At 46.1% G+C, this 144,179-nt stretch overlaps 1 protein-coding gene, 1 long non-coding RNA gene and 2 other non-coding genes across 6 annotated transcripts; 2 read left to right on the forward strand and 2 right to left on the reverse strand.

The window, feature by feature from the left end:
- Nucleotides 1–12,347: 12,347 nt before the first annotated feature.
- Nucleotides 12,348–72,441, forward strand: dhx37 (DEAH (Asp-Glu-Ala-His) box polypeptide 37). 3 transcript variants are annotated; one of them, XM_072495856.1, is made up of 28 exons: nt 12,348–12,407; nt 12,761–12,887; nt 17,549–17,718; nt 27,856–27,968; nt 28,992–29,364; nt 30,505–30,653; nt 32,212–32,304; nt 33,945–34,041; nt 36,608–36,721; nt 38,379–38,480; nt 38,626–38,740; nt 39,503–39,601; nt 42,866–42,933; nt 44,855–44,996; nt 45,287–45,363; nt 49,922–50,154; nt 51,097–51,208; nt 51,388–51,494; nt 51,629–51,817; nt 53,099–53,223; nt 54,450–54,566; nt 55,472–55,644; nt 56,462–56,576; nt 66,928–67,065; nt 67,312–67,406; nt 68,892–68,965; nt 69,620–69,717; nt 71,660–72,441. In XM_072495856.1, the coding sequence occupies exons 2-28, from the start codon at nt 12,776–12,778 to the stop codon at nt 71,740–71,742; spliced, it is 3,483 nt and encodes a 1,160-aa protein (XP_072351957.1). In that variant the 5' UTR covers nt 12,348–12,407; nt 12,761–12,775; the 3' UTR covers nt 71,743–72,441. The 3 variants fall into 3 exon arrangements, with proteins under 3 accessions (XP_072351957.1, XP_072351946.1, XP_072351935.1); XM_072495845.1 differs by having other exon boundaries at nt 12,351–12,433; XM_072495834.1 differs by lacking the exon at nt 12,348–12,407 and adding an exon at nt 12,500–12,574.
- A 14,393-nt stretch (nt 72,442–86,834) lies between these two features.
- trnaa-ugc (transfer RNA alanine (anticodon UGC)) lies at nt 86,835–86,906 on the reverse strand. Its single transcript has one exon. It is a non-coding gene; the product is annotated as a tRNA-Ala (tRNA).
- Nucleotides 86,907–87,302: 396 nt separating this feature from the next.
- Nucleotides 87,303–87,374, reverse strand: trnad-guc (transfer RNA aspartic acid (anticodon GUC)). Its single transcript has one exon. It is a non-coding gene; the product is annotated as a tRNA-Asp (tRNA).
- A 15,718-nt stretch (nt 87,375–103,092) lies between these two features.
- On the forward strand, nt 103,093–105,792 carry LOC140408522 (uncharacterized). The gene is made up of 2 exons (XR_011940121.1): nt 103,093–103,462; nt 103,902–105,792. It is a non-coding gene; the product is annotated as an uncharacterized lncRNA (long non-coding RNA).
- Nucleotides 105,793–144,179: the final 38,387 nt, after the last annotated feature.

Genomic DNA, 144,179 nt, shown 5'->3' on the forward strand with positions numbered 1-144,179 from the left:
CCAACGCGCCACAGCGAAGAACCGCACCGACCTCCTCAGAAGACAAACATGGGACACAACCAACAGAATACCTTTCGTCATCCAGTACTTCCCCGGAGCGGAGAAACTACGTCATCTTCTTCACAGCCTTCAACACGTCATTGATGACGATGAACATCTTGCCAAGGTCATCCCCACACCCCCACTACTTGCTTTCAAACAACCGTGCAACCTCAAACAAACCATTGTTTGCAGCAAACTACCCAGTCTTCAGAACAGTGACCACGACACCACACAACCCGGTCATGGCAATCTCTGCAAGACGTGCCAGATCATCGACATGGATACCACTATTACACGTGAGAACACCACCCACCAGGTACGCGGTACATACTCGGGCGACTCGGCCAACGTTGTCTACCTCATACGCTGCAGGAAAGGATGTCCCGAAGCGTGGTACATTGGCGAGACCATGCAGACGCTGCGACAACGAATGAACGGACATCGCGCAACAATCACCAGGCAGGAATGTTCCCTTCCAGTCGGGGAACACTTCAGCAGTCAAGGGCATTCAGCCTCTGATCTCCGGGTAAGCGTTCTCCAAGGCGGCCTTCAGGACGCGCGACAACGCAGAATCGCCGAGGAGAAACTTATAGCCAAGTTTCGCACACATGAGTGCGGCCTCAACCGGGACCTGGGATTCATGTTGCATTACATTCATCCCCCACCATCTGGCCTGCGAAATCCTACCAACTGTCCTGGCTTGATACAATTCACACCTCTTTAACCTGGGGTTACCCCATCTCTGGATCTGTAAAGATCTAATCACCTGCTAATGGTCGCATTCCAAGCATTGTTTGGCATCTTTGAATTTGTCTATATATATGTTTCTGGAACATACCTCTTCATTCACCTGAGGAAGGAGCAGCGCTCCGAAAGCTAGTGACATCGAAACAAACCTGTTGGACTTTAACCTGGTGTTGTAAGACTTCGTACTGTGCTCACCCCAGTCCAACGCCGGCATCTCCACATCATCTATATTATCAGGCTGTAAAATGTGTGCTGAGATGCTTTTAAACATTTGTTTGATGTTGCAATGAAGTATCTTCGTGGTTTTGGCATTTTCAGTGCAAAGGTAAAGAGTGATATCAGAAAGTAAATTAAATCGCACTTGCTGAAGGTTGAATGACGTGGTGCAGGGGTAAACGGAAACCTGAAGTATTACGTGTTCTCTGAACTGTAATCCTACTTTGTACGATGTTAAATTCCTCAAGAGAAAAACCATTTCAGATTCTGTTGTATACCTTTCGCCTGCACATGTGAATGAAATGAAATGAAATGAAAATCGCTTATTGTCACAAGTAGGCTTCAAATGAAGTTACTGTGAAAAGCCCCTAGTCGCCACATTCCGGCACCTGTTCGGGGAGGCTGGTACGGGAATTGAACCGTGCTGCTGGCCTGCCTTGGTCTGCTTTAAAAGCCAGCTATTTAGCCCAGTGTGCTAAACCAGCCCCAGAGATATGTAATGCTTATCTTCTCCTTTGTTTTAATATAATTAGTACCACAATCAATCTGATTTCAAATCCTGTCAGCTATATTTATTAAAGCATTGCTTCTGTATGTAAATGATGATTTGGTCACTTGCACTTTGAAGAACTATGAATTCTAGTCTCACTGCCAAAATGATTGGAAGCTGATTGCTGTGTACTCTGAGGGATAAGATACACCTCCATTGATCCAATAATAGTAAGTGCATCAACAGTAAACATTAGGTCGGATTGAGTACACACTAAATAAGAGAATGTATTACTGGTAATTATACAATCAGAGCTGCTGTAACGGTGGTAACTGCCATTTTTTAAAATGCCATATTAATTGGGTGCAACAAGCTCAGAGGATCATAACGTGCTTAATGAAGGCCAGTTCTTTCTTTTTCAGACCAAGTATTAAACTTAAATAGGCAGGCTAAGAGATGCTCTAGAAGAAATTCTCAAGAAGAATGTCCTCTTGTTTAATTTTATATTTCTAATTTCTGCCTGTATTATTTTTTTTACAAATTTAGAGTACCCAATTCATTTTTTCCAATTAAGGGGCAATTTAACATGGCCAATCCACCTCGTATGCAATCTTTTGGGTTTTGGGGGCGAGACCCACGCAAACATGGGGAGAATGTGCAAACTCCACATGGACAGTGACCCAGAGTCGGGATGGAACCTGGGACCTCGGCGCCGTAAGGCAGCAGGGCTAACCCACTGCACCACCGTGCTGCCCTTTTCTGCCTGTATTATAAGTGGAGGCGCTAACTTGAATCTGTGGCTGGAGATGTAACGTAGAGGTTAGTTCTCCCCCACAAAGGGGAAAGCAGCCGATGTTATGTGGTACTATGGCGACTTTACTATTGCTTAGTTCATCAACTGTGGGTGCAGGGGCTAGGTATTTTCAACCAGAAGCTGGACCTATTCAGTGGGAACATGGAAAGAAAATGTGGGTTCAATCAATTGCCCTGGATTTTAGAGAAGCCAGCAACCTCATAAAAGTGAATGGCGGCAGCACGGTGACGCAGTGGTTAGCTCTGCTCCCAAGTTCGATCCCGGCTCTGGGTCACTGTCCGTGTGGAGTTTGCACATTCTTCCCGTGTTTGCGTGGGTTTCGACCCCCAATACAAAAAGATGTGCAGGGTAGGTGAATCGTCATGCTAAATTGCCGCTTAATTGGGAAAAAAGGAATTGGGTACTCTAAAGTTTAAAAAAAGAGGTTATACCAACTACTAACATTTAATGTTGGCATAATAGCCCCTCTCTACTCCACTTGTATTTAATACCAGTCTCACAAAGTGAAGCTGCTAGTTTTCCTTTTCTGCTGAAAGAAGGCAGGTCCAATTTGCGTAAAAAGAGTGTAACTATCCCCCCACCACCAACAACCCCACTCCTCTCAACCTCATGCAGCGGTGAAGAATCAACCAACTTATATCTGTAGATCTTTGAAATTGGGGCTCTGTCATTTACTGCAGGACCAGCTGAATGGTAGCCATTCTTATTTGTTCACACTGGCTATTCCACCTCATTGGTGATCAAATGTTTTGCCAGAGGGTCATGTTTCGTTCGGGCCGGGGCAATCTGTGTAATATTAGCCAGGCAGGGGCAAGGGTGTTTATTTATTGCCCGGTCACCCATGTGCTTTACAGGAGAGCGGACAGGTTAATTATATTTGGTGTCACAGCAAAGCAACAGCAAGAGCCATTCACTTTAATTTTATTTTTAAATTTTTTTTTTTTAAGGGGCAATTTAGCGTGGCCAATCCTTCTGCCCTGCACATCTTTTGGATTGTGGGGGCTAAATCCACGCGAACACGGGGATAGGGTGGAAGTGAGGGCTTAAGTGGGTCGGTGCAGACTCGATGGGCCGAATGGCCTCCTTCTGCACTGTATGTTCTATGTTCTAATGTGCAAACTCCACATGGACAGTGACCCAGAGCCGGGATCGAACCTGGGACCTCTGCGCCGTGAGGCAGAAGAGCTAACCAATGTGCCGCTGTGCTGCCGCCATTCACTTTTATGAGGTTGCTGGCTTCTCTAAGGTCCAGGGCAATTGGTTGAACCCACATTTTCTTTCCATGTTCCCACTGAATAGACCCAGCTTCTGGTTGAAAATAGCTAACCCCTGTACCCACAGTTGATGAACCAACAAATAGTAAAGTCGCCATAGTCCCACATGACATTAACTGCTTTCCCCTTTGAGGGGGAGAACTAACTGGTGGGAATTTAACCTGGGGATCACCACACCTCAAGTAAGGGGCAACGTTGAGAAGGTGGGCCTTCATGAATAACATCAGCCAGTACCGGAATTGAACCCATGCTGTTGGCCTCGCTCTGAATCCTAAGCCAGGTGTCCAGCCAACTGAGCTAAACTGGCTCCAGAGACCCATCAAGAAAACAAGATTGAGAGTCAAGAGTGTTGAAGGTTACCATCACCCCTGTCGAGAGACTGACTGAAGCAGTGATAATGATGTTCCATGGACAACTCTGATGAGTGAAGAGGGTATTGAACAATGAAATCTTCTTCAGCGATCACTTGCTAACGAGTATGATTTTCCACCTAAGAAACTCCAGTCACTGGTCATGGGTTGTGTGGTACCTTGCGTGGCTGATGTGTCCGATCCTCCATCTCCAACCACACAATTGGCAGGTGTTTTCGGAAGGTGGGATTGGTCCTTGGTCTCGAGACCACTGGTATTCCTTTCTCAGGCTCCTCTGCCAGATCTCTGCTTGCCGTTGTGTGTTCTCGAAGAATTGTCTCACTTCAATCAGAAGGTTTCTCCAACATTGGGCTCTTCTGAGCAAGGGTCTCTCAGGCATTGATGTCTATATTGCATTTCTTGAGGTAAGCCTTCAGGGTGTCTTTAAAGTGTTTCCTTTGACCTCCTCTTTTTCAAGAGCCTTCCTTGAGCTGGGTGAAGATTTGCTTTGGCAGTTAAGACGCTGGTATCCTAAGCATGGGGCTGGCCCAGCGGAGTTGGTTTCAGATTATCATGGCCTCGATGCTGGTGCTCTTGGCTCCTTCAAGGACACTGATGTTAGTACACCTGTCCTGCTAGCTAATGCGGAGAATCCGTTTCAGATAGCGTTGGTGGTACCTCTCCAGGGCCTTGACATGGCGTCTGTACATCGTCCAGGTTTCTGAGCCATGCAGAAGAATTGGGAGAATGACTGCCTTGTACACGAAGATCTTGCTTTCAGCACAGATGTCACAGTCATCGAAGATTCATGTCCTCAGGTGTCCAAAGACAGCGTTTGTGGATTGGATATGATGTTGGATCTTTTCATCGATGTCAGCCTTAGAGGAGGTGGCTCACCAGGTAGGGGGAAATGTTCCGCGTTTGGAATGGTTTCTCTGTTGATCAAATTTTAAAAAAATTTTGAGTACCCAATTAATTTTTTCCAATCAAGGGGCAATTTAGCATGACCAATCCACCTACCCTGCACATCTTTGGGTTGTGGGGGCGAAACCCACATAAACACGGGGAAAATGTGCAAACTCCACATGGACAGTGATCCAGAGCCAGGATCGAACCTGGGACCTCAGCGCCGTGAGGCAGCAGTGCTAACCACTACGCCACCGTGCTGCCTTTTCTCTGTTGATCTTGATGGAGGGAGACCGGATCTTGTCCTGCGGCAGGTTGGTAAAGGACCTGAGTCTTCTTGTGGCTGAGGCTGAGACCAATTCGTCAGTATGCTTCCGTGAAGGTGTCAAGCATGGTTTGGAGATTCTCCAATGGAAATACAGCCAGGGTAAATTTTGTTCAGGTATCTTAATTCTCATTTGCAAATAGCCTTTGAGGGTTACAATGAAAGCATGTGATGGCTGCCGTCACATTTTCTAAATGCCTATATTTCTCCTCCCGAGCAGAAATATTCTGCTTAGATGAAGGAGACCCGAGATTGTTGGCTCACCACCATCATGAGAGAGTGGATGGTGGTAAGGCAAAATGTGCACGTGACTCAGCTCCGGAAATCGACTTCCCACCCCCATGAAGAAACCCAAAGTCCTTTCTGAGTCACAGGAGGTGCCCAAGTCACCTCCCACCCAAACACAGCTTTGTAAGAGAGATAAGATTAGGAGGCTAAGAAAAGAGAGCTCATTCCCAGGGCCAGAATGCTAAGGGCCTGGACACAGGAAGGGCAGGCAAGTGCCAGTGGGCAGAGCAGCTGGAGGCTCAGAATGTAAAAAGCTACAAAATGTAATTGTGGCACTCTCAGAATTGGGTAACTGATTTATTTGCTTGTGACTTGCACCTTCTTCTGTGGATAAAGCAACATCGAATGGGAAACAGGTGCGGAAATGTTCATTTTTCCAACGGCCTCTGAGGAAGTCGCTTTTTTTGTTACTGCAGCAAGTATGTCAGTGGCAGCAACAACTTGGGCACCAACAACATCGAAGTAAAATGTTTTCAAGCCTTGGAGATAGAGTCGCTGACCTGCACACTCCACTTGATGGCAAGGTAATTAATCTTAAATGATTTTCAGAGCATCGCCTGAATTGTGGCTCCAACTGTTTGTACAAGTAGATCAATATGACAGGCTTGCATTGTGCCAATTTAGCACTGAATCTCAATAACTTAATCAATTTAAATGTGATATTTTCCCTTTTTTCAGATACGGGATACTGATCTGTCCGATTTTACCTACACGTTGGGTGAGATCAAGATTTCAAAGCGATTCTGGAATTCTGCCCACAGCCAAAGGATAAATACTTGTATTTGTCAAATGCCTGCCTGTTAGCATCTGGGGCTCCAAGGTGCTCTTGGAGATTTTGGTCCGCAGAAGGGCATGCCAACAGTCTGTGAATAATGAGGTGCTGAAAAGCCAGAGCTTTCACCAATAAATGTTGTCAACTGTTGTCACCTTCTTTGTTCAGTGTCTCTGATCTTGCCTGTCAGTCCATTTTGTGCTGTGACTAAAGGCATAAAGAAATCCTTGTTTACTTCTCTCTCCCCACATACTTCCCCATCACCTCTACATCGCTGTAACAAGAGGTCGATATGAACAATAAAATGCAAGGTTTTAACAAGAAGCAACATTTCCTGGAGATGAATTAGGTGCATGTGGATATTGTAAATAAAATTTTCTGTGATGTTTAGTTTGTGTCTTACCAATAAATGGTTGAAACTTATAGCTGCGTTCAGTATCTTTCAACGTCATTACTTTTCCATAATTACACACATCATTATGCAGATGTGCAAATTATAGGGGTGAGTTATCCCACAGCAAGGATAAACAAGAAAAAAACATCAGGTGTCAACGAAAAAGCTGACCAGTGTTGACTGTTCCCAAGCCACCGGCAGCACCAGCTGATTTCAACCCGGGAAAGCCAACTGCCCGGCAACCAGGCCTGGTTTCCATTGGTCCCAATTGGTGGTTGGCACCTGTTTCAGCCTGGGCTGGTTAGATTGCTTTTCTCTGGGATATTTTCTTCTTCTCAATCATTTCAGAGCATTTTGTCAGTCTGCCCTATTCAAGTTGAATATGTATACACGTATGGCAAGGTCTTTGTTGTTGAAGTGATCAGAGAACATACGGCTCTGTATATGAACAAAACTATTTATTAATTACCAAAAACACGAAAGGGTTTCTATGACGTCTACTAAGATTACAGTTGGATATTACGGCTAAATACAAACAACTATGATTGACTATTGTTAATCACCGTTGACTCAGGAGCTGCTCGATATGCGACTGTACTCTGTGCTTGCTGTCCAGATTCTCCCCGTGTCTCTGTGCTATCCAGGATACATCCTGTCTCCCACGTGGATGTCTTCCAGTGACCTACTCCAGTCGCCACGCCACCTGTGGTCGGATGCTACAATGCGTCCTGTCTCTTTTTAAAAAGAATTTAGAGTACCCAATTAATTTTTTTCAATTAAGGGACAATTTAGCGTGGCCAATCCACCTAGCCTGCACATCTTTGGGTGGTGGGGGCGAAACCCACGCAAACACAGGGAAAATGTGCAAACTCCACACGGACAGTGACCTAGAGCCGGGATCGAACCTGGGACCTCGGCGCCGTGAGGCAGCAAGGCTAACCCACTGCGCCACCATGCTGCCCAATGCGTCCTGTCTCACCATGTGGTGTCTTCAGGTGACACCCTCCTTTCGCCACGCCACCTGTGGTTGGATGCTAGAATACTAATCCATATATACAGGCACAATGAGTGCAGTCTCACAGATTACCATGGTGCATGAATTAAGACGCTTGGAAAATGCACTCTGCGGTTTGGTAATTATGTTATATACATAGATGATAGCCATGTTGTGGAGATGCCGCCGTTGGACTGGGGTGGGCACAGTAAGAAGTCTTACAACACCAGGTTAAAGTCCAACAGGTTTGTTTCGAATCACTATCTTTCAGAGCGCAGCTCCTTCACCAGGTGAAAGGAGCTGCTTCACCTGATGAAGGAGCTGCACTCCAAAAGCTAGTGATTCGAATCAAACCTGTTGGACTTTAACTTGGTGTTGTAAGACTTCTTACATAGATGATTGTTCACATATCATCACATCCTCCTCTTTTTCACAATTATTGTTAAATCATTTACATCACATATAAGCTAGTTACAGATATATGAATTTTAAATGGGTCAAATTGAATGTATACAAATTTTAAATGTCCATCATTTTAAAAAGTCTGTATCAATCTCTTGGCTGATTCTGCTGTTTCACCACCTTCGATGTGTAGGGTGTTCTTTGTCATGAGCTTGTGGTGTTTAAATATCTTACCGTCTTTTGCTGCCAGCTCAACTTCCCAATTAAGTTTTGAAGGAAGTGGCTCTGTTTTATTTGGCTTCAGGGATTTCCTTGCTATACCTGGGCTCACCGTTGTGCTGTTCAATATCGGCTGGTTTCCATGTGCTGCAAGGGCAATTGAATTTCGAAGAGGGTACAAAAGAGCTGTGCATTCTGCAACCCGGCAAAATTTGTATCATCATAAAGATGCGAACCACAGGGCTCAACCACAACCTCAGAGGGCATTGTGCCTGCATGTGGCTCCTCTTTCTCTGTGTATCCTTGATGCTGTGTTGCAGGGCACTCATCTCAACGTTTTGCTGCTTTGTGATTAGCCGATTGTTTTTTATGATTCTTTCATTTTGGTTTAGTTGTTCATTCAGCTGCTGAGATACACGTTGCATTGTGCTTATTTCATTTGATTCACAGTTTTGGTCGCTGTGTTGGTGCACGCTCTCGGAGGCAACCCTGTCTTCTAGGCCCACCATGCGTTTGGTAGCAGCTTGGCTTCTTTCTGAGCAGAGATGCGGCCTGAGCTTTGAATTTGTTCTCCGGCGTCAGTTGTCTTTTCATCTATGTCTGCCATGGGCGTCATCTGTATGCAGTTGGTGTCTGTATCTTGAATTTCTGTGTTGGCGATTGTATTGTCGCTGAGCAATTCGTCGAGTTCAAAGAAATCGGTGTATTGATCGTATAGTGGCTGGACTAGTTGTAGGGCCTCGCATGCTATCGTGCCTAGCAGTGATCTCTTATCCGCCTCAACAACCACAAATTCCACCAAATGTGACTTTGTTAACCTCTACTTGCAGAGTGCTTTTTCCAAGCATCTTAATTTGTGCGCTGTGGTAGTCTGTGAGGCTGCACTCATTGGCTGGCTGAATGCACATCTTCTTGAGGTCTGCCTCATTTATTAAATTTGCTCTGGCACCAGTGTCCATTTTCATGAATATGCTGGTTTGATTTATCATTAGCTGAGTTGTCCAATTTTCTACATGGCCTGTTTCCGTTTCTTCCATCTCATAGAATCATTCTGTGTCTTCCTCGATGGTATCGATGAAGAATGAATCTTCGTCGCCATCTGTTGCATTGGTGTCCTCATCTTGCCTACTCCGGCCAGCATTTTCCTATGTAGAAGCATTGTTTCTTGTTTAATTTACATGGTGGATGCTCCTCGGCACCTATGTTCACTCCATGGACTGGCATTGCTGGGCAAAATGGTTGTGCTTTGAGCATCTGACACATGTTTTGGCCATATGCAGGGCACTTATGCAGGCTGTGCGTTCTGCCGCACCTCGGACACAAATCGGCGTGTTGTTGCAAAACTTCAATGACTTTGCATATCTGTATTACATCGAGTAAAGTCAAATCTCGTTCGCGCAGCAATCGGTTGCGTAAGGTGTCGCTTTTAAGTCCATAAACAATTTGGCTCCTGATTAGAGAATCTTGCAGGTCTGCAAAATTGCAGGATTGCGATATAAGACGCAAGTCTCTTACAAAAGAGTCGAATGCTACCCCGATTTTTGTAAGCGCCTATCAAAGACATATCGTTCAAATATTTCATTTTTCTGCAGATGGCAGTAGTCATCGAAGCGTTCAATTATTTTATCGTAGCTTTTCCTGTCGTCCTCCAAGGCAAACTGGAACGTATTATATAAGTTAATTGCTTGGGGACCTGCTACAGTCAGCAGTAGGGCTATTTTCCTCTGATCTGAGGCCTCCTGGAGACCCCGGGCCTCCAAGTAAAAAGTAAGTTGTTGTTTAAAAACACGCCAGTTGGCGACTATGATACCAGTCATGAGGAGTGGGCCGGGAGTACTGAGTGCTTCCATCTCGCTTCACCAGGCCGTCTTGAGTTTCACAGCCGATCTCTTTCTTGTCGAGCATCCGATTGTCCTTCTCAATTTTTCTTGCTGTATCTAGGTTTTCCTAACTGCATTCATTGGACATTCACTCCGTCGTACCATGTAATGTTCTCTGTATGCACAGATGGCGAGGTCTTTGAAGTTGAAGTGATCAGAAAACATGCGGCTCAGTATGTGAACAAAACTATTTATCAATTAACTAAAACACAAAATGGTTTATAGATCATAGAATTTACAGTGCAGAAGGAGGCCATTCGGCCCATCGAGTCTGCACCGGCTCTTGGAAAGAGCACCCTACCCAAGGTCAACACCTCCACCCTATCACCATAACCCAGTAACCCCACCCAACACTAAGGGCAATTTTGGACACTAAGGGCAATTTATCATGGCCAATCCACCAAACCTGCACATCTTTGGACTGTGGACCCGGAGGAAACCCACGCATACACGGGAAGGATGTGCAGACTCCGCACAGACAGTGACCCAAGCCGGAATCGAACCTGGGACCCTGGAGCTGTGAAGCAATTGTGCTATCCACAATGCTCCAATTTCAAATTCTCATCTTCCTCTTTAAATCCACCATGACCTCCTTCCTCCCTATCTCTAACATCGAGTCTCCACCACCTTTGCAGTACTTCATGTTGCTCTGACTCTGGCCAATTGTGCATCCCCCTAATCCCCTTCATTCCACTATTGGAGGCTCTCCATTGTGAAAGCCCCTCTCGAAGTCTCTCTCTCACTTCCTGTAAGATGTTCCTTAAAACCCGCCTGTGGTCACTCCTCCAATATCCCTTGCTTTCAGTCAATTTTTCTCTGATTCTACAGCAAAGAAGTGCTTTTCCACATAAACAGCAATATATTAAACTCAAAGTTGTTCAGATATTGCAGTCAGAAAGCTCATCGGAACACATGAGTGAGTTTTCAACAAAAAAAAAACAGCAAATAAAAGGGAGTCCATATCCCCAGGTGGGAAAATGACAATAACAAACTGTTTGGGTTTTGGGACAATCTGATAACTTCACGGCAGCTAACTAGAAACTGAATTTCATTTGCATACAAACATATGAATTAGGAGCAGGAGGAGGCCATTCAGCCCCATGAGCCTGCTCTGCCATTCAATAAGATCATGGCTGATCAAATTGAGGCCTCAATTTGATCAGCCACATTTGAGGCCTCCACATTTCACCAATCCCCAATAACATTCAACTCCCTGCTTAGTTCTATGATGTTTACTAAGATTACAGTTGGATATTACTGCTAAGTACAAACAACTACGATTGACTATTGTTAATCACCGTTGACTCAGGAGCTGCTCGATCTGCGACTGTGCTTGCTGTCCAGATTCTCCATCTGTGTCTCTGTGCTGTCCAGGAGAATACATCCTGTCTCACCATGTGGTGTCTTCCAGTAACACTCTCCTGCCACACCACCTGTGGTCAGATGCTAAAATACTTAATCTATATGTACAGGCACTAAAGTTTACATACGGTTTGGTAATCATGTTATATACTGATGCACGATCAATCACTACTGAAGCTAGATTGTAGTCCAATTGAAGGCTTTAATGAACAAGTAGTTACCCCAGCAGCTCCGATACAGAATGACTGCTGTGGGTGAAACACAGACTGTTATGCTCTGCCTGCTGGGCGGAACCAGCAGGCAGGTTCTACCACTCATACTACAGTATAAGGTACATCCCACCTAGGTACCGCGATACCCCTAATATAGCCTACCACATACACATAGATGATAGTTCACATATCATCAGATAGGCTTGGTCTGAAAAGTAAAGAACTCACCTTTATATGACACATATATCTAGGTACCTTGCATCCAATTAATTATTTTTTTTAACCGCAGTTACTACATTGTCCCGTATAGGCAACTTCACCTTAGCTAGTGCCATCAATGGCAAATAAGAATAATAGCCAGTTAATTTGTTTTTGGTGGTGTTGCTTGTGAAGAATATTGACACCAAGTTATTGAAATTTCTAAGAATCTAAAGTAGAGGAGGCTGAACCTAGTTTTATCTGGTGAAAGGTGCCCATTCATTCTGTTATTAACAGACGTCTTCAAATTGTACAGTTGTGCAATAATGCTTAAGCCCTCCATTGACCGAATGTCTTCTTCGATCGGAGCAGATTGCAAATGATTTGTTGGCCCGGTTGGCCCTGCTTGTGCTGGAACTCTTCCCGCGGCGCTGGATTCCAGCCGGAATCATTTTGCAAGGTGCCCGCGGACACTTCCGGTGGAGGCATGCGTGTGACATGAGCGAACCCTGAGATTGGGAGGTGAGCCGGTGATCGAGGAAAAGGCTGTGAGTTAGCTCCACAACTGGACCGGACGGGGGATTCCTGGGGTCAAATCGACTGCGAACTTCACCCCCCCCCCTCCCCCCTCCCTGTGAATGCCACTTGTTCACCTGCGAGTTCCTCTACACCACCTGCAATTTGTTCTTGTAAATGCGCCTACTTTGCCCTGCAATTGCCCCCTGCTTCTCCCTGTGAATGCACCTACTAAGCCCCCCTCCCCAATGTAGTTACCCCCTTTGGCTCCTGAAAATGCCCCCCACCCCATCCCTCTTTTTCATCCTCCATTGCCCTGTTTCCCCTCCAGTTATCAGGTGTTTATGGCTCTGTTGCAGGTTGGCGATTTGAGAATGGGTAGATTGCGGAAAAGACACAACTGGAAAGCACGACTTCAGGTCAAGAGTGTGGAAAAGTCTTCAGAACAATCCAGCAATGAGGTTAAAGTTGAGATTGAACTGGAAGGTGTGCATAAAAATAGACTTACTCAACCCTATCCTTTGTCTCAATGCTTTCAATATGATCTGTAGCCCGTGTGGAAAAAATGGAGTAACAGAATTAAATCTCACTGCAGTCTGCTGCCTCAAAAAAAATCATTTTAGTTGGTTTGACCCTCTTTAATTTGTTGTCAAATATGTTAGGTACATTAAGTTCTGGATCCTGAGAATAAGGTAAACTGGTGCATTTCAATATTTCTATCACCGTGCTTCTAGTCATATCAATAGAGACTATTTCCAGCACTTATTCTATGATGAACCAAATTTATCCAATCTCACCATAGTAAAAGTATGGGTGTAATCTGATTATAGAAACATATAAAATTGGTGGCACAGAAGGAGGCAAATCTGCAATAATCATGGGTGACTTTAATCTGCATGTATATTGGGCAAATCATCAGCAAAGGGAGCCTGGAAAATGAATTCATAGAGTGTATGATGATTTCTTCGAGCCATACATTTACAGCCAACCAGGGAACCGACTATTCTGGACCTAGTAATGAGCAATGAGTCAGGGTAATCAATAACCTCATGGCAAAAGATCCTCTAAAGGACAGTGATCATAGCATGATAGAGTTTCATGTTCAGTTTGAAGGTGTGAACTGTGATCGAAAACTAGTGTTTTACACCTGAATAAAGGTAATTATAAGAGTATGTAAGCAGATTTAGCTGAAGTGAATTGGTAGACTTTTAAGGAGATATTTAATAATTCTTAGCTAAGGTTTATCCAAGTGTGAGAGATTCATTATCCATGGCTGAATGAAGTTAAGGATAGCATCAAATTGAGAGAAATGCTGTACAAATCTGCAACAGTTAGTGATAGGTCAGAAGATTGGCCAGATTTTAAGAACCAGCAAGGAATGACAAAAAAAAGGAAAAGTTGAGAATAAACCGGTAATATAAAAACAGATAGTAAGAGATTCTACAAGTATTTAAATAGGAAAAGAGCAACTAAAGTTATTGTTGGTCTGCTAGTGAGTGAGTTTGGTGAATTGATAATGGAAAACAAGGAAATGGTAGAGGCATTGAACAGGTCTGTCTTCATTGCAGAATACTTAAACTTCCCAAAAATACTTGAAAATCAACAGCTGAACGGGAGGAAGGAGTAAAACAATCACCATCACTAGAGAAAATGTACTGGTAAAACTATTAGACATAAATGCTAACAAGAGGGTGGTAGGATACAGGAAGATATCGATGGGTTGGTCAGCTTGGCAGAGCAGTGGCAGGTGGTATTTAATCCTGATAAGTGCAAGGTGATGCACTTTGGAAGAAGAAACAGGACAAGGGAGTATGTAGTGCATGGCTGGACACCCGGAAGCTCAGAGGAACAGATGGAGCTTGTGGTACTTGTTCACAGTTCCCTGAAGGCGGCAGAGCAAGTGAATAGGGTAGATAAGGTATGTAGGAAATTCCTTTATCAGTCATGGCATAACATATAAGAGCAAGGAAGTTATGTTGGAGTTGTACAGCGCATTGGTTAGACCACAGCTGGAGTACCGTGTGTAGTTCTGGTCACCTCACTATAGGAAGGAGGTGATTGCACTGGAGGGAGTAAAGAGGAGATTCACTGGATGTTGCCTGGGATGGAGCAACAAAGCTATAAGGAGAGACTGGGCAGGCTTGGATTGTTTTCTTTCGAGCAGAGAAGGCTTGGGGGGGATATGAATGAGGTTTATAAGATTGAGGGATTTGGACAGGGTAAAAAGGAAGCAGCTGTTCCCCTTGGTTCAGGGGTCAATCACAAGGGGGCATAGTTTTAGGGGAGGGGACAGGGGATTTGAGAAAAATAATTTTCACTCGGAGGTGGTGAGAATCTGGAATGCACTGCCTGGGAAGGCAATGCAGTCTGGAAACCTCACAATCTTTAAAAAGCACTTGGATAAGCACTTGAAACACCATCACATTCAAGGCTATGGGACAAGTGGTGGTAAATGGGATTAGCGTGAGTTCAGGGGTAGTTATTGTCGGTGCAGACTTGATGGGCTAAAGAGCCTTATCTGCGCTGTATGTGCCCTTAAAAAATGATTTGAATGACGGGGCCAAATGAATGGTAGCTAAATTTGCCAGTTACACCAATATAGGTAGGAAAGTAAGTTGCCATGCGTACCGAGTAACAGTGAAAAGTATTGTTCTGCGTGCAATCCAGGCAGATCGTTCCATACATGAAAAACATAGGACATACAATAAATACACAATGTAACTACATAGACATCGGGTGAAGCATATGGAATATAGTGCTGCAACTGTAGAGAAAATGTAGAGAGATCAACTCTCTGTAAGAGGGCCATTCAGGAGTCTGGTAACAGTGGGGAAGAAACTGTTTTTGGATCTGTTGGTACGTGTTGTCAGACTTCTGTATCTTCTGCCTGATGTAAGAGGTAGGAAGAGAGAATAACCCGGGTGGGAGGGATCCTTGGTTATGCTGCCCACTTTCCCAAGGCAGCTGGAGGTGTAGACCGGGTAGTCAATGAAGGAGGCAGAGAGTCTGCAAAGACAGGTTGAGTGAGTGGGCAAAGATTTGGCAGATGGTGTATAATATGGGAACATGTGAACTTGTCCACTTTGGCACGAAGAATGGAAAGCAGTATACTATTTAAATGGAGAGAGGTTGCAGAATTTGGTAGGACAGAGAGAGCTGGGTGTTTTGGTACATGAATTGCATAAAGTTAGTATGCAAATGATTAGGAAGGCAAATGGAATGTAGGTGTTTAGTGCAACGGCAATGGAATATTAAAAGTCGGGACGTTTTACTGCGGCTGTCCAGGGCATTGGTAAGACCACATCTGGAATACTGTATGCAGTTTTGGTCTCCTTTTTTGAAAAAAATGTATCATTGCATTCAAAGCAGTTCAGAGAAGGTTCACTTGACTCATTCCTCGGATGAAAGCTTATCTTGTGAAGAAACATTGGACAGATTGTGTGTGTGTGTGTATTCATTGGAGTTTAGAAGAATTGAGAGGTGATTTTATTAAAACATCCAAGATCCTGAGGGAACTTGTTAGGATAGGTACCGGGAGAATGTTCCACTTGTGGGGGGAGACTAGAGCTAGGGACACAGTTTAAGAATAAGAGGTTTCCCCCTTGAGATGAGGATAATTTATTTTCTCTGAGGTTTGTTAGTGAAATTTTCTTCCCCAGAAAACAGTGGAGGCCAGGTCATTGAATTTATAGGGCAGAGTTAGACAGATTTTTGTTGGACAAGGAGTCAAGGATTATGGGGGACGGAAAAGTTGGAGCTGAGACCACAACCAGATCAGCCATGATCTTATTGAGTGATGGAGCAGGTCCGAATGGCTGAATGGCCTTCTCCTCCTGAGTCCTATGTTCCATTCAGCTCATCATGTCTGTGCCTTTTGAAAAAGAGCAATCCGGCTCTCCAGCTCTTGGTCCGTACTCCTGCAAAGTTCCAGAACTGCAAATGCATATCCAGATTTTTTTTTTGAATGCAAAAATTGAATGCTTCTACCACCCTTTCAAGCAGTCATTTCCATACCCCACCACTCCCTGGAGCCCACTGGTTAGTAAACTTTGTTGAGGGAAATAGGTTTTCTTATGCACTGTATCTAGGCCCTCCATAATATTATGCATCTCTATTAAATTTATACTCGACATTCTCTAAATATCAAGGTCGTGAGTAGTTACCATATGGGATGTGTGAATTTCATTTAATTTCATAAATGTGGGGAAAAAACAAGTGGGTGGTCGAATACTCTTTGTCACTCTTGGCTGCAATAATTTAAAAGAACACTGAACCAAGAATTGTAATGTTGTGTATGCTAGAAAGAATAGCTTGGAAATCGCATGGCACAACTCTATTCAGGTAATAAATACAATTTCCATACATATTGAGTCACAAAAGGTAAATGTTGAAATCTGTTTTATTTTGCAGATAATCCCTGGCTGTACTCTGTATCTCCATTACAGTCTTCATAGAATCCCTACAGTGCAGGAGGCCATTTGGCCCATCACGTCTGCACCCGCCCTCTGACAGCACTCTACCCAGGTCCACTTCACCGCCACCCAACCCTGTAACCTAACCTGCACATCCCTGGTCTCTCTGAGGCAATTTAGCAACGTTAATCTACCTAACCTGCACGTCTTTGGACTGTGGGAGGAAACCGGAACATCCAGAGGAAACCCACGCACACACTGGGAGAAAGTGCAAACTCCACATAGACAGTCAACCAAAGCCAGAATTGAGCTCGGGTCCCTGGCACTGAGACAGCAGTGCTAACCACTGTGGTTTTTAAAAAAGAAATTTAGTGTACACAATTCATTTTTCCAATTATTAAGGGGCAATTTAGCATGGCCAATCCACCTACTGTGGCATCTTTGGGTTGTGGGGGCAAAACTCACGCAAACACGGGGAGAATGTGCAAACTCCACACGGACAGTGACCCAGAGCCGGGATCAAACCTGGGACCATGTCACAGTGAGGCATCAGGGCTAACTCACTGTGCCACCATGCTACTCCCTGTGTTGAGGGAAATAACTCTTTATTTCCCTCAACAAAGAGTTCACTAACCAGTGGGCTCCAGAGAGTGGTGGGGTGTGGAAATGACTGCTTGATTTCTCTTGATGTTGAACAAATTTTAATGAATTTTTAAATCACTTGCTCTGTTCCAGATGGAGTTACACTAAAAGGTGTTGATGAGAGTAATGCATTGGTTCTACCAGCAACAAGGGCAAAAAGAAAAAAAGTGAACGAAGTTGTGAGAAAATCGAAGCAACCTCTGACTAAGAAGCAGAGGAAACAGCTGGAAAAAATACTAGAACAGAAAGAGAAGAAAATTCAGGTGAACTATGAGGCTCACTTATTAAAACTGATGGGTATGACTTCCGGTGGGGTGGGCAAGCAGGGCGGCCGCAAAAAAAAGAGCTCCCGCCGGTGGCCGCGATTCGCGGCGATTTTGGGGAAATCCCCGAGACCCCACGCACTCCCCGACTATTGTCGGCCTTTGGGGCCGCCACGAGCAGCCAGCGGGGCCGGTTTAAAAGCCGGCGAAGAACCCCGCGTGGGTGTCGGGCGGCGGAGGCGCCGGGCGCGGCAGGTCAGAGCTGCGGGGGCGGAGCTACGAGGAGGCCGTGGCGGCAGGCCCGAGCGCCATGTAGGGAGACTGCTCCACGTCGGATGGCTCCCACCTAGGAAGAAGAAGGCCTGGTCCCAGGTGAATGTAGAGGAGAAAGAAAGATGATGTATGGAAGTTTGGTAAAAGTTTTTTTTTCTCAAAAAAGAATGTCAGATTGATGAAGGACAGGAGGGTGAAGGGGGAGAGAGGAGATAGGAAAGAAGATAAAAAACAATAAGCCGCTAAAAGATGCAAAAAGCAGCGTCAAAGAAAGGAGGAAACGTGGGTTCGCCGCCGAAGGAGAAGACGAGCAAAAGCAAAAGTGTTGACAGGATGGCGGAAGCCGAACTGTAAGGCGGGACCGCACTACTTACGGTGGAGAAGATGACCGAGGTGATGGTGGTGGAGCTGGAAAAACGTTTGGTGAGGCACATGGAGATCCTGAGGAAAGAGATGGTGGTCGTGGTGAGGTCATTGTTGGAGGAGGCAATCGGCCCGATCAGGGTGGAGGTGGCAAAGGCATTGGCCGAGGTGAGAGAGCAGGGCGAGAAGATGAAGGAGGTGGAGGAGGCCGTGACACGACACAGCGACCAGGTCACCTCGATGGGGGACGAGCTGCGGAGGGTGGTGGAGGTTAACAGAGGGCTCCGAGCAAAGCTGGAAGACTTGGAAAACCGCTCAAGGCGGCACAATTTGAGAATTGTGGGCTTGCCCGAAGGGACAGAGGGCCCAAGGCCAACACAATACTTCGCTAAGAAGTTGGCGGAGCTGATGGGGGAGGGTGAGAACCCCACCCTGTACGAGCTAGACCGAGCTCATCGGTCATTAAGGCTGAAGCCCAAAGTGCACGAGCCGCCAAGGGCAGTAATTATCAGCTTCCATAAGTTTTGCATGAAGGAGAAAGTATAAAGCTGGGCGAAGCGTGAGGTGCTGTGGGATGGTATTGCGGTTCGGATCTACCAGGACTGGACGGTGGAGTTGGCAAAAAGACAAGCGGCTTTTGGGCGAGTGAAGGCGGCTTTGTACAAGAAGGGGGTGCGATTTGGTGTGGTGTACCCGGCGAAGTTGAGAGTAACATAAAGCCAAAGACTTTTATTTTGAGGCGGCTGAGGCGTTCGTGAGGGCAGAAGGCTTGGGACAGACGTGAAGAGCGGAACTGGAAGAAAGACTGGACTGTGTTTGAGCGGCTGGAAAATGTACAAATGTTACAACTTTCTTTTTACTGATTTGTATTGAAATTTGAAATTTACTTCTCTTTGCATTGTTACAGAGTTCAAGTTAATGGCGTTCTGTGTTGCGACGGTTAAATGTTATGTTAATGAATTGTAGGGGTTGGATTGGTGTGTTTGTTTTGGTGTTTCTTTCTCTGGGACTGGGCGGAAGGGGGCGAGAGGTATTGGCGGGGGGAGCCACCCGCGCTAGCTAACTAGAGTCAGTTAGTGAACGGGGGTGAGGTGAGAGGAGGACTGCGGACGTTGGAGCCTGGATAGCAGGCTTCAATGGGCCTACGAGGCGAGCAAGAGTGGGTGGAGGGAGGGATGTTGGGGGATGTTTTTGTGGGGGGGTTCTTGGGAGGGGGGGGGGAAGGGGTTTGATGTTAACAATGGACAGGGGCGGGTCAGGCTTATGGGGCAGGGCCCGGTGGTATGGTGATGGTGGATAAGAAAGGTGGCGGGGGGGGGGGGGTGAGAGACCCCCAGTAAGGATAATCACGTGGAATGTGAGAGGGATAGGAGGTCCGGTCAAGAGGTCAAGGGTGTTTGCACATCTTAAAAGTTTGAAAGCCGATGTAGCAATGCTGCAGGAGACTCACTTGAGGGTGAAGGACCAGGTGAGACTTAAAAAGGGCTGGGTTAGCCAAGTGTTTCACTCCAGATTTGAAGGAAGGGCTCGAGAGGTAGCGGTGCTGGTCAGCAAAAGGGTACGCTTCCAGGTGGAGAAGGTGGTGGCAGATCAGGGGGGTAGATATGTGATTGTGACGGGCATTGGAGGGGAGATTAGTGGCGCTGTTAAGTGTATACGGTCCCAATTGGGACGATGTGGGATTCGCGAGGAAGGTGTTTGGGGCTATTCCCGAGACCGTGAGATGCAGGAATTTCTCGATGGGTTGGAGTACCCGAGGCTAGGGGAGGGGGACAGGGCTACATTAGAAGGAGCAATAGTGGAGCAGGAGATAAAGGATGTGATTGGGAGGATGCAGTCGGGGAAGGTGGCAGGGCCGGATGGGTTTCCGGTGGAATATTATAAAAAATTTAAGGATAGGTTGGCACCCCTGATGGTGGGGATGTTTGAGGAGGCGATAGGGAAAGGGGGTGTTGCCGCAAACCTTGGGGCAGGCACGATTTCCCTGTTACGAAAAAAAGATAAGGATCCGACGGAGTGTGGGTCGTATCGGCCTATATCACTTCTGAATGTGGACGTAAAAGTGTTGGCGAAGGTACTGGCGGGTAGGCTGGAGGAGTGCCTTCCGAAGGCAATAGAGGAGGATCAGACGGGGTTCGTGAAAGGGAGGCAGCCGTTTTCGAACATTAGGAGGGTTTTGAACGTTGTTATGGCACCGGCGGAAAGAAAGGAAACAGAGGTAGTTGTGGCATTGGACGCCGAGAAGGCGTTTGATCGGGTAGAATGGGGGTACCTGATGGCAGTGCTGGAGCGGTTTGGGATTGGACCAAGGTTTTGGGTAAAGCTATTATATAAGGAACCGAAGGCGAGTGTCCGCACAAATAATATCAGTTCAAGATATTTCTCTCTCCACCGTGGGATGAGACAGGGATGTCCTATGCCCCCCTGCTGTTTGCACTTGCGATTGAGCCGCTGGCCATCGCATTGAGAAGTTCGAGAGCATGGAAAGGAATAGTGCGGAGGGGGGGATAGAGCATAGGGTGCCGACGACTTGCTGCTGTATGTGTCGGAGCCGAGTGCGTCGATAGGAGGAATATTGGAGCTACTGCGGGTATTTGGGTCTTTCTCGGGGTACAAGTTGAACCTGGACAAGAGTGAGTACTTTGTGGTGTCTCGGCCGGGGGTGGGGGCAGGGGTGGGGGGGCTGCCATTCCGTAGAGCAGGGACTCATTTTAGGTATCTGGGGGTGCAGGTTGCCCGGGAGTGGGGGAGGCTTCGCAGGTACAACATCACTAGTTGGGTGGGGAGAGTGAAAGCCAATCTGGCAAGGTGGGACGGCCTTCCTCTGTCACTGGCAGGTCGGGTACTGGCGGTTAAAATGAATGTGTTGCCGCGATTCCTGTTTATTTTTCAATGCCTACCGATTTTCCTGCCAAAGTCTTTTTTCAGAGAGATTGAGGGAAGGATTATCTCATTCATATGGGATGGGAAGGTGGCCAGAGTGAGAAAGGTGCTGCTACAGAGGGGAAGGCAGGCAGGGGGTTTGGGTCTCCCGAACTTGTTGTACTAATACTGGGCGGCGAATGTGGAGAAAGTGCGGAGCTGGGTCAGAGGGGTGGATTCTCAGTGGGTCAGAATGGAGGAGAGTTTGTGCAGAGGGTCGGGGCTGAAGGCACTTGCAACAGCGCCCCTCCCGATAGCTCCGGGGAAATATTCAGGGAGTCCGGTAATAATAGCTTCGTTGAAAATCTGGAGGCAGTTTCGCCAATACTTCGGGTTGGGTTTAGGGTCAAGGGAAATGCCGATTCGGGGGAACCACAGATTTGAGCCAGGGAGGTGGGATGGAAGTTTTCGGAAATGGGAAGAGAAGGGGATTAAGACGCTAAAAGATTTGTTTCTTCGGGGTCGGTTTGCAGGATTGAGGGAGCTGGAAGCGAAGTATGGGCTAGAGCAGGGAGAAGTGTTTAGGTACATGCAGGTTCGGGATTTTGCCAGGAAGGAGATACAGAGCTTCCCAGAGGAACCGGCTTCCACATTGCTGGAGGAGGTGTTGACGATAAGGGGACTGGAGAAGGGAGCTATTCTGGAAGAGGATAAGGCACCACTGGAAGGGATCAAAGCAAAGTTAGGGGGTTGGATAGGGTGGACAGTGAGAGCCTTCTCCCGCGGATGGAAATGGCTGGCACGAGGGGACATAACTTTAAACTGAGGGGTAATAGATATAGGATAGAGGTCAGAGGTAGGTTCTTTACGCAAAGAGTAGTGAGGCCGTGGAATGCCCTACCTGCTACAGTAGTGAACTCGCCAACATTGAGGGCATTTAAAAGTTTATTGGATAAACATATGGATGATAATGGTATAGTGTAGGTTAGATGGCTTTTGTTTCGGTGCAACATCGTGGGCCGAAGGGCCTGTACTGCGCTGTATTGTTCTATGTTCTAATAAAGTGGGAGGAAGAGCTGGGAGAGTTTATAGAGGACGGGGTCTGGTGTGAGGTGCTCCAGAGAGTGAATGCTTCCACCTCATGTGCGAGGTTGGGGCTGATACAGCTGACGGTGGTATATAGAGCGCACCTCACGAGGGCGAGGATGAGCCGATTTTTTGAAGGAGTAGAGGATGTGTGTGAGCGTTGCGGGAGGGGGCCCGCAAATCACGTTCATGTGTTTTGGTCCTGTCCAAAGCTAGGGGAGTACTGGAATGGGGTGTTTAGGGTAATTTCCAAGGTGGTGCGTGTGAAACTGAACCCGGGTCCCCAGGAGGCCATATTCGGGGTGTCGGACCAGCCAGGGTTGGAAACGGGAGCGGAGGCAGATATCATAACCTTCGCCTCGTTGATCGCCCGAAGGCGGATCCTGCTGGGATGGAGAGCAGTCTCTCCACCCATTGCCCTGGCTTGGCGGGGGGACCTGTTGGAATACTTGACCCTTGAGAAGGTTAAGTTCGAACTGAGGGGAACCTCGGAGGGGTTCTACAAGTCATGGGCACTATTTATTATGCACTTTCAAGAACTGGATAACATCGAACATTAGTTGGGGGGGTGGGGTGGGGGGGGAGGGGGGCTGTGTAGATTAAGGATGACTATGGGTAATCCCTGATTCCTTTTTGTTATTTGTTTATGTAAAGGTGGGCTGAGGTTTGGGGGTTGGTAGGCGGATGGGATCGTTGTTATTATGGGGATTGACATATCTTGCTGATTAATGTTTATTGTTGATGGGTGTAAATGTGGGAGAAAATGTGAAAAAGGAGAATTAAAAAAAAAAAAAAAATTTTTTTTTTTTAAAACCTGATATGTATAGGCAAAGCCCAGTTTAAATAAGGGATTTTAACACTGGTATCACTTTAATTGTGCATGGTTTTGATGGTAGATTGTTTATGCTAATGTTGGTGGATTCTTAAAGGGCTTGATAGAATAGATGCTGGGAGATTGTTTCTGCTGATCGGGGAATGGGGGAGGCAGTGGCTTAGTGGTACTGTCGCTGGACTAGTAATCCCAAGACCCAGAGTCATGCTCTGGTGTCCCTGGTTTGAATTCCGCCATGGCAGATGATGAAATTTGAATTCAAGAAAGAAATCTGGAATTAAAAGTCTAAAGATGACCATGAAACCATTGTCAATTGACGTAAAAACCCATCTGGTCCACTAATGTCCTTTAGGGAAGGAAATCTGTCGTCCTCACCTGGTCTGGTCTACATGTGACTCTTGTTGACTCTTAAGTGCCCTCCAGGATGGGCAATAATCTTTATTGGTGTCATAAGTAGGCTTACATTTACACTACAATGAATTTACTGTGAAAATCCCCTAGTCACCACTCTCTGACGTCTGTTTGGGTACACTGAGGGAGAATTCAGATTGTCCAATTCACCTAACAAGCACGTCTTTTGGGACTTGTGGGAGGAAACCGGAGCACCCCAAGGAAACCCACGCAGACGGGGAGAACGTGCAGTTTCTGTACATACTGTGACCCAAGCTGGGAATCGAACCCGGGTCCCTGGCGCTGTAAAGCAACAGTGCCAACCACTGTGCTGCCATGAATGCTGGGCCAACCAGCAACGCTCACATCCCATGAATTAATTTAAAAAATAATCTAAAACACAGCATCAGACTAAGGGCCTGATCGTTTAGGATTGAGGTGGGGAGAAATTACTTCATTCAAAAGGTTTTGAACCTTTGATATCCTCTATCCCAGAGGGTTGTGAATGTACCATAGTTGAATACATTTAAGGCTGGGATGGAGACATTTTTGATATCTCACGGAATCCAGGGATAAAGGGTAGTTGAAACCCTGGGGCAGCACGATGGCGCAGTGATTAGCACTGCTGCCTCACGACGCTGAGGACCCAAGTTCGATCCCATCCCCGGGCCACTGTCTGTGTGGAGCTTGAACATTCTCTCCGTGTCTGTGTGGGTCTCAACCCCCACAACCCAAAGATGTGCAGTGTAGATGGATTGCCATGCTAAATTGCCCCTTAATTGGAAAGAAAAGAATTGGGTACTCTAAATTTATATTTATTAAAAGTGTAGTTGAAACCCAAGATCAGCCATGACAGATGGGCCATGGGTCTACTCCTGTGCCTATTTCTTGTGTCCTTGTGAAACCAGTGTTCAATGAAAACAGTGAGCCTTTGAAACTGTGCATTGCTGATCTAGCAGCTGCCTATTGCAGATAGCCATTGACTTGTCTGATTTTAACAGGCAATGCGAATGTCTGGTGGCATTGTGAGGCCTCAAGGCCAACAAAGATATACATATTTGCAACAAAAACAAAACATTCTAGTGAAACTTAGCCTATCTGGCAGCATTTGTGGAGAAAGAAACAGTTAACGTTTGAGTCCAATAAGACTCTACTTTGGAACTATTTTGAGTTTTTCTAGCTTTCTGCTTTTACTTCACATCTCCCAGCATTCGCAGTATTTTGCTTTTATTAGACATATTTGGAGCGGAACGGTGGCTTACTTGTTAGCATTGCTGCCTCATGGCGCTGAGGACCCAGGTTCGATCCCAGGCCCGGGTCACTGTCCGTGTGCAGTTTGCACATTCTCCCCGTGTCTGCTTGGATCTCACTCCCACAACCCAAAAGGATGTCAGGGTAGGTGAATTGGCCACGCTAAATTGCCCCTTAGTTGGGAAAAGAATAATTGGGTACTCTAAATTAATTTTTTTTTTTAATTATACAGATTTGCAAGTCGAACAAAGGGCTGGAATAACAACCATGACTATTTTGACAAAACTCACACTTCTTAATGATGGATATAAATTTGTATCCATTGGACCGCTGCCAAGCATGACTGCATACCCCTGCTTGAAAACCAGTTTCATATACGTTTGTTAGACTTGCATAATAAAGAGCTGCATTGTGGTGTATATGATAGGATTTGTCCTCATGTTTCACTATACCCGCGTATCTATTGGTTTCCCAAGACTCTCAAAAGCGACGTCCCATTACGCCCTATCTGTGACTAATTCTGGAATTGGCCAAATGGTTGAATGAGTTGCTACAACCAATGGTGTAGGATTGAATAATAATAATCTTTATTATTGTCACAAGTAGGCTTATATTAACACTGCAATGAAGTTAAGGTGAAAATCCCCGAGTCGCAACTCTCCGGTGCCTGTTTCGGTACAGAGGGAGAATTCAGAATGTCCAAATTACCTAACGGCATGTCTTCTGGGCGGAAACCCATGCAGACACGGGGAGAACGTGCAGAGTCCGCACAGACAGTGACCCAAGCTGGGAATCGAACCTGGGACTCTGGTGCTGTGAAGCAACAGTGCTAACCACTGTGCTGCCGTGCCACCCATATCCATCACTTTCCCAAAGACTATACGCAGCCTGTATAGCGACAACAATGTTATGCCTATGTGCTTGTTCGATATCGCTAGCCTATTCAATAATGTGCGTCTCAAGGAAGCCACAGACATTTGTGCAGTGTCATTCTAATATGGCATCCATCTGCACCACTATGTTCTGAATCTATTCATTGAACTAATGAACTTACCAACTTGAATTCTGTTTTAATGACATTATATGCCCATGGATTTCCCTCTGGAATTCCCGCCAGTCATCGCTAATGTTTTCATTAGTTTCCATGGTAAAGAAAGTTTTTTTTTACAAATTTAAAATGCCCAATTCTTTGTTTGTTCCAATTAAGGACCAATTTAGCATGGTTAATCCACCTATCCTGCATATCTTTAGGATTGTGGGAGTGAAACCCACGCAGACACAAGGAGAATGTGCAAACTCCACACAGACAGTGACCCAGGGCTGGGAATTGAACATGGGAACTTGGCACCGTGTGGCAGCAGTGCTAACCACTCTGCCACTGTGCTGTCCTGAGAAAGATATTTTTGATGGAATGCCCCCCTAACTCTTATCCCTTTCCTATTTCCAATACGTAGATGATATGTTTGCTATATTTGAATTTGCATGTGTTCCATCCCATGCTCAAATACGCCGTTGAAATGGAGCAAGCGCACTTTCCTTAATGTGCTGGTTGAGAAATCTGTGAATGGGATCTCTGCTACAGTCTACCCCAAACATGCCTTCACTGGTCACTTTACACGTTGGAATTCCTACAACCCCCAAGAATTACAACACTGGCAATTTTGTAAATAGGGCCCGAGCCAGTTGCTCATCGTGCAAGCTTGACACCAAAATAGGGTGCATCACAGATATCCTGCGGGATTCTGGCAACTCCAATTAGATAATTGCTTGTGATATATCGCACATATTCATGAATGGACCTAAGGTCACAACTTTCAGAAAAATGCCCATCTACCTCAAATTACCCTGGAAGAGTGAAGTATCTCAAACATCTGAGCAATAGGTGAAGCTAGTTGTTTCACTCTGCTATTAAAATAAAAGTAAAGTCACCATAGTCCCAGATGACCGTGGGCTGCTTTCCCCTGACTGGTGGTGATTAAACCTGAGGATCACCACACCTCGGGCAGTACGGGAATTGAACCCGCATTGTTGACCTTGCTTTGGATCACAAATCAGCTGTTCTGCCAACTGAGCTAAACCAGCTCCCCTCTATATGCAGTAGCAGCACGCATGGTGTTTTCCACTAATCCGACACTGCCAAATAGCTACTCTGCCTATCACAAAAATGAGTAACATAGTTTATGAATTTCAATATTGGTATGATGTAATGTACATGAGTCATACATCCCAATGACTGGTGGGTCGCATCAAGCAGCACATCCTTTCGGCTGTTAACAATTGGCAGAATATTGACCGTGCTCAACCAAGCCATGCGTGCAAATCTCTGAACATAATGTCTAACGTTAGAAGTGGTTCCACGATTGGACAACATTTGCTGAACAATCCTGAGTGTGTTAAGCATTACTCAATTCGCCATTATCAATCGGGCTGGCTATTCAGTTGTTCAAGTTACATATATTCATATGTAAGAACTTGCCCTCTCTAGGAAAAAGGAATGTGGCCAGATGTTGCACACGTTTTGAATAATAAACATGGGTACAATAGCTTCCTGTTGCATTCACCATGGCAATGTCTCAACCAATCAGAGCTGACTGAGCAACCAAGCAACCAATCAGCACCTCTTTTCTCATGCAGTATAAATTCTTGTTCCATTTGAAATTTGGCATTCTTGCATCTGACCTGATGAATGCAAGGCAAAAAGCTTGCTGGCATGTCTTTTGTATTTAGCAATGCTCAAGATAAGTGCTACCAAGCGACTGTTTGGAAAATGATTGGAAGTGCACTCTAGCTTTGTCTTGGTACAGATTGGAAATTTATAGAAGTTTAGCCCCAAAGTTTATTTTTAAAATGTTCTTGAATGAACTGTCCAATAATATCCTGTTTTATAAAATGGTTGAATATTTTTCTTAATAATAAAGCACACAATTCAAAAACAGCATTACAGAGATCACTTGCTGATAGTAATGAGATGGTCAAGGCATTGAAAAGAGTACGAAGGGCAATAAGGTTTTATCTGTCTTTCTTAACACAATTTACATATTTTGTGTTGCAATCAAACGTTTTTCAATTTTCCATTGTAGAGAAAAGATATTCTAAATAAATTGGCAGAATGCCAGGTCTCCGAGTCCGAAATGAAGCTTTTCTACACTACCTCAAAAATTGGCACCGGAAAGCGCTTGTACCAGCCGAAACTGTATGTCATTTTCTTATCTTTCGTCAGAGAATTGTTTAATGAATTACGGCTCCATGGTTAGAATGTGCACTGAATGCCTTACATTCCCCTCAAGTGCACTATAGAAAGGTTCTGATGGTTGTAAAACTGGAGGTTGTTGTTCATGTGCGTCATGCTTTTAAAAAAAAAAAAATAATAATAAAAGTACCCAATTCTAATTTTTTTTTTCAATTAAGGCGCAGGTTAGCATGGCCAGTCCACCTACCTTGCACATCTTTGAGTTTGTGGGGATGAGACCCACGCAAACGCAGACACAATGTGCAAACTCCATTCCACGCAGACCGTGACCGGGATCAAACCCGGGTCTCGGTGCTGTGAGGCAGCAGTGCTAACCACTGTGCCGCTCATCATGCTTTATCTAGACAAGAATATATTAAAATTTCAAAATAGCAATTTTGTCCTTTTTTAAAATTTACAAACTCCATGACCCTATAACTTAAGTTGCAATCTGTTGTCAAACTTGTGCGAGTATATCTTCGTGAAATGTTTGAAGGAAGCTTCAAATTTGGGAAATGTTAGGTATAAAGAAACTGACGAAAGCAGCATTTGTCATATGCTCCATGTTCTGCGATGACAAGAGCCATCACAATGCAATGCCATTTACTTTTGCCACACAGTTTGTACTTTGGTGTGAGCTTGAGTGTCTGTTGTGATTGAAACATTTTTATTTTGAGGATGAAAGTAGAAAGGGTGGAGACCCAAGGATATTCATACTACTTGGGAGGTGGCTATTTTACTGGAGGAAAAATATTTCTGTATTTTCCCTTGAACCATTTTTGGCCAAGATATCTCAAGAGGAGTATGTAATATATATCATATATTCAGTTGCTGAAAACTATTCCTTCCATGCAGGATGGCTATTAACCTGGTGACGTTTTATCAGTTTTACATTTTCCTTTACTCTTTAAAAATGCTGTATTAATTTGTATTCTGTATCCTTTTTGTTTAATTGATAGAAAGGTTTGCCATCATTTTATATTTTAGGTCTGGACAGGAGGTTAACAGTGAGTGCCGAATCAGTAGTGTTAGCGGAGTCAATAGGAAAAGACGCAGAAGAAACTCTGAGGTTGTGGAGGAAGCACCAGGGTCTGAGACTAGTACATCTTCAGACAGTTCGGATGAGGAAGAACAAGTAGACGAAGCAGAGAATACAAAAAGTGACAGCATACAGTCAAGTGCAGAAGAGAAAAATGTCAACAACAGTGAACAAATTCAGAACTCAAGTGGTGCAGAGACTACGACTGAGAAAGCAACAGCATTGGTGTCCATTAATAAGAAAAACAATCAAAACCTGATGCCGCAACCTTCTGCAGAACCTGCTATTTTCATTCCAGTGGACAGAAGCCCAAATATTCAGGTGCTCAATTGTGGTCAACTGTAAAATTTCTTTTCATTTAAAATTTACATTCAGTCTCTTTTTAGGGTTATCATACAATCCCTACAGTGCAGAAGGAGGTCATTCGGCCCTTCGAGTCTGCGCCGACCCTCTGCAAGGGTCAGGCCGCTACCCTATCCCCATAACCCAGTAACCCCATCTAACCTTTTGGACACTAAGGGGCAATTGGTCATGGCTAATCCACCTAACCTGCACATCTTTGACCTGTGGAAGGAAACCGGAGCACCCAGAGGAAACCCACGCAGACAAGAGGAGAAAGTGCAAACTCCACACACAGTCACCCAAGGCCAGAACTGACCCCGGGTCCCTGGTGCTATGAGGCAGCAGTGTTATCCATTGTGCCACCGGGCCTTGTCAATTAATATTGATTGGTGTTGGTGTTTTTAAAATGCAATTCTCATGTTATTATAATTTCCCCATGACCAATTTCATACTGTGGGTGGTAGAAATCATGTCATGCTGCCATCTTGTGTACACAAAATGCAGATTGGTTGTTAATGACGATATTAATATGGGAGCAGCACAAACTCTTATGTACTGAGGTGATGGTCTGACTTGGGTTCCCCAATAATTATGACAGTGGAAATGTAACACATTGGTCAGAATGTTTATTTTTTTAATGTTATCTGCCTTTTTTCAAAAGTATTTCCACAAGAATTTCTAATCTTGATATTGCTGCAAGTATCAAATGGAACTGTATGAAGTTAAATTGTTTGAAAAAGAGGGATTTATGGTAGTATACTGTTTGCCAGTGGTACCAACCTCAATGATACGCTTCAATCTTGTTAACATTTTAACATTGCCTATGCCGTGCGCCTACCTAAATTTGAATGAACCCAGGCAGTGTGACCTGAAGAATTTAGCTCTGAATTAGAAAGCTACAAATTTGCCCATGGAGTTTCTGTCTAGCAGTGAATTTCAGCGACACTTGATACAAGCCACCTGAGTATGGTCATTAATGGAGAGGGGTGCAATGAATAACGTCAATTTATTAAAAATATTTCAGGAGACTCATTTCTATCCCTGTTTATGTCGATTTACTCATGTCTTTATAATTATGTCAGTTAACCATCTTGATAGGAGATGTTCTCTATCTTTCAGGAAGCTCGTCTTAAGTTACCAATTCTAGCTGAAGAGCAAATTATCATGGAGGCCATTAAACATAACCCTGTGGTAGTTGTTTGTGGTGAGACGGGCAGTGGCAAAACTACACAGGTGCCCCAGTTTCTCTACGAAGCTGGATATGCCAGGTAAAATAAACTCGGGCTTAAAATGGAGCGTCTAGATGCTAAGATGTCTAAAATATATTCAGTGTTTTTTAAGAAAACATATTTAGCATAAGATATTTGCAAATTCTGTGTTTCCCATTTTGCATACTGATCAAAAATGTTTTGTTTCTGTACAAACATCAAATTTTACACTGCAATCTGCATACATTAGCGATTTATAAGAAACTCTTTTAGATGGTTGTCAGTCTCCAATACAGTTTTTAAAATTATTCATGGGACATGTGTCACTGGCACGGTTAATATTTATTGCCCATCCCGAACTGCCCGTGAAAAGGTGTGAATGAGTTACCTTTTTAAACGCCATTGAGTTGGTTTGCTATTAAGTCATTACTGAGGATTGGGAGTCATATCTAGGCCAGATTGGGTAAAGAAGGCAGATTTCCTTCCTTGAAGGGTCCTATAACTGATTCTTGCTTTTTAAAAAAATTTAGAATATCCAATTTTATTTTTATTTTTTGATTAAGCGGCAGTTTAGTGTGGCCAAACCACCTACGCTGCACATCGTTTTGGGTTGTGGGAGTGAGATCCATGCAAACACGGGGAGAATGTGCAAACTCCACACGGACAGTGACCCAGGGCCGGGATTGAACATGGGACCTCGGCGCCGTGAGGCAATCCTTGCTTTTTATTCCAGATTTATTTAATCAAATTTAAATTCCCCAATAGCCGTAATGGGATTTGTATTTATGTCTCTAAATCAGTCGTCCACGTTTTTATGGGTTTACTCGTCCAATAACATAAACCACCATGCTACTGTATTTCTCTATATTATAGCATTTAATGTTGGAGTTTACCTACAAATGCTGGAGTGGATGAGATTCTGTTACCCATTCTTTTTGTACCAACTGTATGAGTATTGTTTAAAATAAAAGGCGTTGCAAGGTTTTTTTTATGTAAAGGAAATCTTCAGGCACATGATTAGTTCTATTTTTGCATTATTCCTAGTATAACTTGTCATCACATAAACTGACAAGACTTTTTTTTTGCAATTTAACGTGGCCAATCCACCCACCCTGCACATCTTCGGGTTGTGGGAGTGAGACCCACACAGACATGGGGAGAATGTGAAAACTCGACACGCACAATGACCCGGGGCCGGGATCGGACCTGAGTCCTCGGCACCGTGGAGGCCGCAGTGCTAACCACTGTGCCGCCATGCCGCCTAACTGAATAGACTTGTTATATTTTGATCTGCTTATGGCTGAGCATCAATAAATAGCTCATTTGCTTGTTTTTAATATGGTCTAGGCTATTGCCTTTATTCAAAAAAAACCTTTGGTTTCATGATTACCCTTGATAAATATTAAAATTAATGAAGTTTAGCCTCGAGTTCAAAACAACCCAGCCGCCTCCCTTTTTGCAGCTGAAATCTCATTTTATTTTGAGCAGTCCAAATGTTTAGCCACTGAATTCAGTCCATGGTTATTTCTAATTATTGTTCAGAAAAACATTATTTAAAGTGTGAAAGTAATGCTTTAAGCATTAAAACCATAACCATCTCTCTGGTCTTTGCCCACAGTGGAAATGGAATCATTGGCATAACAGAGCCCAGGCGGGTAGCAGCTATAAGCATGTCCCAGCGAGTTGCAACAGAAATGAATCTTTCACACAGGTAAAAATGTTTCGGAATGGAAACTGAATGATGCTCGCACTTAACGTCATAGGCGTTGGGTGGGTGGTGCAGGGAGGTGAATCGGGGGGGGTCAACTAGTCAGGCAGTGTTCAGGATTTTGCCTAAGTGACCCACATATATGCAGATGAAGGAGCTTTTGAGACATATATAAAGTTTAAATTCATCCTTGCATTAATCTGGGTATATCTCATGTTGATGATCCAAACAGATTTTCCTGTGCCGATTGGAGTTCATCCATCATTGAAGCAACTGTCCAAAAAGAAATGTCACTCTGCGAAACTTCAGGTCCTCAGCGTTCAATTAAACAGGCAACATATATGGCCTCTGTTGCTGCTAACTTTAGCCTTAGTTTAATTGCTCTTGTTCTATCACCTTTGCTCTTGAGTCGCCAGGTATCTTTCTGATACCGCCACGTGGTTCAAGTCCGAGTAATGATCAATAATCCAACACACCGCTTAGTAAGAGTTAAATCAACGCACATTTAGTAATCAGTACTTATACATAAATTCTTCTTCTAAGCTACTTCCTACAACTAACAGGCCAATACTTAACTTTGGAAATGGCCCACCAGGTCAGGGAAACAAAATGGCCTTTCGTATGGGTTCTGAGCCTGCGGGATTCGAAGCTGGTACAGATCGATAGCTAGGAGCGCCTATCTCGTAGCGAGCGTTGAAGTAAGACTTGCGATTTGAGCGGTTGTTGCAGAAGGCAGCAGGGGTTGCAGCGGGGTGAAGAAGGGTTGATTTGAACTTGGACTCTATTCTTATAGTCCCCAGGGGCTTCCCGCCTTTCGGGGCGGACCCTGTACCTGGTTCCAAGTGATTGGACTTCGTCCCAATCACTTGGTTCGATATTCTCCAATGCTGGAGCGATTCCTTGATCGGTGGGCGGTTTTGGGGTGGTCGTTCACCTCTCTTTGTGTAGGCTCCTGTTGGCGCTGAAAAGTCTGGGTTGACTTTGTGTGTCTAATTTGTTGCACATTGTTCCCGGGGATTGCTAATTAGTATTCAGATGGCTGGTGTTTTGTTATGCTGATGGCTGCAGGTATCGATTCTTGTCTGGCCTTCCCAGAGGCGAATACACAGTTTTACCTGCAGCTGCTTGTTTTAGTCCTGTTGGCTGATTTTTCCCATCAGCCTTTTCCGTTCGCCATTTTAAATTGAGGTTAGCCAGTCTAAATCGGGAGTTAGCCATTTTAACTGGCTACACCTCCGAGCCCTTGTCCATTAGTAGCCAGGACAATAAGATATCGGGATACTGATCGTTTATTCATTGTAATCTTGTTGCGTTTATGCTTTTCATCTGGTAGAATTGCTTATCAAAGGGTAAATTTTAGTCATTTTTAAAACTGGAAATGCGGTGATGCTCTCTGTAGTGGTCTTCTGTCTGGGCAGAGACCATCACTCCAGTCCTTTGCTAGACTCAGTGTCATGCTAGTTGCTAAGCTTTATGTAAGAGTGGTGTAGCTTTAACTAACCTAATTTTTGTTTTAGTTCTCTCCCCATCGGTTATGTTTTTATCTGATACGCACATGATTTTTCAGTGTGGGTCATCTGTTGACAAGCAGCTGATTTTGCTTGGTACTTCAGCAATACTGAATATTACACTTGTATCTGTAGGATAGTTTCATATCAAATACGATATGAAGGAAATGCAACAGAAGACACACAAATAAAATTTATGACCGATGGTGTGCTTCTAAAGGAAGTACAGAGGGTGAGTTGGACTCCTTTTATTGAATGTTTGTTGAGTTCAAAAAGTAATTGATTGTAGTGGACCAATTATGTTTCAAAAAACTATTTTCCATGATGTTTTTTCTGTAACTACTCCAAAAGCATTGCTAGCTTTAATATGAGTTCAGGATAATGCAGACAAGAGCTGTTGTTGTATTGGTAGGATAGTGTGAAGTTGTTTGCCTACACATTGTTGTAATACATAGAAAATTGTGGATCATGCACAGCCACGCAGAATATAATTAAGTTACACTCGACAAGAACAGAAAATACTGAGCAATCTCAGCAGGTCGAACAGCATCTGTGGAGAGCGAAAGGAGCTCGGGTTTCGAGTCTGGATGACACTTTGTCAACGCAGCAGAAAGGGCAGCACGTTAGCACAGTGGTTAGCACTGTGGCTTCACAGCGCCTGCGGTCCCAGGTTCGATTCCCCGCTGGGTCACTGTCTGTGCGGAGTTTGCACGTTCTCCCCGATTCTGCGTGGGTTTCCTCCAGATGCTCTGGTTTCCTCCCACAAGTCCCAAAGGATGTGCATATTCGGTAAATTGGACATTCTGAATTCTCCCTCTCTGTACCCGAACAGATACCGGAGTGTGGCGACTAGGGGCTTTTCATAGTAACTTCATTGCAGTGTTAATGTAAGCCTACTTGTGGCACTAAGATTATTATTGTAACAGCGAATGTGCAGTAACAGGTTACCCCCAAGAACGACACTTTGAACTAAATCATCAAAGTCAGGACAGAGACTTTTATACTTATTTTTGTGTCCTTCGGCTATAAACCTATTAATTTAGCAGAACATCCAGAATCTGGTATAAAAATTGTGTGGGTACGGGCTATAGGTGATCGGTTCATGGTTCACAGTTGACCAAGTTGGATTTATTTTTCCACAATGAAATAGCTGAGGACCAACAGATGGGCTTCACTCGGGTGCTCCAGTTTCCTCACAGCCCAGTGGCGGTTTGGTGGATTGGACATGCTAAGTTGCCCTTAGTGTCCAAAAAGGTTAGGAGGGGTTATTGGGTTACGGGGATAGAGTGGAAGTGAGGGCTTAAAGTGGGTCGGTGCAGACTCGATGGGCTGAATGGCCTCCTTCTGCACTGTATGTTCTATGTTCTAAGCTGTCAGACCCTCTGAGATTGCACAGTAATTTCTGTTTTTGTTTCAGATTCTAGCATCTGCAGTTATTTGCTTTTATCTACATTACACTCATTGCAGGTTCTTAATATATTGGTAATGTTTGCAAAAGTACATTGTACTTTGTAACGCCCAATAAAGAGCACCCCCTCCCCATTGCTCCAAGAAATGTTTTTAAAAAGGCAGCCAGAGCTACAGAGTTGAAATCCATTGATGTGATACTCTAGTAATGTACTACACTTTAATGCTGTATTGCAAGCTTTGCCAATACAAACAAGTAAACAGCTAGGTGAACTGGAAGGAGTAAGCGATACATCAAATTGCCTAAATTTTGATAATTTGTTAATAGTTGGCTGGTTTTCAATTACATACATTCTGTTATTTGGCAATTAAATGGTAACTGTGCACTATATAACTAACTGTGATGATACAGTTAACTAACTGTCATAGATGTTTACAGCATAGAAACAGGCCCTTCGGTCCAGCTTGTCCATGCCGCCCAGTTTCTGTCACTAAGCTAGTCCCACTTGCCTGCATTTGGCCCATATCCTTCTATGCCCACTCTATCCATATAACTGTCTAACTGCTTTTTAAAGGAAAAAATTGTACCCGCTTCTACCACTGCCTCTGTCATCCCGCTCCAGATGCTCACCACCCTCTGTGTGAAAGAATTTCCCCTCTGGTCTCTTTTGTATCTCTCCCCTCTCACCTTAAACCTATGCCCTCTAGTTCTAGACTCATCGACCTTTGGGAAAAGATGTCGACAATCTACCTTATCTATGCCCCTCATTATTTTATAGACCTCCATAAGATCACCCTAGGCCTCCTACGCTCCAGGTAAAAAAGTCCCAGCCTTTCCTTATAACTCAAACTATCAAGTCCTGGTAACATCCTCGTAAATCTCTATTGCACTCTTTTTAGTTTAACAATATCCTTCCTATAATAGGGTGGCCAGAACTGAACACAGTATTCCATGTGTGGTCTTACCAATGTCTTGTACAACTTCAACAAGATGTCCAACGCCTGTATTCAATATTCTGACCAATAAAACCTAGCACACTGAATGCCTTCTTGACCACCCTGTCCACCTGCAACTCCACCTTCATGGAGCTATGAACCTGTACCCCTCGATCTCTTTGTTCTGTAACTCTCCCCATCTCCCTAACAGGGTCCTGCCCTGATTTGATTTACCAAAATGCATCACCTCACACTTATCCAAATTAAACTCCCATCTGCCATGTACAACTGGAAAATGTCGTACACAGCCAATAATATAAGTAGGCTTCAATGAAGTTATTGTGAAAAGCCAAATTTGAGCTTTGGTTATTCATCAGTTTTGTTGATCTTCCTGGGCCATGTTGGGTGCAGTTAACTGGAAATTATTTGGTGAAAAGTGTTTTTTAATCTCCCAGGACTTTCTACTCACAAAATACAAAGTGGTTATTATAGATGAAGCTCATGAACGGAGTGTGTATACAGACATCCTGATTGGCCTGCTATCTCGTATTGTTCCTCTGCGAGAGAAGGTAAATACTATTTCTGCCTGTTACTGGCATTTTGTTTAGACATCATTAAATGTAATATACCAATAGTGACATTTTTGAGTCACTGGACTTCCAAAATAAAACCATACACCAGTTGGGATATTTCTAGGAGGAATAATGAGGATTCACTGAGATAGTTCCAACTTAGATGTTTAAGTCAAAGAACAAGAGAGAAGTTCACCATGCTGCACAATGCAATATTACAACATAATTAGTGTTTACCACTCTTTCCGACCTCCCCATTGAATGTTACTGATCTCAGCTGTAATAACGTGATAGGAAGCAAATACCAGGCACTTCCCTACATGAAGGAAAATACCTTATACCAAGTTAGGAGTGTAACGGAATACTTTCACTTGCCTGGATGAGTGCAGCTCCCACAAGACTCAAGCAGCTCGGTACCATCCAGGACAAAGCAGCCCACTTGATTGCTGCCCCTTCCTCAAACATTCAAACCCACACCACTGACAAACAGTGGCAGCCGTGTGTACCATCTACAAGATGCACTGCGGTAACTCACCAAGGTTCCTTCGACAACACCTTCTAGAAGGACAAGAGCAGCAGATACCTGGGAACCCCACCACTTGGAGGTTCCCCTCCAAGTCACTCACCATCCTGACTTGGAAATATATTGCCGCTTCTTCACTGTCACTGGGGCAAAATCCTGGAACTCCCTGCCTATCAGTATGGTGGGTGTACCTACACCTCGAGGACCGCAGAGGTTCAAGAAGGCAACTCACCACCACCTTGTGAAGGGCAACTAGAATTGGGCAATAAATGCTGGCCTAACCAGCGATGCCCACATTGTGTAAATGAATTTTAAAAAACAGTGGTTAGCACTGTTGCTTCACAGCACCAGGGACTCGGGTTTGATTCCCAGCTTGGGTCACTGTCCGTGCGGAGTCTGCACGTTCTCCCCGTGTCTGCGTGGGTTTCCTCCCGGTGGTCTGATTTCCTCCCAGTGGTCCCAAAATACGTGCTTGTTAGGTGAAATGGACATTCTGAATTCTCCCTCTGTGTACCCGAACAGGCGCTGGAATGTGGCAACTAGAGGCTTTTCACAGTAACTTCATTGCAGTGTTAATGTAAGCCTACTTGTGACACTAATAAAGATTATTATTAATTTTATCTTCCTGAACCAAAAACAAAGATCTGGGAATAAATCTCTATTCCTGTTAGGGATGTCCGAATGATTTCTGACACTGCAAAGCTACAAAAGTGGAGAGGTATAAATACCTTTTTGATGTAAAATACACACCACCCACACCCCCGCCACATTTGTGATATATGCATTCATAAGGTAGGATGAAAAATAATAGATACTGGATGTAAAATTTTGCATGCAAAATTGCAAGAAGATATTCTGCCTGAATGTATGGTTTACATTCAACATTTATCTCTGAGAATAGTGTTGAAGGATCTTGTGTGCTTTATAGTAGGTTAAAATATTCAAAGATCGCGCCATTAGAAAAATGTAACTGAAGAAAACATGTACATTCCACATAACTCTGTTTTTGATCTGGTTTTATCAGCATAATATTAGAGTGGTGTTAAATTCCCCAAGTGGATACTTTGCACTTATAATCATTTGACTGTTCTTACAGAATGTACCCAGTAAATTTTTACCTTGTTCCAACAGAAAGGGCAGCCAATGAAACTGATTATAATGTCTGCCACCCTACGTGTGGAGGATTTCACAGCGAACAAGAGGCTCTTTCCAACCCCTCCCACTGTTGTCCAGGTAACCTCACCATGTTAATGTACAGCAGAAAAGTTCACATTGGAATGTCATTTTATGAAATATCTTGCAAGAAACATTAAGGCTGAGATGCTCATGCACACTTGAGAGCCTTACTTCCATCTATTAAAACTGATTATTCTTTAAGGTGGATGCCAGGCAGTTTCCTGTCATTGTTCACTTTAACAAACGTACTCCACTTGATGACTATGCCGGAGAGACTTTTAGGAAAGTGAGCAAAATCCATCGGATGTTACCGCCAGGTAACAAAATTACCATAATTACTGTTCTTTCCTTTCACATATAACTGCTTTTCATTGTAAATTAGTTCCATCTTGGTGCTTGATTTTTTTTGTTTTTTTGCAGAGGATAGCTAGAATTCTCTACACCTTGGGCTGTTTGTATGCAAATTGTGCTCAGCCTGTCGGCACAAACATGAATGCATAAATTTGCCATTTAAAGCATCATAGAATTACCACAGTGTAGAAGGAGGCCATTTGGCCCATCGGATCTACACCGACCCTCTGAAAGAGCACCCCAACTAGGCCCATTCCCCCACCCTATCCTTGTAACCCCACCTAACCTTTGGACACTAAGGGAAATTTAGCATGACCAATCCACCTAACCTGCACATCTTTGGACTTTGGGAGGAAACCCACGCAGATACTGGGAGAATGTACAAACTCCACACACACAGTCATCCGAGGCAGAAATTGAACTCGGTCCCTGACACTGTGATGCAGCAGTGCTAACCTCTGTGCCACCATGCCGCACTCCGAACCAAATGTTAATTTGGCCACTCAGACATTTACACATTGTCTTAATTGTAAACCTATCCAAATTTTGCAACACTTGAAAAATTTATTTGCACAGGATTAGATTAATCTGATGTGGTTTGGACTTTTGCAATTAGGACTAAATTTCTGTTGACTTTCACCCCCACAAAATCATATATTGCCACATAAACATTTAGATGCATTCTTCTGGAGCTTAATTTTGATTTGTGATTATTTATTTCCCATTAGGAGGTATCTTAGTGTTTCTGACAGGACAGGCTGAGGTACATTCTATGTGCCGAAGGTTGAGAAGAGCCTTTCCTTACAGACCTAACAGCAGTGTGAAAGGTAAATACTTTTAAATGCCATTGCATGATTTTTGTCAAATATGTGCGACTTTGTTTGAGGTTGGCTGATGGTGCGGTGAAGACCATTTTTGAAATAGCCTATAGCTATTGAATTGAGATGTGTCAATGTGAGCATCTCTGTTAGCTATTGGGCAATATGCTCTGGATAGCACAGAAGCTAAATCTAACATTACTGTAAATGGATGGCATCCTTTAACATGTAAAATATCACCAGTCTAATAATATGATATGGTAACATCATTTAACAACTTTCATCCTTTTTTTTCCAAATCCCTCCATGGCCTTACCCCTCCTGATATCTGTAATCCTCACAAATCTCTGAGATATCTCACCTAGTTCTGGCCTGGGGGCCTCTCTAATTTTAATTGCTCCACCTTGTCTTCAGCTGCCTAGGTCCCATGCTCTGGAATTTGCGACAAAATACTAAATGTGTTTGTAAAGGCTGTGTTCACAATTTTACTACAAATAAATTGAGGAAATATTTGGACCACCTATCAAATTTTGGTGCTGTCCAGTTTAGGGGACTCATCTGTCGATTGTTTCAGTAAGCTTTCCCAAATTCTAACCAGTATATTTGACTACCTACAGCAGTGTATCCCAAACTTTCCCCTCTGTGAACCCATTTTAATGCTTGAAAGTTGTTGCATCCCCAGAGTGAGGGTGTGGGTGGGAAGGGTGGCAGCAAATAGTCTTGTCCACAAACATTCTGAAGACTCTGGGGCCTCGGGGAGAAGAATCATGCACCCGTATGTATTGGAACCTTAGCGCCAATGCCAGGACTGTCCCACCAGTGTCTACACTCGCTCGTCCCCATTGATTTCTTGGAGCACACAGCCCCAAATGATTGTTGCATGAGCCTGGCTGGGGGTGTGACCCACAGTTTTGGAACCCCACATCTGCAACAAAATATTTCAGATTTCATGCAAAGATTCCAACCTCCATTCCTAAAATGTTTCTCAAAAAAGTAGCCTCTTTGTCAGACCTTCTTGTTGTGAGCAGCTGTAAGTATTTGACTTTTCATAAGCAATTTGAGATGTTAAGTTTGTTTAATTCATTTCCGGAATGTGTGCATTGCTGCCTAGGCTAGCATTTATTGCCCATCCCTAGTTGCACATAGAAGGTGGTGGTGAGCTGCCTTCTTGAACCGCTGCAGTCCCTGGTGGAAGGTGGAACAACCTTCATCTATCTTTGGTGGGTAGGATTCAAACTATTAAAATGAATGTACTCCCAAGGATTTTATTGTTCTTTCAATGTCTTCTCATTTTTCTGCTCAAATCCTTTTTTATCAAGGTTAACAAATTGATACCTTTTGTTTGGATGGGTAAGAATCCCAGCATTCTGCTCCAAAGGGATAGGCAGTCGGGGGGCTTGGCCCTCTCCAATTTGCTGTTTTATTACTGGGCTGCTAACATTCAAAAAACATTTGTTGTGGCTCAGTGGCCCCAATTCTATTTGGGGACAAATGGAGACTTGCTCCTGCACTACTTCTATTCTTCTTGCCGTAGTCACTGCGCATATCCCTTTTTCCCCCACTAGATTCTCCTCGAACCCAGTGGTGGTCTCCTCTCTCAAAATTTGGAAACAGTTTATACAGCATTTTAAGCTTCTTTCCTGTCTTCACTTGCTCCTATTTGTAACAATCACCTTTTCCCACCTTCCGGTATAGACCCAACATTTAAATCTTGGAAAGTGAAGAATCTGGAGTGCTTTGGAGTGTTCATGGAGGGGAGGTTTGCAAGCTTTAGGGAGGTAGCTGATAAATTTCAACTATCCAGCCCTTTTAGATACTTTCAAGTTTGCGACTTCTCGGGTAAGACTTTTCCTCCCTTTTCTTTGGCGCCAACTTCTTCCTTGATGAAGAGGATTCTGTCATTGGTTCGGCCAGGTGAGGGTCTATTTCGGACTTGTATATGGCCATGTTCTCTCATCAGATTCTGCTTTGCTAAGCAGTGTGAGGGTGAAACGGGAAGGTGAATTGGGCCCTATACTTCTGAGGTTTGGAGTGAGGCCCTTCACAAAGTCAGCTCTAATCCTCATGTGCTCAGATGAGCCTAATTCGGGTGTTACACAGGACACATTTGACTAGGGCAAGGATGACTGGCTTTTCCCCAAATGGTTTTTATAAATTTAGCGTACCCAATTATTTTTTTCCAATTAAGGGACAACTTAGCGTGGCCAATCCACCTATCCTGCACATCTTTGGGTTGTCGGGCAGCATAGTGGTGCAGTAGTTAGCACTGCTGCCTCACAGCGCCGAGGCCCCAGATTTGATCCCTGCACTGGGTCACTGTCCATGTGGAGTTTGCACATTCTCCCCGTGTTTGTGTGGGTTTCACCCCCACAACCCAAAGATGTGCAGGATAGGTGGATTGGCCACGCTAAACTGCCCCTTAATTGGAAAAAATTAATTGGGTGCTCTAAATTTATGTTTCTTTTTAAATCCTTGGGTTGTGGGGGTGAGAGCCACGCAATCACAGGGAGAATATGCAAACTCTACGCGGACAGTGACCTGGGACTGGGATCAAACCTGGGTCCGCGACGCCATGAGTGTTAACCACTGCACCATGGTGCCGCCCTGCCCAAATGTTGAAGATAGATGTCATCGCTGTTCTCTTGGCCCGGCTTGCCACACGCATATTTTCTGGTCGTGCCCCCAACTCATAAGCTTCTGGGGTTCCTTCTTTAATACCATGCCAGAGATGCTCCATGTGCGTTTAGCCCCATATCTGCTGGTGGCCGTATTTGGGGTTTCGCATTCACTGGTGACTCTGTCTGGGGTAGAGGCGGATGTTGTTTGAATTTGCCCAGAGGTGAATATTGCTTGTTTGGGGGTCTCCCACTATGCCCAATGCTTCTGTTTGGTTGGATGACTTAATGTTATTGCTGCACTTGGGGAAAGTTCAATTCACCATCAGGGAGCCAGTGGAGAGATTTTATCAAAGATGGCAACCATTTATTTCCTTTTTTAAGGATTTAGTCATTGTCAGTTGTTACGAGGTTTAGGTTAGTTTTAGTATTTAAGTTAATTATGTGGGGGTTTCTTACTTCATATTTGCTTGCGATTTTTTATAATCTTTTGCTCTGGTTTGTGTTGATTATCATGAAAAAACTCTAATAAATATTTTTTTAGAAAGTGGCCTCCAGTGTAAAATTATGTTAGAAATCGGGTGTGCGAACTCCCGCAATTCAACCAAGAGTCCCAGTGTTTCTTCCGTGCTAATGTTTGTTTTCCTTCAAATTATAGAAGCTGTTGCTGCTGCAGATGATTCAGTTGAAGCGATTAAGAAGTTTAAAAAGGCCAAACATAAATCTGTAGGTGCCCTGGTGTTTTATTTCGCTCATTAAATACAGTAGCATGATATTCAGACTTGTAGAATCTGCATCATTTTGCTCAATATAGTGTTTAGTAGAAGAAAATGCATTGTTGAAACTCCGTCTATATTACTGAATTCACTTGAGAAGCAAACGCCTGAGGACCTTGATGCTGTAAAATTTCCCTTTGTTCATTTAGTTTGTGTGGTGGGATTCAATGCTACCTGAAACAGAAAAAAACAACTATTTAGACCATAGAACATTACAGCGCAGTACAGGCCGTTCGGCCCTCGATGTTGCGCCGACCTGTGAAACCACTCTAAAGCCTCAATAACTGCTCAATAAAGTAGATGTTGAGCCACTTGGGTTGGTAGCAGCTCAAAAATGATTTCCATCTTCTGCAGCACTGTTTTCATTGCCTTAGGTAGAGTCTGCCTCTGGAGACACCTGCAGGATGAATGATTCTCGAGAAACAGCACAAATACCTCATTTCAAGTCTTTCGGTAGTATAGAACACGTCTCTTTTTACCGCAATACCTCATTCATGTTGCTGCACTTTAGGCTTCCGTTTTCTTCACTCTCATTTAACTTTTTCTTTCATGGCAAATTTGATACTGTTGGTTAGACTGTTTTATATTTTTGGTGTCCTAATTGGTTCTTGTCTCTTGCTGGGAGACAAAAAGAAGGATTTTTTCTTCTGCCCACAATATTCAATTGATTGTTTTGTGACTTAACAGCTAGAAGCTAGCCCAATAATAGGTTGGCAATTTATTTTCTCAGGTTCTGTTTTGAATTGCAGCACCTATCTCAGTCTCACTTCGAGCAGGTAACTGCTCTGACCAGGCAAGCCACACCTATAGAATTCCAATAGAACATGACACCGAGCAAGAAGTACAAGTAAAAATTGACATGTATCTGGACTCCATGGATTGACACCAAGCACAAGCATTTTTCAAATTTGTCTGTGGGGTGTGGGTACCATTGGCAAAGCCAGCATTTACCCCCTATCCCTAAATCTTCTGAGAAGGCTGAGGTGAGCTGCCTTCATGTACCACTGCAGTCTGTGATGAGGTATTCCCGCAGTACTTTTGGGTGGGCAGTTCCAGAGAATCCCTACAGTGCAGAAGCAGGCCATTCGGCCATCAAGACTGCACCAACCCCCTGAAAGAGCACTCTGCCTAGGCCCACTCCCCTAGCTATCCCAGTAACCCCACACATTAACCATTTTTAAAAATAAAAAAAATTTAGAGTATCCAATTCTTTTTTTTCCAATTAAGGGGCAATTTAGCATGTCCAATCCACCTACCATACACATCCTTTTAGGTTGTGGGGGTGAGACCCACGCAGTCACAGGAAGAATGTGCAAACTCAACCCCGCACATTAATCATGACCAATCCACCTGACTTGCACATCTCTGGACACTTGGGGGCAAATTAGCATGGCCAGTCCACCTAACCTGCACATCTTTTGGACTGTGGGAGGAAATCAGAGCACCCAGAGGAAATCCGCACAGACATTGGGAAAGCGTGCAAACTGCATGTAGGCAGTTCCAGGATTTGAGCCCAGTGGTGATGAACAGCTCTATATTTCCAATTGTGTGGTGTGGAAGGGAAATTGCAGCTGTTGGTGTTCCCATATACCTGTTGTGCTTTTTCTTCTAGGCAGTAATGTTCACTTTTCACCTAAAAGATAACTCCAGCAACTGTCTTTTGCTGTCTCCATGCATCCGTCTGGTTACTGCATAAAATAGTGTAAATTCTTTCAAATTCTAAAATCGTTTCCACCCCCATGGCTGGTTACCAGGCATTTGGGTCTCTGAAAGCTATATCCTCATGGCACCTGACAGTGATATGACGTGATTGATAATCTCGTATGACTATAATAATATATGCCAACTTTTGGTTTTATTTCTTTCTGCAGAATTTGCCAAGGATTAACCTCGATAATTACTCTGCCATGCCAGTGGATGAGGGAGACGAAGATCGCGAGGCAGGGATTGATGATGAGGATGGAGTTGGCTCTGATCTAGATCTGGATTTGGGGGATGATGATTCTGAAGAAGGTATATGGTTTTATGCCCCCCCCCCTCCTCCTCCACACACACACATACACACATACACACAACTGTCATGTATTGGAGAATTTCACAGCAAATGTGAATAACATCACTGTGTTTATATTTGGATTACAATACTATTTTATTGAATGCACTTGAATATTGTATGTGCATCATTTTTGAATTGTCAAAAGGACATAAAATGGGATTTACATAAGATCTTGTACTGTTTTCCTTTAGTAGAAGTATGTGGTTATTATAAAATCAACCTTATATCTACTTTTTTGTGTACACAGTTACAAAGTTTGATCCTTCTATTCCACTATATGTTCTTCCACTTTATTCATTGCTGGCAGCGGAAAAACAGGCAAAGGTGAGCTTATTCCTCCCTGATCTCTGGTTTAAATACTGAGGCATGTAGTGCTAGAGAAGCACATATATGCTCTCCATTTGCAGCTTATGTTGACTTATTGCAGCACATTTGTATGGGACCAATTATGTTTATTGTCTGTGAGGAGTATGCACGTTCTCCCCGTGTTTGCGTGGGTTGCCTCCGGGTACTCTGGTTTCCTCCCACAGTCCAAAGATGTGCAGGTTAGGTGGATTGCCCATGCTAAATTGCCCTTAGTGTCCAAAAAAGGTTAGGTGGGGTGAGGGGGATAGGGGTGGCGGTGTGGGGATAGGGTGGAGGTATGGTCTTAGGTAGGGTGCTCTTTCCAAGGACCAGTGCAGACTCGATGGGCCAAATGGCCTCCTGTACTGTAAATTCTATTACTCTGACTATTAAACATGAAATATTTTTTAACTATACCGGACAGGAACTGCAATTAAAATTTGGAATGTTTATATTTCACTGACTTCATGCATGTCTTGCTGAACTGCTAGAATTATGTATTTTGGCTTGACTTTTAGGTTTAATATTTTTGTGGAAGAAGTAAGCATACATATGTTTGTAAATGCACATTGATGAGAGCAAATTGAATAACCAGGTGGAACAATATTCTTGTTTAAGCTTCACTTTCTCAAAATGTTACGTGAAGGAAATACGTATTTAAATTGCACAAACTTAATGCCTGAATGTACTCCATGGTGCTTGGTTCAGACAAGTCTATGCAGTTATTTCCAATGTTGTCCCAATCTTGACAACACTTAAATAAAGAGCAGGAGAAGGCCATTTGGCCCCTGAGCCCTTTTCCGCCATTTAACAAGATCATGGCTGACCTGATAGTGACCTCCAACCTGCATCCCGCCTATCCCAAATAACATACTACCCCCTTCTTTACCAAGAATCTATCCATCTCTGCCTTTAAAAATATTCAAAGACTCTGGTTCCAGATATTTCCAAAGACTTATGACCCTCTGAGAGAACAAATGTCAATTTATCTTCTCTCCCTCTCCCTCTCTCTCTCTCTCTCTCCCTCCCTCTCTCTCTCTCTCTCTCTCTCTTCCCCCCCCCCTCCATTGGATCCAGCAACCTTCCTCTTCTCTTGTGGTTTCCCCATCCCCCCGGGTTGTGCAGTCCTTTGGTTCTTCATCTTTTTTTTTCCTGGCTTACTCCTCGTTGCTGGCCTCGAACATGTTTTGGAACAGGCCGATGAACTGCCCCCAAGTATCCAGGAAGCCTTCCTCTGACCCTTGGATGGCGTGCTTAATCTTCTCCAGGTGGAGAAATTCCGAGAGGTCAGCGAGCCAGACTGCAGCTTTGGGTGGTGCTGCCGATCGCCAGCCGAGCAGGATTCTCCGGCGTGCGATTAGGGAAGTGAAAACAAGGGTGTTGGCCCCCTTCCCCATGTGTAACTCTGGCTGCTCCGATACCCCGAAGATTGCCACTATTGGGCATGGCTTCACCCTCACCCCCACAACCTTGGACATTGCCTTGGAGAAGGCTGTCCAGAACCCAGCAAGCTTGGGGCAAGCCCAAAACATGTGGGTGTGGTTGGCCTTGCCCCTCTGGCAACTCTCACATTTGTCCTCCACCTCCGGGACGAACCTGCTCATTCGGGTTCTGGTCAGGTGCGCTCTGTGCACCACTTTGAGCTGCATTAGGCTTAGCCTTGCGCAGGAGGAGGAGGAGTTCACCCTGCTCAGTGCTTCGCTCCAGAGTCCCCATCCTACCTCTGTCCCCAGTTCGTCCTCCCATTTTTGCCTGGTCCCGTCCAGTGGTGTTCGAGCTCTGTCCAGTAGGTGTCCATATATTTTCCCACATAGCCCCCCCTTCTCGCTGCTTGTGCCTATCAGGTCCTCTAGTAGTGTGCTTTCTGGGGCCCCGGGGTACCCTACTGTCTCTTTGCGGAGGAAGTGTTTTATTTGGAGGTGTCTCAATTCCTGTCCTTTTGCTAGTTTCCACTTCCTTGTCAGTTCGTCCAGTGTCGCCAGTCTGCGCCCTACGTAGAAGTCCCCGACCGTCAGTGTGCCCCCGTCCCGCCTCCATCTTTTGAAGGTGGTATCCAGCATGGCTGGGGGGAATCTGTGATTGCTGCAGATGGGGGCCATAGGGGACATTTTGGTTATCCCGAAGTGCTGTCTCAACTGGGTCCACGTTCTCAGTGTGGCTGCTATCACTGGGCTCGTTGTGTACTTTGTTGAGAAGGATGGGAGTGCTGCTGTGGCTAGGGCCCGGAGGGTTGTTCCTTTACAGGTTGCCTCCTCCATTGTACCCAATCTGTGTCGGGTTCTTGTACCCATCCCCTCACTTTTTCTGCCGTTGCTGCCCAGTGGTAGTCTTGTAGGTTCGGAAGAGCCAGGCCCCCTCTGACATTCCCTCTTTGCAGTGTCGGTTTGGGAATTCTCGGGTTCTTACCCCCCCCCCACACAAACACCATGATTAGCCTGTCTATGTTTTGTAAAAAGGCCTTGGGGATGAAGATCGGGCTGGATCTAAACAGGAAGAGGAACCTTGGCAGTACGTTCATCTTGATCGTCTGCACTCTCCCCGCCAGGGAGAGTGGGAGTGAGCCCCACCGTTGAAGGTGGTTTCTTACTTCCTCCACCAGGCTGGTCAGGTTCCACTTGTGGATCTGTGTCCAGTCTCTGGTTATTTGGATCCCCAGGAAACGGAATCTGTTCTGGGCCGTTTTGAACAGGAGCCCCTTCAGCTCTGTCCCTCCCCCTTATGAGTTCACTGGGAATGTCTCGCTTTTGCCCAGGTTAAGTTTGTAGCCCGAGAAGGTTCTAAACTCTTTCAGTATTTACAGTATTGCCTTCAGTCCCTCCTGTGGCTTCAGAACATAGAGGAGCAGGTCGTCTGCATAGAGTGAGACTCTGTGCTCTCTGTCTCCCCTCCGAATTCCCTTCCAGCTTTTTGCGTCCCGCAGGGCTATCGCCAGGGGTTCGATCGCCAGCGCGAACAAGAGTGGGGACAGGGAGCTGCCCTGTCTTGTTCCTCTCTGTAGCTGGAAGTATTCAGAGCTGTGGTGTTAGTTCAGACACTCGCCTTGGGCGTGTTGTACAGGAGCCTCACCCAGGCGGTGAATCCCGCTCCTAGCCCGAACCGTTCCAGTACCTCGAGGAGGTAGTTCCATTCGACTCTTCAAAGGCCTTTTCTGCGTCCAGGGAGATGATCACCTCTGGTGTCCTCTCCTGGGTTGGGGGGGGGGGGTTGCCGCCCATCCTCACCTAGCGCATTCTCCCCATGTTTGCGTGGGTTTCACCCCCACAACCCAAAGATGTGTAGTGTAAGTTGGCCACACTAAATTGCCCTTAAAATGAATTGGGTACTCTAAATTTATAAAAATGTTTCAATCAAGTTGCCTCTTACTTTTCTAAACCCAAGACTTCCCCTCTTAGCTGAGCGTAAGATCATAAGAAATAAGAGCAGGTGTAGGCCCCTCAAGCCTGCTTTATCATTCATAATAATAATCTTTATTATTGTCACAAGTAGGCTTACTAATGTAAGCCTGCAATGAAGTTACTGTGAAAAACCCCTAGTCGCCACATTCCGTCGCCTGTTCAGGTACACAGGGAGAATTCAGAATGTCCCAATTCACATAATAAGCACGTCATTCTGGACTTGTGGGAGGAAACCGGAACACCCAGAGGAAACCCACGCAGACACGGAGAAAACATGCACAATCCGCACTGGCAGTGACCCAAGCCGCGAATTGAACCCGTTTCCCAGGTGCTGTGAAGCAACAGTGCTAACCACTGTGCTACCGGGATCTGACTGACATTACTGTGGCATTCGCTTCACTGTCCTCGACTCCCTGATGGACCAAAAATCTGTGTAACCTAGCATTCACTAAATTCAATTACCAAGTCTCCACTGCTGTCGGTGGAGCAATAGGATGTTGGCTCCATTCCTTCACGTGTAAAGCTGTACATTATGACTGGGAGTGTTCGGTTTATGTGTAAATTTGAATGTATGTAGTTTTGCTGCACTTTCTGCAAGCCAGAAGCAAATATGATGAGGGCAGTAGTTTTCATAACTGTAATTTTGGCATGTTGCCTATAACGTATTGTGAAGTTTGCTGTAGATTTCAACAAGCCATTCCAATAATTTTTGAAATAAGCAATTTGGAAGATTTGAGAACACTGGTTTTCAAGTTTTCCTGTACGTGGGACTCTACAAGTGTTGTAACACATCATGGGGAACCCCTACATTATTTTTGAAAATGTATGTTAACTAACCAAAGAAAGTCGGGTTTTTATTGCAGAAACCATTTGAAATTAATATGGTGACAGCAATAAAGTGTTACAAAGTCAACCAACACAATGTGCAAAACAATGTACTTGTAGCAAGCTATGTACACCTAGTCAGAGAAAACGTGGCTAATCATTGAACATTCCTGTCCAAAGATTCAATTATGCGCTTTCTGGGATCCATTAACCATAACTGGATTAATATATTTGTGTACAAAATGTCACTTTGGCTTATTCAAAAATAAGGGAGTTAGAAATTGATATTCTGAAAATGTTAATTCTCTATTATTTAGGTATTTCGATCTCCTCCAAATGGTACTCGGTTGTGTGTGGTAGCAACGAACGTAGCTGAAACCTCCCTTACTATCCCAAACATTAAATATGTGGTGGAATGTGGAAAGGTGAAGAAACGCTTTTACGATAAAGTTACTGGAGTCTCGTCATTCAAAATCACCTGGATCTCTCAGGCTTCGGCCAATCAAAGAGCAGGTCGGGCTGGCCGCACAGAACCAGGTCACTGTTACAGGTCAGTAACTAGACTGAACAGTAAATAATTTTTAAAGCTAGACCGACATCGTGGACCAGTATTCTGTCCCTTGGGCTGGAGCAATTGATTTTGAGCTCAGATCTGGAATCCTGCACCCTGTGAGTCCTAATTTCTCTGGGCTGACAGGAAGTGAGTGAGGTCAAACACCTCCCCACTAGCACTTCCCGGGGGATAAATTGTTGGGTGGGTCTCTCATACATTGTTCCTAATTGGTCAAGATTTTGGGAGCTGGCAGCTAGTGAATGGTGTGGATCACTGGGTGAACCTGCAAAAGGGAGAAAAACATCATTTATTTTAAAAGAAAAAGAATGTTAACTGGGTTTTGCTTAAATTATCTTTTTCTTTCTAAACAAGTTTCTGAACAGGTCAATCGACTATTTCTAGTCAGTGGAGGGTGCTGCATATTTACCCATTTTTCATAGAGTGTTCAGTGGCAGAAACTGACGCTGTGGTGTAATCCTAACAAGGTGCATACGTTTTTCATCTTAAAGCCTGAATATTGTATCAGGCATGCTCTTAGCTCTGAAGCTTTGTAAAAGCCTTTAAAATCCCAAATGGCGAAGCTAGGTTATTCCTTCCAGACAATGAGCTTTATTTATAATTAATAATCTACAGAATAATCTGTTCATCAGCTCCCTGAATGGAGTCCGATAACAGGGTGTACGACCCTGAGATAATGCTGCAAAGTTGTCGCCCTAATTCTGGTCCCTGTTTGAAGGTCAGGAACGTGGAATCACCTCGAAATTTATTTTAACAGTTGTTGCAGTGAGGCAAAGTATTTAAATTGTCTTAAAAAATTAATTTGTGTGTCGGAATATAATGTGTGCGGATTCAGTGATAGAGGGTGCTATTGTTGTCTGTCAAATCTGTAATATTAGAATTTGTGATGTGGTATTAAGTGCAATAAATGTTTTTGTGCAGGCTCTATTCCTCGGCGGTTTTTGCTGACTTTGAGAAATTCTCTGCAGCTGAGATCACAAGGCGGCCGGTGGATGATCTCGTTCTGCAGATGAAAGACTTGAACATTGAAAAAGTATGTATGTCGATGATTTACTTTCTAATTTTCTTTGCTTGACTGCATCATGATTGTGTAATTTGGGTTTTTAGTTCAGATTGAGGGCCTCTCTGGTGTTAAATAACTCCGGACGTAAAAGGTCAAGAATATTGTGCGCGCGTGAAAGATGCACAATTAATTTGATTCTTTTTGGACAGGTGATCAATTTTCCATTTCCAACGTCTCCGTCACCTGAGTCGTTGATCGCAGCTGAGGAGCTTCTTATTTCTCTTGGAGCTTTGGAGGAACCACCAAAACATGGAAGGTAAGAGGACTGGATTTCTTTCATTTGTGTTTTCAAATAATGTTGCTGATTTAAAGGATCTCTCTTTGGATTTCCTCTAACCTAGTGTAGATCAGGTATGGATTTATTGAAGAACTTATATCTTGTCCTTACAGGTTCAAGGAACTAGAACGGGCAAAGCTGACCTGTCCTATCACATCTTTGGGTAGAGCTATGGCTTCTTTTCCTGTGGCACCTCGATATGCGAAGATGCTTGCTTTAAGCAAACAGCATGACTGTATGCCATATGCCATTATCATAGTTTCTGCTATGACTGTAAGGGAACTGTTTGAGCAGCTTGACAGGTAACATTTCCATTTGTATATAAGTATTTACATTCTCTGTGATTATCCACCTACTTTGCTATCAGTAAGATTTTTCATGGGGAATGGGTGACAAATGAGTCTTTTTATAGCATTTCCATTTCAGCAGCAAAATGCTGCTACTGCAACAGTTGTGTCCATCCAGAGGAAGATAGCAGCAGGAGTGGGCCATTCAGCCCATTGAGCCTGCTCTGCCATTCAAACAGGTCAGGGCTGATCATCTATCTCTACGCTATTTTCTCCCACCATCCCCATACTTCTTGAATAGATTCAGCCACTGGGCCCGAGGGAGGTTCTGAACAATTGACAGACAAACACACCCTAACTCTGAAAATGAGCTCCACCTATAGAGTGAGCACTAAATAGAGTGTACAATGGCCTCCAGCAATCCCATTAGCAGTCTCAGGAGCACTGGTCTTAGTAAGACTACAGACAGAAAAACCAAAACAATGATGCCTGTTTCTCAGCAATACAGGTTTAAACTCTGAATTGATATCAAAATTAGCCGCTCTGCTGAGTTAATTGCAATGGAAACTACCAACCAGTTGAATTGAGGCTAACATGCACACCCTTTAGCATTCACCTTAGAATTGGAGGATTGCAGTGCTTTAGGGATTTATAATCCCATTTATGAGCTGTTGCAGTTTTGAAACTGATGCAGTTGATCCTGAGAGAATTAAAGGTACTAGGTGGGATAGTGGCAGTCTTCCATCTCGTGAGGCAGTGGTTTGCTTCATGGTGAACAGCTGTGTGTTAAACATTGCTTCATGTGGCTCAGGGGCCTCACTCTGCCATGGCAGTCTCTGCTGCATTTGCTGCAGCAGAAAACAGTGAGCTGAGAAGATGCAGGTTTCCCTGGCCTCTGGGCCCTCTTCTCAGACAGCTGAACTTTTGTTACTGTTTGCCTCTTCCAATGCCCTTCCCTTCAATCTGTCAGCCTCCAGAGGCAAGGTACTGGAATTGATTGCTCATAAAGGGCCCTTTTGGTTCTAAAAACAAAGTTGTAATTTTCACCTAGATGTTTAAATATGTTTTCCTCTTCTCACTGGCCTTTTTAAAAAGAAAAATTGCGTATAATCTTTTTAAGATTTAAAGTACCCAATGCCTTTTTTTCCCCCATTAAGGGGCAATTGTAGCGTGACCAATTCACCCACCCTGCACATCTTTTTGTGTTGTGGGGGAAATCACATTATATAATAATACTGCTTTTCTATGTTGCCTTTTTAAAAATAAATTTGTCTTAACATTTTTGACTTATTTCAGACCAGCCGTAAGTGATGAGGAGACTGAAAAACTGAAACGGAAAAAGGCCAGAATCTCTCAAATGAAGTGGATCTGGGCTGGGCAAGGTCCATCTCTTAAACTTGGAGACGTCATGGTCATGCTTGGTAATCAGCATTATTTAAATAGCAGGCAGCTAAAATCTCTGACTTGCAGTTGTGTGTCAGATTCTCAAACAGTGTGACTTTAATTCAACTCTGTCCCAAGTGATTTTTGTGCGCCGGCTCCCGTTTTGTGAAAGGGCAGTAGAAGGAAGACAACCCTAGTAGAATGCTCCACCAAAGGGGTTAGAGATACCTGCAGACAGTGGAATGGTTGTTCTATTTCAGAGAAGCGCACAAACACAGGTCACGAATGAGCCTCAGCGTGAAGCAATTTTGTCAACCTTTTTTGACTATGCTCTTAGTGCTGTATGGAGTAGCCCCTTTCTTTCTCCCCTCCCATCTATTTCTGGGGATATATATTGCAGGTGAAATTGCATTGAGCTGCACAGACCAAAACATATTTTTATTCTTCCCTCCTGATCTCCCTTGATCTCACCCTCCAGATACACTCCCCAAATTTATAGCCACCCATACCTTTTTAACCTTCCAAATCTCTCTTCCTTTGACTGAGCTTTTCCATCATCTACTGCTATCTGGTGCTTTGCTTCTGCGACTTTTGTTCAGTTTGCTCCAGTGAAGCGTGTCCAGATATTTTTGTGCTTTAAAGGCACTACACCAGTAGTAAGCCAGCTAAAACTTTCTGTGAAAGCTCATGCATGTAAAACAATGTAAACAACATATTTATATAAATGCCTTTATGAAATGTCGCTTCACAGGAGCATTATAAAAGAGTATGATACCGAGCCCCATAAGGAGATATTAGGTGAGATGGTCAGAGATAGATTTTAAGAAGTGTCTTAACGGAGGAAAGCAATGGGGAGAGGGAATTTCACAGCTTGGAGCTTCGGCAACAGAAAATGAGCCCATCGTTTGTTGGATAAAAAGTCTCGACACCCAAGATCCGGAGAGCTAACCCAACATTTTCAGGAAAGGAGTGTGTATGGGGACAAATTGGGAAAATGTTAGTTGCATTACGTTTGAAGAAAATTGTACTGAATTAATGTTCAAGATGGTAAAGGAGTAAAATGGCTTAATTTCACAATGTTTTAAGAATACTTCCAAACATCAAGAAATCATTAGTGATTGATTTTTAAAATTCCAGAATAAATAGTGTTTATTCACTGGCAAAAATAGTGATAATATTACAACACAGACTTTAAAATGACAAAAGCTTGCACATCCATTACTATGTAATTATCTTTATTTCTGCGCATTGCTGTATATTTCAGGTGCTGTTGGTGCTAATGAGTATGCAGGATGTACAACTCGCTTCTGTACAGAAAATGGACTTCGACATAAGGCGATGATTGAAATCAGACGTTTGCGTGGGCAGCTTACTAATGTTGGTAAGAATTGATGAAGGCAAATGGACCAACCTATAATAAGAAGGTTCCAAAGTATGATATAAAATGGAATTGAAGGCCACATTTGGAGTACTGTGTGCAGTTCTGGTGGCCTCATTTTAGGAAAGATGTGGAAGCTTTGGAAAAGGTGCAAAGGAGATTTACCAGGATGTTGCCTGGAATGGAGAGTAGGTCTTACGAGGGAAGGTTGAGAGTGCTAGGCCTTTTCTCATTAAAACGGAGAAGGATGAGGGGAGACTTGATAGAGGTTTAGAAGATGATCAGGGGAATAGATAGAGTAGACAGTCAGAGACTTTTTCCCCGGGTAGAGCAAACCATTACAAGGGGACATAAATTTAAGGTGAATGGTGGAAGATATAGGGGGGATGTCAGAGATAGGTTCTTTACCGAGAGAGTAGTGGGGGCATGGAATGCACTGCCTGTGGAAGTAGTTGAATCGGAAACATTAGGGACCTTCAAGCGGCTATTGGATAGGTACATGGATTACGGTAGAATGATGGGGTGTAGATTAATTTCTTCTTAATCCAGGACAAAAGTTCGGCACAACATCGTGGGCCGAATGGCCTGTTCTGTGCTGTATTTTCTATGTTCTATGAAGGCGGCCTTGTGACATGGGTTGGTTAATTAGTTTGGCAGTGATAAAATAGTATCAAAGTAATAAACCTTGCACTTAAGTTATACAAATGCAATAGACCATTTTTGTATCACTATATATACATTATAAATGATATGGTTTCTTTGCTGAGGAAACAGCAAGCCATTACTTGGTTTAAACAAAAGCTTACCTTATCTGAAGTGCATGGTCTCATTATCGTACAGCTGTTTATTATAATGCTCCTGTGATTAATTTTAATATGGTTGTTGTTGCCTTTTCTGCTCTTCTCCAGTGAATGCTGTCTTCCCAGAAGCGAGCTTGTTTGTTGATCCCAAGATGAAACCGCCAACAGAAACACAGGTCATGTACTTAAGACAGATTGTAATGGCTGGCCTTGGGGATCACATTGCCAGAAAAATCCAGTCAGAAGAGCTGCTGGATGGAAAATGGAGAAATGCCTATAAGGTGAGTGAATTGAAGTTGGATACTTAGATTTAATATTTGGGTAGTGAGGCTTTCCACTCGATGTTCTGAAATCTAAATTAATGATTGGGCATGAATGATTAGCAGTGGGCTGTCACAGTCAGGGACGTTGAGTGTCACATATTTCAGTGCTACAGGATTATCATTGAATGAAAAGTTGAAAAAGAAAAACCCTTCACACTGAAAAATGTGGGCGATAGCTTTACTGTGCTGTGACCTCCAGATTAAATTAAAGAATTGCTTCGGCAAACACTTCCATGTTTTTGTTTAGTTGTCTTAAAGGAAAATATGTTTTTTAAACTCGCATTCTTTGTAGATTAAAATGAAACATGCCTTAAATGTCTTCAACTCTTTTTCTTTAAAAAGGTCAGCTTTCTTGTTGCAATGTGAATTCCAAAGTAGGTTTTCCCTTGTTATGTAACTCTGTATCGGAAACAACTTTATGTAGTTTCATGTATATTTATGTTCTCTGGTGATATTGGTTGCATCGCAGATTTTGAGGTGTAACTTCAAACCAGCAGAGAAACTCCCAGCCCCTGGAAACAGCACTGCAGGATCGAAAAACAAATTATTCTGCCAACAGCAGGGTTTGGCATATCTGAAACCACAATTTGCAACCACATCTCGCTGTATTTATAATACAGGTATTCAGGGACATGCGAATGTTCTCTGAAATTGGTGCCACTAGTTTGGGCTAGCAGTAAATGAGACCCTATACGCAGGTATCAATGTAACATAAAGTTAAAACCTGATTTACTGTGTAATTTTTAAAATATTAATCTTTGTCTGTGTTCCACAGACCCCACTCATTGATGAGCCAGTGTTTATCCATCCAAATTCAGTGCTGTTCAAACATCTTCCTGAGTTTGTGGTTTATCAAGAAATAGTGGAGTCTTCCAAGATGTACATGAAAGGTAGGAAGGAACTAACTCTCTCCAAATTACAATTTTTTCAGATGTTTTAACAATTAACATCTCAAATATTTTTCTGATTTATAAATGGAAGGCACTGCAACATTGAGATGTTGAATCATGTTTTATATTGTATCACTTTTCCTCTTAGTTTGCAAAATTTCTCAATTTGCAAATAGGAAATTTGAGGGATAAACGAGCTGCATTCTATGCCAAGTATACTATGGCTTTAATATTGTTAAGAGTACAGTACGGCAGCATGTGGCGCAGTGGTTAGCACTGGGACTGCGGCGCTGAGGACCCAGGTTCAAACCCCGCCCTGGGTCACTCCGTGTGGAGTTTGCACATTCTCCCCATGTCTGCGTGGGTTTCACCCCCACAACCTAATGATGTGCAGATTAGGTGGATTGGCCACACTAAATTGCTCCTTAATTGGAAAAAAAAAATTGGATACTCTAAATTTATTTTTAAAAAGAGTAACGTCCAATTGTAATCCTCTGGTTTCCAAATATTGAATCTAAATTTAAATCAAAATAACTTGTGTGACTGTATTTTGATGATCTCTTTGACATGAATAATTAGCACCTATGTGAGGGTTTTAAATTGTTATGGGTCTGGGTTTACAGAACCCCAAAGTGTTTCATGGAGTTCAACCGACCCCCAACTTTTAATAGACTGTGGCGTAGGAAGCACACGGCATACTCTCCAGGTGTGATACAGCAATTATGGACAAATGGTTTTTAAAACAAAACAATGTTTATTCTATGAACTCAAATTAACCTTTTAAAGACAAACATTGAATATCTTAACACCCATTACTTCAAAGATAACCCCAAAAGACTACAACACTAAATAATCCTTCCAACTGTTCCTTTAAACATCCAAAAGACTTCAAACCGCCAAAAACAGACATGAGGTTACGTTCAATATATTTATAGTCTTTGGATTTGCAGATATCAACAGACCAGCTCTGTTTCTTCCTGCAGCTCTCAGCAAAAAAAACACACACTCCCAGCTGCCTTCTCAAACTGAAACCAAAAGCAGAAGTGAGCTCAGCTCCCCCCCACCCTCTGACATCACTTCAGTAATATGATCAGCTCAATTTCTTAAAGGTACATTGTTTAAACATCCATTTCTTAAAGGTACTCTCACATGACACCTCCCCCCAAGAAAAAAAAAACCCATCAACTTCAAGATGGTTTCATTTTTCACCTTTGCACCATCAATTAAGAAATGCACACAGTAAAAACACTTTACCGGTTCAAAAAAAACAACACACACAAACAGGTATAATGATATAGTCCATTTTTTTTTTGCCGTTATTCTTCCTCCAACTGAAATTCTTCTCGATTGACAGTCTCTTTGAACAAGAAAGTCTCTGCACGATCCATCCATTCTTCTACGCCGCGGCATTTCTCTTTAAAGTTAGATACTTCAGTTCGATCTGATCACAGAGTCCTTTGCAATTCTCCAATACAGGAGTATCAGTTACCACAGCTTTCAGGCAGTCAAATGCATGTTGAAACTCTGCTGTCCATTGAAACATTCAACATTTCTTCAGCAAGTCCATCAGTGGAGCAATCACTTTACAAAACTCTTGCACAAATGTTCGATCAAATCCACTCATGCCACAAAATCGAATTATTTCCCGTCGTCTCGAGGGCATCGGAAACTCCCCAATAACTTTTGTTTTCACATCCCGTGGGACCAATTGACCCTGTCCGATTGTATTGCCAAGGAAAGTGACTTGGGCTTTTCCAAATTCACCTTTGGCTATGTTTATCACCAAACTCGCCTCCTGAAGTCGATCAAATAACTCCATCAGATGTTTTAAATGTTCTTTCCATGTCTGGCTGAAAATTACCAGATCGTCGATGTATACCGCACAATTGGGTAATCCTGAAACAACTTTGTTAGTTAACCGTTGAAATGTTGTTGGGGCGTTTTTCATGCCAAATGGCATAACTTTAAATAAAAGTTGAATAAAAGCTGATTGTTCCACTTTCTCAATGCATAGGGATAGGATAAGAGTCCGTTCTTGTAACTGCATTCATCTTTCTATAGTCCACACACAATCGTTGGGTACCGTCTGGCTTAGATACCATCACTATGGGTGAGCTCCATTGGCTGCAACCCACTTCAATTATGCCATTTTTAAGCATACTCTCAATCTCTTTGTTAACCTGTGCCAATTTTAAAGGGTTAAGTCTATATGGATGTTGTTTGATTGGAACAGCATTTCCCACATCTACATCATGTACAGCCATTTTAGTACTTCCCAATTTATCTCCACAAACTTGCCCATGTGATATCAATAACTCTGTCAGGTCAGTTCATTTTTCCTCTGGAAGATAACTCAACAATTTATCCCAATTTTTAAGAACATCCTCATTTTCCAATTTAATTTGAGGTATGTCAAATTCACAGTCATCTGGATTTGGTTCGTCACTTTGAGTTAGAATCATTAAAACCTCCTTTTATTCTCCTTTCCTTTCAAAGTACCTTTTAAGTATATTCACATGACACACTCGGTGAGTCTTCATTCTAGCTGGTGTTTTTACCACATAATTCACCTCACTTAAATTCCTTTCAATCTGATACGGTCCACAAAACCTAGCTTTTAAAGGTTCACCTACCACTGGTAACAACACTGAAACTTTATCTCCTCTGGCAAAACGACGAACTTTGGATTTCTTGTCCGCTACCTGTTTCATCACATTTTGTGCAACTTTCAAATGTTGTCTAACCAATTCACCTGCTCTATTTAATCGTTCCCTAAAATTTGACACGTAATCCAATAGTGTAACTTCCAATTTCTCACCCACAATTTTTCTTTAATCAATTTAAGTGGTCCTCTTACCTCATGACCAAGAATTAGTTCAAAAGGACAAAATTTGGTTGACTCATTAGGTGCATCCCGAATTGCAAACAGTACAAATGGAATTCCTTTATCCCAATCCTCTGGATAATCTTGACAATAAGCCCTCAACATTATCTTTAATGTCTGATGCCACCTTTCTAACGCTCCCTGCGATTCTGGATGGTACGCAGTTGATTTAAATTGTTTTATTCCTAAACTATCCATAACTTCTTTGAATAACTTTGAGGTAAAATTTGATCCTTGATCCGATTGAATTTCTGTGGGTAGTCCATATCTAGTAAAGAATTTAAGTAACTCCTCCACAATCCTTTTAGCTGTAATATTACGTACTGGAATGGCGTCTGGAAACCTACTAGACACATCCATTATAGTCAAAAGATATTGATTCCCACTTTTTGTTTTAAGAAGCAGTCCTACGCAATCAATTAGGACCCTTGTAAAAGGTTCTTCAAATGCTGGAATGGGTATTAAGGGCGCTGGTTTTATCACTGCTTGAGGTTTCCCTATCACTTGACATGTGTGACATGATTGACAAAATTTAACTACATCTTTATGTAGTCCAGGCCAATAAAAATGTTTCTGGATTTTAGCTTGAGTTTTCCTTATCCCCAAATGACCTCCCACTGGTACCTCATATGCCACTCGCAACACCTCCTTTCTATACCCTACTGGCAATACTACTTGATGAACTTCTGCCCACTTTTCATCCGCCTGCATATGTACAGGTCTCCATTTTCTCATCAAGACATCACTTTTACGGTAATAACACTCTGGTATACTCTCAGATTCCTCTTCCGTATATGCTTTCTGATATATCCGTTTTATTTCTACATCTTTCTGTTGTAACTCCGCCAGTTTTCCTGAACTAAAAATATCCGCTTCATCCTCCACCAGTTCTTGTTCTTTTTCAACCATCTGATCAAAAATCGTTTCTGATAATTGCACTTCAACTTCATCTTCACTCTTTGATTTCTCCTCTTGTCTTAACCTGTGACTTTGCGACCTTGTTACTACACAATCCGGAAAAATCCCAGGATATTCGTCCTTCAACACTTCAGTTGTCTGATTTTCCACTGGCTTATGAACCACAGTAGGCACCACTCCCACCTGCAATCCAGCTATATCATTACCCAAGATAAACTGTATTCCTGGACAAGATAGTTTCTCTCTTACTCCTACTACCACTTCACCACTCTTCACTGGGCTTTCCAACCTTACCTTATGTAATGGAACGCTACTCCTCTCACCCTGAATTCCATATATTACCACCTTTTCTGGCAACATTCTTCCCAAACTACATAATTTCTCATCTCTTACCATTAAAGATTGACTAGCTCCTGTATCTCTTAAAATTGTGACTTCTTTACCTGCTCCTCCTGATACACATGAGTAAACTTTACCCACACAAGTAAATTATTTAAAGAGATTTGGCACCTTCTTATCAATCACCTCTTGATCAGGCTGTACAATCTTTTGCACCTCCTTCGCTTGGGCTTTCCTTTACCACTTTAACAAACCCCACTGTCTTATCCTGTTTTACCACATCCCAGTGGTTTTCTTCAGTCACCAACACTGTGATTTTACATGGCCTAGTTTATTACAGTGAAAACATTTGAAACTTTTCATTTCTTTTCCACCCTCCAGATTTTTTTTAAAATCCAGATGTACACTCTCCTTATTATCTCCCATCAGATCACCTTTACCTTTACCACTTGAGTATTTCTCATGTCCCCAGTTTCTATCCCTCACAGGCTGAAACTGATGTTGGAAACCAAGCTTTGATTTATGAACTAATTCATAATCATCTGCCATTTCTGCTGCTAACCGCGCAGTTTTAACCCTCTGTTCTTCCACATGAGTTCTCACTACATCAGGGATTGAATTTTTAAACTCCTCCAAAAGTATAATTTCTCTGAGAGCTTCATACTTTTGGCCTATTTTCAAAGTCCTTATCCACCTACCCAAATTACTCTGTTTGAACCTTTCAAACTCCATGTATGTTTGACCAAATTCTTTCCTTAAATTTCTGAACCTTTGTCTGTAAGCTTCAGGCACTAGTTCATATGCACCTAAGATGGATTTTTTTCACCTCCTCACATGGCCCAGATACCTCCTCCGGTAGTGATGCAAACACTTCACTAGCCCTACCTACCAGCTTTGTTTGAATCAGTAACACCCACATGTCCTGTGGCCATTTCATTTGTTTAGCTACCTTCTCAAATGAAATGAAAAAGGCTTCTACCTCCTTCTCGTCAAACCTTGGCAATGCTTGGACATATTTAAATAGATTCTCACCAAGCCTTCGACTTTGACACTCTTTCTCACTATCCTCATCTCTATCATCCAACTGTACGTTTCCCTTTACATCTGCCAATTTTAACTGACTGTCATGTTTCATGGCCATTTTCTGAAGTTCAAACTCTCTCTCTTTATCTTTTTCCCTGATCTGTATCTCCCTTTCTCTTTCTTTTTGTTCTGCTAGGGCTATTCTTTTCTCATTTCTTCTCTCTCCTTTTCTTTTTCCTCTCTCTCTCTTTTTCCTCTCTACCTCTTTTGTATTCAAGCTGCTTTAATTCTTTCTCATGTTCCATTTGTTTAATTTGCAACTGAATTTTTGCCATTTCCAGTGAATCAAACTGTATCTCAGGCAACTTTAAATGCTTAACCACCGCCATAATTACCTCATCTTTTCGCATTTTGTCAGGTAATATTAACTGCAATGATTTTGCCAAATCTAACAGTCTGCTTTTAGTCTGTCCGTAAGGTACTGCGTATGACGGTCTCCACCCCCAAAAACTTCTGAGCCTCTGAAAGAGCCATTGTCCACAACACACTCCCCACTTAAACTAAAATACCACACCTGAAAAGCAACCACAATATCCTCACCCCTCACTGTCTTTATGTTCACTAAGCCAATCCAATAGATAGACTTTTATCCCCCTCGAGCCCCCAATTGGTATGGGTCCGGGTTTACAGAACCCCAAAGTGTTTCATGGAGTTCAACCGACCCACAACTTTTAATAGATTGTGGTGTGGGAAGCACACTGCGTACTCTCCAGGTGTGATACAGCAATTATGGACAAATGGTTTTTAAAACAAAACAATGTTTATTCTATGAACTCAAGTTAACCTTTTAAAAACAAACATTGAATATCTTAACACCCATTGCTTCAAAGATAACCCCAAAAGACTTCAACATGAAATAATCCTTCCAACTGTTCCTTTAAACATCCAAAAGACTTCAAACCTTCAAAAACAGATATGAGGTTACATTCAATATATTTATAGTCTTTGGATTTGCAGATATCAACAGACTAGCTCTGTGTTTCTTCCTGTGGCTCTCAGCAAAACACACAGACACTCCCAGCTGCCTTCTCAAACTGAAACCAAAAGCAGAAGTGAGCTCAGCTTCCCCCACCCTCTGACATCACTTCAGTAATATGATCAGCTCCATTTCTTAAAGGTGTATTGCTTAAACATCCATTTCTTAAAGGTACTCTCACATGACAAAATAGCTTTCTTAAAAATACTTTGCATGACTGAAGAAAGCATTATTATCTGCACCTGAAATATTGCCACGTGAAATGGGCTGATTCAGCTCTAATTGTAAAGACTCCTAATCCACTAGCACCAATTTAAAAATTAAAACAAGTATCCTGGTTCCTCTTGCCAGGTTATATAATGCTTTGCAAATTTTCTAGTTTTTAATTTCATTTAATGCCAGTCTCGCCAGAAATTATGCCTTTCCCAATCACTATATTTTATTTCTGCGTTGCATCTGCAGTCAGGAACGTGACATATTTCAAAAGTGAAATATTCCTAACTGCACATTTGGGGGAGAAATTGTTTTTAGTGATAAAGAGTACAACTGAATTTTATATATGTGAGTGGCTTCAACAGACATTTATCCTGGGTATCTATATTGGAAATATGTTAATATTGAAAATGCTTTACTACAGCTGCACACTTAGCAAATTCTCTTAAAAGAAGATGGCAACATTTAAATTTCTATCAGGTGGAATACAATATCAAATGCAACATTTGAGAAAATTCTGGTATGGCTATATTTATCATGTTTCTAAATATGAATGTTACAACATGACATATAAGAATGATTTTTAAACACAGCAGCTGATACATATATTAATGCCATGCTTCTGGGAGATTACTATGAAGCAAAAACAATTTATTTCTTTATCACTGCTCTTTCTCTCTCTCTCTCCTCTGTCATGGTGAAATTATTTGAAGAAGTAACTTTATCTGGTTTTCTTCAATTGGTGCTAGTCTTACAATAGGATGGAACAGTGCCTGAATCTGTGTCGCAACAACGAGTTGGCAGCATGTCATGAAATCACTTTGCAGTCAGAACAATAATTATTGAGAAAGCTGTAACATTGTCTGTTTATTCTGCAACTGCAGACCAATATGGAGGTGAATGTTTTCAATTAAAAGCATTCATCTTCCTTATCAGTGGCCCTGAGCAAGATGTGGAACGTGTTGTGGGGCGAAATTCTCCCGAAACGGCGCGATGTCCGCCGACTGGCGCCCAAAACGGCGCCAATCATACGGGCATCACACCGGCCGAAAGGTGCGGAATGCTCCGCATCTTTGGGTGCCGAGCCCCAACATTGAGGGGCTGGGCCGACGCCGGAGGAATTTCCGCCCCGCCAGCTGGCGGAAACGGCCTTTGTTGCCCCGCCAGCTGGCGCGTAAATGACATCTCCGGGCGGCGCATGCGCGGGAGCGTCAGCAGCCGCTGACAGTTTCCCACGCATGGGCAGTGGAGGGAGTCTCTTCTGCCTCCGCCATGGTGGAGACCGTGGCGGAGGCGGAAGGGAAAGAGTGCCCCCACGGCACAGGCCCACCCGCGGATCGGTGGGCCCCGATCGCGGGCCAGGCCACCGTGGGGGCACCCCCCAGGGTCAGATCGCCCCGCGCTCCTCCCCCCCCCCCCCCCCGGACCCCGGAACCCGCCCGCGCATGCGCCGCCCGGAGATGTCATTTACGCGCCAGCTGGCGGGGCAACAAAGGCCGTTTCCGCCAGCTGGCGGGGCGGAAATTCCTCCGGCGTCGGCCCAGCCCCTCAATGTTGGGGCTCGGCACCCAAAGATGCGGAGCATTCCGCACCTTTCGGCCGGTGTGATGCCCGTCTGATTGGCGCTGTTTTGGGCGCCAGTCGGCGGACATCGCGCCGTTTCGGGAGAATTTCGCCCCACAACACGTTCCACATCTTGCTCAGGGCCACTGATAAGGAAGATGAATGCTTTTAATTGAAAACATTCACCTCCATATTGGTCTGCAGTTGCAGAATAAACAGACTATGTTACAGCTTTCTCAATAATTATTGTCCTGCCGTTCAAAAGGTGGTTTAATCCACGCCGGCGGGACAGGCAATTTATCAGAGGGACTTCGGCCCATCCGGGCCAGAGAATCGAGCGGGGGGGCCCGCCAACCGGCGCGGCCCGATTCCCGCCCCCGCCGAATATCCGGTGCCGGAGACTTCGGCAACCGACAGGGGCGGGATTCAGGGCAGCCCCCGGCGATTCTCCGACCCGGCGGGGGGTCGGAGAATGACGCCCGTGATCTCAGTGGAGACCAGTAACTTTTAAAAAGAAATTTGAACTGAAAGAGTTACACTGCAAGATTTTGTGTTTTAAACCAAAACCTTCACTGTACAATAGTTTAAAAAATCAATAACTACCAACTCAACGTTATATTCCGTAAACACTTATTCTTTAAACTCGAAAATCTTATCAGAATTCCTCTTTCTATGTTTATTTCCACCCAAGAGTTCCCTATACTTTACAGAATCGTGAGGGGAATCAAGGGTTATGGTGAAAAAGCAGGAGAATGGGGATGAGAAACATATGAGCCATGATTGAATGGCGGAGCAGACTCGATGGACCGAATGGCCTAATTCTGCTCCTATGTTTTATAGTTCCTTCACTTCTCCTGGGACCAGCTCCTAGGGCAGCACGGTAGCATTGTGGTTAGCACAATTGCTTCACAGCTCCAGGGTCCCAGGTTCGATTCCCGGCTTGGGTCACTGTCTGTGCAGAGTCTGCACATTCTCCCCGTGTGTGCGTGGGTTTCCTCCGGGTGCTCCGGTTTCCTCCCACAGTCCAAAGATGTGCAGGTTAGCTGAATTGGCCATGCTAAATTGCCCTTAGTGTCCAAAATTGCCCTTAGTGTTGGGTGAGGTTACTGGGTTATGGGGATAGGGTGGATGTGTGGACCTTAGGTAGGGTGCTCTTTCCAAGAGCCGGTGCAGACTCGATGGGCCGAATGGCCTCCTTCTGCCCTGTAAATTCTATGAAACCAAAGTGTGCTACCGCTTTCAGGAATTCATCCCGATTCTTCTCTGTTCCAGCTATTCACCAGTGTGTGAGATTTCTTTGGGTCCTTCCACTAGCATCTGACGAGGTGATCCTCTAACTCCCCTTAAGTACCTCATGATAATGGGCACCCCAACTCAAATATGGGCCCTCAATGCATTCTTGCTCAGTGATTCCAAATCAAAAAAACCCTTGGTCCCTGCTACTGGTCTGCAGCTCCTGGTAGTCTCTCTCTGCTTGTCTCAAAGCTAGTTCCAGGCTGACTTCAGCTGCCTTTAACGCAGAGGAAACTAAACCAAACACAATGCCTCCCACCAGATAAAGATTTTAATTAATTAATTTTGCCTTCCGCAATCAACATGAATAATTTTATATCTCCAATGGAAACAACTGCAATCTTACCAGACTCATTGGCTCCATTGTGAAGATAAGTGGCACAGTGGTTAGACTGCTGCCTCGCAGCGCCAGGGACCCGGTTCCAATTCAAACCTCAGGTGACTGTCTGTGTGGAATTTGCACGTTCTCATTGTGTTTGCTTGGGTTTCCTCCGGTGCTCCAGTTTACTCCCACGGTCCAAAGATGTGCAGGTTAGGTGGATTGGTCATACTAAATTGAACCTTAGGGTGGGATTGCAGGAATAGGGCAGGGGATTGGGCATAGGTAGGGTGGTCTTTCGAAGGGTTGGTGCAGACTCGATGGGCCGAATGGCCTCCTCCGGCACTGTAGGGATTCTATAATTCTATTAAAAATTCTAAAAGAGTGGATCAACTGTTTATTACTTTCACATCTGTAACTGTAACCCTTGTAAGTAGACATGGGCCATTCTTTGAATTGTAATTGTCTTAAGGGTGTTTACCAGCTTCTCAAACTAGGTGCTTACATTCAGCTTGCAATTAAAAAAGAATAATTACCGAACTAAAAATTATAAAACTTGAAATTGAATATTCATAACAAAGGATCAAATTGAATTGGAGCACTCTTTTGAATGAGGAGCTGCTCAGCAGGCTGAATGAAATTGCAAAACGTGTTGCATTTTGACTCTGAATCTTGTTAGAAACATTTTATTCATTGCATACCAGATTTTTGTACTCCCATTTTATGCAAATATAAAAATTATGAAATCAAATCCTATTTCCAGGACTGACTTCGATTGAATCCGAGTGGATCCCTCTTCTCCTCCCCCAATATAGTCATTTTGGAAAACCTCTGGATACACCACCTCCTCGTTACTGCCCAGAAACTGGCCGGGTTAAGTGTCACAGAACAAGTACCTTCTGTAAGTTAATATGTTAATCATTGAATAATACATTCCACACATGAAACTTGTATTTATTTTTTAACCCAGTTGACTAATTTAACTCCAAGGGAGGGTTTCTTACAAAGCAGTAAAATATAAGGACCACAAAATGTGGGGAGGAGTTTAAATTTACACAATTTAGAGAGGGCAGCAAAATGTTCTGAGACTTTATTTTGGTGTAGATTTGGTAAGCAAATCAGTCTGTTTCTCTCTGATTGATTATAGTCAGAATTGGTTGGCAACTTCCTGCAGTGGAAGTGGAATACCCAGAAGGACTGGATCGATACAAATATTTTGCAAAGTTTTTGTTGGAAGGAGCGGTGAGTACTTCCCACGCTAAAAGTGTTAAATTTGTGTTGTCGATTTTGCACCCAAAAGATTCCCGTTTTGTTATTGCAACCTTTTCACTTCAATTATTAACGGGATGAATTCTACCCCCAAGAATTGGCAAAACACGTTAATACGAATAATATCGTGACATGGTAACTTCTCTGAGGGCAGTATTTACTTTTTGCTTTGCCAGTTTTCTTTGCTGTTATTCCTCTGTTGGAGCTATTGATTACTTGGGTACAGTTCCCGAAATGCCACGTCTATGCTGATATTTCCTGAATAAATGTTCTTCATTAGTGACCTGGATGATAAGTGGTGTTGTGCTATTCAGTTGCATGGGCCATCACAGTTTTCCGTGCCTTTACCAGATATCCATACTTTATTTTTTAATCCCCTCCATAACCAAAGGGCGCTGAGGCCGATTTTGGCACTCTGATGCCATGCAGCTGACTCAACACAGAAAATCTGGGACCACCTTGTCTGTACGTCTGAGCCACTTAAAATCTGAGCCTGGTATACGTTGCTGCAAAATAATGTGCTATCTCAAATCTTGGACTAACTTTGCTGCAGTTACGGTGCTTTCAGTCATTGAAGATTGAAGAATTATTTCTAAAATCATTGCATAAAGTTTTCAGTGTGAAGGAATTAACTCAGAACATTCTAAACCTGAATTGTTCCAAAAAAAACAGTGTAAAGGACAAGATGTTTGTGTTGTAATCAAATGGATTTTAATTTCATACTTGTTCAATATATGCATGATGATGTTACAGTACCAGTGGAAAGAAGCACTCAAAGCAGCATGGTGAAGTACTAATACACAACACTGCAAATGGAAAGAGCACTTCATGTTACATTTATTTAATGCTGTCCGTAGCTGGATACTTCTCCATGATTGAAATACTTATGGTTGAGTTATCCCTGGGTTAAGCTAATACATTTTAACAGCTGAAAGTACAGTGATATTGGCAGACGCTTCAGAGAAGGTGCCTAACTGAATTGTGTGTGCTCAGAGATATTTAGTTTTTTTTTAAAATAAATTTAGAATACCCAATTTATTTTTTCCAATCAAGGGGCAATTTAGCGTGGCTAATCCACCTACCCTGCACATTTTTGGGTTGTGGGGGCGAAACCCACAAAACACAGGGAGAATGTGCAAACTCCACACGGGACAGTGAGCCGGGGCCGGGATCGAACTTGGGACCTCAGCGCCGTGAGGCTGCAGTGCTAACCCACTGCGCCATCATGCTGCCCCTCAGAGTTATTTAGTTGGGGCTGTTGGGGGAGGTGGGAAACTTGGCAAACGGAAGAAAATAAGGCGACTCTGGTAGTTACTGTTGGTTGGAAGGTGAAAGGACAGCTCCTACTCCATTGAGCTGTAGATTAAATTAAGATGCACATGAAGTTTGCTGAACATTAATAATACAAAATCTGTTGTGGAAATAATTTTTCATTTATTTTTATACCCTACACTGAAGGTCATTAAAAAATTTGGTTCTTACGTCAAGTGTCTACTTTCCAGTCCATCAACTATGTTGAAGACATGGGCTAAGTAAGTTTATACCTTTTTCATCATCAATCAGACTTGAAGTCACAGCGTTAAACATGGTACTATATTTGTACAGCAAACCGCACACAACTTAGTAAAAGCAAATATATGTTGATTTGGCTCGAGTTTCCAACGTTTGAGAGAAAATTGACCTTTTGGTGGATTTGTCGAAAGCATGTTTTGTCACCCTTATTTCCCCCCCCCCCCCCCGCCTCAATAAAGGTGCTTGTTTTGTTTTTAGGTGTTTTTGGTCTCTTTTTTTAAAATAAATTTAGAGTACATAATTCTTTTTTTTTCCAATTTAAGGGGCAATTTAGAGTGGCCAATTCACCTATCATGCACATTTTTGGGTTGTGGGGGTGAGACCCACGCAGACACGGGGAGAAAGTTCAAACTCCACAAGGACAGTGACCCAGGGTTGGCATCGAACCCAGGTCCTCGGCACCATGAGACAGTAGTGCTCAGCACTGAGCCACAGTGCTGCCCATTTTTTGGTCTTTAAGTAACAATAGTCAAAGTAGATGTAAAACATTTTTCTTGTGCCATACGAATTTACTTGGCGACATGGTTTAGTTATTTATTTTGGGCAGATTGTTAAAGTGATTTTATTTGCAATGTTTCTTGTTGATTGGTAATCGTAAATTTGCTCTTTCGCAGGCTGCAGCCCAGGACAGATGCATTGTTGGGAGCTCTGGTTTCTGAAAATGTGGATAATCTTGATGCATTACTTGCTGCCTGGAAGAAAAATAGTAAATGTGAGGATGCTATTATGTTGTTATCTTGTGTTCATCAGGGCTAAGAAATCAGCTTCCACAACTCAAGAGTTCATTCATGAAAATAGAAATGCTGCAGTGAAAATATGGGATGCTTTTGTTTCCAGTTTGTTTTGCAATGACCTAAATCTGTTCAAATGTAACCGCTGAAGTTCTTTAAAATTTGTGCCGAATGCACTTTAAAAAAAAATCCTCAGGTATATGCTTCCTGAAAATTCATCATTTTGTTTTTGGGAGCTATCGGGGAGAAATTGGATGTTTTGCTGGTTTAGTACATTGTCCTTTCACTCATAAAGCTGTTGCACTGCCAGGTGAAGGTTTAGGGAGCTCATGGTTCTTTCAATGGATAACAAAAAAGATCTTGCATTTATGCAGTTCCTTTTTACAGTTCAGGGTGGCTCAAAGCATTTTACAAACAAAGTGTGAAGATATGCGGGTAACAGTTGTAATCTGGAAATTAAACTGTAAAATTGCCCAAAGATAATGATGGGTTAAGGCATTGCAAATGGGTCTTTTATTTACATCAGCATGGTAGCACAGTGGGTAGCAGTGTTGCTTTACAGCTCCAGGGTCCAGGTTCAATTCCCGGCTTGGGTCACTGTCTGTGCAGAGTCTGCACGTTCACCCCTTGTGTGCGTGGGTTGCCTCCGGGTGCTCCGGTTTCCTCCCACAAGTCCCAAAAGACATGCTGTTAGGTAATTTGGACATTCCGAATTCTCCCTCTGTGTACCCGAACAGGTGCCGGAATGTGGTGACTAGGGGCTTTTCACAGTAACTTCATTGCGGTATTAATGTAAGCCTACTTCTATTGTTATAAGCTTAATTTCGAGTAATTAAAGGGATTGGAAGTTTCAGCTGTTTCTGTCATGACTGTTATAATAGTTGAAATATCTATTAAATACCACCTAATTGAACATAATCAGCTAATTGAGAGTGGACGTGTGCATTATGTTGTCATATCTATTTATAATTTATACTGTTGGTCATCGAATTAAAACCTATTTTTGAGGAGGGAGACTTGGTGGAAATGTGACTTCAAACGCTTTAAGACTTGCGCTCTCGTTTGACTCCAGTCAAGAGAAATGGAATAAAAGTCTTTGTTTTAAGAGCGCTGTGGCATTTTAGTATGGCAAATCTCACCCAGTTCTGATGAGGTCTGGCCAGCATTTAAAGCACTGCTTACAATTTTGTACAATTAATCAGTCTCTTTAGGGGACCACATCATGCAGCACGTAGCATGGTAGTTAGCACTGTTGCTTCACAGGGGACCCGGGTTCGATGCCCTGCTTGGGTCACTGTCTGTGCAGGGTCTGCACGTTCTCCCCGTGTCTGCATGGGTTGCTCTGGTTTCCTCCCACAAGTCCCAAGAGACGTGCTTGTTAGGTGAATTGGACATTCTGAATTCTCCCTCAGTGTATCTCAGGCGAACAGGCGCCAGAGTGCGGCGACTGGGGGTTTTCGCAGTAACTTCATTGCTTCTTAAGCCTACTTGTGACACTAATAAAGATTATTATTATTACAAGGTTACTGTGGAAAATCAAATCTCATGTATTGGGACAAGTTGAGGCCCTTAAGCATGCTTTACTTTTTTAAAAATAAGTTTAAAGTACCCAATTTTTTTCCAATTAAGGGGCAATTTAACATGGCCAATCCACCTATCCTGCACATCGTTTTGGGTTGTGGGGGTGCGACCCACGCAGACACGGGGAGAATGTGCAAACTCCACACGGACAGTGATCCGGGACTGGGATCGAATCTAGGTCTTCGGTGCGTGAGGCGGCAGTGCTAACCACTGCACCACCATGCTGCCCTTTAAGCAAGCTTTACACCGATAATTATTTGCTGTTAAGAGTCTTGGTTCAATGATTTCTTCCATTCTGTGATAGCTAACCTTCTACTGTTACTTCCATTTTTTTTTTAACAGACCTGTTGTTAGCATATTGCCAGTGGCTTCCTGAGGCAATGCAAGCTGATGTTTCACAGCACTGGCCTCCAACGCAAGTATAACGTGCAATTTAATAATTTCCAGTTGAGGGAAATTGTATTTATCAGCAACTATGAACTCTGCAATACTGACCATCTGTGGAATTTATGTTTGCGTATCTGATCAAAAATTGACCGCTTTGAAGAAAGTATGAAATCTAACTCAAAAAGGTGTGGAAGTGAAATGATATTCTGCTCAAGTTAAAGACTGAAAAGGTGTTGGAACTACTCAACGAGCCTGGCAACATCCGTGTGGAGAGAAACAGGGTTAAGCTTTTGTCATAGCTGGAATGGTATAAACTGATGTATTTGACTGGGGAAAAAACATAATTTAGATTTTTTGGTAGCTTTGCATTGGAATAATCTGCATGACAGCTGAACCCTTGTAATGAATGAACCACAAGAGCTTCATTCGATTTCTTATGAAACGTTTTTCTCTGTTGCAAACACAAATTTGAAAAATAAATGCTTCTTGGAGCATTTTTCATTGAATCTGTACTCTAAATTTACTGTAGCAGTAAAAGTACTTATGTACAGTGCAGTTGCAATGTACAGTAAGACTTGTGGTCTTTATAAGACCTGAGGGGAACGCTTGAGTGTACCAAGAGGAGAAAAATCCATCAAACACTGTTTAAAAATATATAAATAAAAGATGTCTGTACAGCCATCTTGGGTGGTTGCACTTACAAAAACTGATTAAACATTTATAGTTTTCAAATGTGAGCTGTGCTTGATGTTTGAGTGTTGCTATTCCTTTCTGACACATTGAACATTTATTTTGAAAACAGGTACAGATAACTGAACATCAGCAATTGTGTTTAATAAACTGATACAAATTGCTTGCTTAAAGATTACTGTGGAAATTCTGATCCTTGTTAGCTTTGTTTTCGTATAAAGAGGTAATTCTTGAACGCAGTGAAATTTAGAACATACTTGTCAGGAATGTTTGAGTATTCACTTATTTTGGAACTTGCCACTATAAGGTGAGTTGCAACCTCTTTGAGGTTGAAAGTAAACATGCCAAGTGAAGAGAAAAATTTCCTCGCAGAATTTGCGAAGCAAGTTTGAATAATTTATTGGCCCGGAGTTTGCAGTCAGCTGCAAAGCAGGAGTGCTAGCGCTGACCTCGAAGAAAGCTTCCCCCGAAGCTCTAGTAGTTTTCCTTTTCCCGATCTCTCATCACGTCAATGGAATCTCCAGCAATAATATCGACAGGCAAGGTCAACAGCCAATCGCATTGTATTATTCTCATCCAGCAAGCCAGAAAGATAAAATCGCCCAATATCCTTCACTTTTAACATTTCTGACAGTAAAATAATTGATTATGATTGGATTAAGATAGAAGTTAAAATAAAGGTGATGAACTTTTTAAAAATTGAAAAAATGTGGAATTTGACAATTTACGAAAATGAACTTAAATTTTCAGGACCAGTGAGGGTGTTTAGAATTAATTATGATAGTTCACTGTTATAAACCCAGTTAGTACTTATTCAAGGGTTTTTAAACTGAGATTAAAAGCGTGAGAGTAGAAGTTCTTGTCAATTGAACTGATTTCTATGGTTGGGGGTGGTGTTTGCCTGAAGCACATCCTCAAGAGAAGTGTACAATCACTAACAGCAACTTCTGGAGTTGCACATTATTCTGTGCAAGTGTGGACTCGAGAAGTAATTGTCCTTTTCAGCGGAGTAATGATGGCGAACATCAGCATTGCCATTGTTATCACACAGAATCTGGGTCATTGTGAACTGCATGGTTTCCAATTGAGAAATGGCATCACTGTGATTTGAACTTTCTCCTCGCATTCAACTCCTATTCCTGAAAATACAGTTTTCCTAAACATGTCTTGCTCTTTAACATTTAAAACTGATAACCTTGTAGGGGAGTGAATGCCACTGGAGTTTCCTGTGGTTTGAAAACCTCTCTCAAATCATACAGTTCTAATTAAACTAGCTGTCAAATGTATTTACAAGATTTATAATTGCACAAACCGAAGTAATTGGGTATATTAATCAACAATGCAATATTTTGATTTACATATGTTAAACTGTTTCCAGAACTAATATAATTAATATCCAAAAGGTTTTAAAGTGAGAAGTGCTATTTCATTGCATATCATGGCAATGAGATGCAATTCTATGAAAAATAAACAATTGAGACGCAGGAAAGGGGAGCTACATAATGAAGAAAGCTAACCATTTCATACTTGGAATCATAGAATTTACAGTGCAGAAAGAGGCCATTTGGCCCATTGCGTCTGCACCAGACCTTGGAAGAGCACCCTGCTTAAGCCCACGTCTCCACCCTATCCCTGTAACCCCACCTATCCTTTTGGACATTACAGGGCAATTTAGCATAGCCAATCCATCTAACTCGTTTGGAATGTGGGAGGAAACCGGAGAATCTGTGCAGACACGGGGGAAAAATGCAAACTCCACACAGACAATCACCCGAGGTCAGAATTTAGCCTGGGACCCTGGAGTTGTGAGGCAGCAGTGCTAACCACTGTGTCACCATGCCCCCCTCTTCACGGAGATCTACGTCCAAGTCACTAGAATTCTGTCACACGAGCTGTTTTTAATCTTTTTTAGTTTTCAGACTGATAATCCATGCAATTGTTGTGAGTTTGTGTTTATTCACTAGCATTTTGTTGCATGTCCAATAGTTTGGAATAATTTTCAGTGACTACTGTACACCTGAAAAAATTACATGTAACAAGAATTTTGCCAAACAGGAGAGAATTTCTGATTAATGTAATTTTAGCAAGGGGCTGGGGATGTAAGTGGGTTCGCGCGTTGGCTTCAGAAGCTGTTTCAACAAAAGATTAAAATTATCAATCCTCTGATAATCTTAATTTGTCCAATCATAAACACTGAGCTAATTATCTCTGATATTAAATTAAGACACTCATTGGAGCTTTTTTGTTGTTTAATATGTATTTGTATTGAAATTTTCAAGTTCCAACAAACATTGCAGCAAAGGGGGAAAAAAAGACATAGCTATCAATGTACAAACAGGTACAGCACATAGTACGAGTCATTGCAAGCATAGGAGCAAACAAGACAGGATGAGTCAGGAACAATATCCCTAACATGTTCCCTTCACGGATACCAGACCAGTCTTCACTAAGATGTGGAGATACTGGGTTGGGTACTGTAAAAGGTCTTACAATACCAGGTTAAAGTCCCAACAGGTTTGTTTTGAATCGCTAGCTTTCAGAGCACAGCTCCTTCCTCAGGTGAATGAAGAGGTGGGTTCCAGAAACACGTATAGAGACAGTCAATGATGCAAGACGATACTTTGAATGCGAGTCTTTGCAGGTAATTAAGTCTTTACAGGTTCAGACGGAGCGACTGGCGAGAGGGATAATCACATAAAGAGATGTGAATTGTCTCAAGCCAGGACAGTTGGTGGGATTTCACAAGCCCAGGCCAGATGGTGGGGGGGTGAATGTAATGCGACATGAATCCAAGGTCCCGGTTGAGGCCGTACTCGTGTGCGGAACTTGCTCGGCGATTCTGCGTTGTGTGTCCTGAAGGCCGACTTGGAGAACGTCTTCACTAAAACAGGACACAGTCAACATCACTTCAGAGGGAAACAAAAATTGAGAACCCCAGAACTAAGGGATAAGTTATACTACACTGACACCCCACAATGCAATCCAACTCCCGTGAAGGACAGAACAGACAACCACCATATGACTACAATGAGAGGACCGACTGCCACAAGTCCAAGTAAATCTCATCTCAAATCCAGGGTCTCCCATAGAAAATAAAGAAATGGGCAAAGAGTGAAAAGTAAAAACCCGAGCTACCAGACCCCACCCATCGGCTCCCAAGTCTAAAGGAAGAACAGGCTACCAGACGATCAAACAATGACCCCCCCCCCCCCGCAAAGAGGACAACAGGATACATGGGACCAGAGGTTAAGAATATTATCCAACCCCACCTGAAAAGGGAGAACCCAGTCCCAGAGATGAGGGGGACGTCAGGGCACCCCTCAAAGGGGGGGATGCCCTGAGAAGGAGGGTCAGCCCACCCCAGCAGCAGGAAACCCACCTCAACTACCAGACCACTAAGTAAAAAGGGCTAGGACTAACAAGACACCCATACCAAAACAGCCTGCTCCTATCAACCGTAGCACCGAGATTTACCATCTAAACATGCGCCAATGCAAAATTTCACCACAAGTAGCTTGGGAGAAAACCAAGTGCAGAGTTAGGGACACAATGGAAGAACACCTCCGGGTATAGATTGCAGCATGTAATTAAAAAGGCAAATGGAATGTTAGCGTTTATTGCAAAAGGGTGAGTATAAAACTAGAGACGTGTTGTTGCAATTGTATAGGGTGTTGGTGAGACCACATATGGAGTATTCTGTCCAGTTTTTGTCTCCTTATTTGAGGAAGTGGTGGCATTGGAGACAGTTCAGAGGAGGTTCACCAGATTGATTCTGGGGATGAAAGGGTTACATAGATACATAGAAGATAGGAGCAGGAGGAGCCCTTTTGACCCTTCGAGCCCACTCTGCCATTTATCACGATCATGGCTGATCATCTAACTCAATAGCCTAATCCGGCTTTCTCCCCATAGCCTTTGATCCTATTCGCCCCAAATGCTATATCTAGCCGCCTCTTGAATATATTCAATGTTTTAGCATCAACTATTTCCTGTGGTAATAAATTGCACAGGCTCACCATTCTTTGTGTGAAGAAATGTCTCCTCATCTCTGTCTGAAATGGTTTATCCTGAATCCTCAGACTGTGGCCCCTGGTTCTGGACGCACCCATCATTGGGAACATCTACCCTGTCTAATTAGAATTTTATAAGTTTCTATGAGATCCCCCCTGATTCTTCTGAACTCCAGCGAGAACAATCCTAACCTAGTCAATCTCTCCTCATATGATAGTTCCGCCATCCCTGGAATCAGTCTGATATACTTCCGCTGCACTCCCTCGAGAGCAAGAACATCTTTCTTCAGAAAAGGAGACCAAAACTGCAGACACTATTCCAGGTGTCGCCCTGTATAAATGCAACAACACATCCCTGCTCCTGTACTTGAAATCTCTCGCAATGAAGGCCAATATACCATTTGCCTTCTTTACCGCCTGCTGCACCTGTATGCTTACCTTCAGTGACTGGTGCCCAAGGACACCCAGGTCCCACTGCACACTCCCCTCTCCCAATTTACAACCGTTCTGGTAGTTATCTGCCTTCCTTTGATTCCAAAGAGAATAACCTCACACTTATCCAAATTATACTGCATCTGCCAATGATTTGCCCACTCTCCCAACCTGTCCAGATCATGCTGTAGGATCTCTGCATCCTCATCACGGTTCACCCTCCCACCCAATAATCTGCAAACTTTGAGATGTTACATTTTGTTCCCTCATCCAAATCATTGATATATATTGTGAATAGCTGGGGTCCCAGCTCTCCTTTCATTAGTCCACCTGGCCAAACTTCTTGTAAACGTGCCCTCTCCCCTTTCCCTGAACTCTCATCTTTCATTTCACTTCTGTACCCCCTCATGCCCTCTCTGAGACTTGTCCCCTGCTCTCTCAAACCTTCTAAACTGCTGACCACCCAACAGCACTTTGTGGTCCCCGTTTCCCAGAACTCCATGTTTGAATCCGTGCATTTAGGTTTCTGCCCCTACCATAGCACTGGAATTGTTAGGGACCCAGATCAGAACTCCTTTTGTTCAGTTGCTGGACTGGAACCAATTGTTATGGGTCCAAGAACGAGACCCCAATTTGTTATGGGATCCGGATGAGAACTTAATTCTTTACTTTGGAGCGGGTTAGCACTGCTGCCTCACGGCGCTGAGGTCCCAGGTCTGATCCTGGCTCTGGGTCACTGTCCATGTGGAGTTTGCACATTCTCCTCGTGTTTGCGTGGGTTTCGCCTCCACAACCCAAAAATGTGCAAGCTACATGGATTGGCCATGCTAAATTGCCCTTAATTGAATAAAAATGAATTGGGTACTCTAAATTTATATTAAAAATCTATTTACTTTCGAAAATTGTGAGGGAATGTTATTGCACCAAAGGTGTAATAACACTGACACCTTTTATGGTAAAACAAACTTTAATTTAGATACAGAATTATTACGATATTAGCAATAAGGAAATAGCTTGCATTTATCAGTTGGAACATATTACTTGCTTTCTAACCCTGCCTCTGTATATGTATTTTCCAATTAAGCAAACCAACATATCTTGAATACCACTCATGGATAAAGTCAGCAACAAGGTTTTCCACTTGTTACTATTGGTACAAAGCCTTTGAGAGAGAGAGAGTCCTTTAAGAGCAAACTGAACCCTGTCAGTCCAGCTTAGTGTTCCAGAAGCAACTGACAAGTCTGGTCCCTCCCATTAACTATGCCACCTGCAGTCCACATTCTAGTATCTTGTTACAAATGGTTACATTGCCCCTGCAAAAATCAATGATTCTCCTTTTGTAATCACAGCAAAAATACTTAGTGCAAACTTAAAATATGAAAATTTCTCCCATTCGTCACACAATAAAGTCACAATTGCAGTCCTCTGTGGCTGTGAGAACAAAGTTAAACATTCTCTCCTCCTCCTGCTGACCTGTCTGCAGTCTTTGACACAGTACCACACCATCCTTTTCAGACATCCCAGCCTCAGCTCATTTGTTGATGAAACCTTCATCCTTGTAATTGGAGGCTTAGAGCTTTACGCACAGAAAGAGGTCCTTCGGAGCATGATGGCTGCGCGGGCCATCAAGCGCCTATCTGTTCTAATCCCATTTTCAGCACTTGGTCCGTGGCCTTGTATTCTTTCAAGTGCTCATCTAAATGTTTCTTGAATGTTGTGAGGATTTCTGCCACCCTTTCATTTAAAAAAAAATATTTTAATTCTCCTTTTTCACATTTTCATCATATTTACAACAACAAAGAATTAACAACAGCAACAAATACAATGGCAACTCCCGAGCCAAAAATCCCCTCATCCTACCCACCCTCAAACAGCTCCCAACATTTTGAATACAAAACCCCAATGAAAAAGAATCATCATTAACTTATACATTCTGATACCAATCAATCCAGTTGAAACGGTGGTTAACAAGAACTGTGGTTTTAATCAGCTAGAATGTGCTCACCAGTAGCTCCTCCCGCACTGAGTGGCTGTCCCGGATCGATGGGTTATATACCTTCTCAGAGGGGTGGAGCCACAGGCGGAGCCAACAACAACATCAACACAACAACAGTAACAGTGAGTAAACACAATAATATATACAACAGCCATACGTGGCTCACCACATTCATCCCCTGTTAAAAAAAAAAGTCCGGCGGGGGTGAAGTGGACTCACAGGTTCATTCTCACAGGAAGACGTGTTGTCCGCTGTGAACGTCGCAGTGTAGGCGCTGGCGTCGACACCTTCGACTCCGGGAGCACGTCATCCTCACAACAGGGTCCCGGACAGGGTGACAGCGCAGGGGCGGTGCTAATGGACCCGGATGAGTTGATGGGGTAGATGGGGAGGTAGAAGGAAGCGGTGAGGTGATGGTGGGCGCAGGGGTACCCGCGGGGGCCAGGTCCCTGAGAGACTGTGTCCTGCTGCCCGTCGCGGTGTGTCACGATGCGTACTGAGGGTTCGCATGGAGGAGGTGAACCCTCTCGACCAAGGGGTCGGCCTTATGGCTCCTCACGTGCCTCCGGAGGAGTACCGGCCCAGGAGTCGTGAGCCAGGTAGGAAGCGAGATCCCGGAGATCGACGTCCTGGGAAAGACAAATAGACGGTCGTGAGGGGTCTCGTTAGTGGCAGTACACAAAAGTGACCGGATGGAGTGGAGCGCGTCCGGGAGGACCTCCTGCCAGCGGGCGACTGGGGGACCTCTAGACCGTGGGGCCAGAAGGACGGCCTTCCAGACCGTAGCATTCTCCCTCTCCACCTGCCCGTTTCCCCTGGGGTTGTAGCTGGTAGTCCTGCTTGAGGCAATGCCCTTACTGAGCAGGTACTGACACAGCTCATCGTTCATGAATGAGGATCCCCAATCGCTGTGAATATAAGTGGGGAAACCGAACAGGGTGAAGATGCTGCGCAGGGCCTTGATGACTGTGGCAGAGGTCATGTCAGGACATGTGATGACAAAAGGAAAATGTGAGTACTCATCAACAACGTTGAGAAAGTATACGTTACGATCAGTGGAGGGGAGTGGCCCTTTGAAATCCATACTGAGGCGTTCAAAAGGGCGGGAAGCCTTCACCATGTGAGCCTTGTCTGGCCGATAGAAGTGCGGCTTGCACTCCGCACAGACCTGGCAGTCCCTGGTCATGGCCTTGACCTCCTCTGTGGAGTAGGGCAGGTTGCGGGCCTTGACAAAGTGGAGAAGCTGGGTGACCCCCAGGTGACAGAGGTCGTTGTGGATAGCCCATAACCGGTCAGCCTGCGCGTTGGCGCAGGTGCCACGGGACAGGGCATCTGGGGGCTCATTGACCTTCCCAGGATGATACAAGATGTCGTAGTTATAGGTGGAGAGCTTGATCCTCCACCGCAAAATCTTGTCGTTCTTAATTTTGCCCCGCTGCATGTTGTTGAACATGAAGGCAACCGACCGTTGGTCTGTGAGAGTGAGTCTCCTGCCAGCCAGGTAATGCCTCCAGTGCCGCACAGCTTCCACAATGGCTTGCGCCTCCTTTTCAACAGAGGAGTGTCGCATTTCGGAGGTATGGAGTGTACGGGGAAAAAAGGCGACAGGCCTCCCTGCCTGGTTAAGAATGGCTGCCAGGGCAAAGTCAGACGTATCGCTTTCCACCTGGAACGGGATGGATTCGTCCACGGCGTGCATCGTGGCCTTGGCAATTTCAGATCTGATGCGGTTGAAGGCCAGGTGGGCCTCAGCCGTCAGGGGAAAAGTGGTGGACTTAATGAGTGGGCGGGCTTTGTCCGCATAGTTGGGGGCCCACTGGGCATAGTAGGAGAAGAACCCCAAGCACCTTTTCAGGGCCTTGGGGCAGTGGTGGAGGGAGAGTTGCAGGAAGGGGCGCATGCGTTCGGGGTCAGGCCCTAGGACTCTGTTTTCTACGACATAGCCGAGGATGGCTAGCTGGGTTGTGCGGAAAACGCATTTCTCCTTATATGTCAAATTAAGGAGTCGGGCGGTGCGGAGGAATTTTTGAAGGTTGGCGTCCTGCAGGTCATGGCCGCAGATGGTAACATTATCCAAGTACGGGAACGTGGCCCACAGCCCGTACTGGTCGACCATTCGGCCCATCATTCGTTGGTGACGCCGAAGGGGACCCTGAGGAAATGGAAGAGACAGCCATCTGCCTCAAAGGCAGTGTATTGGCGGTCCTCCCACCGGATAGGGAGCTGGTGGTACGCGGACTTCAAGTCTACCGTAGAGAAGACTCAATACTGCGCAATCTGATTGACCATGTCAGATATGCGCGGGAGGGGGTACGCATCAAGCAGCGTGTACCAGTTGATCGTCTGACTGTAGTCGACTACCATCCGGTTCTTCTCCCCGGTCTTGACGACCACCACTTGTGCTCTCCAGGGGCTATTACTGGCCTCAATGATCCCTTCCCTCAGGAGTCGCTGGACCCTCTGACCTGATGAAGGCCTTGTCATGAGCACTGTACCGTCTGCTCCGGGTGGCGACGGGCTTACAGTCTGGGGTGAGGTTCGCGAATAGCAAGGGAGGGGCGACCTTCAGGGTCGCGAGGCTACAGATGGTGAGAGGGGGCAGGGGTCCCCCAAACTTCAGGGTTAGACTACGGAGATTGCACTGAAAGTCTAAACCCAGTAGGAGAGGGGCGCAGAGATGGGGGAGGACGTAGAGTTTGAAATTGGCATATTCGACGCCCTGTATTGCCAGGTTGGCGGTGCAGTACCCCCGGATCTGCACGGAGTGTGATCCGGAAGCTAGGAATATGACTTGTGAGGCGGGGAGGACCCAGAGGGAACAGCACCTTACCAAGCTCGGGTGGACGAAGCTATCCGTGCTCCCGTAGTCGAAGAGGCAGGACGACTCCTGCCCGTTGAGGCTGATGGCCATCATCAAGCTTTGAAGATGGCAAGGCCGGGACTGGTCAAGTTGAATGGAGCTGAGTTGATGGCGATGAGTGTCGTTCTGGTCGCAAAATGGTGGCCTCAATGAAGTCGGACAAAATGGCTGCCCCCATGGATTGCACACGGCGTTCGACGTCGATGACGTCAGACAAGATGGCTGCCCCCATGGATTGCACACGACGAGTGACGCGTCAGCAGAGGGCGCTCCGGGCAGGCACGATGCCACGCTGCGGGGTCTGTGAGTCTCAGACTGGGCTTGACAGGCTTTTGGTTTTTGATTTTGATTTTTGGGCTTAGCTAGGCATACTTTAGCGTAGTGCCCCTTCTTGCCACACTTGTTACACGTGGAGTTGCAAGCCGGGCAACGCTGCCTGGGGTGCTGGCCCTGACCACAGAAGTAACAGCATGGTCCGCCAGAGCTGGACGGCTGCCGCGAGGTGCAGGAATGAGGCACGCCTTGGTCGGGTAATGGCTGCGCCTCCGACGTCCCCGAGGATGCCGCGTGGTCGGATGGGAAGGCATCCAGGCTCTGGAAGGCCACTTCCAGCGAGGTAGTCAGCTTCACAGTCTCCTCAAGGCCGAGGGCCCCCTTTTCTAGAAGCCGCTGCCGGATGTAGCTGGACCGGACACCTGCCACATAGGTGTCCCGGACCATCAGCTCCGCGTGCTTGGCCGCTGTGACAGTCCTGCAGTTACAACTGCGGACGAGTACTCTCAGTTCACGTAGGTATTCAGCCAGTGACTCACCCTGGCGCTGACGCCGTGTGGTCAGGAGGTGTTGAGCGAGTACCTCGTTCGCCGCCCTCACGAACTGTCGTTTGAGCAGCTCCACTGCCTCTGTGTATGAGGCCGCGTCTCTGATGAGCTGGAAAATCCTGTGGCTCACCCGGGCGTTGAGGAGATGCTGTTTAATTTCCAGGGAGACCTCGGCGGCGAAGGAGCTGAGGTAGGCCTCAAAGCAATTGAGCCAATGCTCAAATATTGCCGTAGCCTCCGGCGCCTGCAGGTCAAGATCAAGGCATTCTGGTTTTAAAACAGCTTCCCTGTTAAAAATAAATTCTAGCTGATTAAATTGATACCAATCAATCCAGTCGAAATGGTAGTTAACAAGAACTGTGGTTTTAATCAGCTAGAATGTGCCCACCAGTAGCTCCTCCCGCACTAAGAGGTTATATACCTTCTCAGAGGGGCGGAGCCACAGGCGGAGCCAACAACAACATCAACACAACAACAGTAACAGTGAGTAAATACAATAATATAGACAACAGCCATACGTGGCTCACCACACATTCCCAACCCCCCCCCCCCACAATGTTCAATGTCATCCAATTCATGAAAATGCAGGATGAACAAGGCCCATGAGTTGTAGAACCCTTCCATCCTGCCCCTCAATTCAAACTTTACTTTCTCAAGTGTTAGGAACTCCAGCAAGTCCCCCGGCCACACCGAGGCACAGGTCGGAGAAGCCGATCTCCACCCCAATAGAATCCGCCTTCGCGCAATCAGCGAAGCTAAATCTAAGACATCTGCCTCCGCACCCGCTTCCAACCCTGGCCGATCCTACACCCCAAATAGCTTCTAAGGTACCTGGTTCGAGTCTCATGTGCACCACCTTTGAGCTTACCCGTAAGACCTCCCTCCAATACCCCTCCAGTTTTGAGCAGGACCAAAATATATGAACGTGGTTTGCTCCCCCCCCCCCCCCCCCCCACAGCGTTCACAAACATCCTCCACCCCCTCAAAAAGTCAGCTCATCCTCACCTTTGTGAGGTGTGCCATATATACCACCTTAAAATGTATCAACCCCAACCTCACGCACAAAGTTGTCGCATTCACCCTCCATGGCACCTCACACCACAAACCCTTCTCCATGTCCTCCCCAACCCTTCCTCCCACCTTGCCTTAATCCCATCCAGTGATTCCTTATCTTCTCCCAGAATAACTCCATAAATTGCCGACAATACCCCTTTCTCCAATGCCCCCGCCATCAATATCTCTTCAAACAGTATGGTGGTCGGTGCAATTGGAAAGCTCTGTACTTAATGCCTGGCAAAGGTTCGGACCTGCATATACCTAAACATCTCCCCCTGCCCCAACCCATATTTCTCCCCAGCTCCTCCAACTTCGCAAACTAGCCTCCCAGAAACAAATCCTTTAATACCCTAACTCCTCTCTCCTCCCATCTCCGAAATTCCCATCCCACCTCCCTGGTTCAAATCTATAATTCCCTCAAATCGGCATTTCCCTTGACCCTGCCCACAACCTAAAATGCTGGCGCAACTGCCTCCAGATCTTGAACGTTGCCACTACCACCAGACTCCCTGAGTATTTCCCTGGGGCCATCGGAAGCGGCAATGTTGCCAATGCCCTCAACTTCGACCCCCTGCATAAACTCTCTACCATTATAACCTACTGGGAGTCCCTCCCCCTCTAACCCAGCTTCCGCACATTCTCAGCATTCGCCGCCCAGCAATAATACAATAAATTTAGGAGACCCAACCCCCCTGACTGCTGTCCTCTTTGAAATAGCACCTTCTTAATCCTAGCCACTTTACCCCCCAAATGAACGAGGTAATCATCTTCTCTACTTCCTTAAAAACGCCTTTGATAAAAAGGTTGGCAGGCACTGGAAAATGAACAAAAACCGTGACAATACATTCATCTTAATTGCCTGCACCCGATCTGCCTGCGGTAGAGGAAGACAATCCCATCTTGCCAAATTCGCTTTCACCCTCCCCACCAAACTAGTAATGTTATATCTACAGAGCCCCCCCCCCCCCAATCTCGTGCCACCTGCACCCCCAGGTATATAAAGTGGGTTACCGCTCTACGGAATGACAGCCCCCCCCATCTCCCCCACCCCTGCTCCCACCCTCAGCCTGGACACCACAAAATATTCGCTTTTGTCCAAATTTAGTTTATGCCCCGAGAAAGATCAAAACACTCAAAGCAGCTTCAGTATACCACCCATCGACGCACTTGGTTCCAACACATGCAGTAGCAAGTCGTCTGCATACAAAGATACCATATGCTCCACCCCCCCCCCCCCCCCCCACCCCGAACTATCCCCCTCCACACCCCCGAACTTGTCGACACAATGGCCAAAGGCTCAATCACAAGCGCAAACAATGGGGGTGGACAAAGGACACCCCTGCCTGGTCCCCCGATGTAAAGCAAAATACTCAGAATTCATATTATTTGTGCGGACACTCACCCTCAGCTCCCTGTAAAGTAATTTTACCCCATCCACAAATCACGGTCCAATCCCAAACTGCTCCGAAACTGCCATCAAATATCTCCACTCTATCCGGTAAAATGCCTTTTCGGCATCCAGCACCATTCTGCCACCCTTTCCAGCAGTGAATTCCAGATTCCCACCACTCTCTGGGTGAAAAGGCTTTTTCTCAAATCCCCTCTCAGTCTCCTGCCCTTTACCTTAAACCTATGCCTCCTTGTTATTGACTTCTCCATTAAGGGGGAAAGTTTCTTCCTCTGCACCCAACTATGTCTCTCATAATTTTGTACACCTCAATCAGGCCCCCCCCCTCAGTCTTCTCCGCTCTAACCAGCCTCTCTTATAGCTGAAATGCTCTAGCCAGCCCAGACAACATCCTGGTGAATCTCCTCTGCACCCTTTATTACCTCTAGACTCGCATTTACCCTCTCATTCTACCCTCTATAAATTTCAGGTCATCCAAACGCTCTGCTTCCAGTATGTTAACTCATCCCAAGTCCAGTTCACCTACCACTCCTTGTTCACTAACCTACATTAACTCTTGGCGAAACACGATCTTGATTTTAAAATTCTCATCCTTGTTTCCACATCACTTTCTCCCTCCTGTACTCAGCACTGTTCATATTGGACAATAACATAGGAACTTATTTGTTTTATTAATAAAGTTCCACCTGACGACACTCAAGTTATGTGAAGATATTAGTGTAGCATGGTGGCGCACGTGCATGCTTGCCTCACGCGCCGAGGTCCCAGGTTCGATTCTGGCTCTGGGTCACTGTCTGTGTGGAGTTTGCACATTCTCCCCGTGTTTGTGTGGGTTTCGCACCCCCCCCCAACTCAAAAATGTGCAGGGTAGGTGGATTGTCCATGCTAAATTGTCCCTTAATTGGAAAAAATTAATTGGATACACTAAATTTAAAAAAGAAAGTTATGTGAAGATATTAAACAATTCCTATAAAGTCCTATCATTTCTGTTGTATTATTCATTATGGTGTAAGATGAATGGCTGCATGGTTACCTTGGTCAGCTGAGTTCACTTTTTAAATATAGATATTACATTGGCTCTCATCAATCAATCCAGTTCAAAGATCATCAGTCATCACTCCAAAGATGTGCAGATTAGGTAGATTGGCCATGCTAAAACATGCCCCTTAGTGTCCAAAGATGTGCAGGTTAGGTGGGTTTACGGGATAGGGTGGGGTAGTGGGCCTAGTTAAGGTGCTCTTTCAGATGGTGCAGATTCGATGGGTCGAATGGTCTTCTGCACTGTAGGGATTTGAAGATTTTATGAAAATATTCATCGGTGTCAGGAATGCCACCCCGCTTATGGAGGAAATTTCTGGCATTAGAGTATGGGCTTCATACATAGATAGTTCGATATTATGGAGAGAAAGGGATAAAGCCATTGTCATAGCATTTAACACCAACTGTTCTTCAAAGCCAAAATTGACATCAAGAAAAGCTGAAATTGTCACAACTCGACAGTCACGATGTGCCACCAAATGGGTTAAAGTGAGGAAACCAGTTGGTGTGGGGAGCTGGCAGGAAGGTGGAGCTGAGGCCCAGATGAGATCAGCCACTGATCCTTATTGAATGGCCGGGCAGGCTCGAGGGGCTGAATGGCCTGCTGCTGTCCTTGGTCCTTATGTTCTAACCTGGTGAATTGGCTCTGCGCTGCCCACACTTGCTATTCTTTCTGCCAGCTCCCCGGCATTTATTCCACTAAAAAATTAAAATAACTTCCGCACGATTTATTGTTTTGCGCCGACAGACATAGTGTCGAGTTTTTCGCAATGGGGATATCACTGGTCGAGGGGAGAAACGAGAAAAAAAAAACAACTGTGGAGATGCCGGGGATTGAACCCGGGGCCTCATACATGCAAAGCATGCGCTCTACCACTGAGCTACATCCCCGACAGTGAACGCAGGGTGGAAATGCGGCTCTAAATAGTTTAAAAAGAAAGGCCCAGGAAGTGCTTTTTCCTCCCTCCCCTTCTGTTAGGTTCACGGGTGCAACGACTCTATTTTCATGCATAAATGTTGCTTTGCAGGGTCCCCCCCCCCTCCCCTTACACCCACTTTCCATTGAGGTGGAAAGTCTTTCGCCTGTGAATGGACTGAAAACTGGGAGCCTCCCCGCCCAAAATCAAGTTCAGTCAGCTGGAGAACCCTGCACCGTATTAATGTATGTCGGTCAATTCGCCTCAAGGATCACCAAACAAGGGTGTATGTTGATGAATGCACAGCCCCGCTCGCTGAAATAAAGAAGAATTAAAGAAGTACTTTTTTTAAAAAAGAAAAAGCACATTTCTCCCCGTCGGGGAATTGAACCCCGGTCTCCCGCGTGACAGGCGGGGATACTGACCACTATACTAACGAGGAATGAACACATTGGCTTGTTTCACTGCTGCCACTCTTATAATTAAACGAGGCCGCCACTGGTGAAGTTGGGGGGGGGGGAGGGATGTTCAACTCACCTTCCAGGTTGACCTGCAGAGTCCAACAGGCATTCCAATTCCATCTCCAAACCATCGATCTGGAGAAAGATTATAAGGACGTTTGCAACAAAAAAAAAAACGTTTGGGATTTTGTCATTTTTCTTTCAACATTTCTCGTTCCCAGGTATTAAAGTATTGAAATAGGGGTGGGGGAATAAAGGCTCTCAGGCGGTCGGTCAAGCAACATCCAATTGGGTAACGAGTCAATTTGCTTGGCATAACAAGGCAGCACCTCCCATAAATGGGCGTAGTTGCCTGACTGATGGCTGGAGTGCGGAGGGCAAAGTCACGGGGTGGGTGAAACTTTTAGGAATACTTTTTTAAAAAGCATGTTTTATGACAAACACGTATCAAAACGGGTTACAGCGAATGAACACCACAGGAAACATACTTCCCAACAATCAACAGTCTGTACAGATTTTCCCCCTTTTTCACACTCCCCCGCGATGAACCGCCCCTCAAAGACGGTCACAAATATCCCTCACTTTTCCTCAACCCCCCCTGAAGAGCCCCTTAACTTATACTTTATCTTCTCTAATCGCAGGAAGTCGGACAGGTCAGACGACCAAGTTGCTACCTCTGGTGGCGATGCCGACCGCCACTCCAGCAAAATTCGCCGCCATGCAATCAGAGAGGCGAAGGCCAAGACATCGACCTTCTTCCTCCCCATGAGCTCTGGCTTCTCTGAAACCCCAAATATCGCTGCCAAAAAGGGTCCACCTCCTCCTCCACTATCCTGGCTAAGACCGCGAACACTCCTGCTCAGAATCTTCCCAATTTTTCGCAACCCCAAAACATGTGCATGTGATTCGCTGGCCCCCGCCCACACCTCTCACACACATCTGCTACCCCCTGAAAGAACCCACTCATTCTTGCCCCAGTCATATGCACCCTGTGCACCACCTTAAACTGTATCAGTCTCATCCTTGCACAAGAGGAGGGTCCCGTTTATCCTATGCAGTGCCTCACTCCATAGAACAAAGAACTAAGAACAAAGAGAAGTACAGGACAGGAACAGGGCCTTCGGCCCTCCAAGCCTGTGCTGACCATGCTGCCCGTCTAAACTAAAATCTTCTACACTGGACTTCCGGTTGCGGCTATGCGGAGCTAAGTCGTACATTCGGCGGCTCCCGCAAAAACGGACTTTTGGGCTCTTTTCAGGGCCCCCAACGGCATTTTTTCGACATTTCCCGGTGTGGGAAGGAGACTATAACAGCTCCCCGATAGTATATGGCTTCTACTCGGAGCGGGGCGACTAAAAAGGTGGTGGTGGACCCGCAGAAGGTGCGAGGGAAGAAGAACAAAATGGCGGCAGGCCGAGACCAGGCAGCGTGGATGCAATGGGCGGAGGAGCAGCAGGAGGGTATCCAGCGCTGCTTCAGAGAGATTAAAGCGGACCTGCTAGAGTCGATGAAGGTTTCCATTGATAAGCTGCTGGAGACACAGACGGCCCAGGGGGTGGCAATCCGCGAGGCTCGACAAAAGATCTCCGACAACGAGGATGAGATCTTAGGTCTGGCGGTAAAGGTGGAGGCGCACAAGGCGCTCCACAAGAAATGGCAGGAGCGGTTCGAGGAGATGGAGAATCGGTCGAGACGGAAGAATCTGCGGATTCTGGGCCTCCCGGAGGGGCTGGAGGGGCCGGACGTGGGGGCCTATGTGGTCACCATGTTGAATTCGCTGATGGGAGCGGGGTCCTTCCAGGGGCCCCTGGAGCTGAAAGGGGCCCATAGAGTGCTGGCGAGGAGGCCCAAGGCTAACGAGCCTCCGCGGGCGGTGCTGGTGAGGTTCCATCGGTTCGTGGATCGGGAGTGTGTGCTCAGGTGGGCCAAGTAAGAGAGGAGCAGCAGGTGGGAGAACGCGGAGGTTCGAATATACCAGGACTGGAGTGCGGAGGTGGCGAAGAGGAGGGCCGGGTACAATCGAGCGAAGGCGGTGCTGCACAGGAAGGGGGTGAAGTTTGGCATGTTGCAGCTGGCGCAACTGTGGGTCACCAACAAGGACTGGCACCATTACTTTGAGTCTCCAGAGGAGGCGTGGGCCTTTGTTCAGGCCGAGAAGTTGGACACAGATTGAGGGTCGGGATGGGCGTTTGGGGACTGAGGTTGATATGTTTTTTTTTTTGAGGGGGGTGCCTTTGTTTTGCTCCGGGTTTCTTTTTCTCTGTGTTTTTCTCTTTCGGGTCGGTGAGGGTGGTTGGGGCGGGCTGGGCACTGTTTTGGTTGGGTTGGTTGGGTGGCTCTTGGAGGGGGGTAGGTAACCAGAAGGACTCTCAGGGATGTTAGTGTATAAGTATAATATATATAGGTTGTTGTTATAGGTAATTGTATACTGGACTGCTGAATTTTATTTTTGGAGAGTATTTATTTGGGACAAGGCAGTTGCCATTTAGTTTTGTTTTTTAATTTTGATGTTGTTTATATATTATTTATTTCTTGTTTAAAAAACTGGCCATTGTTATTTATATTGTTATATTACTGTGTAAAAGATACACAATGTACTGTTATGGTTGGCCAAAAATTTTGAATAAAATATATATTTTTAAAAAAGAATGGAAGGGGGAGGGGGCGAGCCTATGGATGGGGAACAGGAGAGGAGGGTGTGTCACACAATGGTAGGAGACGAAGGAGAGGCGGGAGTAGCCGGGGCAGCAGGAGTCAGCTGACTTGCGGAAATGCAATGGGGGGAATAAATCAGCTAGGATGGGTCCTAGCTGGGGGGGGGGGGGGGGGGGAATCGAGTTGCTGCTGCTATGGTCAAGGGTGAGCTGGAGCGAGTGGGGGGGGTCGAGGCGGGGGTATGCCACCGTGGGAACGGGCCGGGTGTGGGGTGCGGGCGCGTGGCTGGCCGAGGAGGGGTCATGGCTAGTCGGCGGGGGAGGGGGGCAGGTAGCCCCCTAATCCGGCTGATAACCTGGAATGTAAGGAGACTGAATGGGCCAATTAAGCGGGCCCACGTGTTCGCGCACCTGAAGGGGCTGAAGGCGGATGTGGTTATGATCCAGGAGACACACCTGAAGGTGGCAGACCAGGTAAGATTGAGGAAAGGGTGGGTAGGTCAGGTGTTTCACTCAGGGCTGGATGCCAAAAATCGAGGGATGGCGATCTTGGTGGGAAAGAAGGTGTCATTCGAGGCGTCGAGCATTGTGGCAGATAATGGCGGTAGGTACATAATGGTAAGTGGTAAGTTGCAGGGAGAGAGGGTGGTACTGGTCAATGTGCATGCCCCGAATTGGGACGATGCGGGTTTTATGCGGCGTACGTTGGGTCGGATTCCAGACTTGGAAGTGGGGGGCCTGATAATGGGGGCAGACTTTAACATGGTGCTGGATCCAGCACTGGATCGCTCCAGGTCTAGGACAGGTAGGAAGCCGGCGGCGGCAGCTAGAGTGCTGAGGGGGTTTATGGACCAGATGCGAGGGGTGGACCCTTGGAGATTTGCAAGGCCGGGGACAAGGGAATTTTCATTCTTCTCACATGTCCATAAGGCGTATTTCCGAATCGACTTTTTCATTTTGAGTACGGCGCTGATAGCGAGAGTAGAGGATACTGAGTATTCGGCAATAGCCATTTTGGACGACGCCCCGCATTGGGTGGACTTGGAGATGGGGGCGGAGAGGGACCAGCGCCCGCTGTGGCACTTGGAGGTGGGGCTGTTGGCGGACGAGGAGGTGAGTGAGCGGGTCCGAGGAAGTATAGAGAGGTACTTGGAAACCAACGACAACGGGGAGGTCCGAGTGGGGATGGTATGGGAGGCGCTGAAGGCGGTGGTGAGGGGAGAGCTGATCTCCATTAGGGCCCACAAGGAGCGGAGGGAGTGGGGGGAGAGGGAGAGCATGGTGGGAGAGATGGTGAGGGTAGACAGGAGGTATGCGGAGGTGCCCGAGGAAGGATTGTTGAGGAAGAGACGCAGCCTCCAGGCCGAATTCGACCTGGTGACCACCAGGAAGGCAGAGGTGCAGTGGAGGAAGGCCCAGGGGGCGATTTACGAGTATGGGGAAAAGACAAGTCGGATGCTGGCGCATCAGCTTCGGAAGCGGGGCGCAGCTAGGGAGATCGGGGGAGTTAAGGACAGGGGAGGGAGTGTGGTGCAGAGTGGGGTTGGCATCAATGGGGTCTTCAGGGACTTTTACGAGGAATTGTACCGATCCGAGCCCCCACGGGAGGAGGGAGGGATGGGCCGCTTCCTGGACCAATTGAGGTTTCCAAAGGTGGAAGAGGGACTGGTGGCAGGGTTGGGGGCCCCGATTGGGCTGGAGGAGCTGGCCAAAGGGATAGGGAGCATGCAGGCGGGGAAGGCACCGGGGCCGGATGGTTTCCCGCTCGAATTCTATAAAAAATATATCGACCTGTTGGGCCCGTTGCTAGTCAGGACCTTCAATGTGGCAAGGGAGGGGGGGGCTTTGCCCCCGACGATGTCCCGGGTACTGATCTCCTTGATCCTGAAGCGGGACAAGGGTCCCCTGCAGTGTGGGTCTTACAGACCGACTTCGTTGCTAAATGTAGATGCCAAGGTGCTGGCGAAGGTCTTAGCCACAAGGATTGAGGATTGTGTGCCGCAGATCATCCATGAAGACCAGACGGGGTTTGTGAAGGGGAGGCAGTTGAACGCGAATGTGCGGAGGCTTTTGAATGTTATCATGATGCCGGCGAGGGAGGGGGTGTGTGGAGATAGTGGTGGCGATGGACGCTGAGAAAGCCTTCGATATGGTAGAGTGAGGGTACCTGTGGGAGGTGCTGAAGAGGTTCGGGTTTGGGGAGGGGTTTGTCAGGTGGGTTAGGCTGTTTGTTGTATGAGGTCCCGATGGCGAGTGTGGCCACAAACAGGAGGAGGTCTGAGTACTTTCGGTTGCACCGAGGGACGAGGCAGAGGTGTCCCCTGTACCCCCTTCTCTTCGCACTGGCGATTGAACCCCTGGCTATGGCACTGAGGGAGTAAAGGAACTGGAGGGGGTTGGTGAGGGGTGGGGAGGAGCATAGGGTGTCGCTCTATGCGGACGACCTGCTGCTGTATGTGGCGGACCCGGTGGGGGGAATGCCGGAGGTAATGAGGATTCTTAGAGAATTCGGGGACTTTTCGGGGTACAAGCTCAACATGGGGAAGTGTGAGCTGTTCGTGGTTCACCCAGGGGACCAGGAGAGGGGGATTGGCGAGCTCCCACTAAAAAGGGCAGAGAGGAGCTTCAGGTATTTGGGGGTCCAGGTGGTCAGGAGCTGGGGGCCCCTTCATAGGCTTAATTTTACAAGGCTGGTGGAGCAAATGGAGGAGGAGTTCAAGAGGTGGGACGCGTTGCCGCTATCCTTGGCGGGTAGGGTGCAGTCAATCAAAATGACGGTGCTCCCAAGGTTTTTGTTCCTGTTCCAGTGCCTCCCCGTGTTTATCCCGAAGGCTTTTTTTTAGGCGGGTTAACAGGAGTATAATGGGGTTTGTGTGGGCGCGAGGGACTCCGAGGGTGAGAAGGGTGTTCCTGGAGCAGAGTAGAGATAGGGGGGGACTGGCGCTGCCCAACCTCTGTGGGTACTACTGGGCCGCCTATGCGACGATGGAAGGGGAGAGGGATGCATGGAAGAGGCTGGAGACGGCGTCTTGTGTGGGTACGAGTCTGGGGGCGCTGGCAACGGCGCCGTTGCCACTCCCTCCAAGGAGGTATACCACAAGCCCGGTGGTGGTGGCTGCCCTCAAAATTTGGGGGCAGTGGAGGTGGCATGGGGGGAAGTTGGGGCCTCGGCGTGGACCCCAATACGGGGGAACCACCGGTTCGCCCCAGGAAGAACAGGTGGAGGGTTTTCGGGGTGGCACAGAGAAGGGATACGAAAGTTGGGAGACCTGTTTGTGGATGGGAAGTTCACGAGCCTGGGTGAGCTGGAGGAGAAGTACGGGCTCCCCCCGGGGAACACCTTCTGGTACTTACAGGTAAGGGCGTTTGCCAGACGGCAGGTGGTGGAATTCCCGCGGCTACTGCCACACACAGTACAGGACAGGGTGCTCTCGGAGGGGTGGGTGTGAGTGGGGAAGATCTCGGAAACTTACCAGGTGATGCAGGAGGAGGAGGAGGCCTCGGTGGTGGAGGTAAAAGGTAAATGGGAGGAGGAGTTGGGAGAGGAGATTGAGGAAGGGACGTGGGCAGATGCCCTAGGGAGGGTTGTTGCTCTTTTTAGCCTTAGTTTATTAGCTCTGATTACGTCACCTTTGCTCACGAGTCGCCAGGTATCTTTCTGATACCGCCACGTGGTTCAAGTTCAAGTTATGATTAATAAGTCAGCACACCACTTAGTAAGATTGAAATCAACGGTCATTTATTATATACAACAAGTAATGTTTATACAATAATCCTACTATCTATATAATAAACCTATCACTACTGGCCAATACTTAGGTTTAGGAAGGGCCCACCAGGTCAGGGAAACGAATGGCTTATCGAATCGGATCTGGCCCGCAGGATTCAAAAGGCTGATACGGGTCGATGGCTAGGAGTCTTTATCGGATAACGATCGCTGGATTCAAACTTACAGTTGCCGGTTGATGTTCTTGCGAAGGTCTCGAGCAGGCGAAGAAGGGAGAGAGAGAGATCTGAACTTGGCCCCTCACTTTATAGGGCCATGGGGCTTCCCACCTCTCGGGGCGGCCCTTGACCCTGAGTCCCAAGTGATTGGACTTGTTCCCAATCACTGGGTTCGATACGTCCAATTGCGAGGCGATTCCCCGATCGGGGGGTGGTCGTTCACCTGCCTTTGTTTCGGCCACTGCAGGCGCCGACAGGTCTGGCCCGGTATTCAATTGCTAATATGTTGCAATTGTTCCCGGGGATAGCCTATTAAACTGCAGATGTCTGGGTTGATGGGCTGCTAATAGTCCTGAGTATAACTGCAGATGTCTGGGTTGATGGGCTGTTAATAGTCCTGAGTATCGATCTGGGCCGACTTCCCCAGAGCCGAATATGATATTCTGCCTGCAGCTGTCCGTTTGTGTCTTGTTACCTGCTTTTCCCATCAGCCTTTCCGGTTAGCCATTTTAAATCGGGTTTTTGCCAAATTAATCGGGAAGCAGCCATTTTACATGGCTACAGGGTGAACTCTTCTTTATCGTGCACGAGGCTCAGCCTCATACAGTTTAAGGTGCTGCACAGGGCACACATGGCCGGGACAAGGATGAGCTGGTTTTTTGGGGGTGAGGACAGGTCTGTTAGGTGCTCAGGGAGCCCAGCAAATCATAGCCATATTTGTCTGGGCATGCCCAGCGCTGGAGGAATTTTGGAAGGGCGTAGCGAGGACGGTGTCGAGGGTGGTAGGATCCAGGGTCAAACCGGGCTCGGGGCTCGCAATATTTGTGATGGCAGAGGAGCCGGGAGTGCAGGAGGCGAAAGAGGCCGGTATTCTGGCCCCAAAGCGTGGAATCCTGGATCAGTGATATGGCGGGGTTCATTAAATTGGAGAGGGTGAAATTCGCCTTGAGAGGGTCGGTACAGGGTTCTTTAAGCGGTGGCAACCGTTCTTAGACTTCCTGACAGAACGGTAGACATTGGTCAATGGCAGCAGCAACTCGGGGGGGGGGGGGGGTTACTTTATTTTTGTTTCTGTTAGGGGGGTGTATATACCAGTTCTGTTAAGTCGGGGTGTTAATGTTAATTAATTATTTATGTACAGGGGGAGGGGGGTAGGGAGTGTTGTTTTTCTAGACCATGTTTTGTACTTAACCCTGTTGGGTTCCTTTTTCGTTATTGATATTTTATGAAAACCTTAATAACAATTATTTTTTAAAAATAAAACAAAATAAAATCTTCTACACTTCCGGGGTCCGTATCCCTCTATTCCCATCCTATTCATGTATTTGTCAAGATGCCCCTTAAATGTCACTATCGTCCCTGCTTCCACCACCTCCTCTGGCAGCGAGTTCCAGGCACCCACTACCCTCTGTGTAAAAAACTTGCCTCGTGCATCTCCTCTAAACCATGCCCCTCGCACCTTAAACCTATGCCCACTAGTAATTGACCCCTCTACCCTGGGAAAAAGCCTCTGACTATCCACTCTGTCTATGCCCCTCATTATTTTGTAGACCTCTATCAGGTCACCCCTCAACCTCCGTTGTTCCAGTGAGAACAAACCAGTTCCAGTTTATTCAACTGCTCCTCATAACTAATGCCCTCCTTACCAGGCAACATCCTGGTAAATCTCTTCTGCACCCTCTCTAAAGCCTCCACATCCTTCTGGTGGTGTGGCGACCAGAATTGAACACTATATTCCAAGTGTGGCCGAATCAAGGTTCTATACAGCTGCAACACGACTTGCCAATTTTTATACTCAATGCCTTGGCCAATGAAGGCAAGCATGCCGTATGCCTTCTTGACTACCTTCTCCACCTGTGTTGCCCCTTTCATTGACCTGTGGACCTGTACGCCTAGATCTCTCTGACTGTCAATACTCTTGAGGGTTCTACCATTCACTGTATATTCCCTACCTGCATTAGACTTTCCAAAATGTATTACCTCACATTTGTCCGGATTAAACTCCATCTGCCATCTCTCTGCCCAAGTCTCCAAACAATCTAAATCCAGCTGTATCCTCTGACAGTCCTCATCGCTATCCACCATTCCGCCAACCTTTGTGTCGTCCGCAAACTTACTAATCAGACCAGTTATATTTTCCTCCAAATCATTTATATATACTACGAACAACAAAGGTCCCAGCACTGATCCCTGCAGAACACCACTAGTCACAGCCCTCCAATCAGAAAATCACCCTTCCATTGCTACTCTCTGCCTTCTATGACCTAGCCAGTTCTGTATCCAGCTTGCCAGCTCACCTCTGATCCCGTGTGACTTCACCTTTCGCACCAGTCTGCCATGAGGGACCTTGTCAAAGGCCTTACTGAAGTCCATATAGACACCATCCACAGCCCTACCTGCATCTATCATCTTTGTGACCTCCTCGAAAAACTCTATCAAGTTAGTGAGACACGATCTCCCCTTCACAAAACAGTGCTGCCTCTCGCTAATGCGTCCATTTGCTTCCAAATGGGAGTAGATCCTGTCTCGAAGAATTCTCTCCAGTAATTTCCCTACCACTGATTATCCTTGCTACCCTTCTTAAACAAAGGAACAACATTGGCTATTCTCCAGTCCTCCGGGACATCACCTGAAGACAGTGAGGATCGAAAGATTTCTGTCAAGGCCTCAGCAATTTCCTCTCTTGCTTCCGTCAGTATTCTGGGGTAGATCCCATCAGGCCCTGGGGACTTATCTACCGTAATATTTTTCAAGACGCCCAACACCTCGCCTTTTTGGATCTCAATGTGACCCAAGCTATCTACACACCCTTCTCCAGACTCAACATCCACCAATTCCTTCTCTTTGGTGAATACTGATGCAAAATATTCATTTAGTACCTCACCCATTTCCTCTGGCTCCACACATAGATTCCCTCCCCTGTCCTTCAGTGGGCCAACCCTTTCCCTGGCTACATTCTTGCTTTTTATGTACGTGTGAAAAGCCTTGGGATTTTCCTTAACCCTATTTGCCAATGACTTTTCGTGACACCTTTTAGCCCTCCTGACTCCTTGCTGACATTCCTTCCTACTTTCCTTATATTCCTCACAGGCTTTGTCTGTTCCCAGCCTTCTAGCCATGACAAATGCCTCCTTTTTCTTGTTGATGAGGCCTACAATATCTCTCGTTATCCAAGGTTCCCAAAATTTGCCGTATTTATCCTTCTTCCTCACAGAACCATGCCAGTCCTGAATTCCTTTCAACTGACATTTGAAAGCCTCCCACATGTCAGATGTTGATTTACCCTCAAACATCCGCCCCTAATCTAGGTTCTTCAGTTCCCGCCTAATATTGTTATAATTAGCCTTCCCCCAATTTAGCACATTCACCCTAGGACCACTCCTTATCCTTGTCCACCAGCACTTTAAAACTTACTGAATTGTGGTCACTGTTCCCGAAATGCTCCCCTACTAAAACTTCTACCACCTGGCCGGGCTCATTCCACAATACCAGGTCCAGTACCTCCCTTTCCTAGTTGGACTATTTACATATTGTTTTAAGAAGCCCTCCTGGATGCTCCTTACAAACTCTGCCCCATCCAAGCTCCTAGCACTAAGTGAGTCCCAGTCAATATTGGGGAAGTTAAAGTCTCCCATCACAACAACCCTGTTGCTTTTACTCCTTTCCAAAATCTGTCCAACTATCTGCTCCTCTATCTCCCGCTGGCTGTTGGGAGGCCTGTAGTAAACCCCCAACATTGTGACTGCACCCTTCTTATTCCTGATCTCTACCCATATAGCCTCGCTGCCCACTGAGGTGTCCTCCCGCAGTACCGCTGTGATATTCTCCCTAACCAGTAGCGCAACTCCTCCACCCCTTTTCCATCCCCCCTCTAACCCACCTGAAACATCTAAATCCTGGAACGTTTAGCTGCCAATCCTGTCCTTCCCACAACCAGGACTCTGTAATGGCAACATCATAGTTCCAAGTACTAATCCAAGCTCTCAGTTCATCTGCCTTACCTGTTATACTTCTTGCATTAAAACATGTGCACTCCACAATTGATCTCCCCTCCCAAATCCGCTTCCCATTTCTCCTTGATCTTCACCTTCTCACCTCCCTGCTCCCCCAGCCACTTGTATGTATCCCCAATTCTTCCCTCCTCTTCCACATCCAGAAGCACAGTCACTCCAGCAGGGTGTATCCCGGGGGCAACCTAGGGAATCCCCTCCAGAACTTTCTTGCAAAGTCCCAAACCTGCAGATACCTGAACTCATTCCCCCTCGGCAGCTCTACCCTTAGCTCCTCCAGACTGGCGAACCCTTCCTCCGAATACAGATCCCTCACCTTGACAAGCCCCACTTACTTCCACCTCCTTCCTGTATACACTATCCATCCCCCCCCGGCTGAAATCCATGATTCTCGCACAGTAGCGTTAGCACCGACATCCCTTCCACCCTAAAATGCCTCCTCAACTGATTCCCTATTCCCTATCTTCACCATGGACTGCACCACTGGGCTCTCTGAATATCTACTTGGAGCCATTGCCAACGCTGCTGAACCATAACCCTCAAACTAGACCCCTTACAAGATTCCTCCTCCATCCTAACCCACTCTAACCCTTCTCCTTCCCACCACCGCCGCAGCTTGTCCACTTCGCCGCCCAGTATTAATGAAGCAATTTTGGCAACACCAGCCCCCCTTCCTGCCTCTGCCTCTGTACCTTCCCCACCCATGCAAAGTCCGAGATGATCATGTTCACTTTCCGAAAAAAGGCCTTTGGTATAAAGATCGGAGGAGCTTGAAAGTTAAACAAGAACCTGGGCAGAATATTCATTTTCACCACATGGACCCTCCTCACCAATGTTAAGTGCAATGTATCCAACCTCTTAAGATCCTCCTTATCCTCCTCCACCAGCTTCGTTAAGTTTCATTTATGGAGCCCTGACCATTCCCTCATTACCTGAATCCCCAAATACCTAAACCTATCCCTCGTTATCATAAATGGCATCCCCCCTAAATTAGCCCGCTGTGCCAGCTCATTCACCGGGAATACCTTGCTTTTCCCTACATTCAGCTTGTATCCTGAGAACCCTCCAAACCTCCCCAGAAAGCCCAAAATCATTCCCATACTCTCCAACGGATCCGAATCATACAGCAAAACGTCATCGGCATCGGTCTGTGAGCATTCAGGGCTGTGACCTTCCCGTTGCTTGCCATTTTAACACAAGACCCTGCTCCCATGCCCACATGTCTGTCCTAGGCCTGCTGCAATGTTCCAGTGAAGCTCAACACAAACTGGAGGAACAGCATCTCATCTGCCGGTTAGGCACGCTAGAGTCTTCCGGTCACAACATCGAATTCAACAACTTCAGATAATTAGCTCTACCCCACCTCAAACCCTTTGTTTTCATTCCATTTCATTTTTACTGTCTTTTACCTTTTATTTCTTTATCTTTCTTTATATATATCCCCCCACTCTTGCCCCATATCTTATCCCATTTCTACCTTTTCTCCCCTTTGCTTCCCCCTCCCTTCATCTCATTTTACCCCTCTTCCACCCATTTCCCCTCCCCCCCCATCTACATCTGTCACAGCTTGCCCTGATTTTAGTTTCTCTGCTGTTTGGCCTTTCACACCTTTTATTCTCTCTGGAGACTGTAATTAGCCCTCTTTTCTCTTGGTTCCTGTGGCTATGAGTCAACTTTCATTCACTCACCCGACGGTCTAAATATCTCCCACTTTCAATGCAATTTAGCTTTGACAAAGGGTCATCTGGACTTGAAATGTTACCTCTTTTCTCTCCTTACAGATGCTGCCAGACCTGCTGAGATTTTCCAACATTTTCTCTTTTGGTTTCATGAAAGTAAATTAGCAAGGAACATAAAAATGGACTGTAAAAGCTTCTGGTATGTAATAGGTATGTAAAAGAAAATATTTGTTTTGACAAACATGTGCCCAATAACGGTAGAGAATGGACAAAATATACAAATACTTTGTCTGTTTTGACAAAGGAAGATGCAAAATATCTCCTTGAAATACGGGACTGGTGAGATTGTTGAAAAAATTAGTATTAGCAAAAATGTAGTGTTGGGGAAATTAATGGGACTAAAAATTGATAAATCCCTTGGACCTGATGATCTACATCCCAGAGTGTTGAAAGAGGTGGCTGAAGAGATCGTGGGCGCGATTTAACTAAATGTGAACAAAGTCCCATAGCGAGTGAGTTCAGCATCATGTTTCCTGGTGCTCAAAACGGCGAGAAATACCCTACTGTTTAACACGCCACTGGTTAGATAGAGGGCCTCAGTGGGGAATGTGCGGCCGAGGCCACACTTAGCCCAGTTTTCTGCACTGAGGGGCTCCACTCACTGGATCTCCTCGGTGTAGCAAGAGATTGGGTCGCCATTTTTAAATGGCACCCGGATCTTTGGAGCCCCCGATGCAACCACGACCTCCCACAAGCCCCAACCCACTATGAGGGGTCCCCAGGCTGCCCTGCACCACCCCCAACACCTATGCAGACACCCCTGGCTTGATCACCGCTGCGCACAAAATGCCAGCTTGGCACCATCAACCTGGTACCATGGCAGTGTCCCTACCAGTTAGCAGTGCTATCTGGGCACCCTGATACTGCTAGCCTGGCACCCTGACAGTGCAACCTGCATGCCAGCCTGGCACTGTCAAGATGCCCAGGTGGCACCAGCAGTGCCAGTGTAGCACCCTGGCCAGAAGGCATGTACCCGGGGGCCTCCGATCCCACAGGAGATTCCCACGAATGCCATTCCATCTGTTTCCCATTTGAGGAGATAAGTACTGAACAGTGCTCACCCGAAGTCTCCGCAAATTGAAGGGGAAAGATCCCAACGCTTTGGATGCCTCAGGAAACTGCATATTAAAGTGAGATTAGCTGTGCCAAAAAGTAATTCCAAACACAATGGGCGGGATTCACATCGCAACGTCTTGTGAAATCGCATTAGATCTCACGAGGCGTTGTGAGCTGGATAGATCCGGGAGCTGAGTCTCCCGGCTTCTATTGGCCATGTTGCACCGCGGCACGCTGCCTTTCAAGCGCAACATGGTCATTCAATTGCGCCCTGTGTATGCATTGGTGATCATCTTTCAAAATTCTAGATTCTGGAATGGTATTGTGGATTGTAAGGCAGCAAATATAACTCCACAATTTAAAAGAGGGTGAAAAAAGTAGGGATCTACTGACTTTTTTTTTAGAAAATATTTTATTGAGGCATTTATAATTTTAACAATTTTAAACATCAAATGTCAACAAAAACAAAACAATATAACCAACAAACCCCAGCCAACATGGCTTACACAAACAATGCCACCTTCCCCAACCGCCCCTCTGTTGGTTCTCCTATCCAGAGACCTGCAGACCTGTTAGTCTGATATCATTAGGGAAATTGGTGGAATCTATTATAAAAGATGAAATAACTGGGCACTTGGAAAATAATGGTGAGATTGGGCAGAGTCAACATGGATTTTTGGAAGAGGAATTGTAATAGAGAAAATACATTCCCAGGCAATCAAATGGGTCTTGTTGGGACAGTGTTAACTGTAATGAATAAAAGATCTTGACTGTGAGGAAGAGCCTTAATGGAGCAAGTGCTGTTTTCTGACAGTTTAGTATCTTCATTCATTCTGATGTTGTTTCTATTCAATGATGATGTGCAGATGCCGGCGTTGGACTGGGGTGAGCACAGTAAGAAGTCGATACTTTGAATGTGAGTCTTTGCAGGTAATTAAGTCTTTTCAGGTCCAGACAGAGCAACTGGAGAGAGGGATAATCACAGGTTAAAGGTGTGAATTGTCTCAAGCCAGGACAGTTGGTAGGATTTTGGTAGGACCTGAAAAGACTTAATTACCTGCAAAGACTTGCATTCAAAGTATTGTCTTGCATCTTTGAATCTGTCTATATATATATGTTTCTGGGACCTATGTCTTCATTCGCCTGAGGAAGGAGCAGTGCTCAGAAAGCTAGTGATTCAAAACAAACCTGTTGGACTTTAACCTGGTGTTATAAGACTTCTTACTGTATTCAATGATGGGTGAAGACTTTTTAATGATTAAATTAGGAGAAAAGAGGGGGTGATGGATTTTTAAACGGCAAGAGACGGGAGTTCAAATCCCACCATTTCCACCTCAATTTCATTTTACATTTCTTCATCCATTAACCCAACCACATTTTATACAAAATACAGTTTCATTCATGTACCCATTGTCTCAAGAACCACACGGCTAATATTTACCTCTTAGCTCCCAATTTCAGTATAATGCATAAATGCATCCAAAATGTTTTCTTATGCTCACTCTAATAATGTTTCAATTTTGGGTATTATTTAGCACAATATATTTCACCACATCGAATTACTTTCAAAACAGTTTTCGACATTCAAGACGCAAGCCTTTCTGAGTACCCAAATCTATCAGGATTCCGGCACGTCTTCCTGGAACTGGGTCAAATTAGCTATGAATAATCACACTGACATCTGATCGCCCAAGACAGTGAATAATATCATAAGTACTTATTACTTGTCACAATATCATAGTATTTGTTTTTCTCTGGCTTTTTGTGAGTAATGAATGAAGGACGTAGCAGTTTTAAGTGCTGCAAGTGTTACAAGCAAAACCTGGCTGTGCTTGCGAAGCCCCCACTGCTCTCTCCCCCCCACCCCCGTGCTATCAGGAATTACTGCCAGGCGCGTTAAAATACTCTGAAATAATCTGCACCTCCAAGACTTCAAATGTAAAAATACATGCAATGCAAAGTTAAATAAGGAAGATGTCCTTTTGCAGCAGGGAAGGAATTGATCCGAGTTCTACAGCAAAGATGGGCAGGTTCGGTGGATTAGCCATGCCAAATTCCCCCCCCCCCCCCCTTAGTTGTGGGGATAGGGTGGGGGAGCGGAGGGCTCTTTCAGAGGGTGGGTGCGGACTCGATGGGCCGAATGGCCTCCAACTGCACTATAGTGATTCTGATTGTATTTAGTCTGATTTTGGGGGGGGGGGGGTGGATTTTCTCCCTTTGACACCAGGAGGGGCTCCTGCCATTCGGGGGTTAATTTTATTTAACAAAAGAGAAAAAACGCTGTGATACATCAGCGAACAATTCTGCCCCTGGGGTGGGGGTTCTATTTTAAATTCTCCAACCGTGTGATTTTTCCCCCCAGCCCACAATTTTACATTCGGACAGAAATCCCATGGGGTTTGACCCCCCGGTGCAGCTGCTCCCGCCCACGACCCCGCCGTGTTTCCCCCTCGGAGCAGATCCAACAGCCGGAGACGATGCGGGGAGTGGGAACAAAGATCGAGAATGTTTGTCCTCAACGATATGAAGTTATACTGAAGCGCCCCTGTTCGTCCGAAGCTGGCGGAATGGGGGTGCCGTCCATATTCCTTCCAGATCATTCCAGCCCTGGAAGGGCGTTGGCACTATTTTGAGAGCCTCAGCGCCGCTAAGAAGGATAAGGCCCGTGAGCGAGCGGTGACGCGGTCTCCGCCTGAAGAGGCCGCGGGGCTGCCGAGGCGGAGGGAGATGGAGGGTGGTGGGCAGGCGCGAGCGAGCGGCTGTTGGAGGAGGCGTTTAAAATGTTTGCTGCGCTCCGCGTGTCGGCTGGAGGGAGGTCAGGGTGCGCGGGGTCAGGGCCGGGGAGGCCGAGTCGCGCAGTGGGTTTGGGGACGGGAAGGTGCCGGAGCTCGGTGTGGAAACCAGCTCAGCGCCTTCACTGGTCCCCGCGCCAAAGGGTCGCCCTTCCTGCGATCGGACATTTTTGGAACCTGAAGCATTTTTTGTTCGCTGGAATTTCCTCGGTGGCAATTTTGCGCGCACGTTTTAAAGTCACTTGGCGATGACTAATTGAATCTTTTGTTTTAAGGCAACTTGCTAAATTACAATGTTTTTTCACATTCCAGAACTGTCCCAAATTCAAACGAGGGTGTTGTTGGATTTCAGATTTCCATTAACGCTATTTCATCTCTCAGAACCATAGAATTTCTGCAGTGCAGCAAGGAGACCATTCGACCCATCTAGTCTGCACTGACCTTCTGAAAGAGCACTCCACCTAGGCCCTGCCCTATCCCTGTAACCCCACCTAACACTGCACATCTTTGGACACCTTAGGGGCAATTTAGCATAGCAATCCACCTAACCTGTATATCTTTGGACTATGGGAGGAAACTGGAGCAACCCTTCTTCAAAAGAAGCTTTGGCCTTCCTTATGTAAAAGGATAGATGTGGAGATGCTGGTGTTGGACTGGGGTGGGCCAGGTGTTTGGACCTGTAAAGACTTAATTACCTGCAAAGACTCATTCGAAGTACCATCTGGTATCATTGACTTTGTCTATATATGTGTTTCTGGAACCCACCTCTTCACCTGAGGAAGGAGCTGGTGTGAAAGTTAGTGATTCAAAACAAACCTGTTGGACTTTAATCTTGTGTTGTAAAACTTCTTGCTGTATCTAAGGCAGACACCTAAACTATATATTTTTTCTTTATTTTCTTAAAATCCCTTTAAATGTCAGACTTTTTTCATCATCATTCTCATTATCTGTCAAATAGATTCCACTTTTAATTTTGCCCTGCCTTGTTCAACTGTTGCCCATCCTGTTCTTGGCTCTCCATTCACTCCACTAACCTGTCCTCAAACAGGGGCACATCGGCCTCCTCGAGTGGCTCTCTTGCCCTGTTCACTTCCTCATATCCAATCTACACGTTACATACATGTTCCTTTTCCTCAATATATCCCACTAGGTTGTTTCCATCGTCCTTTACTGTAATCTACCCATTTAAGTAATAGACTGCCCCTTGAGCCCTTCTAGCATCTGTGACCGTTTTCAGTCTTTCCATGTTCAGAATCTGCACTGAGGGCTGTGCTACATGGATTTTCTTCATGCTGCAGCAACTGATGATTGCTTGTTGGAGTAATGGACTCTGGGGTGCTTTATTCTCCATGTTGGGGCACTGCAGCAGTATAATATTTCCAATTATTCCGGTGTATTTGTGGAACGGGGGGGGGGGGCAAGTCAAATCCGGTTGCCCTAATGCTGGTGCTGTTACTAGGAGTTGTTTCAAACTGGTGAATGCAACATTGCTCTCCCATCAATTCTGTCTTTTGTAACTTCTCATTATTTGCTCAGCCCCCCCCCCCCCCTTTCATTAGATTTTAAATTGGACTGACTTGCTTCAATAAGTCTTCAAATAATTCTCAAATTCTTGAAGCTATGGTAAATCTTGCTGCAGTTGCCTGTAAAGCAAAACACAAACAATCCATTCTGTTGGGGCAAAATGGATTATTTAATCTGAACATGTCTAACAATTCAAAATGTAAAATGCTGTAATTTCTGTAAAAATATAAATACATCTTCAGTGGTTAATTCTCTGCTAGTTCGCAAAGGGGTGGAGTAAAAGTTCTCATGTGGATGTCATTACATCACCACCCTTTTGCTTCAATCTAACAAACACGATTGGGGACCCATTTTACTTAACAATCCCTCCTTTACATCTTCTTTTCCCCCCAGTCTCAGAATTTTATTTTTCACTGCCAATTCTGAGAGGAATAACTATTTGTACCTGACAAGAAGGTTTAACTCCAGGTCAATCTAACACTGGATTGGTCATAATAATTTCAAGTATCCCAAATTCCAATCAATCCCAGCAAATAAAAATTATCTCATTCTTGCATGTGAATTTGTATCTGGATTAAAATTCTCACGTATTTACCAAAAATATCCTGGAGTTATGATTCTGGCCAGCAAACATGAATCCAGGTTAATTGCTTTTGAAAATAAAGTTTTGTTAATTAAACTTCTCTTTGTTAGCTGTTCAATTTAAGTCACTTAAACTATGATCTCAAAATCACAATATCTACAGAAAACATTAAAGCTTGAAACAGATAGCATACAAACATCACCCACATGCTAACAGAAAAAAATAGCATGTGCTTTAAAATGTCAATAACCAAAGTGAATTGCATAAGTGCCTTGTGGTTCTGTTTTAAATTTCCAAAATGCCTGTGATTTAAAAACTCAAGGGGAGCAGCGGTGACACAGTGGTTAGCACTGCTGCCTCATGACAAGAGGACCCGGTTCTGGGATTGGACAGTGGTTGGCTAGTGAATGGGAGTGTGGTGGGGGGAGGGGCATTGGTCATTGGAGCCTGATCAAGTAGTTTTCAATGAACCTGAGAGGTGTGAATGGTGGGGGGAGAAGATTGATATTGATTGAGGTATTGACTGGGGGGATTCCTCGGGTGCTGGGGCGGTCAATGGGAACAAAAAGATGGGGTGGGTCCGGCCGGATGGGATGGGGCCTATGGTGATGGTAGATAGGAGAGGCTGAGCTGGGGGTGGGGGAAAGAGACCCTTGGTCAGAATGGTGACATGGAACGTGAGGAGGTTAGGACTGGTGAAGAGAGCAAGACATTTTGCACATTTGAAGAGTGAAAGCCAATGTGATGCTGCAAGCAACCCATCTGAGGATGAAGGATCAGATGAGGCTTGGGAAGGAATGGGTGTTTCATTCGGGGTTTGATAGTAGGGTTCGGGAGGTGGCGATTTTGGTAGACAAGCGGGTGAGGTTTCAGTTGGAGAAGGTGGTGGTGGCTGCCTCGGAAAGGCAGCCAGCATAATTAAGGACCCCATGCACCCTGGACATACTCTCTTCCACCTTTTGTCAGGAAAAAGATACCAAAGTTTGAGGTCACGTACCAACCGACTCAAGAACAGCTTCTTCCCTACTGCCATCAGACTTTTGAATGGACCTACCTCGTATTAAGTTGATCTTTTCTCTACGCCTTTCTATAACTAACATATTCTGCAGTCTCTCCTTTCCCTATGTACGCTCTGCATTGTTTGTACAGCTTGCAAGAAACAATACTTTTCACTGTATACTCATACATGTGACAATAATACATCGAATCAAAAATCAGGGATGTAGGTACATGATCGTTACAGATGCGTTGGAGGGGAGGCTGGTGGCGTTGGTAAGTATGTGCCACCAATTGGGATGATGTGGGGTTTGTGAAGAGAACTTTGAGTGCCATTCCGGAAATGGGTAACCATGAGTTGATAGTGGGGGGGGGGGGGGGGGGGGCGGAGTTGGAACACAGTACTGGAGCCGAGGGTGGACAGGCCCCAACCGTGCTCGCTGACCCCGTCAGAATTTGGGGGGGGAGCGGGGGAGGTGCGAAGGCGTTGGCAGGTCTCATGAGGGTGATAGGGCTGGACCTTGTTGCTAACTTTTGGTTGGTTCAATTGGCTCTGTTTTATAACCTTTGCTCTAGAGTCGCCAGGTATCTTTATGATACTGCCACGAGGTTCAAGTAATGATCAATAACTCAACGCACCAATTAGTAAGATTCAAATCAAAGCACATTTATTACACACAGTAAAGTAAATTACTATTCATGCATAAACTCTACTTTCTAAGCTATTTCTATCACTAACAGGCCTATACTTGGCTTCGGGCTGGCCCACCAGGTCAGGGGAACAAATTTTCTTTCGTTCAGGTCCTGAGTTTGTGGGATTCAAAGCTGGTATGGACTGGTAGCTAGGAGCGCCTATCTCGTAGTGAGCGTTGACTTGAGACTTACTTGCTTGGAGGCCGCAGGACAGTTCACTCTCGGGTTGCTGAGTGACCCTGTAAGAAGGACGATTTGAACTTGGGGGCTTTTCTTTACAGTCCCCAGGGGCTTCCCGCCCTTCGGGGCGGACCCCGTAGCTGGTTCCAAGTGATTGGACTTCGTTCCAATCACTTGGTTCGATTTCTCCAATGCTGGAGCGGTTCCCTGATCGTTGGGCAGTCTTTAAGTGTCGGTTAACCTCTTTTGTGTTGGCTCCTGCTGGCGCCGAGGAGTCTGGCTTGGCTTTATTTACCTTAAAATGTTTTGATTGTTCCCGGGGATCGCTCATTAATATGTAGATGGCTGCTACATTACTATGCAGATGGCTGCTGGTTTCAGTGCTGTCTGGTTCCTTACAGGTCTTAATACACATGATTTCTGTATCTGCTAGTCTTTGCCTGGGTTGGCTGAATTTCCCTCCAGCCTTTGCGGTTCTCCATTTTAAGTCGGGAAGTGGCCAACTCAGGTGGCTACACTCCCTCCTTCGCGTTAGGATCACATAACTGCGTTGTCTTCATTCCCTGACCCGGCGATCACTCTTCTATGGCCTCTACACTGACCACAACTATGCAAGAAAATTTTAACTAACATTCTAAGTGGCGCTATGTCAAAACAGGGACAAGCATTACAAAATAAAAAAACGGTACCTCTAACTGTCCTCACTAAACTACACTCACTCAACCATTCAATCATATTAACTTCCTTAATGATACAAACAAAATCATAGCAGCATTATTCACATTTTTCCTGGCTTGACAGTCAAGCTCAGGATTGTACAATCGCTCATGAAACACATTTCTTTATTCACAAAAAGAACGCAAACGAATGTCCTTTATTATAGATCTCGGGGGTCTGGTCATAGCCGAAAATAGGGGATCTTATCCTATATACCAGGGTGCGAGCGCGGTAGGCTCTCCTTCACCATTTCCTCATGCGGATAGTCTGTACGATGCTGCAGAGTATCGCCAATACTAGTAGGGATTCTATTAAGTAGGACAGGGAGTACCAGGTTATAAACTTGTCACACCAAGATGGTGTGGTGTCGCTTGTGACTGGGCTCTGGGTGCTATGGGGAAGTGAATCAATAACGGCTGGGGGTGGTTGGGGTCAGGGGGTTCGCATTCGCGCGCAACCAAATGTTCATTAGGGTGATGAGCAACACGGAGGATGTCCTCATGGTTCTTCTTTCTCTTCGTTTTGTCTCTTTCCCTGGATCTTCTGGGGTTCTGTGGGATCAAGCATAGTGTCTGTTACTATCTTGGTTTAATATCCCGTCTGTTAGTATGTCTGTCCTTCAGTGCCAGTTCTCCCTTTACAATTTGTCACCATGTGTGACTCCCTCATTTTTTTGAAAAAAACCAAATATTCCGGACAAGACACACTTAAAAATACTGAAACAGTGCGAGCCGTCTTGCAGGCTGTGCGATTTACCATCCAAATGTTTGAGGATGTAAATAGCATAGGGTTGGCAACCTAAGGGTCGCCTGAAGCAAACAAACATTTTGAACCAAAAGTGCCGAAATGAGGTGCGTATGGGCTGCGACGGGTAAGATTTGGATGGAATCCCCGGGTATGATGGGGACCAATTCCGTGTGTAATCTACCCGAGCGTAGTTGACCAGAGGGGGGGTCCTCGGGCAGGGCGGAGACCAATGCCGTTTCTTCACTTGCCTGAGCAACCGACAAGAACGGGCAAGAAATTAGTCATCGTGGGGGGTTGCCGTAAAGGTTCTACCTTCGAACCAGAAGGGCAGTTATGAATGGGGGTTTGGCAAGCTCTCAGCGGTTTCTGCCAATGAGCGTGTGGGCAAGTTCTCAAAGGTTTCTGCAGACAAATAAGGCGTGGAGCCGTGGAAAAAATTTTACGATCTTACAAACAACATTTAACAAAACCACTACAAACAACATTAAACATGCTGCAGGTTCCATCAGAAAGGATACCGTTTTCTCCCAAACGGTTCCTTTTTAAAACATCACCTGGACACCTCAGTTATCAGTTGCGAAAAGGGTTGCAAAGGGGTTCTTGTTTTGGGAGTCAGGCTCAAAGTCGTCATCTTCTCCCGGATGCCATACTCTCGAATGTATCAGGGCTGATAGGGCTGCATGGTGCGATTTGGGGTCCATCTTGTTGTTCCAGTCGAGCCTGTATGAGTTATCTCAAAAGGTGGTATCTAATTCTGTGGGAACGGAGTCGGGTCGTAATCGTAGGGCGGTGGTATTTGGTGGGGTTTATTGAGGAAAGTGATGAGGAAGGGATCACTCGACTCGTGGTCAGATTCGCTGGGTGTGGGTCCTGTTGCATGGGGATAGTAGGGAGGCGTGCTGTGGCTGTTGTCTGAGTCACAGTCGCTGTCTCTGCTGCTGTTGTCTGGGCGTACCGGGGTGGAGTCTAGAGTTCCGGGATGGAGTTGAGGGCGAGTCCGTGGCTGGGCTGGACATGTTGAGGGAGGGTAGGGTTACGTTGGCTGTGGGCGGGGTGTGGTCTGCTGCATCGAGCATGGCGTGGTGTGCGTGGTTAGACTGTGGACCATATGCCTTAAGCTGGTTAATATGGAACCACGCAGTCTTTCCGTTGGGGTACTTAATTTTCTACACGGAGGGGCTTACTTTGTCCGTAATGGAGTACGGACCCGAATACTTCGGTGACAGGAATGTGCTGGGGTTGTATATGGAAAGCATGACTTGCTGTCCTACACTGAACTCCGTCGCATGTACTGTCTTATTGAAACAGGCCTTGCTCTGTTCCTTTTGTGTGCCTAATCGTACTGCGGCTGCTAGCTGAGCCGTTTTAACATTCTCTACCAGTTGTTCTACTGCTTTCTCATGTGTGAGGGCCGTCACTTCGGGGCTGGTCAAATTTAATCCCAATAAAAATTCTGTGCCTTTCATGGGGCGTCGGTCATGAGGGTGTGTGGGGTGTAACCTGTAGATGTTGAAACCATATTTCGCAAACACATCAGCACAAAAGGGAGGACTGAATCCCAAGTGGTGTTGTTTTGCTGGACCATTTTTCTGAGGGTTGATTTTCGGGTCCGATTCATGCGCTCCACGATACCACTTGACTGGGGGTGGTATGCGATGTGGAATTTTTGGGTAATGCCAAATATCGTGAGGACATTCTTCATGACATGTCCCGGAAAATGGGAACCTTGGTCGGATTCAATGCTGCGGGGGAGTCCCCATCTCGTAAAGATGTGGTGGGTTAGGATCTTGGCTTTGCCGTGTTCGTTCTGGATTGGAATGCCTCTACCCATTTTGTATCTATCACGACTAATACGTATTTGTAACCCTTCCTGCAAGGGGGCAATGGTCCTATAAAATCGATCTGGAGATTAGTCCAGGGGCCGTTAACGGGGCGGGTGTGGCTAAGTTGAGCTTTCTTTGCGTATCTGCCCGGATTGTTCTGGGCACAGATAAGGCAATTCTCAATGTAGTGCGTTACGTCTTCTTTTAAACTTGGCCACCAACAGAGCTGCCTGAGGTGGACTGTAGTGGAATCAATTCCCTGATGCCCATGACTGTCATGGAACAAACAAATGAGCTGATTCCTGTCCTGTTCAGGAACCACATAAAGGGTGTCTTTTAACACCACACCATCATGTGTGGTCAGTGCATTTTTAAACCTATCGTAAGGTGCCGTAAATTTTCCTTTCAAAATCTCCCTGAGACTGCTATCCTGCTTCTTTGCCTGCACTAAATCCTCGATATTAGTCTGCGAGACCTAAACTGCATTCACTGGGGCGCTTTCGGGGGGGTGTCCAAAAATATCCGTGCCTGGAACCTGCTTTGGCCAGTGCGCCGGCTTTTACATTTCATGGGGGGGAGGAACGGTGGCGACTTCGAACTTTAACGATTCCGAATGTCCTGTTCTGTGCTTTTTCTAAAATGTGGCGGAGCAATGGAGCTGAAGGGAGGGTTTTTCCGTCTGCGGAAACAAATCCTCTTGCTTTCCACAGGGGTAGGAATTCTGTAAGGCTGTTGCAGACATAGAGGCTGTCCGAGTATATGTCTGCTGGGCTGGGGAAGGAATCTGGGTGATCCACAATGTATGCAACAGTTCTGCCGCCTGTGTGCCTAAGTGGCCTGGTAGCTTTAGTGATATTTCTTCTAGGGCGCGTCCCTGCGCGTCGACATAAATGCCGCATCCTGTAATGCGCTTCCTTTCTAATATAGTGGTAAAACCATCCACATATACTCTTAAAGGTTCGCACGTGTCTGTGTGCTGGGGGCTCTGGGGTGAACTACCTATCTTTCTGGGGGGTGTTTTCACAATAAAGGGGCCTGCGTTGTGGTGTGGTGAGATGACTTCACATTCATGGGGGTGCCTGGGTACTGAAGGTTATTGGCTCGGAAAGTGTGGGTCTTGGTCCTTTCAACAGTGATGTCCCATTCCTGCAAAAGAAGGGTCCATCTAGCTGCTCTTATTTGACTGTACCGTCCTTAAGTCGTCCGTCCAGTAAAAGTTGGGTGGGGGTGTGTTCCGTCAGGATTGTGATGGGGTTCAGTCCGGTTATGTATGAAAAATATTGTACTGCCCAAAAAGCTGCGAGCAGGTGTCTTTCACAGGCTGAAAATCCCTGCTCCACAGCATCTAAAACTCTGGAGGCATAAGCCACGGGCCTTAACTGTTCGTGCCGTTCCTGGAGGAGCGCGGCCGAAACACATCTGTGCTTGATACCTCTATCGCATAGGGGGAAAGCGGGTAGGAACTTTTAGCGCGGGGGCTGCTGTGAGTGCTCTTTTCAAAGAGTCCACAGCATCCGTATGCTGCGGAAGCCATTCCCAAGGGGCTCCTTTCTTTAGGAGGTCTGAGAGGGGCGCTGCCTTGCTGGCGAAAACGTCAATGTGGTTTCGACAATAGCCAACCAGGCCTAAAAACGACGGGAGGGCTGAAACGTTCTGGGGAAGGGGCAATTTGGCAATCGAGTCAATTCTTTTGTGCTCGATCTCGCGTTTACCGTGCGTGATAATGGTACCCAAATATATGACTTTGTTTTCCAAAATCTGGGCCTTTTTGGGGTTCACTTTGCAACCAAGTTTCTGTCGGTGTTCCAGGAGTTCGGCCAGAAGCTCGATGTGCTCTGCCTTGGTGTCTGTCTGCAGTAATCGGTCGTCCACATACTGGACCAGACATTCGGGGCGAGAAAATTTTGATAATCCATTTGCCAGCTGTCGGTGGAAAATGGAGGGGGAGTTGTGGAATCCTTGTGGAAGGCATGTCCACGTGTACTGCTGATTTTTAAAAGTGAAGGCAAATTTGTACTGGCACGCTTTCGCCAATGGAATGGACCAGAATCCATTACTGACGTCCAAAACAGTAAAGTTGAGTCTCTGTTTGAGCATGGTCTCGGGACTTGTGGCTACTGTGGGGGCTGCTGCGGGGGTGACTTTGTTGCGTTCCCAGTAATCGATGGTCAGTCGCCATGATCCATCGGGCTGTCTCACTGGCCAAATCGGGGCATTATTAGTGGAGGCTACTGATCTGAGTACGCCCTGCTCTAATAAGCTGTCGATAACTTTTGCGATTTCTCCCTCTGCCTCTTGGGGAAATCCGTATTGCTTTTGGGGTCTAGGGTCAGGTCCTGTGATTTGAATGGAACCAGTCATCCGGCCACAGTTGTGTTTGTGGGTCGCGAATGCTGTCCTGTGCTTCTGCAGAACTGCCCTAACCTGCTTGTCTGTGCTAATCGTGGTCGGGTCAAACCAGAATTCGCTGACTGCGCTAATCTTGTTGGCATATTCTCCTATGGTGAGCGTTGCGGGGGCTCTTGCAGATTTTGCCATTCTCCAGACACATTGGTTGACTGGATCGAAGGATAGGTTGTGGGAATTCATAAAATCTATGCCTAAAATGTGTTCTGCTGTGTGGGGTAGATCGACTAAGACTATGGGGTGCTTGGTGGTGATGTTGCCGATTTGAATGGGTACAGGGGCTGTGATGTGTCCCTGCCGTGAGTGGCCTCTAAAGCCGCTGAGGTTGATGGTGGCTGTAGTGGGCCACGTGTCCTTTTGAAACATGGTGGAGGAATTGATTTGTGGTGCAGGACCCTCCTGTGTCCCAGAGAAACTCGATGGGCTGTCGCCGTATCTTTGCTGCAACTACTGGTCGGCCGGACCTATCCCAAAGGGTGTCGCAGACCCAACTGGGGGAGCCCGAACACCGTCAGTCCGTTCCGTTCAGGTCCGTCTGATCTGAACGGGTGCTCACACTATGTATGGGCTCTGTCCTATTCTTATTCAGAGTGCCTGCCTGCTGGGCTCTCTGTGGCTATCGTGGGGCATTGCATTCTCTTGCAAAGTGTCCTAACTGTCCACAGTTGTAACACTCCTGTGGCTTTTGTGGGAGGCTGTTCCTGCCTTCATTTACCCATGCGGGGTTCTGGTGTGCCTTAACTGTGTGTATGGCTGCTTCTGCCTGCTGTTCTTCGGGATTTTTATTCATGGGTTTGTTTTGAACGGATTGCTCCCAGGTGCGGGACAATCTTTTTACAACCCATTTCTCGTTAGGAGCCTCCTCTGAGGGATCATAATTAGCACAAGCTTTTTGTCCTGTTTCTGTGACATGGGAGATAAGGGTGCGGGTCCATTTCATCGTGTTGTCTGGGGACAAATGGGCGCGGTCTAAGTCTCCGAAAACTGCTGCGAAATGGATCCACAAGCGTCCAGCAAACGCTGTGGGGTGCTCGGTTTTCTTTTGCCTGCACTTATTGAGGCCTTCTACGGGGTCACCCCTGTTATACCCGATCGCGTCCAAGATCGCGGTATGCATTTCTGCAAGGGTGCCTCCTCCTACATTCTGTGGGTCGGGAAGGGCTGCTACGACTGAAGGGTCTAAACGCAAAACTGAGCTTCACGTGCTCACGCTCGTCCAGGCCGTACATGGTCGCCTGCTGCTTTACTCTGGCAAAGAAGTGGTGGGGGTCTGAGGTGAGGAGGAACGGTTTTATTTTATCGCACGTGTCTCGTAATTGGGTCACTGTTAAGGGGGTGGTGTACAGAAATTCCGTGTTGTCCGATGTGGCTGTGCGGTGGGTGGTGACTGGGTTCATTGGAGCCTGAACTATCTGCTCTGTGGGGGGTTGGGGTGCTTTTCTCTTCTGGGGCTTTCCCTGCGCACATAATCCCTGAACATATCTCTGCGCTGTCTCACTCAATTCTTCCCAATCAGGGCCGTCTTCCTCATCTAACTGTGATCCAAATGTTTCCTGGAATCCTTTCTGAACTGAAAGCAGAGATTGCAGTTCTGCAATTTGCTTCCGGCACTTTGCGTGGTCTAATGAGCTTTGTCTGTGCTCCGTGGTGGTAGTATGGAGTGCTCTTAACGCTGCCTTCAGGTCACTACACTGCCTCTGCAATGCCTCTACCTGCTTCTCTGTTTCCTCTCGTACCAGGACTGCACGTTGCGTGTCCTGATAGGCCTTTTCGTACAGGGATTGGAAGCTGCTTAAGTGCGCTAGACAAGACTGGTGTGCCCACTTGGCATCATCCACCTCTCCGTCCTTTGCGGCTAACTTCCTTCTTAATTCTACGTTTTCTTTCTCTATCTCGCTCACATTGACCTTACTCATTCGATGTGCCTCCTCTATCTCTCTGCGGAGCGTCCGAACGACCTCCTCTGTGCCTCGCAATTGTGCCAAACAGGACACGATTGCCATCGGCTTGCGAGCTTTTCCCAAGCTTTTCCTATGAATTTCTGACAGGTTCTCCCACCAAATATGTCCTACACTCCCGGGTCCTGTTTCCTCATTGTCACAGAATTCGCTCCAATGGGGCCATCCTTTCCGTTTGAGGTACTTTCTGATTTCCTCTTCCCAAACGGGACACTGTCCTACTCTACTGCTGGTCGCGGCGACCACAAATTCCTTAGGGTTCATGAGGCGTTGCATTGCCTGCATTGCCATCTTTCCTCTCTAAATGCTTCTCCTGAAATTTGGAACAAGGGGTATTAAGGCGGTGCTGTAATTACGGGTACGGCTTTCGCTATTTTCCAGAATACAAACACCCGACAGTTTTGTTGCAACAAAAAATCTATCAGTTTACCTTCTAGCCCTGTTAGTTACGCATGCATTAACACACTCTGTATTATGAGGATTGATCAGAACTGCTTGAACACTTGTGGTTTTTCTGTTCCCAATTGGATTTCTAATTCAAATTTTGGGTTCTCCCGGAGTGGTTAAGCCACTTCTAGATCGGGTCCCGTCAGAATGTCGCCAGTAATATGTTGCTAACTTTTGGTTGGTTCAATTGGCTCTGTTTTATAACCTTTGCTCTAGAGTCACCAGGTATCTTTATGATACCGCCACGAGGTTCAAGTTCAAGTAATGATCAATAACGCAACACACCAATTAGCAAGATTCAAATCAAAGCGCATTTATTATACACAGTAAATTACTACTCATGCAGAAACTCTACTTTCTAAGCTATTTCTATCACTAACAGGCCTATACTTAGCTTCGGGCTGGCCCACCAGGTGAGGGGAACAAATGGCCTTTCGTTCAGGTCCTGAGTCTGCGGGATTCAAAGCTGGTATGGACTGGTAGCTAGGAGCGCCGATCTCGTAGCGAGCGTTGACTTGAGACTTACTTGCTTGGAGGCCGCTGGACAGTTCACTCTCAGGGGTTGCTTCGCGTTGCTGAGTGACCCTGTCAAGAAGAACGATTTGAACTTGGGGGCTTTACTTTATAGTCCCCAGGGGCTTCCTGCCCTTAAGCGCGGACCCCGTAGCTGGTTCCAAGTGATTGGACTTCGTTCCAATCACTTGGTTCGATTTCTCCAATGCTGGAATGGTTCCCTGATCGTTGGGCGGTCTTTAAGTGCCCGTTAACCTCTTTTGTGTTGGCTCCTGCTGGCGCCGAGGAGTCTGGCATGGCTTTGTTTACCTTTAAATGTTGCGATTGTTCCCGGGGATCGCTCATTAATATGTAGATGGCTGCTACGTTACTATGCAGATGATTGCTGGTTTCAGTGCTGTCTGGTTCCTTACTGGTCTTAATACACATGATTTCTACATCTGCTAGTCTTTGCCTGTGTTGGCTGAATTTCCCTTCAGCCTTTGCGGTTCTCCATTTTAATTCGGGAAGTGGCCAACTCAGGTGGCTACGACCTGTGGAGATTTTTACACCGAGGGACGGGGAGTATTGATTTTTCTCCCTGGTGCAGACGGTGTTCTCAGGGATTGACTTTTTTTGTGGTGGGAAAGGCGCTATTGTCCGGATTTAGGAGTATTCAGCAACTATGATAATGGATCACGCTCTGCATTGGATGGACGTGGTATTGGAGAAGGGGGCAGCCCAGAATCTGAGGTGGAGGATGGATATGGTGTTGGCGGACCAGAGTTTCTGTGACAAGATCGGTAAGATGATTGAGCAGTACGCGGGGTTCAACTGCATGGGGGAGGTTTAGCCTTTGGTGGTTTGGGAGGCTCTGAAGGTGGTGGTGAGGGGGAGATGATCCGCTGCGTCAGTTGAGAAAGGCGAGGGGGGCTGAGTTCAGGGAGAAGGCAGGGCTTATGCTGGCAGGTCGGCTTCATAGGGAGGCCACGGTGAGGGAAATAGTTTGGGTGCAGGACAAGACAGGGGAGTTGTTGGTGGCTCCGGAACAGATTAATAAGGTGCCTGAAGATTTTTATAGGGACCTGTATAAATCGGAGCCACCAGGGGAGGTGGAGCCTCTACCAGAGGAGGTGGAGCCTCTACCAGAGGAGGTGGAGCCTCTACCAGAGGAGGTGGAGCCTCTACCAGAGGAGGTGGAGCCTCTACCAGAGGAGGTGGAGCCTCCACCAGAGGAGGTGGAGCCTCCACCAGAGGAGGTGGAGCCTCCACCAGAGGAGGTGGAGCCTCCACCAGAGGAGGTGGAGCCTCCACCAGAGGAGGTGGAGCCTCCACCAGAGGAGGTGGAGCGGGCAGTGCTGAAGGGGGCAATGGGGGTTGAGGAGGTGAAGGTGGCAATTGGGAGGATGCAGGCACAGAAGGCAACGGGGGCCAGATTTGTTTCCGGTTGAATTTTATAGAAGATTTAAGGCTAGGCTAGCGCCGTTGATGGTGGAAATGTTCGAGGACGCGATGGACAGAGGTGCCTTGCCACAAATGTTTGGGCAGGCCTCCACCTTCTTCTTATTATCTTCCTGTTGCTTAAGGACAAGGATCCGGTGGAGTGTGGGTCATACAGACCCAAATCTCTGCAGAATGTGGACACCAAGATATTAGCAAAGGTGTTGGCGTTAAGGTTGGAGGGGTGCCTTCCGCAGGTGATCGGGGAGGACCAGACTGGGTTCGTAAAGGGAAGAAAGCTGTCTTTGAATGTGAGAAGGCTGTTGAATTTGGTGCTTTCTCCAGCAGAGAGAAGGGAGACGGAGATGGTGGCGGCATTAGGTGTGGACAAAGTTTTTGATCAGGTGGAGTGAAATTATTTGATGGCGGTGTTGGAGAAATTTGGGATTGTGCCAAAGTTTGTGGCGTGGGTGTAGCTGTTCTATAAGGAGCCAATGGTGAGCTTGGACACAAATAATATGAATTCAGGGTACTTTGCATTGCACTGGGGTACAAGGCAGGGATGCCGTACATTCCCCCTTCTGTTTGCATATAGACCTATTTGGATATAGACCCCATGGCCATTGTGCTGAGGAACTCAGGGTTGTGGAAGGGGATAGTGATGGGGAGGTGGAGCATAAGGTATTTTTGTATGCTGATGATTTTTTGTTGTACATTTTGGAGCCAAGCTCTTTGGTAGGGAGCATAATGGCGTTGCTTCAGAGATTTGGGACGTTTTCAGGGTACAAGTTGGATTTAGGGAAAAACAAGTTTCTTATGGTCTCTCCGGGAGTGGGATTGGGGGCGCTGCCATTTCATCTGGCAGCGTCCCACTTTAGGTTATTTGGGGGTGCAGATGGCCTTCGTTTGGGCAGGTGCAAATTGGCATAGGGAGGCAAGAATAAGGGAAGTTAACACGTGGCTGAAAGAGTGGTGTGGGAATGAGGGGTTCCTTTTCATGGGACACTGGCATCAGTTTTGGGACAGGGGGGACCTATACCGTTGGGATGGTCTCCACCTGAACCGAGCTGGGACCAGTGTTCTAGCAAAAAGAGTAAATAGGGTGGTCAATAGGACTTTAAACTAAAGATTGGGGGGGGGGAAGAGAAAGTCAGGGAACCAAGAGGTGAAGTAATCAGTGGGAAGCGTAGCTGCTTAGGAATATAAAAAAGCACGAAAAGACATAACTCAGGAGAGGTTACAATAGTCCCCATCCCACAAAATATGACACCGGTTATGGAAAGGCTCAGTAAACCAAGGTCCACCACACTAAGAAAACAAAAAGGGACGGTCAATAGAGAATTAAAGGTGCTATATTTAAATGCGCGCAGTGTACGGAACAAGGTAGATGAGCTTGTGGCCCAGATTGTGACTGGCAGGTATGATGTGGTAGGCATCACAGTGACATGGTTGCAGGGGGTTCATGACTGGCATTTAAACATCCAGGGATTCACAACCTATCGAAAAGACAGAGAGGTGGGCAGAGGGGGCGGGGTTGGCTTGTTAATTAGGAATGAAATTAAATTAATAGCACTAAACGACATGGGGTTGGATGATGTGGAGTCTGTGTGGGTAGAGTTGAGGAACCACAAAGGCAAAAAAACCATAATGGGAGTTATGTACAGGCCTCCCAACAGTGGTCAGGACCAGGGGCACAAGATGCACCACGAAATAGAAAGTGCATGTCAGAAAGGCAAGGTCACAGTGATCATGGGGGACTTTAATATGCAGGTGGACTGGGTAAATAATACTGCCAGTGGACCCAAGGAAAGGGAATTCATTGAATGTTTACAGGAGGGCTTTTTGGAACAGCTTGTGATGGAGCCCACGAGGGAAGAGGCCATTCTGGACTTGGTGTTATGTAATGAGCCAGACTTGATTAAAGATCTTAAAGTAAGGGAGCACTTAGGAGGCAGTGATCATAATATGGTCGAATTCAATCTCCAATTTGAAAGAAAGAAGGTAGAATCAGATGTAAAGGTGTTACAGTTAAATAAAGGTAACTACAGGGGCACGAGGGAGGAACTGACGAAAATCGACTGGGAGCAGACCCTAGTGGGAAAGACAGAACAGCAATGGCAGGAGTTTCTGGGAGTAATTGAGGACACAGTACAGAGGTTCATCCCAAAGAAAAGAAAGGTTATCAGAGGGAGGATTAGGCAGCCATGGTTGACAAAGGAAGTTAGGGAATGCCTCAAAGCAAAAGAGAAAGCCTATAATGTGGCAAAGAGTAGTGGGAAGTCAGAAGATTGGGAAGGCTATAAAAACAAACAGAGGATAACAAAGAGAGAGATAAGGAAAGAGAGGATCAAATTTGAAGGTAGGCTAGCCAGTAAAATTAGGAATGATAGTAAAAGTTTCTTTAAATACATTAAAAACAAACGGGAGGCAAAAGTTGACATTGGGCCGCTCCAAAATGACGCTGGTAATTTTGTGGTGGGAGACATGGAAATAGCCGAGGAACTGAATAAGTACTTTGCGTCAGTCTTCACAGTAGAAGACATGAGTAATATCCCAACAATTCCGGAGAGTCGGGACAGAGTTGAATATGGTAGCCATCACAAAGGAGAAAGTGCTAGAGAAACTAAGGTCTAAAAATTGACAAATCTCCGGGCCCAGATGGGCTACATCCTAGAGTTCTAAAGGAGATAGCTGAAGAAATAGTGGAGGCGTTGGTGATGATGTTTCAACAGTCACTGGAGTCAGGGAAAGTACCAGAGGATTGGAAAATCGCTGTTGTAACCCCACTGTTCAAGAAGGGAGCAAGGAAAAAGCTGGAAAATTATAGGCCAATTAGCCTGACCTCGGTTGTTGGCAAGATTCTAGAATCCATTGTTAAGGATGAGATTTCTAAATTCTTGGAAGTGCAGGGTCGGATTAGGACAAGTCAGCATGGATTTAGTAAGGGGAGGTCGTGCCTGACAAACCTGTTAGAGTTCTTTGAAGAGATAATAAATAGGTTAGACCAAGGAGAGCCGATGGATGTTATCTATCTTGACTTCCAAAAGGCCTTTGAGAAGGTGCCTCACGGGAGACTGCTGAGTAAAGTAAGGGCCCATGGTATTCGAGGCAAGGTACTAACATGGATTGACGATTGGCTGTCAGGCAGAAGGCAGAGAGTTGGGATAAAAGGTTCTTTTTCGGAATGGCAACCGGTGACGAGTGGTGTCCCGCAGGGTTCAGTGTTGGGACCACAGCTGTTCTCTTTATATATTAACGATCTAGATTAACGGGACTGAGGGCATTCTGGCTAAGTTTGCCAATGATACGAAGATAGGTGGAGGGGCAGGTAGTATGGAGGAGGTGGGGAGGCTTCAGAAAGATTTAGACAGTTTAGGAGAGTGGTCCAAGAAATGGCTGATGAAATTCAACGTGGGCAAGTGCGAGGTCTTGCACTTTGGAAAAAAGAATAGAGGCGTGGACTATTTTCTAAACGGTGACAAGATTCATAATGCTGAAGTGCAAAGGGACTTGGGAGTCCTAGTCCAGGATTCTCTAAAGGTAAACTTGCAGGTTGAGTCCGTAATTAAGAAAGCAAATGCAATGTTGTCATTCATCTCAAGAGGCTTGGAATATAAAAGCAGGGATGTACTTCTGAAGCTTTATAAAGCATTAGTTAGGCCCCATTTAGAATACTGTGAGCAATTTTGGGCCCCACACCTCAGGAAGGACATACTGGCACTGGAGCGGGTCCAGCGGAGATTCACACGAATGATCCCAGGAATGGCAGGCCTTAACATACAATGAACGTCTGAGGATCCTGGGATTATATTCATTGGAGTTTAGGAGGTTGAGGGGAGATCTAATAGAAACTTACAAGATAATGAATGGCTTAGATAGGGTGGATGTAGGGAAGTTGTTTCCATTAGCAGGGGAGACTAGGACCCGGGGGCACAGCCTTAGAATAAAAGGGAGTCACTTTAGAACAGAGATGAGGAGAAATTTCTTCAGCCAGAGAGTGGTGGGTCTGTGGAATTCATTGCCACAGAGGGCGGTGGAGGCCGGGACGTTGAGTGTCGTTAAGACAGAAGTTGATAAATTCTTGATTTCTCGAGGAATTAAGGCCTATGGAGAGAGAGCGGGTAAATGGAGTTGAAATCAGCCATGATTGAATGGTGGAGTGGACCCGATGGGCCGAATGGCCTTACTTCCACTCCTATGTCTTATGGTCTTATGGAGCGCTAGGCCTCCCAAACTTGATATATTGCGTCTCGGCGGTGAATGCAGAGAAGGTTTAGGGCTGGAATAGGGAGGTGGGGGCTTTGTCGGTCAGGATAGAGGCGATCCCCAGTAGGGGGTCCGGGTTGCGGGTACTGGCAATGGTGCCACTGCTGATAGCTCCAGGGATGTATTCCGTGAGTCCAGTGGTAGTGGCTATGTTGAATATTTGGAGACAGTTTAGGCAGCATTTTAGGTTGGGAGCTGGGTCAGGGGGGATGGCGATTAGGGGGAATCATGGGTTAGAGCTGGGGAGGATGGATACAAGAGAGGGATCAAAGAAATAAAGGAACTGTTTCTGGGAGGGCGATTTGTGAGTTTGGGCTGGCACGGGGTGAAGGTTTTGGGTATATGCAGGTGAGGGACTTTGCAAGGAAAGTCTTCCCAACCTTCCCTTGTTGGAGGCGGTGCTATCAGTGGAGAGGGGTGTTGTCTCAGCCATTTACGGGAGGATTTTGGAGGAGGATGGGGTGTCAATGGAGGGGGTTAAGGCGAAGTGGGAGAATGAGTTGGGGGTGGCACTGGAGGGGGGATTATGGGGTGAAGTGCTGCGAAGGCTAAACGCCCCAATCTTGCGTGTGAGGCTGGGGCTGATAGAGCTTAAGGTAGTCTATACGGCGCACCTTACAAAGTCTCGGATGAGCCGGCTGTTCAAAGGGTGTGAGCGATGGGGGACCCTGCGAACTATGTGCATATGCTTTGGGCCTGCCCGAAGCTGGAAACGTTTTGGAGAACGGTGTTCAGCATCATTTTGGCGGTTCTACATGTGGAGGTGGCGCCCGGATCCCTAGAAGCCATATTCGGAATGTCGGACTGGCCAGAGCTGCAGGCGGGGGTGGATGTTTTAGCCTTCGCCTCGCTGATTGCTCGAGGCGGGTCTTGTTTGTGTGGAGGTCAGCTTCTGCACCCTGTGCCTTGGCATGGCGGGGGTCCTGCTGGAGTTTGTGGCCCTGGAAACAGTGAAATTCACTCTAAGGGGACAAGTGATTGGTTCTACAATAGTTAGGGTTTGTTATTTTGGACTTTGGGGTGTTGGTTGCTGTTGACTTCTGGGGGAAGGGGAGGTGGGCGGCTTAATGGGTTGGGGGTATTTGTGGGTTTCTTGTAAATTATAAAAATGTTGAAAATTTGTGGAATAAAAGTACTTTAAAAAAAAAAGTCTAAGGCTTCTGGTTTGTTCCATGGTCAAGGGCAGAAGGATGTGAATGGTGATCAGGAAGGTAGACGTGGAAGGGTCTTATCCTTCGCATTGTCCACCAGGTTTGAGGTTCTTGTATGATTGAGACCAGGTCTGCGGGGGGGGGGGATTTGAACAAACTGACCATGGCAGTGTTATACAGGAGGCCGTTCAAGCTGGGTGAGTGGATAGGAATGTACAGGACAATAGAGTCAGTGAATAGACATAGGCTACAGAGAACTAGGCTATAGAAAACTAGCAGGTTTGAACAAAGAACAAAGAAAAGTACAGCACAGGAACAGGCCCTTCGGCCCTCCAAGCCTGTGCCGACCATGCTGCCCGTCTAAACTAAAATCTTCTACAGTTCCTGGGTCCGTATCCTTCTATTCCCATCCTATTCATGTAGGATTTGTCAAGATGCCCCTTAAATGTAACTATCGTCCCTGCTTCGACCACCTCCTCCGGCAGCGAGTTCCAGGCACCGACTACCCTCTGTGTAAAAAAACTTACCTCGTACATTTCCTCTAAACCTTGCCCCTTGCACCTTAAACCTATGCTCCCGAGTAATTGACCCTCTACCCTGGGAAAAAGCCTCTGACTATCCACTCTGTCTATGCCCCTCATAATTTTGTAGACCTCTATCAGGTCGCCCCTCACTCTCCGTCATTTCAGTGAGAACAAACCGAGTTTATTCAACCGCTCCTCATAGCTAATGCCCACCATACCAGGCAACATCCTGGTAAATCTCTCTGCACCCTCTCTAAAGTCTCCACATCCTTCTGGTAGTGTGGCGACCAGAATTGAACACTATACTCCAAGTGTGGCCTAACTAAGGTTCTATACAGCTGCAACATTACTTGCCAATTCTTATACTCAATGCCCCGGCCAATGAAGGCAAGCATGCCGTATGCCTTCTTGACTACCTTCTCCACCTGTGTTGCCCTTTTCAGTGACCTGTGGACCTGTACACCTAGATCTCTCTGACTGTCAATACTCTTGAAGGTTCTACCATTCACTGTATATTCCCTACCTGCATTTGACCTTCCAAAATGCATTGCCTCACATTTGTCCGGATTAAACTCCATCTGCCATCTCTCCGCCCAAGTCTCCAAACGATCTAAATCCTGCTGTATCCTCTGTATCGCTGTCCACAATTCCACCAACCTTTGTGTCGTCTGCAAACTTACTAATCAGACCAGTTACATTTTCCTCCAAATCATTTATATATACTACGAACAGCAAAGGTTCCAGCACTGATCCCTGCGGAACACCATTAGTCACGGCCCTCCAATCAGAAAAGCACCCTTCCATTGCTACTCTCTTCTTTCTATGACCTAGCCAGTTCTGTATCCACCTTGCCAGCTCACCCCTGATCCAAACTTTTCTTTTTATAAAATTGAATTTAAAAAAAAATTGAAGTATCCAATTCAAATTTTCTTCCATTGAGGGGCAATTTAGCATGGTCAATCCACCTATCCTCCACATCTTTGGGTTGTGGTGGTGAGACCCACGCAGACATGGGGAGGATGCGCAAACTGCACATGGACAGTGACCCAGGGCCATGATCGAACCCGGGTCCTCGGCGCCATGAGGCAGCAGTGCTAACCACAAAATTGAAATTCTAAATACAGTGAGTCCTTGCTTTAATGTGGAGATGCCGGCGTTGGACTGGGGTGAGCACAGTAAGAAGTCTAACAACACCAGGTTAAAGTCCAACAGGCTTGTTTTAAATCACTAGCCTTTGAGAACGCTTACCCGGAGATCAGAGGCTGAATGACCTTGACTGCTGAAGTGTTCCCCAACTGGAAGGGAACATTCCTGCTTGCCGATTGTCGAGCGATGTCCATTCATCCGTTGTCGCAGCGTTTGCATGGTCTCACCAACGTACCATGCTTCGGGACATCCTTTCCTGCAGCGTATGAGGTAGACAACGTTGACCGAGTCGCCGAGCATGCACCGCGTACCTGGAACACTACAGACAGTTACCCGCAGATCCGACCAAGGAACACATCGGCCAACTCAACAGACTGATCAAGACCTTGGATCCAGACCATCAGAGCACCCTACATGCTCTCATCCCATATACTCCCCACGTTGGAGATCTCGACTGCCTCCCGAAAATACACAAAGCCAACACACCAGGCCATCCTATCGTATCAGACAATGGGACCCTGTGTGAGAACCTCTCTGGCTACATTGAGGGTATTTGAAACCCATTGTACAAGGAATGCCCAGCTTCTGTCGCGGCACTACGGACTTCCTACAGAAACTCAGCACCCATGGACCAGTTGAACCAGGAAAATTCCTCGTCACAATGGACGTCTCGGCACTCTACACCAGCATCCCCCATGACGACGGCATTGCTGCAACAGCCTCAGTACTCAACACCGACAACTGCTAATCTCCAGACGCAATTCTGCAACTCATCCGTTTCATTCTGGATCACAATGTCTTCACCTTCGACAACAAGTTCTTCATCCAGATGCACGGAACAGCCATGGGGACCAATTCGCACCTCAATATGCCAACATCTTCATGCACAAGTTTGAACAAGACCTCCTCACCGCACAGGACCTTCAACCGACGTTATACACCAGATACAGCGATGACATTTTCTTCTTTTGGACCCACGGTGAAGAATCACTGAAAAGACTACACAATGACATCAATAAGCTCTATCCCACCATCAGACTCACCATGGACTACTCTCCAAAATCGGTTGCATTCTTGGACACACTCATCTCAATCAAGGACGGTTACCTCAGCATTTCGCTTTACCGCAAGCCCACGGATAACCTCACACAGGATCTGCTCAAACGAGGAGGAGAGTAACAGACATCTACAGATGCTGAAAGATGCCCTCGTACGAACGGGATATGGCGCTCGACTCATTGATCGACAGTTCCAACGCGCCGCAGCAAAAAACCGCACCGACCTCCTCAGAAGACAAACACGGGACACAACCGACAGAGTACCCTTCGTCGTCCAGTACTTACCCGGAGAGGAGAAACTACAACATCATCTTCGCAGCCTTCAACACGTCATCGAAGAAGATGAACATCTTGCCAAGGTCATCCCAACACCCCCATTACTTGCCTTCAAACAACCGCGCAACTTCAAACAAACCATTGTTTGCAGCAAACTACCCAGCTTTCAGAATAGCGACCACGACACCACACAGCCCTGCCATGACAATCTCTGCAACACGTGTCAGATCATCGACATGGGTACCACCATGGGTAAGTGTTCTCCAAGGCGGCCTTCAGGACGCGCGACAACGCAAAATCGCTGAGCAGAAACCGATAGCCAAGTTCCGCAAACATGAGTACGGCCTCAACCGGGACCTTCGATTCATGTTGCATTATTCATCCCCCATAATCTGGCCTGGCCTTGTGAAATCCTGCCAACTGTCCTGGCTTGAGACAATTCACACCTCTTTAACCTGGGGTTATCCCTCTCTCTGGCCCTGTAAAGACTTAATTACTTGCAAAATGCTTGCATTCAAAGTATCATCTTGCATCTTTGACTTTGTCTGTATATATATATATATATATATATATGTTTCTGGAACAGACCTCTTCATTCACCTGAGGAAGGAGCAGCGCTCCGAAAGCTAGTGATTTGAAACAAACCTATTGGACTTTAACCTGGTGTTGTAAGACTTCTTACTGTCCTTGCTTTAAGTCACCCTGCTTAATATATTTTTGTTCTACAATCATTTATTCATTAATGCCTGTTTTTCTGATTTATGTTGGGCTTTTCATTTGTCATCATTGACATGTTGTGCATCATCATAGTTTGTGTTCCACGTCATCATCAACTTTGATCTGGCATTGGGGTCCTGTGACCTGATTAACACCATTGTGAAAAAAGTGAAATGTTTATTTCCATTCATGATTTAAAAAAAAATATGCTGCAGCCAAGTTCTGAAGAAAATATACCCAAACCAGCAGGCAGTTTGAGCTGCTCATTTTTGTGAAGAAAAGACCCATGGCTTGGCTCCGCAAGATGATTTTAATTTTGGAATTCCAGGTGTGCCTGCTGTGCGTGTGTGACAGAGGCCATTTTAAAGTCGGTTAGATTTTGTTGAAAATTTGTTGAAAAACTTGAATAAATATATATTTTTTTAAAAAGTCGGTTCGAGAGAGACATTTGCTACCATACACAGGTAAAATGACTTTCCTCATCGCGGGGCTTGTTTGGGTTAGAAATACGGGACGGTATGGTGGTGTGGTGGTTAGCACTGGTGCCGAGGACCTTTTTCTTTTATAAATTTAGAGTACCCAATTCATTTTTTCCAATTAAGGGGCAATTTAGCGTGGCCAATCCACCTACCCTGCACATTTTTTGGGTTGTGGGGGCGAAGCCACGCAAAAACGGGGCGAATGTGCAAACTCCACACGGACAGTGACCCAGAGCCGGGATCGAACCTGGGACTTCGGCGCCATGAGGCCACAGTGCTAACCCACTGCGCCACTGTGCTGCCCGTCGCCGAGGACCTGAAGTCACTGTCCGTGTGCAGTTTACACATTCTCCCGTGCCTGTGTGGGTCTCATCCCTACAACCCAAATATGTGCAGGGTATGTGGATTGGCCACGCTAAATTGTCCCTTAATTGGAAAAAAAAATACAGGACGACACATTACTTAATCTTCACCATGCTGACTCTGCAATCACCTGATTAATTATGGACCCCCAATCTGGCCCTTGCTCAAGATTGCAGCAGGGGAGGGGGGGAGGGGGCATTTTCAGGTTGCTTGTTTCAGGCTTAGGATCAGTGCTGCAATACCTCGGAATCCCTCTTAAATATGAAACACCCAGTAGGTGGAGCTAGTGAGTCTGCTGATGCCAAGAAGCTGACATGATCAATATTGAAGTGATAAATCACTCCAAGCCACCTCCCTGTGGAGGTCAAACATCTCCACCAACTTGACCGAAATGAGAGAAGTTTCATTTGGATAACACCAAACAGAAATATCATTGGGAACATATAAGAGGCTCGGTCAAAGAGACAGAGTGTAAAAACACTAAACAACTTCTCTAACTGACCCTTCAAACAACACCTGTCCACATGTTGCACAGCCTGAAGACTGTTCAATGTCCAATCAGCCATCTCTGAATCCATTGAGCCGCAGTGGAAGCAATTTCCAAAAAGTAATTTCCAAACCTGAGGGACAGCTTAGGAGAGACCAGTAAGTGTTAGCTATTTGGGCAATATTTCTTTTATATTTAGTGATTTATTTTGTAAGTGCACAGTACTGCTGCACATGTATGCTCCAGTATTGCAACTTGTATATTGGGTCTTCCATCTCCCGGGAAAAAAAACAGGAACTTAACTCTGTTTTTAACATTGGTTCCTATGGCTTAGTTGGGATTTTCAGAAATGCAAGCACAACTTGCGGATTTACTGTGTGAAATAATAGATATCCAAGTACCAGGGAACAGTTTAATTCCTGCAGTTTAGGTTTCTCAATGTCTGGAGCTTGATGTTTCTCATGTATGACATCTAAGGGGCGGCACGTGGCATATGGTTAGCACTGGGACAATGGTGCTGTGGACCTGGGTTCGAATCCTGGCACTGGGTCCACTGTCCGTGTGGAGTTTGCACATTCTCCCCGTGTCTGCATGGGTTTCACCTCCACAACCCTAAGATGGGCAGGTTAGGTGGATTGGCCACACTAAATTGCCTCTTAATTATAAAAATAATAATTTGGTACTTTAAACTTTTAGAAAAACAGTATGACATCAAAACTTAATTAGACACAGCCCTGTAAAATCTCAAAATAGTTCTATAGTTGAGCAGCCTTGTCACAGGCCAGTATTGGATTGGATTTGTTTATTGTCACATGTATCGAGGTACAGTGAAAAGTATTTTTCTACGAGCAGCTCCAACAGATCATTTAGTACATGAAAAGAAAAGAAAATACATAATAGGGCAACACAAGCTACACAATGTAAATACTGTAGCCACCTGGGTTGGCCACTTCCCGACTTAAAATGGAGAACTGCAAAGGCTGAAGGGAAATTCAGCCAACACAGCCAAAGACTAGCAAGTGCAGAAATCATGTATATTGAAACCTGCAAAACAACCAGACAGCACTGAAACCAGAAGCCATCTGCATAGTAATGCCGCAACCATCTACAGAGTGATGTGCGATCCCAAGGCACAATGGCAACAGTTAAGGTAAATAAAGCCAAGCCAGACTCCTCGGCGCCAGCAGGAGCCAAGACAAAGGAAGGCCAACGGACACTTAGGGATCGCCCAACGATCAGGGAACCGCTCCAGCATTGGAAAATCGATCCAAGTGATCGGAAAGTAGTCCAATCACTTGGGACCAGGTACGGGGTCCGCCCCGAAGGGCAGGAAGCCCTGGGGACTATAAAGTAAAGCCCCCAAGTTCAAATCGTCCTTCTTTGGCAGCGTCACTCAGCAACTTGAACCAACCCTTGACAGTGACCTGCCTCGCTGCCGCCAACCATAGAACATAGAACATTACAGCGCAGTACAGGCCCTTCGGCCCTCGATGTTGTGCCGACCTGTGAAACCACTCTAAAGCCCATCTACACTATTCCCTTATCGTCCATATGTCTATCCAATGACCATTTGAATGCCCTTAGTGTTGGCGAGTCCACTACTGTTGCAGGCAGGGCATTCCACGCCCTTACTACTCTCTGAGTAAAGAACCTACCTCTGACATCTGTCCTATATCTATCTCCCCTCAATTTAAAGCTATGTCCCTCGTGCTAGACATCACCATCCGAGGAAAAATGCTCTCGCTGTCCACCCTATCCAATCCTCTGATCATCTTGTATGCCTCAATTAAGTCATCTCTTCACCTTCTCTCTAACGAAAACAGCCTCAAGTCCCTCAGCCTTTCCTCATAAGATCTTCCCTCCATACCAGGCAACATTCTGGTAAATCTCCTCTGCACCCTTTCCAATGCTTCCACATCCTTCCTATAATGCAGCGACCAGACTTGCACGCAATACTCCAAATGCGGCCGCACCAGAGTTTTGTACAGCTGCAACATGACCTCATGGCTCCAAAACTCAATCCCTCTACCAATAAAAGCTAACACACCTTACGCCTTTTTAAAAAAAATATATTTTATTAAAGTTTTCAAACACAATTTTTTCCCTTACAAATCAAAAAAAAAATGGTAACATGATAACTGCTATATAACATTGTTTAACTAACATAGTAAACTAACCAAATAACACTAAGTAATACTCCCCCCACCCCCTCCAAAAACACAAACAATTTACCCCCCCCCCCCCCCCTCCCCCGGGTTGCTGCAGCTGGCCATCTATCTTCCCCCTAACGTTCCGCTAGGTAGTCGAGGAACGGTTGCCACCGCCTGGTGAACCCTTGAGCCGATCCTCTCAGCGCAAACTTCATCCGCTCTAGTTTTATGAACGCCGCCATATCGTTTATCCAGGCCTTCAGTCCGGGGGGTTTCGCTTCCTTCCACATGAGTAACATCCTACGCCGGGCTACTAGGGACGCAAAGGCCACAACATCGGCCTCTTTCGCCTCCTGCACTCCCGGCTCATCCGCTACTCCAAATATAGCTAACCCCCAGCCTGGCTTGTCCCGGACCTTCACCACCTTCGAGATCACTTCCGTCACTCCCCTCCAATATCCCTCCAGTGCCGGACACAACCAAAACATATGTGTGTGGTTCGCCGGGCTTCCCCCGCACCTCCCACACTTGTCCTCCACTCCGAAGAGCCTGCTCAACCTTGCTCCCGTTATGTGTGCTCTATGCAGCACCTTAAATTGGATCAGGCTAAGCCTGGCACACGAGGAAGAGGAATTTACCCTGCTTAGGGCATCAGCCCACGAACCCTCCTCAATCTCCTCCCCGAGCTCTTCTTCCCATTTTCCCTTCAGTTCGCCCACCAGCTCCTCCCCCTCTTCTCTCATCTCCCGGTATATCTCTGACACTTTGCCCTCCCTGACCCACACCCCCGAAAGCACCCTGTGCTGGATCCCTTGTGTCGGGAGCAGCGGAAATTCGCTCACCAGTTGTCTCGTGAACGCTCTCACCTGCATATATCTAAAGAAATTTCCCCGGGGCAGCTCATACTTTTCCTCAAGCGCTCCCAAGCTCGCAAACGTCAGTCTATAAATAAATCTCCCACTCTCCTGATTCCTACCCGGTGCCAGCTCTGGAATCCTCAGTCCAGCCTCCCTGGGGCAAACCTATGGTTGTTCCTGATCGGGGACCACACCGAGGCTCCCAGCACACCCCTCTGTCGCCTCCATTGCCCTCAGATACTTAATGTTGCCGCCACCACTGGGTTCGTGGTAAATTTTTTTGGGGAGAGCGGTAGTGGCGCCGTCACCAGCGCTTTTAAACTTGTCCCTTTGCAGGACTTCATCTCCAACCTTTTCCACGCCGCTCCCTCTCCCTCGATCATCCATTTACGTATCATCGCCACGTTGGCGGCCCAGTAGTAGTCGCCCAAATTCGGCAACGCCAGCCCCCCTCTGTCTCTGCTACGTTGTAGGAACCCCCTCCTTACCCTCGGGGCCTTCCCTGCCCACACGAAGCTCGTGATGCTCCTATCTATTTTTTTAAAGAAGGCCTTGGTGATCAGTATAGGGAGACATTGGAACACAAATAGGAACCCCGGGAGGACCACCATCTTAATTGCCTGCACTCTGCCCGCCAGTGACAGCGGCTGCATGTCCCACCTTTTGAAATCCTCTTCCATGTGTTCCACCAGCCGTGTCAGATTGAGTCTGTGTAAGGTTCCCAGCTCCTGGCTATCTGAATCCCCAGGTATCGGAAGTTTCTTTCCACTCTCCTTAACGGTAGGCCATCTATCCCTCTACTTTGGTCCCCAGGGTGTATCACAAAAAGCTCACTCTTTCCCATGTTAAGCCTATATCCCGAGAAATCTCCAAACTCCCTCAATATCTGCATGACCTCTGTCATCCCCCCACTGGGTCCGTCATATACAGCAGTAGGTCATCCGCATAGAGTGACACTCGGTGTTCCTCTCCCCCTCTAATCACCCCTCTCCATTTTCTGGAGTCTCTCAGCGCTATGGCCAGTGGTTCAATTGCCAGCGTGAACAGTAATGGGGACAACGGGCATCCCTGTCTTGTTCCCCTGTGTAGTCGAAAATACTCCGACCTTTGCCGACCTGTGACCACACTTGCCGTTGGGGCCCCATAGAGGAGTTTAACCCAGCTGACAAACCCGTCCCCGAACCCGAACCTCCTCAGCACCTCCCATAGATACTCCCACTCCACCCTATCAAATGCCTTCTCTGCATCCATTGCCGCCATTATCTCTGCCTCACCCTCTGCTGGGGGCATCATTATCACCCCTAATAGCCTTCGCACGTTGACGTTTAATTGTCTCCCCTTTACGAACCCTCTGGTCTTCGTGCACCACCCCCGGGACACAATCCTCTTATCCTCGTTGCCAGCACCTTTGCCAGCAGCTTGGCGTCCACATTTAGCAGTGAGATAGGCCTATAGGACCCGCACTGCAGCGGATCTTTATCTCGCTTCAAGATTAGCGATATCGTCGCCTCCGACATTGTCGGGGGTAGGGTCCCCCCTTCTCTGGCCTCGTTAAAGGTCCTTACCAGCAGCGGGGCCAACAAGTCCACATATTTTCTATAGAATTCCACCAGGAACCCATCTGGTCCTGGGGCCTTCCCTGCCTGCATGTTCCCCAGCCCCTTGGTAACCTCGTCCACCCCAATCGGCGCCCCCAGACCTTCCACCTCCTGCTCCTCCACCCTCGGGAACCTTAATTGGTCCAAAAACTGCCGCATCCCCTCTTTTCCCTCCGGGGGTTGGGACCTATATAGTCTCTCGTAAAAGGTCTTAAACACCTCGTTTATCTTCCCTGCTCTCCGCACCGTGGCTACCATTTCATCCCTAATTCCCCCTATCTCCCTCGCCGCTGTCCTCTTTCGCAGCTGATGGGCCAACAGGCGACTCGCCTTTTCCCCATATTCATATCTCATCCCCTGTGCCTTCCTCCACTGTGCCTCTGCCCTCCCTGTGGTCAACAGGTCGAACTCCGTCTGGAGTCGTCGCCTCTCCCTGTATAGTCCTTCATCCGGGGCCTCCGCATATTTTTTATCTACCCTCAAAATCTCCCCCAATAGTCTTTCCCTTTCCTTGGCCTCTATTTTCCCCTTGTGGGCCCTGATGGAGATCAGCTCTCCTCTGACCAGCGCCTTTAGTGCTTCCCATACTACTCCCACTCGGACCTCCCCATCGTCATTGGCCTCCAGGTACCTTTTGATACATCCCCGCACCCTTCCGCAGACTCCCTCATCCGCCAATAATCCCACATCCAGTCGCCAGAGTGAATGCTGCTCCCTCTCCTCTCCTAATTCCAGGTCCACCCAGTGTGGGGCATGATCTGAAACAGCTATAGCTGAGTACTCCGTTCCTTCCACCCTCGAGATCAGTGACCTTCCCAAAACAAAGAAATCTATCCGGGAGTACACCTTATGGACATGGGAGAAAAAGGAGAACTCTTTTACCATCGGCCTAACATGGATCCACTCCCCCCATTTGGTCCATAAACCCCCTAAGCACCTTGGCCACTGCCGGCCTTCTTCCGGTCCTAGATCTAGATCTATCTAACCCTGGGTCCAGCACGGTGTTGAAGTCCCCCCCCCGCCCCATTATCAGGTTTCCTACCTCCAGGTCCGGGATACGTCCCAGCATCCGCTTCATAAATCCCGCATCATCCCAATTCGGGGCAAATACGTTAACCAACACAACCTCCATTCCCTGCAGTCTGCCACTCACCATCACATATCTGCCACCGCAGTCTGCTACAATGTCCCTAGCCTCGAATGACACCCGTTTCCCCACCAGTATGGCCACTCCTCTGTTCTTTGCATCCAGCCCTGAGTGGAACACCTGTCCCACCCATCCTTTCCTTAACCTAACTTGGTCCGCCACCTTCAGGTGCGTCTCCTGAAGCATAGCCACGTCTGCCCTCAGTCCTTTCAAGTGCGCGAACACTAGGGCCCTCTTAATTGGCCCATTTACGCCTCACGTTCCACGTGATCAGCCGAACTGGGGTGCTGATTCCCCCCTTCCCCTGTCGACTAGCCATCATCCTCTCTGGGCCAGTCCCACGTCCCGGTTCCGCTCACCCACCCGTTCCCCAAACGGCGCATTCCCGCCCCGACCACCTTTTCTTTTACCAGTTCCTCTTCGATCTCTGTAGCAGCAACCCAGTTATCTCCCCCCCCCCCCCCCCCTCCCGCTAGATCCCCATCTAGCATGATTACTCCCCCCATATTGCTTCCGAAAGTCAGCTGACCTCAACTGACCCCGGCTTCTCCCGCTCTCTCCTTGACCCCCCCCTCCCCGTGTGGGGAACTCCCATCTACCTTGCGCCTATCTTCCCGCCATCATCTTTCTGGCACGGGAACAAGAACAATAAGCCCCGTGTTCTCTAGAGCCGTCCCGCCCCTCGTGGCACAGCTCCCTCTGCCGCCCCACTCCCATTCCCCATCCCCCGCCTATGTCTCTTCTTCCCCCCCCACCGGCGCCCACATTTCTCAATGCCCCCCCCCCCCCCCCCCCCCAATTTACATCTCTATATACATCAGCATTGTCGTTTCCCCTCCAACATCAGTCCCTCAGTTCTGATCCAGTTTTTCGTTTTTAATGAAGGTCCATGCTTCTTCCGCCGTTTCGAAGTAGTGATGCCTCTCCTGGTGCGTGACCCACAGTCGCGCCGGCTGCAACATCCCGAACTTCACCTTCTTCTTGTGTAGCACCTCCTTGGCTCGATTAAAACTCGCCCTCCTTCTCGCCACCTCCGCACTCCAATCCTGGTACACCCGTACCACCGCATTCTCCCATCTACTACTTCGTACCTTTTTGGCCCATCTCAGAACCACCTCTCTGTCATTGAAGCGATGAAATCGCACGATCATCGCCCTAGGTGGTTCTCCCGCCTTTGGTCTCCTCGCAGGGACCCGATGGGCCCCTTCCACTTCCAAGGGGCCCAAGGGGGCCTCAGCTCCCATTAGCGAGCGTAGCATCATGCTCACGTAAGCCCCGCCATCCGCTCCTTCCACTCCCTCGGGGAGACCCAGGATCCGAAGGTTCTTTCTCCGTGATCTGTTTTCTAGGACTTCAATCCTTTCAATGCACTTTTTGTGGAGCGCCTCGTGCGTCTGCATTTTGACCACCAAGCCCAGGATCTCATCCTCGTTGTCCGTCACCTTCTGCTCCACCACGCGGAGCTCCATCTCCTGGGTCTTTTGTGTCTCCTTACGCCCCTCAATTGCTTGTAGCATCGGGGCCAGCACCTCCTTCTTAAGCAGCTCCACACACCGTCTCAAAAATTCATCTTGGTCCGGCCCCCATGTCGCCTGGGCTCCCTCCGCCGCCATCTTGCTCCTTTTTTCCATCTGCCCCTGTCCTCGAGGATTCTTCGCGATCTGGCCGCCGCTGCTGATATTTTTCTTTTTCGTTGGGGGGGACTCCCTGTTGTCTCACCCCACACCGGGTTTCGTCCCGAAAAGATTCCCCGTTGGGGCTCTTAAAAGAGCCCGAAGGTCCGTTCGAGCTGGAGCCGCTGAAACGTGCGGCTTAGCTGGTCATCTCCGCAACCGGAAGTCCGCCGTACGCCTTCTTAACAACCCTCTCAACCTGCGTGGCATCTTTCAGGGATCTCTGTACATGGACATCGAGATCTCTCTGCTCATCCACACTGCCAAGAATCTTGCCATTAGCTTAGTACTCTGTCTTCCTGTTATTCCTTCCAAAATGAATCACCTCACACTTTTCTGCATTAAACTCCATTTGCCACCTCTCAGCCCAGCTCTGCAGCTTATCTATGTCCCTCTGTAACTTGTAACATCAATCCGCACTGTCCACCACTCCACCGACTTTAGTGTCACCTGCAAATTTACTCACCCATCCTTCTACGCCCTCGTCCAGGTCATTTATAAAATTGACAAACAGCAGTGGCCCCAAAACAGATCCTTCTGGTACACCACTAGTAACTGGACTCCAGTCTGAACATTTCCCATCAACCACCACCCTTTGTCTTCTTCCAGCAAGCCAATTTCTGATCCAAACTGCTAAATCACCCTGAATCCCATGCCTCCGTATTTTCTGCAGTAGCCTACCGTGGGGAACCTTATGAAATGCTTTACTGAAATCCATATACATCACATCAACTGCTTTACCCTCATCCACCTGTTTGGTCACCTTCTCAAAGAGCTCAATAAGGTTTGTGAGGCACGACCTACCCTTCAGAAAACCGTGTTGACTATCCCTAATCAAATTATTCCTTTCCAGATGATTAAAAATCCTCTCTCTTATAAACCTTTCCAAGATTTTGCCCACAACAGAAGTAAGGCTCACTGGTCTATAGTTACCGGGGTTGTCTCTACCCCCCTTCTTGAACAAGGGGACAACATTTGCTATCCTCCAGTCTTTTGGCACTATTACTGTAGACAAAGATGACTTAAAGATCAAAGCCAAAGGCTCAGCAATCTCCTCCCTAGCTTCCTAGAGAATCCTAGGATAAATCCCATCCGGCCCAGGGGACTTATCTATTTTCACACTTTCCAGAATTGCTAACACTTCCTCCTTATGAACCTCAAGCCCTTCTAGTCCAGTAGACTGAATCTCAGTATTCTCCTCGACAACATTGTCTTTTTCCTGTATGAATACTGACGAAAAATATTCATTTAGCACCTCTCCTATCTCCTCGGACTCCAAGCACAACTTCCCACTACTGTCCTTGACTGGCCCTACTCTTACCCTAGTCATTCGTTTATTCCTGACATATCTATAGAAAGCTTTAGGGTTATCCTTGATCCTACCTGCCAAAGACGTCTCATGTCCCCTCCTGGCTCTTCTTAGCTCTCTCTTTTGGTCCTTTCTAGCTAACTTGTAACTCTCGAGCGCCCTAACTGAACCTTCATGTCTCATCTTTACGTAAGCCTCCTTCTTCCTCTTGACAAGTATTTCGACTGCTTTAGTAAACCACGGTTCCTTTGCTCAACCACTTCCTCCCTGCCTGACAGGTACATACTTATCAAGGGCACGCAGTAGCTGTTCCTTGAACAAGCTCCACATTTCCATTGTGCCCATCCCCTGCAGTTTTCCTCTCCATCCGATGCATCCTACGTCTTGCCTCATTGCATCATAATTGCCTTTCCCCCAGATATAACTCTTGCCCTGCGGTATATACCTATCCCTTTCCATCACTAAAGTAAACGTAATCGAATTGTGGTCACTATCACCAAAGTGCTCACCTACCTCCAAATCTAACACCTGTCCTGGTTCATTACACAGTGCCAAATCCAATATGGCCTCGCCTCTCGTTGGCCTATCTACATACTGTGTCAGGAAACCTTTCTGCACACATTGGACAAAAACAGACCCATCTAAAGTACTCGAACTATAGCGTTTCCAGTCAATATTTGGAAAGTTGAAGTCCCCCATAACAACTACCCTGTTGCTTTCGCTCCTATCCAGAATCAACTTTGCAATCCTTTCCTCTACATCTCTGGAATTTTTCGGAGGCCTATAGAAAACCCCTAACAGGGTGACCTCTCCTTTCCTGTTTCCAACCTCAGCCCATACTACCTCAGTAGACGAGTCCTCATCAAACGCCCTTTCTGCCACCGTAATACTGTCCTTGACTAACAATGCCACCCCTCCCCCTCTTTTACCACCTTCCCTGAGCTTACTGAAATATCTAAACCCAGGCACCTGCAACAACCATTCCTGTCCCTGCTCTATCCATGTCTCCGAAATGGCCACAACATCGAAGTCCCAGGTACCAACTCATGCCGCAAGTTCACCCACCTTATTCCGGATGCTCCTGGCATTGAAGAGGACACACTTTAAACCACCTTCCTGCCTGCCGGTACACTCCTGGAACTTTAAAACCTTACTCAAGACCTCACTACTCTCAACCTCCTGTATATTGGAGCTACAATTCAGGTTCCCAAGCCCCTGCTGAACTAGTTTAAACCCTCCCGAAGAGCATTAGCAAATTTCCTACCCAGGATATTGGTACCCCTCTGGTCCAGGTGTAGATCATCCTGTTTGTAGAGGTCCCACCTACCCCAGAATGAGCCCCAATTATCCAGAAATCTGAAACCCTCCTCCTGCACCATCCCTGTAGTCACGTGTTCAACTCCTCTCTCTCCCTATTCCTCATCTCACTATCACGTGGCATGGGTAACAACCCAGAGATAATAACTCTGTTTGTCCTAGATCTAAGTTTCCACCCTAGCTCCCTGAATTCCTGCCTTACATCCCTATCCCTTTTCCTACCTATGTCGTTGGTACCTATGTGGACCATGACTTGGGGCTGCTCTGTCTCGCCCTTAAGGATCCTGAAAACACGATCCGAGACATCACACACCCTGGCACCTGGGAGGCAACACACCAACCGCGAGTCTCTCTCGTTCCCACAGAATCTCCTATCTATCCCCCTAACTATGGAGTCTCCAATGACGAATGCTCTACTCCTCTCCCCCCTTCCCGTCTGAGCAACAGGGACAGACTCTGTGCCAGAGACCTGTACCCCATGGCTTACCCCTGGTAAATCGTCCCCCCCAACAGTAGCCAAAGCGGTATACTTGTTACTAAGGGGAACAACCACAGGGGATCCCTGTACTGACTGCTTTCTCCCAGCCCCTCTCACCGTCACCCATCTATCTTTATTCTTCGGAGTAATTACATCCCTGAAGCTTCTATCTATGACTACCTCTGCCTCCCGAATGATCCAAAGTTCATCCAGCTCCAGTTCCCTAACGTGGTTTCTGAGGAGCTGGAGATGGGTGCACTTCCCACAGATGAAATCAGCAGGGACACTGACGGCGTCCCTCACCTCAAACATTCTGCAGGAGGAACATTGCACTACCTTCCCTGCCATCCGCTCTAGATAAAAAAAGAAAAAGAAAGAAAGAGCTTACCTGTTATTCACTCCCCTTCTCAGCAAGCACTCACTCAGCAACCTCTGTGCCCCGCACGATAACACCTGAGGGAAAATACAAGGAAAACTACTTACCAGTCACCAGCCAGTCCCTTACCTGCCGGCTGTGACGTCACGGTTCAACTTCTTTCGACTTCTACCTTCCCTCGAGCCTTCCTCTTGTAAGTCTCAAGACAACGCTCGCTACGAGATAGGCGCTCCTAGCTACAAGTCCATACCAGCTTTTGAATCCTGCAGATTCAGGACCTGAACGAAAGGCCATTTGTTCCACTGACCTGGTGGGCCAGCCCGAAGCTAAGTATAGGCCTTTTAGTGATAGGAATAGCCTAGAAGGTAGAGTTTATGCATGAGTAGTGATTTACTATGTATAATAAATGTGTTTTGATTTGAATCTTACTAATTGGTGTGTTGAGTTATTGATCATTACTTGAACTTGAACCTCGTGGCGGTATCATAAAGATACCTGGCGACTCTAGAGCAAAGGTTAAACAGAGCAAATTACGAATTTGCCAAAAGTTAGCAACATATTACTGGCGACATCCTGACAGGACCTGATCTAGAAGTGACTTAACCACTCCGGGAGAACCCAAAATTTGAATTAGAAATCCAATTGGGAACAGAAAAACCACAAGTATTCAAGCAGTTCTGATCAATCCTCATAATTCATAAGTGTGTTAATACATGCGTAACTAACAGGGTTATAAGGTAACACTGATAGATTTTTGTTGCGAAAAAACTGTCGGGAGTTTGTATTCCGGAAAATAGCGAAAGCCGTACCCGTAATTACAGCACCGCCTTTATACCCCTTGTTCCAAATTTTAAGAGAAGTATTTAGAGAGGAAAGATGGCAATGCAGGCAATGCAACGCCTCATGAACCACGAAGAATTTGTGGTCGCAGCGACCAGCAGCAGAGTAGGACAGTGTCCCGTTTGGGAAGAGGAAATCAGAAAGTGCCTCAAAGGGAAAGGATGGCCCCTTTGGAGTGAATTCTGTGACAATGAGGAAACAGGACCCAGGGGTAGAGGACATACTTGGTGGGAGAACCTGTCAGAAATTCATAAGAAAAGCTTGGGAAACGCTCGCAAGCCGATGGCAATCGTGTCCTGTTTGGCACAATTGCGAGGCACAGAGGAGGTCGTTCGGACGCTCCATAAAGAGATAGAGGAGACACACTGAATGAGTAAGGTCGATGTGGGCGCGATAAAGAGAACCTAGAATTAAGAAGGAGGTTAGCAGCAAAGGACGGAGAGGTGGATGATGCCAAGAGGGCACACCAGTCTTGACTGGCGCATTTAAGCAGCTTTCAGACACAGTACGAAAAGCCCTGTCAGGCCACGCAACGTGCAGTCCTGGTAAGAGAGGAAACAGAGAAACAGGTAGAGGCATTGCAAAGGCAGTGTAGCGACCTGAAAGCAGCATTACGAGCACTCCATGCTACCACCACGGAACAGAGACAGAGCTCACTAGATCACGCAAAGTGCCGGAAGCAGATTGCAGAACTGCAGTCTTTGCTTTCAGTTCAGAATGGATTCCAGAGCACCTTTGGATCCCAGTTAGATACAGAAGACTGTCCGGATTGGGAAGAATTAAATGAGACCGCGCATAGATATGTTCAGGGAACATGTGCGCAAGGAATGCCCCAGAAGAGAAAAGCGGCCCAACCCCCCACAGAGCAGATAGATCAGGTTCCCATGAATCTAGACCTTTCCCATGAATCCAGTCACTACCCACCGCACAGTCACATCGGAAGGAGACACAGAATTCCTTTACACCACCCCCTTAACTGTGACCCAATTACGGGACGCGTGCGAAAAGATCACACCGTTCCTCCCCACCTCAAACCCCCACCACTTCTTTGCCAGAGTAAAGCAGCAGGCGACCATGTACGGCCTGGACGAGTGTGAGCACATGAAACTCACATTTTTGAGTTTAGACCCTTCGGTCGTAGCAGCCCTTCCCGACCCACAGAATGTAGGAGGAGGCACCCTTGCAGAAATGCACGCAGCGATCCTCGATGCGATTGGCTACAACAGAGGTGACCCAGTAGAAGGCCTGAATAAATGGAGGCAGAAGAAGACGGAACACCCCACAGTGTTTGCTGGACGCCTGTGGATTCATTTCACAGCAGTTTTCGGTAGTTTAGAACGCGCCCATTTGTCCCAAGACGGTATGGCCAAATGGACCCGCACCCTTATCTCCCATGCCACAGAGGCAGGACAAAAAGCCTGTACGAATTATGACCCCTCAGAGGAAGCCCACAATGAGAAATGGGTTTTAAAGAGATTTGTCCCGCGCCTGGGAGCAGTCTGTACAAAACAAACCCACAGTTAAGAAACCCGAGGAACAGCAGGCAGAAGCAGACATCCAAGCGGTGAAAATGCACCAGAATCCCTCATGGGTGAACGAAGGAAGGAACAGCCCCCCACAAAAGCCACAGGAGTGTTACAACTGTGGACGGTTAGGACACTTTGCACGAGAATGCAATGCCCCACAAAAGCCACAGAGAGCCTAGCAGACGGGCACTCTGAATAGAAACAGGACAAAGCCAGTCCATAGTGTGAGCACCCGTTCAGACCAGACGGTGTTCGGGCTCCCCCAGTTGGGTCCTGAACGGAACAGACCGACGGTGTTCGGGATCCCCCAGTTGGGTCTGCGACACCCTTTGGGATAAGTCCGGCCGACCAGTAGTTGCAGCAAAGATACGGGGACAGCCCATCGAATTTCTCTGGGACCCAGGAGGGTCCCGCACCACAATCAATTCCTCCACCATATTCCATAAAAAAACGTCGTGTGTACAGAGAGTAGATTAAGGGGCTAAGTACACAGCCTTGCGGGGCCCCGGTATTGAGGACTATCATGGAGGATCTGTTTTTGTTTATTCTTACTGATTGTGGTCTATGGGTCAGGAAGTTGAGGATCCAGTTGCAGAGTGAGGAGCCGAGTCCTAGGTTCTAGAGCTTTGATATGAGCTTGGCTGGAATTATGGTGTTGAAGACGGAGCTGTAGTCAATAAATAGGAGTCTGATGTAGGAGTCCTTGTTGTTGAGATGCTCCAGGGATGAGTGTAGGGCCAGGGAGATGGCGTCTGCTGTAGAGCAGTTGCGGCGCTATGCGAATTGCAATGGATCTAGGCATCCTGGGAGTATGGAGTTGATGTGGCCAGCCTCTCGAAGCACTTCATTATGATTGATGTCAGGGCAACTGGACGGTAGTCATTGAGGCACATTGGCACCAGTGTGATGGTGTCTTCTTGAAGCAGGTGGGGACCACGGAGCGGGAGTAGGGACAGGTTGAAGATGCCCGTGAACACATCTGCCAGCTGGTCCGCGCAGGCTCTTGCGTGCACGACCAGGGACCCTGTCCGGGACCATCGCCTTCTGAGGGTTCACTTTCAGGAAGGCCGATCTGACTTTGGAAGTTGTCACGGTGGGTATTGGTGTATCCAGGGCTGCTGGGACACTCGACAGCGGATTGATTGTTTCCTGCTCAAACCGAGCATAGAATGCGTTTAGTTCATCGGGAGTGGTGTGCTGCTGCCAGAAATGCTGCTCTGCTTCGCTTTATAGCCTGTTTAGGCCTTGCCACAACCACCGAGAGTCTGTAACGCTAGTCTGTGACCCAAGCTTGTCTCTTGGTGTCCCGGGTGGCTTGCGGAAGTCGTACCTGGACTTTCTGTATAGGTCAGGGTCGTCTGACTTGGACGCCTCAGACCTGTCCTTCAGTAGGAAGTCAATCTCCTGATTAAGATATAGTTTCCGGTTGGGGCTTCTACGTACTGCTTTCTTTGGCACGCAGTCGTTCACACATTTGCTGATGAAGTCTGGGACGGCGATGGCATACTCATTTAGTTTGGTCGATGAGTTCTTAAATATGGACCAGTCCACCGACTCCAATCAGTCACGTTGGAGCTCTTCTGTTTCCTCGGACCAGCACTGCTCGAGCTTCTCAGACGGATTCTCCCCTTTTCTCCAAGTTCCTGCTTGTATGCCGGGAGAAGGAGCACTGTCTTGAAAATGAAAATGAAATGGTCTGATTTATGGTCTGATTTTCCAAATTGCGGTCGGGGGATGGAACGGTAGGTTTTTGCCCTTGATGTTTGAGTAGCAGTGGTCAAGAGTGCTGTCGTCCCTGGTGGGACAGGAGATGTGTTGGTGGAATTTTGGCAGTACATTGTTGAAAATGCTGAATGAATTGGAGCCTTCAGGCAGTTCATTGAATATTTATAGGCAATGTTGCCATCCTTTTCCACCATCTTTAAAAATGCATGTTTAATACTCGTCACTGAAATATTATTTAAAGTTATACCTGTTCAAAGATGTGTATAAGACTCTGCCAGGAAACAGTGCCTTTTTAAAAAAAGATTTTCAAAATAATAAATTTAGTGCACCCAATTCATTTTTTCCAATTAAGGGGCAATTTAGCGTGGCCAATCCACCTAACCTGCACATCTTTGGGTTGTGGGGGCGAAAGCCTCGCAAACACAGGGAGAATGTGCAAACTCCACACGGACAGTGACCCAGAGCCGGGATCGAACCTGGGACATCGGCGCATTGAAGCAGCAATGATAACCACTGTGCCACCGTGCTGCCCAACAGTGCCTTTTGTAACCTGAGTGTGTATCTCTTGGGTTGCATAAGTTACACAATGGCCCTTTGTTTTGGTAACACTGCACTAGAATTTATGTAGAATTTCTTTTTTTTAAGAAAATATTTTATTAAGGCATTTATAATTTTAACAATTAAAAAAAAAATCTAAAATACCCAATTAACTTTTTTTCCATTAAGGGACAATTTAGTGTGACCAATCCACCTACCCTGCACATCTTTGGGTTGTGGGGGTGAGACCAATGCAGACAAGTGGGGAGAATGTGCAAACACCACATGGACAGTGCCCCGGGGCTGGGATCGAACCCGGGCCCTCGGCGCCCTAGGCAGTGTTGCTAACCACTGTGCCACAGTGCTGCCCTTAATTTTAACCATCAGGTATCAAAAGGAACAAAACAAGATAAACAACACACCACCTAGTAACAAACCCCAGCCAACATGGCTTGCATAAACAGGATCTCTTTCCCCAGCCCCACTTTCCACTGGTCTTCCTAATCTTACTCAACCCCCACCCTGCTGACCGCTTAATTTTTCTTGGAGAAGTCAATGAACGGCTGCCACCTCCGGGCAAACCC

This window comes from Scyliorhinus torazame, chromosome 1, assembly GCF_047496885.1.
Source record: "Scyliorhinus torazame isolate Kashiwa2021f chromosome 1, sScyTor2.1, whole genome shotgun sequence".
NCBI classification, from domain to species: domain Eukaryota; kingdom Metazoa; phylum Chordata; class Chondrichthyes; order Carcharhiniformes; family Scyliorhinidae; genus Scyliorhinus; species Scyliorhinus torazame.

Bases quoted from the DNA above. Each gene is read 5' to 3' on its own strand.
- dhx37 (XM_072495834.1), top strand. From the start codon at position 12,524: ATGCCACTTGTTCACCTGCGAGTTCCTCTACACCACCTGCAATTTGTT. The intron at 44,997-45,286 runs GTATATGGTTTT...TTGTGTACACAG, and splicing joins GGATGATGATTCTGAAGAAG to TTACAAAGTTTGATCCTTCT. The intron at 51,818-53,098 runs GTAACATTTCCA...GACTTATTTCAG, and splicing joins CTGTTTGAGCAGCTTGACAG to ACCAGCCGTAAGTGATGAGG.